This window comes from Lynx rufus, unplaced genomic scaffold, assembly GCF_022079265.1.
Source record: "Lynx rufus isolate CCGP_SWC_20201006 ecotype Redwood Valley unplaced genomic scaffold, mLynRuf1.p SCAF_5, whole genome shotgun sequence".
In the NCBI taxonomy this organism is placed as follows: Eukaryota; Metazoa; Chordata; class Mammalia; order Carnivora; family Felidae; genus Lynx; species Lynx rufus.
The window spans coordinates 152,589,261-152,733,439 of NW_025814867.1; the positions used below are offsets into that span (position 1 = coordinate 152,589,261).

The 144,179-nt window shown below is 48.6% G+C and overlaps 1 protein-coding gene across 2 annotated transcripts in view; it reads right to left on the reverse strand.

Moving 5' to 3' along the window:
• Positions 1-138,202: 138,202 nt before the first annotated feature.
• The window catches only part of PSMG1 (proteasome assembly chaperone 1), a 10,901-nt gene continuing 4,924 nt past the window's right edge, over positions 138,203-144,179 (reverse strand). For both annotated transcript variants that reach the window (XM_047099918.1, XM_047099919.1), the window contains 4 exons: positions 144,151-144,179; positions 140,948-141,146; positions 139,933-140,069; positions 138,203-138,416 (listed from right to left, as the gene is read on the reverse strand). The exon at positions 144,151-144,179 is cut by the window's right edge and continues 34 nt beyond it. In XM_047099918.1, the coding sequence (XP_046955874.1) occupies positions 138,342-138,416; positions 139,933-140,069; positions 140,948-141,146; positions 144,151-144,179 (440 nt within the window). In that variant the 3' untranslated portion in view covers positions 138,203-138,341. The remainder of the gene's footprint in view (positions 138,417-139,932; positions 140,070-140,947; positions 141,147-144,150) is intronic.

Sequence of the window (144,179 nt, forward strand, 5' to 3'; positions counted from 1 at the left end):
CCACCCACACCCACCTCCCCCACCCCTGTGGAGGCAGTGACTTGGGGAAGGCTCCTGCTGCCACCTCAGGAAACCACACCAGTGGCCCCGTGGACAGTCACTGTCCACATGAATGACCCCCAGGGAAAAGCGTTGTCGGGCCACTCCAGCTGGCCTGGCACACTCAGTGACTGGGGACGGTGTCGATGGTAACATCTATTGTCACCTATCCCATAGACACGTGTTTTCTGTCCCAAATATGGGACAGGGACAAAGCACAGAGTTGAGAATTTGGGAGACTTGGATTTCCACCCCCCCTTCTGGCTCTCACCCTTGTGTAATGTAACATACAACTCTGCCTCAGTTTCCTCATTTATAAAGCTGCTGACGAGACACCTCGGAAATTCATTTCATCTGTGAAAGCAGCGTTGACCGTAGGGTGCCGGCTCGCCCTCAGGAACTGCGTCCTGGTGCCCATGCTCTCCTGCTGTCACCAGCTTCTCCCCTCCCTCACCCCAGAGCCAAGGCCCATCCCCACCAAGGCTGCCTGTCCTACATCCCCGTCGGTCAGTCATGCACATGACAGCTAAGTCCCTAAGTGCCATTTCCCGGGTGGTTGAGAGGAGATTGTAATCCCAGACCAAGGGCACAGGAATGTCTTTTCTGGGGAGAGGCAGGGCTGAGGTTCCTGGAGGACCTTAACACCCAGCCTCCTTCCTCCTGCCTCCGCGGTAACCAGTACTATTAGGGGATTTCTTCTCTCTAAAGGCCCAGCTGGTACCTTCAGCTTTGCTCAAAATTTAGTGCAGGGAGGGGCCCCTGGGTGGCTCAGTCAGTTAACAGTCTGACTTGAACTCAGATCATGATCTCGTGGCTCGTGAGTTCGAGCCCCACATCGGGCTCTGTGCTGACAGCTCAGAGCCTGGAGCCTGCTTCTGCTTCTGTGTCTCCCTCTCTCTCTGCCCCTAACCCACTCACATTCTGTCTCTGTCTCTCTCAAAAATAAATAAACAGGGGCGCCTGGGTGGCTCAGTCGGTTGAGCGTCAGACTTCAGCTCAGGTCACAATCTCACAGTTCGTGAGTTCGAGCCCCGCGTCGGGCTCTGGGCTGATGGCTCAGAGCCTGGAGCCTGCTTCTGATTCTGTGTCTCCCTCTCTCTCTGCCCCTCCCCCGTTCATGCTCTGTCTCTGTCTCAAAAATAAATAATCATTAAAAAAAAAAACTGAAATAAATAAATAAATAAATAAATAAACAAACAAACAAACATTAAAAAAATTAAAAAAAAAAATAGTGCAGGGAGGAAAACTGACCACTTTGGGCAGGGGGGAGGCGGGGGCTGAAGGCAGTCATCTTTTCGTGCCTCCAGATTACACTTGGGAACGTAGCAAAGCCACAAACCAGTGGGTGAAGATACACTGTCATCGCTGACGTTAATTCAGGCCCAGCATTATCAGCCGACACTGAAACGATCGTGCGAATACCGCCGGGTCAGAGCCCGTGGGTCAAGGCCAAGCCTGCCCTCGCACCTTGCTCCCGGGGCTGTGATGTCAGGGACAAAGAGGGCAGTGACACCAGCATTAGTAAGTGCAGGCAAGTTCTCAGGCGCAGCTGGGGGTAAAGGGAGGCCTCCTTGAGCCCGTTTCCGTAGCTGAGGACATGTGGCCATACTGCTGTACTCGTACTGGCCGTACTGCTGGCCTCGGCAGGGGGCGAAGTCTGCAGATCCCACCCTCCCACAGGGGACTGCGGGTGGTGGGGAGGCAGGGGTGAGGAAGGCCAGCGTAACCCGCCACCCAAGCTGGCTGGGCCTGTACCGGCTCGTGTGCCTGCCGACCGTCACGTAGGCTCAGCAGAACCTATTAGCGAGGCGTGAGCCTATGTGAGACAGGATGCTGGAGAGAATTCCCAAACTGGGGTCTGTGTTCGTTCCCTGCTGCTGCTGCAACCAAGCACGGCCAGCCAGGACTGAAACAACAAGAGCTGATGGGCTCCAGGGAGGACCCTTCCTGGCCTCTCCCACTTTGCGACAGCGGGGGGCAGTCCCTGGCGGTCCCGGCGGTCCGTGCCTGCAGACAGCACCCCAGCTCTGTGCTCTCCTCCTCTCCCGTGGACACCAGTCCTGGTGGCCTGGCACCCATCTAATGACCTCAGCTTGATTCCACCTGCAAAGACCCTATTCCAAATACGGTCGAATCCAGAGGTACTGACAGTTAGGACTTCAGCTTGTATTTGGGACGACACATCAGCCCACAACCGAGTTCACATACCTGGCCTCAAAAGAAAGGAAACACTATCACTCAGAATTTTTCACTGCGACAGTATAGCTAAAAAAAATATTAGGAAGTTTTGTTTGTGCCGTCATTTAAAATGGTTATTGGGAGGGGCGCCTGGGCGGCTCAGTCGGTTGAGCATCCAACTCTTGATTTCGGCTCAGGTCGTGATCCCAGGGTCGTGAGATCGAACCCTTCGTCAGGCTCTGCACTGGGTGTTGAGCCTGCTTAGGACTCTCTCTCCCTCTGCCCCTCTCCCCTGTTCACGCTCTCTTTTTCCCTCTCCGTCTCGCTCTCTAAAAAAAAAATTTACTATTGAGAGACTATGTGGCAATATGACAAGACGTTTGTAGCAATGCTGAGTCATACCTCTGACTACAATTCTGTGCAAACAAGGCCTAGTGGGGAACTGAAAGGAGGGATTACAGACAATTTTTCTTTCAGCACTGTTGTCTTAAATTTCTCTTTATGTCATATATTTTTAAAATTAAAAAATGAGGAAGAAACGATGGTTTGCGTCATCTCTAACGCTCAACAACGATGAGATTAGGGAAGGCAGGTCTGCAAACTTCGGGTTACTAACTGCAGAGGGGACAGAATGTGTGTCCCTTCAACTTCCAGGAACAGTTGGCGGGGCCACTGGGGCCATGTGACCGGGGAATAGGGAGCCACCTTGATGGCCAGGGTCATGGAGCTAAACATTTCATTGTTTCTGTGGCTAGAGAGACAGTGTGGCTTCCTCACTGTCTGAAGAGGAAGAGGAGGAATTGGCCCATCTGAGGAGCCCAGAATCCAAGTGAGCTCATCGAGCTGACATGGGAGGCATGGGCAGAAGCTTCTGGAAGTTTCACTGTCACGTGATTTCCTTTCCACCTTGGAGCTGCCCTGACAACTTGCTGTGTGTTTCACCGGCACAGTTCACTCACTTCGGGAGCTCCCCGCCCGGCCAGCCTCCCACCGTCTACACCGGCGTGTGCGTCTGGCTCATATCTACCTGCTGAGCGTTTGGAGTGTGAACTCATTCCTCTGCAACTGGGATGGGGCAGCGGGCAAACAGAGTCCCCGAGGGAGACAATCAGTGGACAGAATGCACTTTGTGGGTCCGTGGGCCATGAATGCCAAGAGGGACAAATAAGGCAAGGAAGAGTCGTGTTGGGCGAGGGGCTGTTGTGGCAAAGATGTCATGAAGAGAGGGAATGAGCATCTGTCTGGGAGCCCGGGAGAAAGAACACCTCCTCCAGGAGGACCAGCAAGGGCAAAGCCAGACGGGGGGTGGACTGGGGGGAGGGGAGGCACCAGCAAGGAGACCAGTATGTCTGAAACAGAGCCAGGAGGCAGGAGGGGCAGGAAAGAGGCTGGGAGCCGTGGGGGCCAGACCACCTGGAAACAAAGATCTGGACTTGTGGATTTTAACCTGCGTGAAAAGGGAAAACAAGACAGGGTTTTGAGTGAAGGAGTGACATCTTTCAAAAGATCGCCGGGACTGCTGTGTAGGGGACGGCAAGGTGCAGACTGGGGACCAGCACGGGAGAGACGATGCTACCCCCGGAGGGCAGAACTGCCTAGATTCTGCACGGTTGTTAAGGGATTTCTGGATGGATCGGATGTGGGAGGCAGGGAAGAGTCTAGAACTCCAGCGTCTGGGTCTAAAGGCCTGGAATAATGGAGTTCCCATGTGCTAAGATTGAAAAACCCCAACCGGGGCAAATTAGGAAAAGCGACGGGATGGAGAGGTCACAGTGGGTTGAGACTACGGTGAATGAAACCCCACTGAGCGAACGTAACCAATACTGAGGCTTCAAGCTGCATGTGAACTGAGGGAAACCCACCCTGCTTCCAGAAGTGCTGCTGCCTCCTCGCCAGCCCTGTGATGTGCCAGGACTGTGAGCACTCCTTCCCCCTAGGGATTTGTGCAGATACAAGAAAACGCTGCCCCAAGTGGGGGAAGATCCCCAGTGAACGATCTCCAACAGGGGGGCTCTTCGTGCTGAGAGGAGTGAAGGCTGTTCTCGGTGCTTCTCCTAACTAAACCTGGGACAGATTGTGGGGTTTTTTCACCCAGGAAAGGGATTCTGACAGTGGGGAGAATAGGGACAAGTGGCTTAATAGCCACACAGATGCCACAAACCTGCCACAGTTAGGGCCTTGGGTTTGGGGGGGGGGCCGGTAGGGCTCAGAACCAATGGCGGTAGGGTGGGAATGTGGGGTTATGGTCAGAACCTTTGCCCACTGCAGGAGGGACTGGGGAAGGCCGGGTGGGCCGGGTCCCTGAAGCGTGGGTACAGACAGGCCACGTGCACCCAGCAGCCAAGGCGGGACTGCCAAGGGGAGCTCAGGGTGAGATGGGTGGGAAGCCGTCAGCAGGGCCAGCAGTGGGGGGGGACAGGGGGACAGGGCAGAGGAGAGAGCAAGCTGGGAAACACCGGACACCCCTGCTCTGTCCCCCACTGCTTTGGACCACAGTGACCTTCTGAGCCTGTAGGATTGTCATATAAGACGCAGGATGTCCGTTAAATGTGGATTTCGGATGCACGCTGGATCATTTTTTAGCATAAGTATGTTTCAGGCAACATTTGAGACATACTTATACCGAGAAACTATTTGCTACTAACCCGAAGCTCAAATTGAGCTGGGAGTCCCGTTCTTTCACTTGCTTAACCTTTAGCCAGCCTCTACCAGAACTGTCCGAGGACGGGGTCCAGGGCAGGGGTCTGGCCCCCAGGGGTCGCTAGCACCTGCCACCATGATGGAGTGCTTGTGGCACCCAGACCAGCCCACACATCGAGCCCTCACGGGCTTCCTGACCACTGCGTTGCAGGTGGGAGAACTGAGTTTCCGAATTAACAATTCCCCAAAAAACGTGTAGGTGCGAATACTACTTACAGGTGGACACTTAGCCAGCACCTGTAAGGTCAGGCCCAGCTCTCCGAACTCTGGGCACATAAGATCTCGTGTCATCCTTGTAACAACTCTCTGGACGACTCCTGCTGGACCCATTTTACAGATCAGGAAATCAAGTCACGCTAAGAGTAAGCAGCTCAGCCAGGACTTGAACCCGGGGAGTCTGTGATTACCGTCTGTGCTCTCCCCCATCATCTTAAACCACCACTGCACAAACGCCACCTGCGCCCCCTTCCGCTCTTGACCGGGCGGTGTCCACGCACAGGAGACCCACAGAGGCCGCGAGCCCGCGGGGAGGCGGGGAGGCGCAGGACGCCGACAAGGCGAGGTGTAGAAATCATTGGGGTTCGGGGAGGCAGCTACGTGGGTGACACGTGGAAGATGTGGCAAAGGGGAGGTCACACCCATGCCGGGAACTGTAAACACAGGAGGTAAATGTCACCGATGACAGCACTTCCCAGGAACCAGGTGCTGTGCTACACCCGGACGCCGCCCCCAGCCCTCCTGCTCACCCCCTCTCTACAAGCTAGAAAATGGGGGCTCAGAGAAGCCAAGCAGCTTGCCCGAGGTCACCCCACCAGGAGGAGGCAGACGCAGGACCCCGAAGCCGACACGCCTTCCGTGGCCCCTTCCTCCCTCGCCTGCTTGTGAGCATCTGTAGCCCCGAAGTCAAGACTGAGACGCACGGGCTGGAGCCAGTGAAATGTCTGCCACCACTGCCTCTGTGACAGCGACAGAGCCCGGGGTGTGTTCTGAGAAATTCCGCCTCCGTCTCAGAACCCTGCAAAGGCTCTCGCCTGCCAGGGAGGCAGAGGAAAGGCGAGCTTGCTGACTCTCCCTCTGGGAGAGAGCTCACCCGGCAGAGGCTTCCGTCCGGGGAGAATGGAGGGGGGACAACGGGAACGGCCGCCTCCTCCCTGAAGCCCGCCCGGAAACCGTCCCTGCCGTGCACGACTTCACCCGCGCCTTTTCTGGACCTACTCCGCAAGGCCACCCGGACACTCCCGGCGCGGAGCCACCTGGCCAGCGGAGTGCAGTCAGGACAGGGCTGGCACTAGACTGTGCCACAGAGGGGGGGCCCGTGACGGCATCGCGCGTGGCAGACACAGACGCGCTGTCTCAGACCCGCCTGGGCCCCGCCGCACCGCGGCAACTCTCTGCCCCTTTGCCTCTGTCGCCCTGGGCTCGAGGTGACGGGAGAGGTCGGTCCGAGAAGTTCACACTAGTCGGCGCGCTGTCTAGAAGCCGGTTGCCCTGTCTCAGCCTTTCTCTGTACTCTTCCTTCCTCCCTCCCTCCCTTCCTTCCTTCATTTCTTCCTTCCTTCCTTCCTATCTTTTCTTTCTTTCTTTCTTTCTTTCTTTCTTTCTTTCTTTCTTTCTTTCTCTTTCTTTCCTTCTTTCTTCCTTCCTTCCTTCCTTCCTTCCTTCATTTCTTTCCTTCCTTCTTTCTTTCTTCCTTCCTTCCTTCATTTCTTTCTTTCTCTTTCTTTCTTTCCTTCTTTCTTTCTTCCTTCCTTCATTTCTTTCTTTCTTTCTTTCTCTTTCTTTCTTTCCTTCTTTCTTTCTTCCTTCCTTCATTTCTTTCTTTCTTTCTTTCCTTCTTTCTTCCTTCCTTCCTTCCTTCCTTCATTTCTTTCTTTCTCTTTCTTTCTTTCTTCTTCCTTCATTTCTTTCTTTCTTTCTTTCTTTCTTCTTCCTTCCTTCATATCTTTCTTTTCTTTTTATTTCTTCTTTCTTTCTTTCTTTCTTTCTTTATTCTTTCCTTCATTTCTTTCTTTCTTCCTTCCTATCTTTTTTCTTTCTTTCTTTCTTTTTCCTTCACTTCTTTCTTTCTTTTCTTTCTTGTTCCTTCATATCTTTTTCTTTTCTTTTTCTTTCTTCTTCCTTCATTTCTTTCTTTCTTTCTTTCTTCCTTCCTTCATTTCTTTCTTTCTTCTTCCTTTCTTCATTTCTTTCTTTCTTTCTTTCTTTCTTTCTTCTTTCCTTCATTTCTTTCTTTCTTCCTATCTTTTTTCTTTCTTTCTTTTTCCTTCACTTCTTTCTTTCTTTTTTTCTTTCTTTCTTTTTCTTTCTTCTTCCTTCATATCTTTCTTTTCTTTTCTTTTTCTTCCTTCTTCCTTCATTTCTTTCTTTCTTTCTTCTTCCTTCCTTCATTTCTTTCTTTCTTTCTTCTTCCTTCATTTCTTTCTTTCTTTCTTTCTTCCTTCCTTCATTTCTATCTTTCTTCTTCCTTCATTTCTTTCTTTCTTTCTTCTTTCCTTCATTTCTTTCTTTCTTCCTTCCTATCTTTTTTTTCTTTCTTTCTTTCTTTTTCTTTCACTTCTTTCTTTCTTTTCTTTCTTCTTACTTCCTTCATATCTTTCTTTTCTTTTCTTTTTCTTCCTTCTTCCTTCATTTCTTTCTTTCTTTCTTTCTTTCTTTCTTTCTTTCTTCCTTTCTTTCTTTCTTCCTTCATTTCTTTCTTTCTTTCTTCTTCCTTCCTTCATTTCTTTCTTTCTTTCTTTCTTTCTTTCTTTCTTTCTTTCTCTCTTTCTCCTTCCTTCCTTCCTTCCTTCCTTTCTTTCTCTCTTTTAAAGTTCGTTTATTTTTTTTAGAGAGAGAGAGACAAAGCATGGGCAGGGGAGGGGCACAGAGAGAGGAAGACTGAGAGGCCCAAGCAGACTCTGAACTGTCAGCTCAGAGCCCAACGTGGGGTTCAATCCCACGAACTGTGAGATCATGACCTGAGCTGAAATCAAGAGTTCCAACGCTTAACCGACTGGGCCGCCCAGGCGCCCCTCTCTGCACTGTGTCCAGGCTGTGAGTCCTACTGGCCGCGAGCCCAGAGCAGAAAGTCAGAGTGAGTTGCGCTCGGACTCAGCGGCTCTCGGTCCCAGAGGAGCTGACAGAGGAGCACACACTACCCAGGATGCTCGTGTACATGGGAGGGCAGCCCTGGGCCCCCCGTGTCGGCCCTCTGCCTGATTTTTACCTTTTGCTTGTGGTATTCGGTTAATTTTTGAAGTTTATGTAAGTTTATGTTGCATTTAAAATAAGAAAAAAATAATTTCAAAACAATTTCAAAATGTTTAAGAAAGAGGACATAAAAAGTAAAACTTGAAAGAAAGGGATGTTGAGGGTAGCAGTTGCCAAGCCTCACCCCCCAGGCTACAGACCTCACCCGCACTTCACCTACAGAATGCATCACATTTTGGTTTTACGAATGTACGATGCCCTTAGTAATGAAACACAGGAGGATGTTGCAGGCGCAGCACTGACCTGAAGTACTTTCTGAATCCCGGAAGCATGGAAGAGAATCCATTTCTCTGTTGGAGGCTTTCCTCCTTTGCTGGTTTAAAATAACTCAGCGGGTGGGGGCACCTGGGTGGCTCAGTCAGTTAAGCGTCCGATGGCGGCTCAAGTCATGATCTCACGGTTTCGGGGGTTCGAGCCCCGCGTCGGGCTCTGTGCTGACAGCTCGGAACCTGGAGCCTGCTTCGGGATTCTGGGCCTCCCTCTCTCTCTGCTCCACCCCCGCTCGTGCTGTGTGCCTCTCTGTCTCTCAGAAATAAATAAACGTTTAAAAAAAATAACGCATCGGGTGGCACTTAATTTCAGAAATTGTGCTCTGCACATACTTTCCCAGCACGTCACAGGAAGCAGGCCTGCAGAGGCGGGCACTCCACTGTGCAGCAGCCTGTGTCCTCCTCTGAAACGGGTCTCAGCTGGCGCCATTGTCCTGACTTGCTGGCCCTCCTCCCCCCAGAAGAAAATCGCTATTAATACCCATCGAGGTGTTCGCGCGGGACGCACAGCCCTTTCCAGACTCCACTTACGGTCAGCCCATCCTCCTTCCACAGCAAGAGGCTGGAAAGTAGGTGGGCAACAAGGAGGGGTGTCAGGGAGGGCCATCCCGCAGGGCAGTGGAGGGAAGCTCATTCTCAGTCAACTACCGAGTTCCTAAAGCCAGCCAGCAGGTGACCAAGCAGGGAAGGTACTGATAGAAACCGACTCACATAGGGGCGCCTGGGTGGCTCAGTCAGTTGAGCGTCCCACTTCAGCTCAGGTCACGATCTCGCAGTTCAAGAGTTCGAGCCTCACATTGGACTCGCTGCTGTCAGCACAGAGCCCGCTTTGGATCCTCTGTACTCTTCTCTCTGCCCCTCCCCCCCGTGCATGCGCACACGCGCTCTCTCTCAAAAATAAACATTAAAATTAAAAAAAGAAAAGAAAAGAAAACAAGTCACATAAACAGGCTCCACTCACGCTGGCCCCACGCCTGCTGGTTGCCCTCCCCAGCCCGTCTCTCACCTGCTCCGCCCCCTGCATTGCTGGGAAGATGGCAGGTGCCTCCTGCCTGGCCTCCCTGGACCCAGAGAGATTCCTTCACGGTCGGTCGGCTGGAAACAACCATCCCTCGATGATGACCGGGTAATGGGAATGCGATTCTGACACCTGCTACAACACGGATGGAGCTTGAAAACCCGAGGTGAAGTAAAAGAAGCTCGTCACCGAGGACCCCCACGTTGTATGAGACAGGAAGTAGAGCAGGGGTCACCAGGGCACAGGAGGGGGGGGGAAGGGGGGAGGGGGGAGGAGGGGGGAGGAGGGAGGGGAGGAGGAGGGAGGGGGAGAGGGAGGGGGAGGAGGGAGGGGGAGGGGGGAGGGAGGGGGAGGGAACAGTCAGCTCAGCGGATAGCAGGTTTCTTCTGGTGGTGAGGAAATGCGAACAAACTAGATAGAGAGGGCTGGCGGCTGCCCAACAGGTGAGGATACGAAAAACCCCTGAATTGTACTCTTCAAAATGATTCCGATGATGAATCTCATGCGACTTTGAGCTCCATTTGAAACGCCGGTAAGTCACACCATGACATCCCTTAGCTTCAAATCCTTCGGTCCAGAGGCTTCCCGCCCCCCTGAGCACCGCACAAAGCCTCCCCAGGACCTCCGAGGCTCTCTCTGTGTGTCCCCGCCCCTGGCCACCTCCCTGCCCGAATCCCCTACCACTTCTTTGTCCCCACAGCTCTCCAGCCGCACTGGCCTCCCTCCCGGACTAGAACGGCCCAGGTATGCCCCTGCCTCAGGACCTTGGCACATGCTGTTCCCTTTGCTGGAAGGCTCTTCCCCAGGTTTTTCTGTGACCTTCTCCCTCTCTCCCTAGATGCCACTTTGTCTCACACCCCCAACTATGGCCCGTTACTCTCTTGCCTTGCTGTTTTCTCTTGGCATCACCCCTACTGAAACCCTACATTTATTCTTTTATGTATTCGGTTGTTCAGCATCTGTCTCCCGCACCAGCAGCAACCCCAGTAGCCAGAGCAGTGGCTGGTGTGGACCGTGGACACACACATGTTCGGGGTCGGGCCACGTGGGGACAGCGCCTCCTGTATATCACACGTGCACTCTCTGCAGACACCGGGCTGCCCGGCCCCCACCCACCCCATCCGCCCCAGCCTGACCTGGGGAACAAACACCCTGGGACCTACAGAGCCGAGAGAGTATGACCTCCCTGGTCCTGCCTCCTAGGCCGCCTACTTGAAGGAAATGCTTCAATGTTTATGGAACACTGGATTACTTAAATAACTACTAGATGATTCTATTCCACACACACACACACACACACACACACACACACACACACACACACGATAAAACCCAGAGGGAGACAGGCAATTCAGGAAAACAGGAATAAAAGAAATTATTGTCCAAAGGTAACAGGATATGAAGAAAAGTGCCCACAGGTTGATCGGCTGAAACACTGTAACACAGCAGAACAGAATGCGGTCCTCTTTCTAATCTCCTAGCCTGACATTCACCCTCGCTTTCTCCCAGCTTCATACATAAATAACACAGGGAAATGAGGAAAGCTATGGAAGGCACTCCCTCGGCCTGGCTGTCCCAGGACCCATGGTAGAAAATGACCCTGCTGGAAGGGAAAAAATCCTCCTCTACCCTTCTAGGTTCTTTGGCTGGTTAATTGATATAAGGCAGATTAACAAGAGAAAAACAAATTTAATTATGTGTGTTCGGGGGCCCCACAAAGACACTGCGACCCAAGGACATGTCAGGCAATGAAGGCTTATACGCCATCTTGAGCGAAGGAATGGGATGAGGTCTGGGTCCTCAAAGGAAAGTGGGGGTGATGGGGGAGCGGTGATTCACAGGAGATAAGAAAAGCCAAAGTTTGATAATCAGATGTTCATCCTGCCGTCCAGATTGGTCATTCAGATAAGAGATATGTCCTGGTAATAGTTCTCCTTCTGGGCCAGGCCCCCTGTGTGAATTCCTTTAGTTAGTTTAAGAGGAAGTTCATTTTTCTGGAGTCTGTTGGGTCTTAATTGCCTTCAGCTCAAAACAGTCCACATGTCAGAGCGGCACCCTTTGGGGAGACTGGTTCTGAATCCCTTCAACCCCTTTACTTACAATTCCCCATACTCCCTATTATACCCCCTTGATTTTGCACACGGATACTTTTTTGTATTGGGTAGGTGCCAAGCACACACACAGAGAAGTTGTGTAGGTGAAGCGTGTAGGCGCTGGGAGCAGATGGCCTGCGCGAAGCCAGCACTGCCTCTCACCATCCGTGCGACCCTGGGCAAGATACACAACCTCTCTGTGCCTCAGGTGGCTCGGCTCCCAAGTAAAAAGAATAATCGAGCTACCGCATCGCTTTCGTGAGGTTAAGTGAATCGACACATACAAAGTGCTCGGAGTAAGAGCCATGAAGCGTTAGCTACTGTTACTGTCGTGTTAGTGTCCCGCCCAGCTGTTCATTCACCGTAGTCCTCGATGGCTGGAAGATGGTTAGCATCGCCCCATTTCACAGCAGTGGAAACCGAGGCTCAGGTCTGTCTGACTCCAGAGCCCTTCTGTTCTCCTCACACCACGAATATGCAAGCAGCATCCCTGCGTGAAACTTACTCCAGCTACCTGTTGTCATCTCCTCTCTCCCTTTCCTTTCTCTGTCCTCTCCCTTCCCTCTTCTCCGTCTGACTAATACTAACAGCGAAGCCAAAATACTAACATCTGAGAAAAGCCGGTAGTGAACAGAATCACCCACTCCCCAGTTTATGTCCCCAGTTCTGATTTCTCTCCCGGATTCCAGACCTGTGTATTCAACAGCCAGCTCAGGACAACCCCAGCATCTCACGCTCAGTGGGCCCGACACTGAGCTCCTGCTGTCTACACCCAAATCGCTGACCCCCACATAACCGTGGACCCCATCTTCTGATCGCTCCACTTTTTTTCTCACTTTCTCCAACCACCGCCCCCCCAACACACACACACACACACACACACACACACCTCTGATTAGCCAGGAAATCCTGTTGGCCCTTCCTTCACATCACGTCCAGGCCCCAGCCCCTGCTCGGCACCGACACCCTTGGGCTCGGCCCCAGGCCGTGCTCAGCTCACTCCCGGTTCCCACCCCAGCCCCCCCCCCCCGCCAGTCTCTCTGCTCCTGTCCTCACCACCTAAAGCTAGACGGTGTCCCTCCTCTGCTCGGCACCTGCACGGCCCCCAGTTCACTCAAAGCTAAATGCAGAGTCCTTGCAACGGTCTACAACACCCTCGGTGGTGCCTCTCCTCCTGCGCCAATCTGCCCCTCCCCCCCCCCGCCCCCACACCGGCCGCTTTGCTCTTCAACCATAACAGACCAGTCCTGGCCCAGCTGCTCTCTTGTCCCCTTGTCCCAGCTGCTCTCCTCCCAGAGCACACTTAACCCAGGAAGACTTCTGGCTCACTCCCTCAGCATCTTTCAGCTTCTTTCCCATCTTACTTTCTCGCTGAGGTCTGCGTTGACCTACTCTGCACTGGGTGTGATAGCGGCCCCCGAAATTCACGCCCACGTGCAACCGGTACCTGCGAGTAACTGCCCTCATTTGAAACGGGGTCTTAGCAAATGTGATTAGTTAAGAATCTTGAGTTGACATCATCCTGGACTTAGGGTGGGCCCTAAATCCAATGACTGGTGTCTGTATGAGAAGAGGAAAGGTGGGGGGCACCTGGGTGGCCCAGTCAGTCAAGCGACTGGCTCTTGATTTTGGCTCAGCTCGTGATCTCACGGTTCGTGAGTTCAAGCCCTGCATCTGTGCCATCAATGCAGAACCTGCTTGGGATTCTCTCTCTCCCTCTCTCTCTGCTCCTCCCCTACTCATGCGCTCGCTCTCTCTCTCTCTCAAAATACATAAACGTGAACAATTTTTTTTTAATTAAAAAAAGAAGAGGAAAGGGAAATTTGATGCACAGAGAGACACAGAGGGGAAGAAAGCCACCTAAAGACAAAGGCAGAGGTGGAGGGATGCAGCCACAAGTCAAGGAATCGAGGCACCAGAAGCTGGAAAAGGCAAGAAGGATTCTCCCCTGGAGCCCTCAGAGGGAGCATGGGCCTGTGAACACCTGGATTTTTGGGGGGCCTTCTCACCTCCAGACTGTGAGAGAATCAGTCACTGTTGTTATAAGACTCCCAGTCCGTGGCCCTTTGTCACAGCCGCCCTAGGAAACGAATCTACCCCCCCACTCCCGTTGGCTGCCCATCCCTTCCCATCCTCAATGGCCCCACTTCCTATGACACTGCTCTGCCCTTTCTTTGCTTTTTGCATACATACATACATGTACACATCCACAAACACTTGAGAGTCGGTTCTACACATCATAGCCCCTTACGCCCCAATACTACCACAGTAATTTCCTAGGCACCTAGATGTCCCCTTCCAGAGCCGAAGGAAAGCTATCGAGTTCAGAAAATGTAGCTTGATGCAATACTTTGATCTGACCTATAGTCCAGACTCCACTTCCATCAATTACTCCAACGTTGTTCTCTGTGGCCCCTCCCCCTTCATCTAGCATCCAGATTACACTGAGCCGACCTGTCTCCTTCGGCTCCTTCAATTTCCTTCAACAGCTCTTAACTTTTCCTGTCTTTCCCGATATTTGTGCAACGTGGGCCAGTTATTTTACGGGATGTCCCTCTCTTTGGTTTGGTCGGATGTTTCCTCTTGGTTCGTGTCAATCTCTGCACCCCAGCTAGATACGTCATAAGGAAGGTTGTGTCCTTCACAGGGTGACCCGTCTGGAGCACCCAGTGTCACCTGTCCACACTGATGACGTTGACTCTGGTCGTCCAGTAAAGAGCGTGGTCTGGTGTGGGCACAGTACTCTCTGTTTCCTCGCTTGCAAATAATGAGTAATCTATGCGATGTGCAGGGAGATGCTTTGCGATCATGTAAATATCTTGTCTGTGTCTCTGTCTCTGTCTCTGTCTCTGTCTCTGTCTCTCTCTCTCTCACACACACACACACACACACACACACACACACGCATGATAATGTTCTGGCTTAAAGCAATGATTACAAAATGCAACACTTACACTGCATTTATCAGTCAGCACCTCCTGCAAGGAAAAGTCTTCCCTTTCCTTCATTAATCAGTGTACAACAACGAGAAAGCCTCAGTTTCGAGATCATTGTTTCCACCATGCACTTGAAAACAGTTCAATATTTACTGCGGAGGCTGAACGGTAACTTCCTCGTTCAGTTCCACCTGCATCCACAAAAAATTACTGGGAATAAAACCTCCATCAGGCAACCTTTTAAAAACATTATTCCACGATGGGTATATTCCAACCCAGAGAGCGTAAGTTTGTAAGCAACGTGAGGCTGAAGTTTTAATAGACATAACTAAATATTACACAGTCCTGAACCTGGATGGATATCATTGATGGTCAGAGTAGCAATGAAAGAGTGTGTTCTGTGCTCACAGAAACTAACAGGAGAAAAAGGCCCAAACACCGTATGTCCCAGAGTATGGGTGGACATGTACGGGGTCTTTAGAGTATTTCACCAAAGACAACATCAAAGGTAACCCGGGATGTGAGGTTGTTTTCAGAATATAGGACAGGCCACCCAGCCAGGTAGAAGACGGTAATATGAAATACAGATCCAAAGTCTAACCCGAAGCCCAGGTACCACAGTGATGGTGGCTATCGACAAACCAGAGGTTGGCAGGAGGCCTAATTCAAGTACAGCATCTGAGTAATTCCTGGCATGCCTCCTTAGAAATGTCATCTCTTACAACTTTGATCAGCCCCAATCACTAGGCGGTCCTAACAGCCAGTCGCCCATGGGGTGTCTTTAGACTGGAAGAGTTCATATGGCAACCAATGGCGACCTAGCATGTGATCCTGACCATGACCTCTCATGACTCACAGGGATGGGGTGGGGGGAGGAGAACGTCACCTTGGGACCTGTATACTCACCGCTGCCCCTCCTCGATGCTTAGACCGCGAGATTCCACACGCGCTAAATTCACTTTTAACTTACGTTCCTAACACACAGCTTAGTTGGTGTGCAATCCAGGAACCATGTTTTAAAACCACCTTTTTCTCTTTCGTACATACAGCTGTAATTTATAAATAAATATATATGTACCCAAATGAGTTGAAACCTACATCCACACACAAACCTGCACACAGATGGATACAGCTGCTCTATTCATCATTGCCCAAACTTGGAAACAACTAAGATGTCCTCCAATAGGTGAATGAGTAAATAAACTGTGGCACCTGCACATGACAGAATGCTATTCAGCAATTAAAAAGCAGGGTGGGAGGGGAGCGCCTGGGTGGGGTCAGTCAGTTGAGCGTCTGATTTCAGCTCAAGTCAGGATCTCACGGTTCATGAGTTTGAGCCCCACATCGGGCTCTGTGCTGACAGCTCGGAGCCTGGAGCCTGCTTCAGATTCTGTGTCTCCCTCTTTCCCTGCCCCTCCCATGCTCACGCTCTGGCTCTCTCTCTCAAAAATAAATAAACATTAAAAAGAATTTTAATTAAAAAAAAAAAAAAAGAACTATCGAGCCACAAGAAGACATGGAGGAACCTTAAATGCATACCACCAAGGGAAAGAAGACAATCCACGAAGCTCACACGCTGTATGATTCCAATTCCGTGACATTCTGAAAAGACGAAACCATAGTTTTGGTTGCCAGGGCTTGTTGGGGAAGGAGGGTGCAGATCAGAGCACGGAGGATTTTTAGGGGGTGAAACTATTCTCTATGATGTCGTAGTGGCACATTACAAGCGTGTCAAAACCCAGAATGCACAACGAGAAGAGCGAACCCTAATGTAAATGAGGGTCTTGACTGAATAAAAACGATCCATATTGGCTCACCCGTTGCAGCAAATGTGGCGGCTCTAATATAGGCTGTTTACACCCGGGGAATCTGGGAGCAGGGAGGGCAGGGAGGGAGACGGTCCCTGCGACTCTCTGTACTTTCCACTCAATTTTTCCGTAAACCTAAAACTGCTAGGAAAAAAATGGTGTAATATGTATAAAACCCACTCTCAATTATACAGGCTTCATATGATATTGTCGTACGTGTTAAAATTAACAGGCCAAATATGTCAACACCATCTACTAGATTTGGATCCCATAATAGGTGTGACCATGCACTGAAAATGAGTACTTTGAAAATTTAGACAGAAGTGGTCCAGCTGTGATTTCTGGCACAGATCAAAGACTATTCATCTCCAAACATGGGCAGATAGGTCAAGGGAAAATATCTAGTAGAATTTTTTTTAAGTTAAGTGGTAAAAGGAAAAAAGTTCAGTTGGATGTTTCAGCCTTTCTTAAACGATGGAGTTCACAACCAACCCCTGTGTGTGCACAGTCCTGATGCTTCCTGATGAACGTCAAAGTCTGAAACACAAGGATACCCCCTGGCCATGTCCTACATTCCTTTGGTGTATTCCGGCTTACGTAGAATGCTTGGTTTTTCATGCAGCCTCAGGTAAAGTGAGAGCTAATCCTTCAGCAGAGCACAGCATCCCATTTCAAAACCACATACGACTTTCTGGCAAAAGAGTTATGTGTTTGCCCAACACGCCCTTTGAAATTAAAACTCCTCACAGGTTCCAGGAAAAGCAGGAAGGTATTTTCCCTGGTAGCTCTATAGATCACACTAAAGGTTCTACTTCAGTACAGACCTAGACACATATCCACCCACAGTGACTAAAGCTGTTTAAACACTCAGTGCGTAGAGTCAAATAATTCACTGGTGCCAAGTTTCATTTACCTTAGGTGGGGGCTCTGTTTCTCTGGCGTCTCATCCCCTCCTATGCTAAACAAACATCTCATTCCAAGAAAGAGTACGAGCCAATTATCAGGGGTTATTTTGGGAAATGACTCTTCAGTAGACAGATTGCCTTTATAGAAAACCGATCTGTAAAATAAAACAAAATTTAAGAATAGCAGACTTCTGTTTCAAAGTCAGTTCAACCCGATACATTTAGTTAATAATATATATCTGCACTAACAGCACGGAGCCTGCTTGGGATTCTCTCTCCCCCTTTCTCTCTCTTTCTCTCTGCTCCTCCCTCCCCCTCTCAAAATAAATAAGCTTTAAAAAAAATGTTTTTAAAAAGAAGCTATAATGGAACTCTGGCTCCAGCTGCAATCAGTTAAGGGTAGGACGGCCACATTGTTTGTGCACCCAGTGCATAGTGAAAACATGGGTCCCCTTGTTCAAACACTAAGAAATTCAAGATGGCAACAGCACTAAGCCATGCCCAGCGGCCTTGTGCTTGCGGGTCCACAGGTGGGACACCGCACGGGTGCAACCCTGGAAGCCAGCATGGGCTGAGTTGCCTTGGACGTATCCTCATGTTTTAGTTTGCCTTTTGCAGAGACACCAGACAGCCACCGGTGCACAGCCGGGATATTTGAGCAAAGGAAAGTGAATGAGAGAAAGTTTTCACCCTTTGTCTCCTCATTAAAAAAAAAATTGACATTTACTTATTTTTGAGAGACAGGGTGAGAGAGGGGGAGGGGCAGAGAGAGGGAGACACAGAATCCAAAGCAGGCTCCAGGCTCTGAGCCATCAGCACAGAGCCCGATGCAGGGCTCAAACTCGCAAACCGCAAGATCATGCCCTGCGCTGAAGTCGGACGCTCAACCGACTGAGCCACCCAGGCGCCTGCTTCATTAATTTAACTAAAACTTTGACCTAGGTTCACTATGCAATAGTAGTAGGAGAACCATGTGCTTTTGAAAACATTTTCAAAATGATACTTTTTTCAAGACTCAACCCTTTTCTTTCCTGCTTCGTTCGAGGCGTCTCCAGAGCCTGCACCCACCCCACATCTGCATCAAAACCTCCATCACCTCCTTCTTCAAAGAGCTTTTGTTAATTGAAAGCCACTCTTTCCTGCCCAGGGGTTCAGGGAGGGGTGTCCTGGGGTCCAAGCTGACGATTTGCACTCAGGCACCTTCTCGAAGGAAGCTTGGCTGCCCCTGAGCCCCTCCCAAAGAACGCGGCTCAATCCAGCCTTTCTGTGCGTTCCCTTCCTAATAATGAAGCTGGTGAGGGGTGACAAGGTGGCTGAGCTGAGCCAGAGAATGGTGACCCGGACCTGAGCCTCTCTCTATGCACCTCAGTTGCAAACCAGCAAGTCTGCTGTCTTAAGGTCATTCACCTCAGCCCCGCACTGTCAGTTTATAGTGATCCAGTCCTTGTCTAGAAAACCAAGGGGCTTCAATGAAAAAGTTTGGGGCTGCTTTTGATCTGGGTTTTATCTTATTTACTTTAGTATTTTTAGACATAGTTAATGTAGGTAATGCAGCATTGCAGGGTCTCAGAAGGTGTAAGAAGGCAGACATAGGAGAATTTTTCCTCCTGCCCAGAGGTCCCCACTCTCAGTAGATAATTTTATATATTCTTCAAAGTCTATGATGCAAACACAAGCAAATATATATCCCCCCCTTCACACAAAGGGTAGCATGCTGTAACCCTACTCCGCCCTTTCTTTTTTAAGTGAACACTCTTTCTCAGAGCCGTCCCCTTCCATACCTGGAAAACAGCCCCCTCATTGCAATTTCTTGTATGGATGTCCCATAATATACAACCAGTCTTCTCTTAGGGGACAATTATGTGGTTGCTGATGTTTGGCTGTTACAAAATTACTCAAATCTATTTTCCAAATGTGACCTGTTCGCTAGCACTGAGCACAGCGCCTGAGTCCGTCACTGGTCATCCCACGGGACCCTCATGGCTCAGTATCGCGGTCCTGAAAAGCAGATTTCCGACAGGTAGCACTCATTTTTACCATCAGAAATTCGGACCTAAAGATTTTTCCCTCTCCACCTAAGTTCTTCCAGAAATTCTTCCCAGCTTTTGCCTTCGATCTAAGGATGTGTAACCCCCTTGTTCCCAATATACAAAAGAATCCAGGGGTCCTACAGACGAAAACAAGCTCAAAGCTATCAGACAATTAAAGAGCCCAGGAGCACCTTTGAATTTCCATTAACATTTGAGTCTTTTGACTCAAACCCTTTGTTATGCTAAAAGACACACGGATTTTAGCTAGAGAAAGAGCTCAGCAAAATGAGTATCCCACAGGAAGTGCTCAGTAAATCATAGTGAAAAACATACCCACTCCCTACGGTCAAAAAATTAGCCCTAATGAAACACTCCAAAGATGCGAATAAACACTGAAAAGAAAATTTACTACCTGAAGCGCCTCAGATTTCCCCACCCCCATTCCTAGGTTAATATGTGATGATGTCAGCCAGACTTCACCCCTGGATCTCTGCCCCATACTTGATGTGGGGCTCCTACAGTCAAGGATCGCTGCACACACACCTTCAGAAAAGGTCAATGCCGTGGTCCTCATTGTGACCTACCGGGGACTCCTGGGAGCCCCAGGCCCTTCAGGGACTCCATAAAGTCAAAGCCACTTCTGTAACAACCCTAAGATGTTATTTGTCTTTTTCAGTCTTGTTCTTTTGGTGTAGAGTGGGGTTTTCCAGAAGTTTTGTAACATGCACTATTACAATGTGCTAAATTCAGAGGCAGATAGGAAAATCCAGATGTCCTCCATTAAGCCAGCCCAAAAGGACCTGAAAAAATGCAAAATAATGCCGCTCTTCCTATTCGACTATTTTTGTTTGGGAAAATACTGTGTTTTTTAAAAAATAAAATGATATTGTTTATGCCAGAATGTAATGGGTTTATTACTTTTTTATCAGTTAATACACACTTTCGAAATTTCTGTTTTACTTTCTAATACCATAAAAGTGCTCTGCTTAGCATAATCCACAAGAACGAAAGCTTTTCAAGGTCTTCGGTAATTTCTAAGAGGGTAAAGAAATCGAAAGGTTTGAGAACTGCTGGCCTTTACGACAAAGAAAGATACTTAGATTATCAGTTCACGAACTTGATGTTCTGGAAGGTCAGCCAGCCTGTGGACTTGGTTCCCTGTCACATTCCTGGCTTGGGCAGGGTCCCCGCACGCGGTGGGCCTCCTGCGTGTGAATGAAGAAGGGAGAGAAGGACCAAGGAAGGCAGCGGGACCTTTCCACTGATGGTTAGTAAACAAAGCAACTAAGTCAAATGTAGGAAAAGTCTCCAACAGTAAACGGCAAGTCATTCGGGGTGAATTGCCTAACCAGCGGAGAACAGGCAAATGGTAAAAGACGTGGGATCTATGTTGAAAGAGAAGAAGGGGAAGACGTCAATAGAATATTCGTGTCCCAGGAAGGACTGTCCAGGACATCTGGTTCCTCACCTCTGCCAGTGCTCCGCGAAGAGTTCCCTCCATGTTACCCACCCATGGGCCCCAGCAGGGGGAGGCCAGGTGTGCCCAGCTTAAGGCGACCACTCACATCCCCTATGGTCCTGATGACAACGCATTTTGAGACCTTCGCCCAGAAGTACTACTGCTCAGGGTTCCTGTCCTGGGTGTTCATCACTGAGCGTGCCTGTACCAACTTAGATTAAGTGTACATTTTGCTCTCCAGAGTATTGTACCTGTCTACACCTGCCAGGGAAGCCTGAGGGTTCCTCTCTCCACTTATCCACCAACACTTAGCGTAAGAAGGCTTCCTAATTTGCCTAATAGACTTAAAGTGATATCTTATTCTCTTGCTTTGTATTTCTCCTGCTCCTAATGAGGGTCTCCTCCTAAGCTTGAGTATGGGGTCACCTCGCCTGTAAATCGCCTGCTTATACCCTTCATCCTTTTTCCCATTAGAATTCCTTCTTTCTTTTATTGGTTTGTAGGTGTTTCTGGATATTCTCCATCGGTTTTAGTTATGGACATATCTTTCTGCAACCCAACGCCTTCTCTAAATCTGTCACCCCCTGACTTTGTTCATGGGGTCCTCACGGGCAACAACATCTTACCCGCTATTTTTGCTTGGGATATGAGCTTTCAGAAATTTGCTTACTAATCCTTTCCCATCTCGGGCCGAAGAGATCCTCCTACATTGTATTCTATTGAATCTCTGGCTTTATCTTTCACTTTAGTTGAAGTCGAAAGAGATAATGATGTATGTTTATGTTGCAAAATAAATAGGAGAGCGGACACTGTGGAAAGCCAAGAATTCCCTTGCACTGGCCAGAAGACGGTCACCTGGAGCCTGCACCTCCGGGGACTGCACCGTGGGTACTTTCTGCATTCTCGTGGCTGAAGGCATCACAGAAGATGCTTCCCACGGAGCCACTCCATTCAGAATCCCTGGGAGGAACACCTTCCCCTTCGTCACCATGAGAAAGCCCTCTGGGAACCGGTGTATTGGACCATCTCGGGGCCAATAGGAGCAGGTATCATCAGAGGAGTGCCTGAAATACATTCATGTTCTTTTCATTTTTTTAAATTTTTTTTCTTTAATGTTTATTTTTGACAGAGAGAGAGAGAAACAGAGCGTGAGTGGGGCAGGGGCAGAGAGAGAGGGAGACACAGAATCCGAAGCAGGGTCCAGGCTCTCAGCTAGCCACACAGAGCCCGATGCAGGGTTCGAACTCACGAACCGTGAGATCGTGACCTGAGCCGACGTCAAGAGTCGGACACTCAACTGACTGAGCCGCCCAGGCACCCCCCGTTCATGTTCTACCATCTGCCAGGAGCTGTTGTAGGCACTTCACACAGTTGATCCCAGGATCCTGCCTGTTGTGTAAGTTCTCCCTAAAGCCTCAATGGAGACACTCCAGGAAGTGTTGAGACACGGCTGGTGAGAACTCATCGGGCTGGCTTCTGCTGTGGGACATGGAGTGACACACGACACCCCGCAGACAAATGTCCTCAGCCAACCTACTAGCATCGGCTTCAGAAGACACTAACAGCCTGTGTATCTTTTGAGGCCAGCCCTCTGCTGGAGAGCGATGGTGACAGTGTGACCTTTACACCCAAGTGGGGCAAATGGACAGCCACGGTGAGAAATTCTCCCTGTTAAAGTTGTAATCCAATGTGGGATCGAAAAGAAAAAAAAAGTCAAATTCATAGAAACGGAGAGTAGAATGTTGTGGCCAGAAGCTGGGGATAAGGGAAGGGGGGAGGTCGACAGGAGGGTACAAACTTTCAGTTTATTTAGTTAAACTGTTTAGTATTTAGATAAATAAGGTCTGGGGGTGCCCCGGTGGCTCAGTCAGTTAGGATCCAACTTGGGCTCAGGTCGTGATCTTGCCGTTCATGAGTTCGAGCCCCGCATCGGACTCCGTGCTGACAGCTCGGAGCCTGGAGCCTGCTTCGGATTCTGTGTCTTCCTCTCTCTCTGCCCCTCCCCCAGTTGCACTCTGTCTCTGTCTCTCTCAAAACTAAATAAACAGTAAAAAAATTTTTAAAGGTACGTAAGGTCTGAAGATCTAATGTATAACACAGTGATTACAGCTGCTAACATTTTCTTGTGTGAGATTCGCTAAGAGAGTAGAAGCTAAGTTTACACACAAAAAGGTAAATATGTGAGATGGTAATTAACTCAGTGGTGGGAATCTCTCACAGTGTGAACATATATCAGATCATCACGTTGCACACTTTAAATGTATCTCATAATTTTATTTGTCGACTCTACCTCAATAAAGCAGAAAAATAGATAAATTTGAAACCCAGGCGTTACGTGGGGTTCTCCCCACTCCCTAGACCTAGATGCAGTGAGTGTGAGTCCCCCAATTCCATGCGGGCTGCCATTTGCCATTGCCTGTGAGGCCTCTGCCACTAATTCTAAGGGTCCCTGAGGCTACGTTCTCCATAGACGCCGGTGGTCTACATGGGCTGTCTCTGTCCCTCATGGCGGTAGCCAGAAGGAAGCACACCTCGCCTCACCCGTCTTACACAGAGACACGTGTATGTACAGGAGCACAGGTGCCTAGCTGTCCTCCTGTATGTACAGGACACAGGTGCGTCCTGTCCAGCATGTGCTGGACACATGCATGCATGTGAACACGCGTGCACACGCGAAGAGCTTGGCACAGTGAACACTGCATACGCGGACACGAGCATGTACGAATATTTGTGCGTGAAAGTGCGCACGCACAAACACATGTGAACAGGTATATGCACGTGGAGACATACATGTGCTGAACAGGTGGGCACACGCTCTCACAAAACGGACTCACACAGAGCGTCTGTTAGGGTGGCTGGCATTGCTGAAGATTAGGGCCAGAGAAATATGGAAGAGGGTTCACACTGAAGGCTTGAAAACAATCTCCAGTTGCCAATGAGGCTCTTAGGTCGAGAGTCCTCTCAGCTCCTGTCCTGCCCACCCCAACCCATCCGACACCATCGCTAACGTTTCCTGACATCTCCCTACCCCTCCCTCTTTCTTCTTCTGCCCCTTCTTGTCTCTGACAAAGAAGTTCACCTTGTTGGGTTTCATGAGCCTCCATACTACACCCTTTCTTGGGGGTCTTTCTCCTACCCCACACCTTCAAGGAGTTTTCCGAGCATCACGATGATTTCCTCCTTGAGAAGAATTCTACTGCCAGTTGTTTACATAATTAATTTTTAAAATCTCTGTATAAAAAGAGGAATCTACAATTGCAAGAAATTCCTCTCCTGGGCTAGCCTTCCAGCCTTCAAGAGTAGACTCTTGAATGAGGCTCTTTGTCACCTGCCATGGAAGGTTGGGTGCCACTGAGTTGTCTCACCGGGTCAGCATGCCGGGATTCCAGCGTTAGGCACGTTGTCTGCACTCTGCCCAAGAGATTTTAAAAGAACAACACACTGAGGCATTCTCAAAGAACAGGAAGGCAATTCACACTGGTGGCTCCTAAACATTTTTAATCCCTTGGGACATTTTCCTACTGACCACCTTCTCCACACCTAGTTTAATTGCTCGTGAAGTTCATCAGCCTGGAACAGCAGTTGGAAAAGCCTGTGGAGATGACACAGTACATTTGGAACCCTCAAAGGCAAATGGTTCAAGACATCTGCATCCATTGATGGGGCCTTTCAGGAAGGTGGATGAGGTAAGTGCTGAATGAAAGGTTCCATGACTAATGAGGAGGAGTAAATCAAGGGTACAGAATCACTCTCCCCAGAAAGAAAAGGAATAAAGCTTATTTTTAATTTAAAGTGGGTTCATCGTAGGCCATCCAAACTTTTTGATGGATCAAATATCAGTATTATTTACTCCGAAATAATGGTTTAAAATAAATAATTTTCCAACTTCACATTTTGTCCCCTTTGGATTCCAATCATGAAGGAAATTCTGGATTCTTTCCACACGTTCCTCCTCTGTAAGGTGATGATTAGGACACTAGAATATGGTACTGTGCTTGGACTCCTAGAAAGCAGTGATTCTACCATGTACACAAAATTTCAAGTTCAATAGAAACTCTAAATCCAAGGATTTGGTGGATGTTGAGTGACAGTTGTTTAGACATTTGCAGACGCAACTTTAAGACTTGTCATTTAAGATCAACTTTGGCAAAGACGTCTCCACACACCCCTCCCCCAATGCACACAGAAGTTGCAGCAACTAAATATTGGTGCATTGTGGGTGTCTCAACATTCGTGATGCCTCCGTATGCAACTTAGAATTAGTATTTGGTGTCTAGTGAGCATTTTTCCTTGGAGCAAAGATGCATTTCTCTTGACTGGGTCCAAGAGAAGGGGTTGGATTCTATTTGTAAGCTTTCAGTTCCTCAGAGCCTCGCTGGGGAGCTTGGACCAGTAACCACCTGCACACCTCCATTAATAGTGGTGTGAACTGGTTTCTTCCCAAGAGGATTCTGTGCCCATGCCTTACAATGAAAGGAATCGACCTAGAAATACATACTGAATTTGCAAAAGGGTCCCCTTTGCCCTGTCAATTCCAATGACACGCATCCTCTGAGTGAGCAACTCATCTTGTGAAACAACTCATTGTTTCACAAAAACGCAAGGGCTGGACAAGGCTGGCTTTTAGGAAAGAAGTCCATTACAGGGCATCCTCTACAACTGCAGGAGACCCTGCTGAGTGCCCACCCAGTGCCAAATGTTGTCCTTAACCTGAAGGACAAAACTACCAGCACGGCGTATTAATCCTTTGTTACTTATCAAGCTCAGAAGATTAAATAACTTGTCTGAGTTATTCAGTCAACAAGTGGGAGACCCAGAATTTACCCTGATTTCATCGGATCCAAAACTATTAATCCGTATTAGTCTGCTCAGGCTGCTAAAACAAATTACCGCCAGCTGAGAGGTTTATACCACAGAAATTTATTTTCTCACCATTTTGGAGGCTGGGAAGAAGTCCATGATCAAGGTACCAACATGCATGGCCAGTGTCTGATGAGAGCTCCTGCCCTGGTTTGCAGGCACCCAGGCTCCCTGGTGGCTCTTCTGATAAGGACTCTAATCCAATCAGAGCAGGACCCTACCCTTCTGACCTTGTTTAGCCTTAGTTGTTGCCTTAGAGACCCCGTTTCAGTCACACTGGGGTCAGGGCTTCAACAAAAAAATCTGGGGGGACACAAACACTCAGCCAGTAACATGGTCTTTCTACTCTACCTTATCATGCTGCCTTTATGTATCAATATATCTCCTAGTGATAGATATCTACTTAAATATTTTCTACCATTAAAATTTTTTCTTCCTTATTTATACAGAACAGACACTACAAACAATCAAGAGGCAAGAACGCAAGTTAGCAAGATGGCCGATCTTTTTCCTGATGACCTCCAAGAATGTTTTCTCTTTCATTAAGCCTCCCCTTTAATCCTCTATCTGTGTGAGATATTACGAGTATCTTCTCGGGCATGACACCTGTATGTCTGCTTTATCTGAGGTCATTTTTATTGAGCAGCAAATCTTCATTTTAATGAGGTCAATACAACAGCATCAGCACACACACATTTGGAAGAACAGAGAACAACTTGGAATTTTGCTTTGCTGGGCTCAGAGGCATGTTTCCTTGGGTTCAGTAATCAACAGGGGCTCGCCTAACCCCTCCATGCCAGCCTTGCCAAATAAATCTGTTCCTCACGCAGAACGCTGTAGAATTAAGATACTCCCCTGGAGAATATTGAGCCACAAATCAATGAATGACAGGCACCAGAGAAAAATCAGATTTGTTCCCAGCTGTGAAAGACATAATCCTCCTTTAATATTTTGATCCCTTAGCAGAACAGAAGTCATTTTCCTCAGAGCATCACACTCAGAGGGGTCCTCGCCGCGGGAGGGAGTTTGAAATACATGCGACATCGTGCTTTCGTGTCTAAGGCTCCAGGGAGTCACGGAGAGGCGGGCCTGGTGGCTGTGGATGGGACGGAGGAGGCAGGAGGCGGGGGCTCAGGTCGTCATTTATGTTCCAGGCACCGATTTACATACAAAGATGTGCACGACACTGACTGCCTTTGACGGCCTCTTGGTCTCACGGGGGAGGCAGGTGGGCAGACGAGTACATGAAATACAACAGGCTTTGTCCTTCAGAAGCACCAGGTGTCACGAAGACACACAAAAGGAAGCAGCTCCCAGCTCAGAAAGTGCGAGAGGCTTTCGGCGAAAGGGGAATCTGAGCTGGGTTTTGAAAACCCGAATGGTCATAAAGAACAGTCAAGACCGTGAGCCTTAGAAGAGACAGACGAGGGTCCAGTTTCAGTTTCTAGCACTTTCTAGCTGTGTGACTTGGGAGTGATGGAGCTGACGCAGGACAGGCACAGGACTTGGAAGACAAGCAGTGACTAAACAGGCTTGCATCAGCACCTGCACCTGGCGAGGCCCCGAGCAACTGTCTGCGGCTGGGAGAGAAGATGAAGTGTCTTGACCTTGGGACAGAGGGCTTTGCTCCTGCTCCTGGGCTCAGCAGGGAGGGCAGAGCACCCAGGCTCAGAAGCCCGTGTCACGGTGCCCAACCCTTTGGAAAGGTGATCTCGTGTCTCTCCCGATGGGGGCAGGGAGCTTGCTCCTCACAGTGGCTTTTCATTTTTTACTGTTTTTTTTTAATTGTGGCAAGATATTCATAACATATAATTGATCATACTAGCCATTTTTAATTGTCTAGGTCAGTGTCACAAAGCACATTAACACTACTGTGCAACCATCCCCACCGTCTCCAGAAACTTTTCATCCTCCCAAATGGAAACTCTGTCCCCATGAAACACCCCCCACATCCCCCCACCCCCGCCAGCCCCTGAAGACCCCCCCATCCCACCCTTCATCTCTATGAATTCGACTCCTCTAGGGACCTCACATAAGTGGAATCATGCAGAATCTGCCTTGTTGTGACTGGCTCATTTCCTTAGCACCGTGTCTTCAAGGTTCATCGCTGCATAGCAGGTGTCAGGATTTCCTTCCTTTTGAAGACTGAATAATATTCCATTGTATGGATTGACCACATTTTGCTTATCCCTTTATCCATCTATGGACACTTGGTTTGCTTACAACTGTTGATGACTGTGAATGATGCTGCCGTGGACAGTGGTTGACAAGAACCTGTCCACGAAGCTGCCGAGGACAATGGTGGATGGGAACCTGTCCACATCCCTGCCACTCCTCAGCACCCTCCCCCCACTGGTCCCGGCCCTGGAGACCTTCCTCATATCCACATGCACTTCTCTGATGTTGCTGATGCCTGGACATGTCACTCCCAGGTCTCAGTAATAGCAATGCTGATGTCATGCCTTCTCTCCAGCCCTCTGTACTCATCTGATCATGTGACTATTCTAGGAAAAGTTCCAGAACAAATCTCTGGAGAATGTCATGGGACCCTGGCAGGGAAAGGAATCTAAGTCACCTCTTTCTGAGCAAGTGCAGATGACACAATATCCACCCACCACTTGAATGTTCCAGAGAAGCCGCTGCTCGTCTTTTTTGTCAAACAATATTTGGGGGATCTGCCTTAGTCCCAAGTAGAGAGAATGACCTAGAATTTCCTGGATCCAAAATCAGACAACCTCCAAGCGGGGAGGCTCCATGCAAGCCTGGCTCACCGGAACACAAGGACAACCCTAGAGAGACTGTGGGTCTCAAGCTGGAACCCAGGACTCCTCTGACTGGGCGATTCACCCCCACCCCTGAGTGTGAGCAAGGATGGCTTATGTATGTGTTCCCGGAGCAGGGATTTCACCTGAAGATCTGAGGGCAGGGATAGAAATGTGGAAGAGGGGACCAGAAAGTCAAGTGTTCAATTGGTGATTGATATATACATTTCAAAATCAAGCAGGCTGCCGTATAATGAGGTAGAATCCAAAAATGTCCACAAACTTGTGCAGAACATGAGAAAGAGTCTGTGTAAACACCCTCCAAGGCCAGCTCCATATTGGGACCACCGAGGTAGGTCTGTCCTGTCCCTTATTCCTTCTCCTGCCCTGGCCCTGGCCCCCCTGGAGAGATGGGAGACACAGTGGGGGAGGGGCTTAAGGAAGGAGAAGTGGAGTAAAGACAGAAGCAGCCCCCTCCCCCAGTCCTCCTTTCCCAAGTCTGGGGACTCTGAGCAAAGTGGGGGGCTGAGCACACAGGCTGGACGTGTCGTAGCTAAGCTGAGACTCTTGAGGGGGATAGGAGCCCAGAGAATGTCTAATGATGTGAAAAAGCAGCCAGGACAGCCACGGGGCCTGCCCTGACTTCAAACAAGGTGGTGGGAAAGACGGGCTGGCACCACAGGACGGTATGCGGAGAGGAATCAGGTGGTTTCCCACATAACCTGTGTGCCCTGCTCACATTAGCAGCTCCAACAGCTTCCAGGATTGCCCTCCCCGGCTGGCGGGACAGATGACAGGTTGTTTGGCCGAGGGATCAGGAACCTCCGCGCTGACTGGTGTCTGATTCTAGGTGGCCGAGGGGGCTAAAAATCAGCCAACGCCAGCTTCAGTGACTGTCAAAGTTATCCTCACGTGATTGAAGTGCCCTGAGAGACGGGGTCTGGGACACCCAGTTAAATCCCAATTTCAGATAAACAGTAATTGATTTTTTTAGTATGTCCTAAATATTGTAAAAGACATACTTATCCGAAAAACTTGGCCGTTATTTATCTGAAATTCAAAACTTAACTTGGCATGATGTATTTTTTAACAGCAGTACGTTTATTGAGATGTAATGTGTATGCCATACAATTCACCCACTTAGTGTGTATGATTCAATGGCTTTTAGTATGTTCACAGAGTTGTGCAACCGGCACCATTGTCAATTTCAGAATGTTTCCATCAGCCCAGAAAGGAACCCCGGTCGGAAGTTTAGCAACAGGAACAAAGTGTGGGTTCCTTTAATCCTTGGTGGCTCACGGACGATCTTTTCTAGGAAGGTGCTCATTCTCTTCTTTGTTCTCAGATGGATTCACATCCCTTGACCTGAAGCACTCGGTGGGGGCTGCAGAGGTGAGGCCACCGAGCCCAGCCTCTGGTAGCACGTCCTGACCTCCCAAAGTTGGCATGGCCCAGGCCGGATCCAGCTTCCTGGCGAGTGTTCGATGAGTTGACCTACCTTCCTGTTCTGCTGCAAATTCACGGCTCTAAATCCTGAAACAGCCCCTGACACTCGCAAATGTCCCTTCCTCCCAGAAGCAAGCCCCCGACCCTGCGTCTCTGATAGTTTCTCCATTTTAACACAGGCGCTTCTCCAAGTGGGTGGACACCAGAAGGCCCCCCTGTCTGTCCTTTGCTCTCTCTGACCTCTGAAGTTAGTCATTCCCCCTGTCCAGTACTAGCCGGTTCCCAGAAATCCCCTTTTGGTGTGCAGGCCATTGGCCAAACCACACGAGAATTTCGTGAGCACTGAGAGATGCTGGTCGGACTGTCTCTGCGAGGGGGACAGAGGCTGCTCAGCCCGACCGCTGTCTGTGAGAAGACCCCTGCCCAGGAGCCCGTGCCCTCTCCCTGCCTGGCACTTTGCCTGAAAGTCAACCTGCTAACTTACTTTAAGGGTCAGACTCAACATGGCTCCTAACTTTCTCCTGAGCCCCTGAAGTCACTTCCCCAGGCTGGCTATGCCGTCTCCCCACATGACTTACTCATTAGCGAGGGTGAATAATGCCTAAATACAGTTCTGGACTTCCCCACAAAGCCATGCTAGGGGACACATGACCGGAGTAATCTCACCTGCGGGGCTGAAATTAGGCAAGCGCCCACAATGCCTTCAAGTGTCGTGATTCATACCTGGGAGTCATGACTGAACATCTCCGCCAAGGCCTGGCTAGACAACCTGGGTGGGGGGGGGGGAGCCATCCACACACTTTCAAAGGATTTGGGTTAACAGAAGCCTCAGTGTCTCTTAAATACCCCAAGGAGGAAGGCAGAAGAATCAAAAATGTCTCCACCTTCTCCATTCAAGACAGATTTTTTTTTCTACCTTCACAATGGAAAACGTACCATTAAACTCATTTTATTAACAATATTGATTATCCCAGTTAGACCTCAGCTTTGCCCTTACCAAATGCGTCAGGGTCCTTGCAGAAAACAGAACCAGTAGTGTGTGTGTGTGTGTGTGTGTGTGTGTGTGTGTGTGTGTGCTTGTGTGCATGTAGACAGAGATTGGTTGATGTCCAGGAAGTGGTTGTATGATTGTGGGTTCTGGCTGGACAACTCTGAAGTCTGTAGGGCAGGCTGGAAACGCTCGGGCAGAGTTCGCACTTCAGTCCACAGGTGAAATTTCTTCTTACTCGGGAAAGGCTCAGATATGCTCTATGGCCTTTTCACTGACTGGTGAGGCCCAACCAGATTATGGAGGATAATCTCCTTTACTGGAAGTCAGCTGGTTGTGGATGTTTAATCAACATCACATCTCCAAAATACCTCCACAGCCACACCTAGATTAGTGTTTAGTTAAATAACCGTGTGCCAGAACGAGACTAGGCTGACACGTAAAAATCACCACTGAACCAGAAAATGCCTTTCCGTCTTTGGGTGAGGTAACTGGTGAATAATCTGAGACACACACACACACACGCACACGCACACGCACAGGGTAAGGAATCTGCTAGCTGACCCAAGGTCACATAGACACAAGCGGCTGAACTTGGGGGGCTCTCAGGAATTACAAGCCCGGGCTTTGGACTGAACTCACGGAGGACTCAGAGCACATCCAAGGGTCCTCAGGCCAAGGCCAAGCCTCAGCATCCGTATGGCAAGGGTTCGACGGACCAGGGATCCAACCCGCTTCTGATGCCCCTTCTCACCATCTTGCAAATTCTGATCGTGTCTGCTACCTGCTTAAACATCCTCAGTGCTCTGCAGGACCCAGATGCCTTTGCATGAGGCAGGACACCATGAATGGCTTCGTCCTGGCCTGCCTTGCCAGCCTTTACTGCCACTGAAGTTGGCCCCCTTGATTTAGGTGGTGATATGCCAAAGCGCGTGCGGGACCCTCACATTTCGGCTCCGCCGAGTCTCAGTGCCTTTGCACGTGCCATTGGTTTTCCCTGAACCCCTTCTGGCTCGACGTCCTGAAGCTCCTACTTTCTCCTCAAAACCCATCTCATGCACCACCACACCTGAGAAGCTCCCAGACCCTCTCCTCCCTCCAAGACTTTTCACCCAACGGGAGTCCCAAATGTAGATTAGGTGTCCCTCCTCCATGGCCTACCAGCACGTTCTGTATTCCTCCATCCGTTCTGTTCTTCTCCGAGTGATGTAACTATGCTGGCGGAGTCAACAAGCTGAGGTACTGACAAATGAAACTAGTGCCCTGCCTTTCGGTTTTTGAGGGCAGAAGCGGGCAAACCAGCCAACTGGGCAAATGTGGCTGACTACCTGTCTGTGCAAATAAAGGTTTATTGGGACACAGCTGTGTTCATTCATCTCAGTATTGTCCATGACGGCTTTCGTGCTACAATGGCAGAGTTGAGTGACTGTCCAGACGACCCACAAATCTTGAAATGCCTGCTATTTGGCCCTTACAGGAGAAGTGTGCTGATCGATGCTATAGACTCACCAGCAAGAAGGCACTTTTCCTCCCGCCCTCCTCCGCCTCCAGGAAGGCAGACATGCTCTGCAGCTCCAGAACTCCTTGAACCTAGGGGGTCAGCAATAGCTGTAGGGTTTTCAGGACTGCCAGAGAAGACGTCCCCCAGCCCTGGCCTCTGTTAGGAGGAGGCTGCCGGAGAAGAAGAAACGCCGCGGGAAGAGTGTCAGATTGGGGAGCAAGCCCAAGGGCTCTCGACGTCTCTGTAAACAGGGCTTAAGTGCTTGCTCAGTTCTCATCGACTCGTTGCCCACAATAAAATTCCAAGGGAAAGACTCCACAGAATTACAGGATCTCTCTGAAGGACTTCGAGATTCTCAGAAATCTGATGCATGAACCAGCACATGTGACTATTTTGTGAAGCTCGAGGCTCTGGAAACGACATCAGGGACCCACTCTTCAAGGAAGAGATCGGTCCATGGAAGGCCGGGGGAGAAAGGGACAAATTCCTTCTTCCCCTCCCATCTTCAGATACCCACATCTGTGGAGTGGGGGCCCCAGGCCCTGAAACTGACTGTATCTTTCTAGCCAGAGGCTTCACGAGCAGGTTGGTCACAAATCCAGCAACAGTAGCCAGGATCCGAAGAGCCATTCAGATGCCATTTCCCCCATTGGCAGGTTCTCTAAAGAACTTTAGTGATCTCAAGTCAGAGCAAGCACCTTAGGGGCAACTTTCATTTGGGTGCTCCCTTGATATAATGTCAGCTGTTTGCCAATTTTCTGAGGTCCTAGTTGTGGGGCGGAGCCACGATCACGGCGGGCAGGTCTTAGAAAGAGAGGTCAGCCACCCCACGGGCTTGGAGATCCGTCAACCAATATTTCCGTTAAGAGACGGTCAGTGTCCATTTTGGTCTGCCCTTTTGGCGACTGGCAAGAAATATTTGTGTGCTCTGGTAGGGATCTCACTCATCTCCAATATCCACTTCCCTGGGAGGGGGCACAGCCCCTGTCTTCCAGCCAACCCAAGAGAATTTCCCCAGGATTTCAAATTCTTTGCAGAGCCGTGTGGCCATTTATCATGTTGCCACCAACGACTCTGAAGTTCCACACCAGGGAACCCGGCAGAATCACACGCTGCTCAGGAAAAGGAAAAAAAATATTCCACCTTCCCCCTCCCCAAAGGAAACCAGAAACTTCACTTGTTTTCCCAAGACGCTCCTACCGGTGGTTTACAAGGGACCCGGAGAGATTTCTCATCAAAGGATTTGGGCGATGACAATTTCCAACATGATCGGAATTGTGACTGCAGAAATGACTGCTCGGCGGTTCAGAAGCGTTTTAATTGCCTTGGCTGATCTCCGCCCGTGCTTCCAGTAATATTAGTATTATTATTGGGGATTTTTCTCTTTTCTTTTTTTTTTTAGAAAATATCTTAGTGTGTTTTCAACGTTGTCATGGAGAGTTGGCACCACGGAGGCTCATGTCCTCAAGACAAACACACCAAAAAAAAAAAAAAAAAAAAACTTTGCAGGAGAAAAATAAAGGAAGACAAAAATATTATGATACGATCCATAAATCCATTTCCCTCTCTGGCACCCATTTGTATCCTCACCATCTGCCATCACCTACAAATTATTGGCTTTTATTACAATGTTATGATTATATACGAGAGCAAATACGAAACTTTAACAAATTAACAACGCATAATTACCACAACTGATACATGATTGAAAACCAGCTGCAAATAAAAGCTCTAGTGAGAAGCAAAAGGCATGGGAGAGCAGGTCCACACACAAGAGTTTGGAAACATCTCCACATTGAGACCCTTCCTCAGCTCAAAGGCACCGGTGATTCCCACTATCAAGAGACATTCCAAAATTTCCAAGCAGTTCTACAGCAAGTGGGTACTGAGTAACCCACAGATTCACCGGGCAAGTACGTCGAGGTTCAGTAATGTTGGGTGCGAGGACAGAGCCTCTGCCTGTTCCACAAACGTATATACACACAAGACCCTTGACACTGTGTCTTTCAGCCATAAGGAATGTCTTTGGAGTCAGGTGAAAATCAGTGCACGATACAAAGGCACCGTGAGCCAAACTGTGCCACAAGGCCGTGCCACTGGAAGAAAATGTGATCTGTGTGTTGAGACTCAGCCATGGAAATCACTGGAATTACCATTGAGGAGGCATTTGAGAGCAAGGGCATCATTCCACAAACTATCTGTTCTTTCTAATGCAGTGAAGCTTCAAGAGAAGACATCTAACAGAAGACAAAAGATCAGAATAGAAAAATCAGAGATTGGTTTTACTGAGCTCAGTGCACCTGAGCACTAATTTGGGGCTCTCCCTTCCCTACCTTTCCCCACACGCTTCAGTACATATTCAAGGCTCTCAATAACATGGATGGGAGGCCAGCATGCTCCTTCTGGCTCCTTCCCGCCTAGTCTGGAAACCTCTTTTGAGATTCTCTAATCTCTTCCCGTGGTCACCCACTAGATACTCCCTGCTCCTCTGTGCTCATGCTACAAAGGATACTTCAGGAGTGCAGCCTACCTCAGGGCCTTGGCCAGTCCCCACCAGGAGGGGATGCGCTCCTATCTCTTTGCCAAGTGTATCAGTTGCCCACTGCTGCTGTAACAAACAACCACACACATAGTGGCTTAAGACAACAAAAACGTATTAGCTTGTATTTCTGAAGTTCAGAAATCTAAAATCTAAACGGGGCCCAAATCAGTTGTCAGCAGGGCCGAATCTTTCTGGAAGCTGGAGAGCACAACTTGTTTCCTTGCCTCCCCCAGTTTCTAGAGGTGGCCTGCATCCCATGGCTCCCTCCTCCATCTCAAAGCCAGAAACGGAAGAATCAGGTCAACATTGCACGCGTAAGAACCATTTCTGGGTGGTCGGTGTTTTCATACGTGTGATGGTTTCCATTACAGTAGGGAGGGTTGAGAGTGGCTCTTGGTTTCTCGTTTGGGCAACTGAGAGGTATCTTTCCCTGAGACAGGGGGCAAAGCGGGAGAGGGGGGCTTCATGAGAGTAGGTCAAAGTAGGTACTTATTCACGTGTTGGGCAAGTATTCATTTACATAAGTAAATATTCATATGTTGGGAATCATAATGGATTGATAATAAATGAATATTCACTTATTCATTCCTTCCTTCCTACATACTACTTGAGGCTCCTCTGTGCCACGCAGTGTGCTCTAGGCACTGGGTCAACAGCAGTGAACAAGATCAGTAACATCTCTGCCCCGGGGCATCTCGGGTCTCCTGCCAGCACCCATGAAACCGGCAGCCTCAACTGTTACCTTGCACAGAGGGTAAAACCTAGGCCCCTTCACAGTCCTTGACAGTGTTTTTAACCGTGTTATTTAAGGGGTGCCTGGGTGGCTCAGTCAGTTGAGTGTCCATCTTCAGCTCAGGTCACGATCTCACTGTTCCCGAGTTCAAGCCCCACGTCAGGCTCTGTGCTGACAGCTCAGAGCCTGGAGCCTGCTTCGATTCTGTGTCTCCTTCTCTCTCTGCCCCTCCCTCTTGCACTCTGTGTCTGTCTCTCGAAAATAAAATAAATAAACACATTAAAACATTTTTCAACTTTTTAAAAACAGTGTTATTTAAACCTTTGTATAGAAAATTTTAATTTGGCCTATGGAACCTGACCAAACACTGAAGGAAACTTCATTAACAAGATACTAATTTTTCAAAAAACTTCTGAGTCAGAAAGGAACTGAATCCCCAAGAAATATGGTAGATACTAATTTACCGACCTCTGATTCATAAAAATACTATCTTCCCATTCCTGGGATGGTTCGATTTACCAATTTACAGGTTGGCCAAAGGGACAGAGACTGCCTTGGGTCCACAAGGGGTTCTCTGCCTCCTCAGCACGTAGCTGCACCACCCTCTCTAGTCTCCCTTGCAGACAGGTGGACGTGTGATAGTTCTGGCCCATCGGACGTGGGCAGATCCTTATGCGCCACTTTCCTGGCTGGGCCCATAAGACTTCTGTGCGATGCTACACGCCCTCTCTTCCCACGTCTGCTGGCTGACCGGAAAGGATGTTAAGGCCCTCGAGAGTGGCGCAGCCAGAGGACAGAAAAGGTCTGGTTCCTGGAACAATGCTGTGGAGCACACTTCCTCCCCCCGCCTCCCACCACTGCCCCCAGATTTCCAGCACCAATTATACTTTACACGAGTAAGAAATAAATTCTATTGTATTAAGCCGCTAAAACATTGAGGTTATCTTTTACAGAGCTTAGCCTATGGTGACTGATTCAGACAGCTTCTGTATATGGATCTCAGGATTACTGCATGCACACACACACACACACACACACACACACACAAATAAGTGACACACAGCTGTGCAGAGAGAAATGCCAGGATGCAGCGACCCCCTGCCGTCTCGCTAAATCTTCTCCCCACCAATCTTGCAGGCTCCTCTAATTCAGAGAAATGTCCCAGATTCGTGTATTATATTTGCAACTGTTTTCAGCAAATGATGGAAGTTATAAAGTTATATAAATTACATGTGACCACTTTTGCTTGTGGAAAAACACACAGAACGCTGCTTGGTTCAGAAGGAGACTCAGATTACCAACAGAGAAGACACCGGTTGTCCAGCCCTCCTGGTGACACTGAGAACTCAGGGTCCACAAGCTTTGCCTGGGGGGTTTATGCAACGGAGCCCCTGGCACTTTCTTTACTGATCAGATGGTCACCCTATCAGAAGCTGCTCCGAGAAACAGTCAGGGAGGGAGTGCAGCGGGCCCCCAGCTCCAAAGGAGAATGCTAAGCTGCTTTGGTGTTTGTTCAACTCACGCCCTCCAGTCAAAACTGTCTGAACCTGATACTCTTCATGGGGGCAAGAGGTTGACCAAACGCCTGGTCTTTACCAGACTCCCCTTTCTCCGTTTCTGACCTGTAGCTATTCGGGGAACAGTTCTAAATGGGGACAGAGAAAGAGGTGATGTGGCAAATGTTCGTTGCACACACTCTACGTGGGGAGCCCACACTCAGCCCTTAGCAGGGCACCAAACCACAGCCCCTGCCCACGTGTCTGGTGCCAGGACTGCGCTTTGCGCCTCTTAGACTCAGAAGCGTCTCTCGCAGGCCCTCTCCTCGTCCACACCCCACAGTGCTGTGGGGCAGGAAGGCTTGCCACCCACTGGTACAGATGAAGCGAGTGAGGCTCGGAAAAGCCCAAGGTTGCTGCTGAGGCAGCTCCTCGTGGGCGGCAGAGCCGAGGCCTAAATGCAGTTCCGCCCTCTGCCCGCATCACTACACAGATACAGAAACCTGCTTACGATCCATCCGGTTAAGCTCGAGCAATAACAGAAAATACCTGGACTTTGAGAACCACATTCGTTGTATCTCAACCACCCAGCAAAACCCAACCTAGAGGCAAGGCAGTTATCACACACACACACACACACACACACACACACACACACACACCCCTCATCCCCACCCTGTGAGCTTTCTAGAAATTTGCCCCCACAGGGTTAAGTCACTGGGTGACAGTTTCCTCCCAGAGGAGATGACCCACAGGATGACCCAGATCTGCAATTACTTGTCGACATGTAATTGACATTGTAATTGATGTTGTAATTGACAAGCACGCTTCCACAGGCAGATTTGCTGAAAGCCCTTGACAACCACCATGAGGGGGCATTTGCAGAGCCTGGCACCTTTCCTGCACTGGGGGCCCAGCCTCTGCTCATTCACCCCAGCGCAGAGCAGACTGTCGCACCTGTCTCCACCAGGGGTGCGGGGGGGGGGGGGGGGGGGGGGCGGGGCTGGGGTCCAAGCCCAGAACCTTCCACCACGCCACCTGCCCCTCCAGGAAGCTCTCAAGGGACAGCCCATGGAGCCCGTGGAGGGATGGAGCCACTGCACATCGCCTGGGCCCCGGGGTCCAACCCTTCCTCTATAGCCTCATCCAACTCTCTGCGTGGCCACCTGCCACCTGCCACCCACCCCAATCTGCAGCCCTGATCCCACATCCCACCAGGAAGGTTGAAGAACCTTTGATATTTTCGCACCAACAGCTGGCTTTTCCACACTGCGAAGCTCGTGGTCACTATGCCCCCATTGGAAACCCCACTTACAGGCTGAATTGAAATGCATCTCTCCAGGAAGTGGGGATGGTCACCAGCTTGCAGAGTGCCAGAACCAGGCGGGGACGTCCTTGAGTAGAAGATGCATCTTCTGACCCGTCTGGGGGCTGCCACAGGTTCAGGCAGCAGGGGCCAAGGCACCATGTGGCAGAGTGGGTCACCGAGGCAGTTCAGCTGGTGCATGAGAGCAGGCAGGTGACGGAGGTCCTGGACAAGAGAAGGTGCTGCTGGTGTGAGTGCTGCTCAGACTCCCCAGACCAGGCATCCTATCTGACCTGGTGGACTTTCTTCTTCTTAATCCTGAGCTGACCTGAGCTAACGGCCTGACCCACAGAATGTGGTGAAAGTGACATCCTGGGACTTCTTGGGCTGGGTCCTAAGAGGCCTCTGTGAGCATGCTATCTCGGGAGCCCCAGGCCACCATATAGGAAGTCCAGCCAGCCTGAGCCCATGTTTCCGGCATCCACTGGAAGTCACCAGACGTGGGAATGAAGCCCCCTTGAGTCCTCCAGACGGGCACACCCACCAGCAGAATACCACAGAGGCACCTCGGTCCATGCCTCCTGAAACGGAGGAGTCACCCAGCCAAGCCCTGCCCAACCACAGGACATAAAATCATGTATGAGTATGAGTTTATGACGGGTTTTATCTTTAAGAAATTGCACACTGCCCACTGAGAAGACCTAGAAATAATAATCAATCCAGTAGCACTGAGCATCCACAGTACCGTATTATGGTCTCTAAATACCATTTCCCAATTAAAAAGTCCCAGAGTGCCTGGGTGGCTCAGTTGGTTGAGTGACCAACTCTTGATTTCAGCTCAGGTCATGATCTCATGGTTCGTGGGATCAAGCCCCATGTCAGGCTCTGAGCTTACAGCACAGAGCCCACTTAGGCTTCTCTCTCTCTTCCCTTCCCCTACTCACACTCACTCTCTCTCCCTAAAATGAGTAAATAAACTTAAAAAATAAAAGAAGTCCCAGGGCTGCTCGGATGGATGGCTGATCCCAGGCCTGACCAGGAAATACACAAGATAAATCTAAAGTTCATCATCCAGAAAATAAGAAAGCTACCAGAAATTTCTAGGGATATAACAAAAGAAATCAGGAGTCGATCTAAATGGTATAGTTTGAGCATAAATAAAATAATAACTGTAATAGATTAAATCCCCGATATTATTTCATAATCATACTGAAAAGCTCATTGGTCACAACTGGAAGACGGTATTGAACGGATCACTACTTTGAAAACTGACAAAGAAAAAGGATCTGGCATCGATTGTGCCTTGCCTCCACAAGACAAACTGCGGAGTAACAAAAGAATTGAGAAAAAGGATTCCAAGTAATAAACAGAGAAAAAAACTGATCTCATGACACCATCTTGAAACTCCTAGTGAAATAATGGATCTAGGCAACAATAATCACAAGACAAGAGAAAAGCTGGCATTAAGTATATCCCAGTGGAAGGACCAACAACATCTATGAAGTCGTTGTGACCCCTCCCCAAAACGAACTTGACTCTGACCAAAGCTCTGCATCTAACCACTAATGGGCAGGAAAAACAAGGGATGGAGAAACATTTGAGACAAAATCTTGCGGGTTCAAGCAGCGCTATCAGACTCTAGGAAAATACAGGCCAAATGTGTTGGTTTCTTCAATAAATAAATTACAAAAAATAAAATAAAATACGGGACACATGACCAATCTCCATGAATTGACTTTGTTTGGTTCCCAGTTTGAATAAGTTGTCAAAAATAAAACAAAACTCACAAGACAATTGGGGAAGTGTAAACATTGGATCTTTAGTGATATTAAAAAATTATTGTTTTTAGGGGCACCTGGATGGCTCAGTTAATTAAGTGTCAGACATGTGATTTCAGCTCTGGTCATGATCTCATGGTTCATAAGTTCGAGCCCTGCCATCAGGCCCTACACTAACAGTGCAGGGCCCGCTTGGGATTCTCTCTCCCCCTATCGGTTCCTATCGGTCCTATCGGTTCCTCCCCTGCTTGGGCTCTCTCCCTCTCAACAATAAATAAATAAACTTTTAAAAATTATTGGTTTTAGATGAGTATATTGTGGTTTTATTAGAATTATTTATTTCTAAGTTCTTTGCCCTGTCCTTAACTTTCAGATACATACTGAAATATTTAGAGATAAAATTATATGATTCCCGGAAAATGAATAATTCAAAATAATTTTGGATGGGGGAGGGGTTAGAGGCTTTGGAACAAACAAGAACGGCCATATACTGAGAGTTGTCCATGCTTCAGGCTTATGAGAAGCCACTCTCTAACTTGGCATGTGTTTTTACATTTCCATAATAAAAGTTTTTAAATCATGCTTACAAATAATTTTCAGTGACATGGCAAAATGCTAATGACACAACATGAAGTAGAAAAAAGGTCAGGAAAAAATTAATACGGTAAGGGGCGCCTGGGTGGCTCAGTCGGTTAAGCGTCCGACTTCGGCTCAGGTCATGATCTCACGGTCCGTGAGTTCGAGCCCCGCGTCGGGCTCTGTGCTGACAGCTCAGAGCCTGGAGCCTGCTTCGGATTCTGTGTCTCCCTCTCTCTCTGCCCCTCCCCCACTCATGCTCTGTCTCTCTCTGTCTCAGAAATAAATAAACATTAAAAAAATTTAAAAAAAATTAATACGGTAAGATCCAAGCTATACAAATCAATATGCTCTCTACCAAAACGTTTACAGTGGCTGTGTTGGCTGGCGGGCTTGTCATTGTAAATTTCATTCCTTACTCTACACTCTAATTTTTCAGCTTCTCCCGGGGGCATGGATAACTTAGATAATGAGGGAAAATGGGTTTTTAATTTTTTTTAATTTTTTAAAGATGTTTTTATTTATTCTTGGCAGAGAGAAAAAGACAGAGCATGAGTGGGGGAGGAGCAGAGAGAGAGGGATACAGAGAATCCGAAGCAGGCTCCAGACTCTGAGCTGTCAGCACAGAGCCCGATGCGGGGCTCGAACTCACAAACTGTGATATCATGACCTGAGCCAAAGTCAGACGCTTAACCGACTGAGCCATCCAGGTGCTCAGGGTTTTTAATTTTTAAGGGTGGACGAAATAAGAGCCGTTTGAAGTAATGCTCTTGAGTCTTCAGCCACGTGTGTGGGCGCCATCCCCTCAGGAAGGACTAGCGCATCCCATGGTGCATGTTAGCACTAAATATCCATGTCTGGTGGGCGGTGGTGAGTGTGTTGGCATTTAACGTGAGGCGCCATGTTGCAGAACGCAGGATCTACTTATGACTCCAGAATTCCACCACATATTACCAAAGGAATAAGAGAAGCCAATCATTTCGCTATCTGGCTACCTGGATGTCCCCCAAAGAACAGAGTCTAGTAAATAATTAGTATTAGTTAATCATTGATCTAGAAACTTCTGTCCCAGGGATGGCTTGGATATTTATACTCTTCTACCACTTTCTCCACAGAAAATCAGACCTCCAGCCCTGGCAGCATGGCTGGGCCATGCCTGGTGGTCTTGCCCCCCACAGCTATTTCTTCAGAGATCCTGAGTTGTTCCGCCTCCTACAAGCAGGGAATTTGTTTCCCAGTAGAGTTTTTGTGCCAGTGCCTTCTTAGGAGACTTCGTTAAAGAAACGTATAAAAGGAACACTGATTAGAGATCAGAGCAAGGTGTATGTCACCCTCCAGCCTTGAAAGTTCCAGAAGGACTCAAAATGTTAATACAGCTACCAGCAGGCCCTCTCCACTCCCATGGAGTCATTTGTGCCCTGGGAGGATCGGGCTAAAAATTTTCCCCCATAATCTCTTAGACTGCTTAATGGTTTTGTTTCCTTTTATTTTTTCCTCTTTTTTTCTCTACACTGCCTATGGATGATTTGACCTTTCTGGCTACATGTTAACTTGGGAATCTCTTGGATTTCTTGCTTGGAGATCATCACCCCAACATCTCCATATCACATCTGCACACGTGCGGTGTTCCCAGAGGCTGAACTTCATTCCTTCTCTCCCAGGTGCCTCTTACACATCTTCTCCAATCTCAACAAACCACCCTCTAGGGTTGTAAACTCCATTTCATCAGTGGGAAAATAGAGACGCCAGGAGACTGAGTGACTTGTCACCGAGGAATTTGGCTCCAAGTTCGCTTGCCTTTGTCTCTAGAGCCGCAGCTGGCTCCCTTTCAAGAGAAGCACAGGGATAAAACGAGTGGCCACACTCAACACACAGGCCTGCGTGGTCCACTCTGACATCCAAAGAGGCCTCCTTTTTTTTGTTGATGTTTATTTATTTATTTTGAGAGAGACAGATAGAGTGCGGGAGGGGCAGAGAGAAAGGGAGAGAGAATCCCAAGGCTCCGTGCTGTCAGTGCAGAGTCTGACACGGGGCTCCATCCCAAGAACCGTGAGATCATGAAACCAAGATCATGAGCTGAAACCAAGAGTCAGAGTCTTAACCAACTGAGCCCCCCAGGCACCTCAAGGAGGCCTCCTCTTTACACATTCAATCCCCCCAAACAGGAGACCGTGGTACCTCCCCTCCAGGCTTCCTGTCCCAACCACAGGCACATCTGCTGTGACTACATCTACCCCAGGATCCATAGGGGAATGAGTCAAAGTCACAGCAATCAATCAGAATTTCCAATCAATTTCACAGGATGGAGTTGCAATTTACAGGAATCCCGTGTATGGGAATCTAACTGCAGATAGAAAGGAACTGCAGAGGAGAAAGGAAGAGCATCTCTTTCCAGAAAGTAGGAGAAAAGCTTAGACGACCCCCCTGCCTCCCTGACTTCACCCAGATGGACGAAAGAGTCAGTTCCTGTGACCTAGGACATAAACATGCTTTTTTACACTGTCCCTCCTGCTTCAGGGCTAACGGTGCTCAGCGACAGTCGATTCACTGTTTGCAGTGTGCAAACCAGCTTTCCTCACCAGCCACCAGATGTGAGCGGGCGACAATTCAGGGCACCTCCCCCAGAGAGCTTGGGGAGGTGAGCCCTCCACGTGCAGGGCAGCGGGATCAGCGGGGACCCCGAGCCCAGGGCCATGAGAAGCTGGGACGGCAGAGCAGCAGCACAGGCAAAGAGACACCTTCTCAACAATCCTTTGCACAGAAGCATCCTGCCGGCAGGGACTGAAGATGTGAAGTCTACAACGAGGTTCTCAAACTGCAGGGTGCCAAAGCGCATAGGAGACGCCTGGTTAAAATGCAGCCGCTGATTCCTCAGGCCTGGGGGGGTGGGCAGTGGGGGGGTGAGATTCTGTATGTTAACAATTCCCAGCTGAGGGCCTATGCGTGGCTCAGTTGCTTGAGCTTCTGACTCTTGATGTTGGCTCAGGTCATGCTCTCAGGGTTCATGGGTTCAAGCCCCACATCAGGCTCTGTGCTGACATTTCAGAGCCTGCTTGGGATTCTCTCTCTCTCCCTCTCTGCCCCTTCCCTACTCTCTCTTTCTCTCTCTTAAAAATAAACAAATAAACTTAAAAAATAAAAAAAAAACAATTCCCGGGGCGCCTGGGTGGCGCAGTCGGTTAAGCGTCCGACTTCAGCCAGGTCACGAGCTCGCGGTCCGTGAGTTCGAGCCCCGCGTCGGGCTCTGGGCTGATGGCTCGGAGCCTGGAGCCTGTTTCCGATTCTGTGTCTCCCTCTCTCTCTGCCCCTCCCCCGTTCATTCTCTGTCTCTCTCTGTCCCAAAAATAAATAAACGTTGAAAAAAAAAAAAACAAAAACAATTCCCAGTTGATGCAGATACCCCTGGTCCCCAAGGACCACACTTTTGAGTAGCAAAGGTCCAAAGCTGAGCTGTCCCCTTTTCCTCTGTGGCAGACGGCAGTAGCTACTGGGGCTTGGAATCAGCTTGTCCGAACTGAGAACTGAAATGTGCCACAGGCATACAAGACACACTAGATTTTGATTAAATGCAAACAAAGAATGTAGACATCTCGATAATTTTTACATTGACTGCATAGTGACTATAGATAGTCATATGGCAATATTTGGGATATACTGGGCTAAACAAGCTATATTATTCAAATTAACATCATTATTTTACATTTACATACTACCCCTACAGCAGAGAGGGCTCACACTGATCTACAGGATTTCCCCCAAGCTTCAAAGCCATAAGTTTTGTAGGGATTCTTAAAGGCCATTTTATATCTGTTAGTCTCTTTGAAAATTCACACAATTTATCAGCCTGCCAAACAGTCTTGGCATCCCACCTCTTCTCACTGGGAGGCAGAAGGAAAAACACTAATGGAAAGCAGATATTTATTTATCTATAAATTGTCCCCCACCCTCGCTGGGGCTTCCTTTGACTATTATCATGTTGGCCTTTGATTTAACACATCCAATCCAGATATCAGAGGCCTATTCTTGTTAAAATGATCATTAAGTCTATTTGTCAAAATATTATCTGAAGACCTGCTGTCATCGTCATGTCTTTTTTTTTTTATGTTTATTTATTTATGTTTGAGAGAGAGCGACAGAGCATAAGCGGGGTTGGGGCAGAGAGAGAGGAAGACACAGAATCCGAAGCAGGCTCCAGGCTCCGAGCTGTCAGCACAGAGCCCGACGTGGGGCTCGAATTCACAAACCAGGAGATCATGACCTGAGCCGAAGTTGGACGCTCAACCAACTGAGCTACCCAGGCGCCCCTATCACCCTCACTTCTGATAAAAGCAACAAATGTGGCTAGACTCCCAGGCTGATACTCTACCACCACGATCTGGCCAATGACTTCTTTTGTAATGATGACACTGTCTTCCGTCCCTTTAAGCTAAAAATGTCTTTCTCATTAGCCAACGTTTTTGCAATAGGAAGGTTGTTTGTTTTAGGCTTCAAGACCCAGGCAAACATTTGTTATAAGGCTCCAAAGGATTTTGCAAACAATTTCCACCCATGATTTCCAAAGCTTGTGTAACATTCTGTGCAAAATACGTGGGCTGCTTCCATGAAGCAAGCATTTCCAGAAATGTTTACTTTGCAGAAGTAAGCATACATGTTCGCCGTCCAGTTTGAAAACTTCCGCATGGCCACACAACCACTAGAGTGTTGAACAGACGCACACCTGCCCCTCCAGAGACGGCCTTGGCCTTCTCTGCGCCTGCCCTCTGATGAACTGCATTTCTATGACTCAACACCTCTGGATTTACCATGGCTCATTATTCACAGGTCAGGTACAGACAGGTTCTCCAGCCCTCTGAATGGAAGCCATCCAGCCAAGTTTAAGGACAGAAAGACCCTGGACAGTCCTGGGGCTGTGTTATGGGTTGAACTGTGTTCCCCAAAAAAAGATATGCTGAAGTTCTAAGACCTGTGTTATATATAGACTGGATATTTGTGTCCTTACGACATTCCCATGTTGAAACCCTCATACCCAATGGGATGCCACTAGGAGGCGGGTCTTTGGGAGGTAATTAGGTCCTGAGGGAGGAGCCTTCCTGACAGGTGTAGTACCCTTAGAAGAAGATACCCCAGGGGCACCTGGGTGGCTCAGTGGGTTAAGTGTCCGACTCTTGGTCTCAGCTCAGGTCATGATCTCACGGCTCCGTGAGTCCGAGCCCTGTGTCGGGCTCTGTGCTGACAGTGCAGAGCCTGCCTGGGATTCTCTCTCTCCCTCTCTCTCCGCCCCTCCCCAACTCATGCTGTCTCTGTCTCCCTCAAAATAAATAAATTTAAAAACTAAAAAAAAAGGAAGAAACCCCCAAAAGCCCTTCACCCCTTCTGTGAGGACACTGGGAGAAGGCACCCTCTGGGAACCAGAAAGTGGGTTCCCACCAAAAATCATTTCTGTTGTTTAGAGGCCACCTAGTCTGTGGTGTTCTGTGAAAGCAGCCCCAATGGACGAAGACACCCTAATATCTCCGAATGTTACCCGATTTGGAAATAGGGTCCTCCAGTGAAGATGAGGTCATTATGGTGAGACCCTAACCCAATATGACCAGTGTCCTTGTAAAAAGGGGAAATGTGGACACGGACACACAGACAGGGAAGAACCGTGTGAAGAGAGGAAGGGGGGATACCCTGGGAGGATGGGAGTTATACCGCCGTGAGCCACAGACTACCTGGGGCCTCGGGACGTGGGGACAGAGGCCCGGAACACATCCTCCCCCAGATCTTCAGTGAGGACATGTCCCTGCCCACACCTTGGTTTCAGCCTTCTACCACCGGGAGCTGAGACAGAACACATTTCTGTCATTCTGAGCCACCCGGTTTGTGGGACTTTGTTGCAGCCGCCCCAGGAAGCTAATTCTAACCGCTCCGTAGTCGTTTTACTTGCCAACTCAGACGGGTCAGCCCACCCTGGACTCCAGGTCCACATCAGTGATTTGGAAGCTACCACTGAAAGTCCAAGTGTCCTAAGTATGCATGAGGTGCAGACTTATCAGATGGAACAAATCAAAAATACAGGACACCCAGCGAAATTTGAATTTCAGGAGGGGCGCCTGGGTAGCTCAGTCGGTTGAGCGTCCGGCTTCGGCTCAGGTCATGATCTCGCGGTTCGTGAGTTCCAGCCCCGCGTCAGGCTCTGGGCTGACAGCTCGGAGCCTGGAGCCTGCTTCAGATTCTGTGTCTCCCTCCCTCTGCCTCTTCCCCGCTCATGCTCTGTCTCTCTCTGTCTCTCAAAAATGAATAAATGTTAAAAAAAAATTTTAATTTGAATTTCAGGAAAATGACAAATAGTTTTCAGCATAAGTATGTCCCATACGATACCTGGGACACACTTATCCTAAGAAGTATTTGCTGTGTATCTGAAATTCAGCTTAAGTGGGTGTCCTATATTTTCTCTGGCAACCCTAGATGGAGAGCGTCTTGTGACTATTTTAAACTCCCTGGAAAAGACATGCCCTTAGTGCCACAAGGCGGGCGGGGAGAATTTCACGAGGCCAGGCCAAATAACAGGGTCATGGTCTGGCATCAGACCATTGATGCTCCCCTGACGAATAGCAGAAACTTAGTTACCCTGGTAAGAAAGCTCAGTTCTGGCATTTTCTAAGAAGGTAAAATATTTCTGTTGTTGCCATTTATTTAATACCTCTATTGTAGTTCAAAATGCAGAGTCTGTTTTAATCCACGTCCGTGACTGACTGACTGACTGTCCCCCCTGCAGTAAGAATGGTTGGTCACCCTGGACTATTTTTTTTTTTAATTTTTTTTTTCAACGTTTATTTATTTTTGGGACAGAGAGAGACAGAGCATGAACGGGGGAGGGGCAGAGAGAGAGGGAGACACAGAATCGGAAACAGGCTCCAGGCTCTGAGCCATCAGCCCAGAGCCCGACGCGGGGCTCGAACTCACGCACCGCAAGATCGTGACCTGGCTGAAGTCGGACGCTTAACCGACTGCGCCACCCAGGCGCCCCAACCCTGGACTATTTAGAGCAGACAGAACCAGCTTCTCGCGTGTGGCCCACTCAGTCACACAGGGCCCCGTGCACAGAAGGGCCGTGGGCTTGGTTCAGTACTATACTGTTGCCATCTTGAATTCTTGTTAACATCTGAGCAAAGGGCCCTGCACTCTTCTTTTCTCGGGCCCCACAAATTACATAGCCGGCCCCGAGGCCCGATATACCTAAAGACGGGTAAGCAGGCTACCCGAAACGCTTTCACCTCCAAAATCTGTAAGTCCCCTCGGTCTGTTCCTCGCCCGACTCACAAGCCGCCCGAACTCTCTTCCCCCTGGAATGTCTTCTCGGCCACGTGCTGGTGTTTCCAGAAACGCTTTGACTTCATTGGCGTCTTGCTGGCTCAGAGGATTGTTGTTGACTCTGTGCGTGCTGCGTGCACCGCGGTCGGGATCCTCACCAGACTTGGCATCGGGAACAGCAGCATACAGGTCCCGCTGTCTTTGGCTCCACGGGGCCGTGGTTCCCCCAGAATAGCTGTTGGCACAGCCACTTGAAGTCTGGGCGGGGACTTTCCCGAAGCCTCCTTGAACCAGCAGATTCGGGCCGGTTGTCTCCCAGCCACTGATTCCCGTGCCGCGTCTGCGCAGAACCACGACCCGCCACGGGCTGCACTTACTTCCGGTCTCTGTTTGTCCCTCCCTTCCCACTGGGCTTCAGTCTCCCTCTCCTTCTTAGCATTTCTCTTGAAATTTCCCTGGCTTGTGGGTCTCCGACACACCCTCTTCCCTGTCCTGTCCACGTTACCAACCCTTCCGTGATTCTACCAGTGCCCAGCGCTGAACTGCTTTTTGCTCAGGTCGAGGAAAAAAGAAACAAAAGATGAAATTCAAGTTCACTGTGCTATGTGTTAATGTCCCTTTTAAAGGGAAGCCAAAGGTTAGAGGGAGAAATTTTGGAAGTTGGTTTTCCCACTCATTCCATTTCTACATCAACCTCATCAGCAATTGCATAGAGTATCAGAAGAGGACAGAATTCTGGCTTATAGACTCTGCAGTGTGACTTTGGGTAAGTCACTCAACCCTTCAGAATCTTGGTTTCTTCCTTTCTTAAATGAGAATTAGATTAGATAGTGATCTCTGAGGCGTCTGGGTGGCTCAGTCAGTTAAGCCCCTGACTTCGGCTCAGATCTCACAGTTCACGAGTTGGACCCCATGTCGGGCTCTGTGCTGACAGCTCAGAGCCTGGAGCCTGCTTCGGATTCTGTGTCTCCCTCTCTCTCTCTGCCCCTCCTCTGCTCTCTCTCTTTCTCTCTCTCAAAAATAAACATTAACATTAATTAATTAACTTTAAAAAAGATAGTGATCTCAGATGAGTCAATAATTTGCACATCAAAGTTACAACCCTGAATTATTCCACAAAGCAGAGCAGGTATTTTATATATCTGAGGTCTGCGATCTCCTGTATTCAGCAGCAGTTGCTAATGCCGTATAACAAAAAATCCTGAATCTTAATGGCGTAGAACAGCAAACATCTTTCTCTTGCTCACAGTTCTGCAGACCGGCTGGGACAGCCCTGCTCTGGGCTGCAGACCGGGGTCAGGTCGGCTCCCTATATCTGTCATTCTGGGACCCAGGCTAACCTGGCAGCTGCCACATGGGCCATGTGCTTCTCGCAGTAGATGGCAGGGGTGTAAGAAGTCAGGTCAAACCACCCAAACACATGCACATCCCCCCCCCCAAACATATATCAGAGTCCTAACACTCCCCAGATTCTCTGAATGTGACCTTATTCAGAGATAGGGTCTTTACCGAGGTCATCCAGCTACCGAGTTGATAAAGACCTGTGTCCTTATTAAAAGGGGAAATTGGGATTCAGAGATAGACACAACAGGGCAGATGGATATGGAATCAGAGAGAGAAGGTGACCGTCACAAGCCAAAGAGAAAGCCTGGAGCACACTCTTCCTCACGGCCTCAGAAGGAGCCAACCTGCCTGCACTTTGACCTTGATTGAACTTCCAGCCTCCAGAACTGTGAGAGAATGCATTCCTGCTGTCTAACCCCCCCCCCCCGAGTCTGTGGTACTTTGTTATAGCGGCTCTAGCAAACTAGTATACCATATGCACATTCGTCTAGGAGAGAGTTCGTAATTTTTACTAGATTTTAGAGGATCCGCAATCCACAAACGTAATGCAATTAACATCACCGTGAGTCACAGTTTGGCACAATAAAAGGGCAAGGGTTGACACACTGGCTTCCAGATTGGTCCCTGTGGACCAGAAATCTGATTCGGTCCAAGCCCATCCTAGGACAGCTCCAGAGACTCAGCCGGCCCCAAAGAAGGCATGATGGCCCGACCTCCTTCTCAGCTCTCTCCCTGCTGGAGCTGGTCAGATCTATTCATCCCCTCGGGATTTTGATTTGTCCTGGATCAAGAAAGGTTCAGTTGGCCTGTCGGTATGGCTAAAATTAACAACTCGGGCAACAATAGATATTGGTGAAGATGTGGAGAAAGGGGAACCCTTTATCACTGTTGACGGGAGTGCAGACTGGGGTGGCCACTCTGGAAAACAGTGTGGATGTTCCTCAAAAAACTGAAAATAGAACTACCCTACGACCCAGCAATTGCACTACTAGGCATTTATCCAAGGGATACAGGAGTGCTGATTCGAAGAGACACATGCACCCCAGTGTTTACAGCAGCACTATCAACAATAGCTAAATTATGGAGAGTCCAAATGTCCATCGACTGATGAATGGATAAAGAAGATGTGGTATAGGGGTGCCTGTGGCTCAGTCGGTTAAGCGTCCCACTTCGGCTCATGATCTCATGGTTTGTGGGTTCGAGCCCCGCATTGGGCTCTGTGCTGAAAGCTCAGAGCCTGGAGCCTGCTTCAGATTCTGGGTCTCCCTCTCTCTCTGCTGCTCCCCCACTCACGCTCTCACTCTCACTCTCAAAAATAAATAAACATTAAAAATTAAAAAAAAAAAAACAGAAGATGTGGCATATATATAATGGGATGTTACTCAGTCATCAAAAAGAGTGAAATCTTGCCATTTGCAACAACATGGATGGAACTAGAATGTATTATGCTAAGTGAAATAAGTCAGTCAGAGAAAGACAAATATATGATTTCACTCATATGTGGAATTTAAGAAATACAACAGATGAACACAGGGGAAAGGAAGGAAAAATAAGATGAAAACAGAGAGGGAGACAAACCATAAGAGACTCTTAAATACAGAGAACAAACTGAGGGTCGCTGGAGGGGAGGTGGGTAGAGGGATGGGCTAAATGGCGGATGGGCATTAAAGATCATCCCTTGTTGGGATGAGCACTGGGTGTCATATATAAGCAATGAATCACTGGGTTCTACTCCTGAAACCAAGACTACTCTAGATGTTAACTAACTTGAATTTAAATAAATACATTTTAAAAAAAGAAAGGCTAACTTTGGAAAATTCTAGGCTACACCTAGAGTCTCGACTGTCCACACTCACCAACCAACGTCTTTCCCAGGGCCCCATGTTATTAGCCAAAAATCAGTTCAATGAATAGCAATTGACCAAATAACTAACATGTTAAATTTGTCTACTTAACTGACATCCATGTCTTATGGAATTGCTTAAGGACTTTAACAGAAATGTATTAACAGTGTTAACAAGAATTTAGCTTCTAATGATTAAATATACAGAAAAATATATTTCATTACCAGTAACCAAACTTTATCAGTGACCAGTGAAGCTTTTTATATTATGCTGACATGTGAAAGAAATAATATTTAGGCTAATTGGTCTGGTGAATTGATTTTCACGCAAGAGACCACTGTGTATAGTTGCTCAGGCTGTGCATTATGCAACCCATGTTTATAGCCATGATGTAAGCATGCCTCCAAAACTGCACAAGGCAGCCAGCATGCCTTCTACAAATTACCCCACCCCAACCCATCCCGAGAGCCTTGTTTCCATGCTAATTTCCCATAGGGGCTGTGTCTCTGACCACAGTTTTCAACCTCTCCTCCTCCTGGTGCCACGATCCTTTGCCAAACCCTGCGACAAGACCCTCTTTGTTGGTGCATTTCCATCCATTGCCTGCCATCTCTGCCTGCCCACCCCCTCCAAGAAATGTATGTATATATAAGATGGGCACAGTGTATAAACAAGACCTCTGTCCAAGCAACTTTGCTTGTGTAGGAAACTCCAAGCAGCAGGAAGGTTGGAATGGGGAAGTTTATTGGCAGTAGACAGGACTTACACATAGGAGAGATTCTGAAGAGGGCTGATAAGAGTCTGCCTACCTACTTACTAGAAATAGAAATGTATATAGTATCGTATCAAAGGGACTCAGGATCATCACAGACACACCACGCACAAGGGCATCAGAGAAGCAGGGAGGCTGGTGCATCTACATCTCTCAAGGCAGCAGATGCCTTTCTGGGGTGTATCGGACTGTTCAGCATCCCCGTCACTTTTTTCAATGGAGGTAAATCCACAAAACATAAAATTAACCATTTGGAAGTAAACAACTCAATGGCATTTAGCACCCTCACGGCGTTGTTCAACCACTGCCTCTACCAAGCTCCACAATACTGTCATCACCCCAAAAGGAAACCCCGTACCCACTAAGCAGTCACACCCTATTCTTCCTTCCCTTCAGCTCCTGGCAACCACTGATCTCATTGTCTCTTTGGATTTACCTATTCTGGGCATTTCGTAGAAATGGAATTGTGAAATACGTGGTCTTTTGTATCTGACTTCTTTTTTTTTTTTTATATGAAGTTTATTGACAAATTGGTTTCCATACAACACCCAGTGCTCATCCCAAAAGGTGCCCTCCTCAATACCCATCACCCACCCGCCCCTCCCTCCCACCCCCCATCAACCCTCAGTTTGTTCTCAGTTTTTAACAGTCTCTTATGCTTTGGCTCTCTCCCACTCTAACCTCTTTTTTTTTTTTTTTCCTTCCCCTCCCCCATGGGTTCCTGTTAAGTTTCTCAGGATCCACATAAGAGTGAAACCATATGGTATCTGTCTTTCTCTGTATGGCTTATTTCACTTAGCATCACACTCTCCAGTTCCATCCACGTTGCTACAAAAGGCCATATTTCATTTTTTCTCATTGCCATGTAGTATTCCATTGTGTATATAAACCACAATTTCTTTATCCATTCATCAGTTGATGGACATTTAGGCTCTTTCCATAATTTGGCTATTGTTGAGAGTGCTGCTATGAACATTGGGGTACAAGTGCCCCTATGCATCAGTACTCCTGTATCCCTTGGGTAGATTCCTAGCAGTGCTATTGCTGGGTCATAGGTGTATCTGACTTCTTTGATGAGGCGTAACATAGTCGAGGTCCATCCGTGTTACAGCACGTATCAGTGCTTCATTCTTCTCGGTTAGGGCTGAACAGTGTCCTGCTGTGTGGACATACCATGTTATGTTTACCCAGTTATCTGTCAGTGGACATTTGGGTTGTTTCCGCCTTTTGGTTATCATGAATAATACTTCTGTAAACATTAGTGCACAAGTTTTGTTGAGTGCTTATTTTCAATTTTGGGGGTGTCTACCCAAAGATTCCACATCATTTGGATTGAGTGGCAAACCTCGCTGAGAGCTTATATTTCAGGGCATTATGTGCCATATCTGCTCATATTTTCAGCATGTGTCCTGAATCTTTTTACTATAGATCAAAGACCAGCAAACTTTTCCTATAAGGGCCAGGGAGGCAGATATTTTAGGTTTTCTGAGCCTTACAGTCTCGGTTGCAACTATTCGCCTCTGCTTTTGGGGCATGAAGCAACCCTAGACAATACATTAAAAGTGTGTGTTTCAGTAAAACTTCATTCACAAAAATTGGCGATAAGTGAGATTTGAGTCTCAGGCCATGGTTTGTCAACCCTGGCTCTGGGACAAGCACAGGATGTAGCCTTGTCCAAAGTGCTGCAATTCTGTGGGGACTGGACCTCCCCCAGCCAAGAAGGATAGGGTAAGGTGGGGCAGGAAAGGGTAGGAGAGGGTGGGGCAAGGTAGGGGAGGATAGTGTACAGTAGGGTCAGATAGGGTGGAGAAGGGTAGGTAGAATAGGGTAGAGTAGGGTAGTGCAGGGTAGGATAGGGTAGGGTAGGATGGGGAAGAAGAGGGTTGGGTGGGTAGGACAGGATAGGGTCGGGTAGGATAGGGTTGGGTAGGGAAGAGTAGGGTAGGAAATGGAAGGAAAGGGTTGGATAGGTAGGATAGGGTAGGGTAGGATAGGGTTGGGTAGGGAAGAGTTGGGTAGGAGAGGGTAGGGTAGGGTTGGGTAGAGAAGAGTAGGGTAGGATAGTGTAGGAGGGGGAAGGAGAGGGTTAGATAGGTAGGGTAGGGTTGGGTAGGGAAGAGTGGGGTAGGATAATGTAGGAGAGGGTAGGAGAGGGTTGGATAGGTAGGGTAGGGTAGGTAGGGTAGGGTAGAGTAGGGTAGGGTAGGTGAGGTAAGGTAGGGTAGTGTAGATTAGGGTCAGACGGGGCAAGACAGGCCAGCTGCATGGTACTCGTGCACGAGGACAGGGGCACGCTTACTCCTCTTGCCAGTGAGAATGACAAGGGAAATGGCTCCGCTCAAGCAGAACGGAGTTGAGGCAGCCGTTTAAGGCCTCCGTGGCCATGATGTATGTGAAATCCTGGGATGTCCTTACATGAGCAGGTGAGTTGAGTTCTAGGAAAGTTGGCTTTGAGGATGAAGGTTAACTCACAGTCTATCCCAATATTCTCCCTTTCTGAGAGTCATTGGAGAGGAAGGGTCACCCAAGCTCCAAAACTCATTCATCCAACAAGCATTTATGGAGCCCTTACTGTATGCAGGCACTATGCTAAGTCTTGGATACTCAAAATGATAACTTCCAGGCAGTTTACTCGGGCGTGGATGGTTCCAGTAACGGGGAGCTTCTTACCTACACAGGGCAGCCTCCCCTGTGACTCGACAGTGCTTAGCCTTCCCAGAAATACTTAACTTCACCAGCTTGACTACACCCCCACTGAGCACCTACAGGTGTCCCCACCACATACAGATACGGAGAGAAGAGGCAAGGAAACAAGGAAACAGCAGGCAAACAAAGAACACTGACTTAAGCTTTTATCGCTCCTGGTGTTAAAAAAAAAAAAAAAATTCATATCCAGTAACTTTCTGAAAAGCTCCCTAATTCGGGCAGAGCCAACAACCGAACTCTAAGGAGAGATTTCCTGTTAACAGCAGTCTCCCTCCAAGGACATCATCAGAGCTCTTTCCTTCCACCGTGGGCTCCAAAAACAGGGGAATGAGAGTCTGGACAGCACAGCACAGAGATGAAAACCCAGGCAGGTCTGGGTTTAAAGGGCTGCCCTTTCGGGATGCCTGGGTGGCTCAGCCGGTTAAGCGTCCAACTTCGGCTCAGGTCATGATCTCACGGTACGTGAGTTCCAGCCCCGCGTCGGGCTCTGTGCCGACAACTCAGCCTGGAGCCTGCTTCAGACTCTGTGTCCCCCTCTCTCTCTGCCCCTCCCCTGCTCACACTCTGGCTCTCTCTCTCTCTCAAAAATAAATAAATATAAATATAAATAATATAAATATAAATAATATAAATATAAATAATATAAATATAAATATAAATAATATAAATATAGACATAAATAATATAAATATAAATAATATAAATATAAATAATATAGATATAAATAATATAGATATAAATATAAATATAAATATAAATATAAATATAAATATAAATATAAATATAAATATAAATATAAATATAAATATAAATATAAATATAAATATAAATATAAATATAAATAAAGGGCCACCCTTTCCCCTACTTGCGGCAGGACATGGGGCCTGTCTTCCCCCCGGGGCGAGCAGAGTTTCCCCATCTGTGAAACCAGGTGAGGACAGCGGTGACTTAGCACAGCTGCTGAGTCACCGAATGAGACACAGCACTTGCAATGACCACAAGGCCACCAGCTAACAGCAAGGCAGAGGGCTTTCCCACCTGGCGTCCCTCACACACAGCTGAATAGACTGGAGGGCAGCCCAAGGCGAAGGAAACCCCACAGAGACCTGCTCCGAGGAGCCACAGGGGCTAGAGAGAAAACAAAATCAGAATCGGGGGGAAACCGAGGCAGGCAGAAGGCAGAGCCAGCAGAAGACAAGAGGCACCCAAATGCTGGAGCCCCTAGAAGCAGGCCCCCCTCGCCCCACCTCTGCAAGCCTCCAAGGAAATACTCCACCGCACTGCAGGGCTCCCCGCTTCCTGTCCACACGCCTGTCAGATCCTGTTCTCCGGCAGCCGTCCAGATGGCCGCCCAACCCACCAGCATGTCATGAAATCGGTTTAGGTGGTCACAGCTGGCAACTGATAAAAAAGGAATGAGAATGGCCTGTGTCAGATGCACGACCTACGGAGGGGAAGTATGTGCTCATCTTCAGCAACATGTACGCGTATGCCTGCCTGTGTCACATACATACGTGATCCGGCCATATGTACACAGACTAGGGGAGGGAGACATCAGCCTGCACAGTGCGTGTTAAGGGTAAGCACTGTTTGGAGAAACCTTTCCAATTCCACACACACACGGACGTGTGTGTGTGTCTATGTGTATACATATTTTGCTAAACATTTTTCAGTTACAGTCAGGAAGGATTAGATGCCTCTGTCTAAACCTTCAGGAATGGCACCCCAGGGCTCTTGAAGCCCATGACAGGGGACAGCCTGTGGTTGAATTCCGTGACCCCATCATGCTGTCTGGGGAGGGCAGACAGCACAGCAGGAGCAGAAGTATTCCACGTAAAGAGAGAGATGCGATACTCATTTATTAAAGAGACAGGTGCATGAAATTGACTCTAAATGCAACTCTTAAATCCCACAATTAAAAAATGTGAAAAAGGTGCTAATAGTTACCAACCATGACACTTTCCCAATCCCTTACTCACGAGTGATAAGCAAAGCTTATAGCCGTCGAGAAAGTTCTGAACTTTCCTAAACCCGGTAGTCATGTGCTCGAGAAGCATCATTAGAATACTGCCTTTTCCAGCTTTCAGACCAGCTACCAGCATGTGGGCGGGGGTATAAACTGCAACAAATCCACTGAAATATCAGCCCAGAGGATAGAATCCTGATTTTACAACACTTAGGAAGAGATCCCAAAACATGCGGGTCTGTCAAGAAAAACTTCTAGTCACCAAACATTGGTTGCAGCAAAAACAGCCAAGCCCCAGAATCCCACTGCTGGTCTCCACGCGAGCGGGAAGTCCATGGTGAACTGGGGTCCCGTGAGCACGGCGCCCAAGGCCCCTCTCGCAAACCCCGTCCATTCATCACGCTGGGGTTCCGAGGCTCTGGACTTCATGTGTTCCCTTCTTTGAAGCGCTTGGTTTTTTAAGGTGGGTTCCAAAGGGAGGGTATCCTTTTGAGTCAATTGTTAAGAGAATCAAAATCCCCCCGGGCTCCCGCCCCTCAGCACCAACCTCTCTCCTCTCCTCTCTGGCGGTGCTGATTACCATGGTGATGGTGGCACCTAGCGGGGTGACCACCTCAGCCCGTCTGTCTGGGACTATCGAGATTACAACATTAAACCCCCTGCAAACAGCTGGGGCCAGCTGGGCACCCTGACCATGGCCAGAACAAGCCCCCCTTTGCCTTCGTCCCCTGTCACAGCTATTTTAAGCACCCCTAATTTATCGGTTCATCCAAACAGAACCACCCCCTCCCCACGGGGTGAGCATCGCTATTGTCCCCTCTTTTCCAGTGTCAAACTGGCACACCCAGAGCTGGGGACACTGGGAGAAATTACAGTTATGGGGTCCAGTAGAGGTGTTAGCAATGCTACAGCGTCAATCATGTCGTGGCATAAATGCATCCCATCAGCGTAAGGCTGCACACCTTACACTTCCATCATGCTGTGTCGATTATATCTCAGTAAAAAGGAGATGGGGCGTGCTGGTGGCGAGCTGGGATCCCCAGCCTGGGCGGACTCCAGGGCTCCTACCCGGCTTCCCCCAACCCTGGCCAGCACGACCCGCTGCAGCCACGTAGCCCCCACGCTGGAGGAGGAGCAAGGACGGAAGCAGAGGACAAAGCGCCGAGGCCAAGGGCTGCGGGCAGCCTCCAGGTGACACTAAAGAAGGCAAGGAAGTGGACTTCTCCCCAGGAGCAACCGGAAGGCACACCGTCCTGCTGGTGACTTGACTTGAGCATCTGGGAACCTCAGGGATCTTACGATCTAGGAAAAACACACACAGTGAAAACCAATAAGCTTTCACGGTGAAGGTGAAATCATTATTCAAGGCTCAAGCAATGTGTTGTAGCAACTGGCCACTGTCCGGCCGGCGTGTAGCTAACTGCAGGCTACAGCAGGCGATATCGTATGTTTACAAAACGCTTTCTTCTCTCTAAAACCTCTTTTACCTTCCGGAGCTGCTGATGCTCAAACCCGGCACCAACATTCCCACTTTGCTGGGTGACTTCGAAGGTCGGAGAACTCACGGGCAAAATCTAGCCCATAGATAATATTTGGTCTGGCCCATGCAAAACAAAAAAGTTTAAATTTGGAGTTAGTTGGCAATATTTAAGATTCTAAAATTTTGATAGAAAATCAAGATCTCCTTCTTCCCTTAAAAACACCTTAAAAAAGACTGGTAACATCAAACCCCAGATTCCTGCCTGGCCACCATCAGCAGGAGCAGGGCCATGCCCGCCTCGTCACAATCAAATAGAGCCCAGGCAGCAGCAAAAGCTGCCCTTTGCCCTCTTCCTCTGCCCTCTGACCTCTTAAATCTCCCTCTAGCCTCTAGGACTGTTCTGGAGGAATCTGCCTAAGTACTAACCACAGGATTGCATGCGGCAGAGCTGAAACGTTTTTGCTTAGGACACCAGGTCCTGAATAAACTGAACGCAGTTTTGCAAACTCCTGTGTTTTGCATAGTCAGTCTCCTGAGTGTGTGGGGCTGGGGGCAGGGGTCATGAGTCAATGAGGCAGGTCGCATAAGCTTTGCTCAGACCAGATGAATGAGAATTCAGGAGCACGTGTTTGCATAAACATCTGCATATCATTAGCTACTGGAGCGCATCTCTGCTTTCTTGGGAGACTCAAGGTAAGAATCCAAAATGCTGCAATCAAAGTCAAGCTGAGCCTCCTCGCAAGGAAACAGTCAGCAGCCGCTAACGTCGGGGTCGGAGGGGGGGACGGGGAACGCTGTGAGGTCCAGGACCCAGCCCTGATGAGCTTGAGAAAAGGGAAACCGTTCCTCAAGAGTGCCGGGACCTCGCCGTCAAGAATACCGAAAGGTGTGAGTGGTTTGCAAGATGCCAGCATAAGATGATGGGCATTTGGGCACCTGCTGGACCCACGTTAGTGGCTACACTTTTGCTGTGACAGGTCCTGGCAGCGGGGGGGTGGAGGGGGGAGACACCAGGGATGGGCGACAGCATGACAGACACTTCCTCCCTGGGCAGGAGGAGCCCTTACCCCCACCCTCTCTCCCCCCTCCACCCATTGTAAGAGTCACGGGGGTGCTCGTTCAAGGCGCAGGTTTGGGATCCCGCCCCAGAGCTCCAGAACTCAGCTCTCCAGCATCCCTATTCATATGCCAGTGGCTTTCAAATATCAGAATCCCGGTGACTTTGTCCAGATACGTGCATTTACCCCAAAACATGGCTGATTTACTGAATTCGAGCCTCCTGAAGCTGGGCCCAGGTGACTCTCGGGCATCTGAAGTTTGGGACCCCATCTTGGACAAGTGGTTTTCAAGGTGGGGTCCCCAGGCAGGCAAGAACAGCATCACCTGGGAGCTTGCGGGACATGCAGATTCTTGGGCCCCGACCCAGACCTGCTGAATCAGAATCTCGGGGGGGGGGGGGGGGAGGTAGGGGGAGGGGGACGGTGACTCTGAAGGAGCTGAAGGCTGAGACCAGCTGGGCAGACTGTGAGCTTCTGGACAGCAGGGAGCTGGACTCAGCCTAGCCTGGCTGCTCGGGGAGCCCTCCCTGCCCCCACGGGACAGAGCACAGCTCCCAGGGTGGGTGTATTTGCAGAGAAGCCTGAGCTGTGAGCACAGCGACCCCTCGCTGTAGTTATTCGAACCATTTTCAGGCTCCGGTGTGGCCTGTTTTGCTCCATACTCGCCCAAGAGCCTGCCCAGAGCCTTACACACTTCGCTTCAGATCTAAGTGCACCAAAATCCAGCACGGAGCGTGCTTTCTCCGCTAATGTGAAGTATAGAACAAAGAGCCTCCTACATGCACACGTCTGGCCAGGCTTTGTCACTGCTCTGAACGAGACCCGGGCCCCTTGCTGGTCCCCTGCAAGTTGACATAGACATTTGGTTTCTGCTGCCGTCCTGCCAGTTCCCTGGCGATCAAGGAACACACGGAACCACCCCCCCCCCAAGCCTCCTCCACCACTATTCCCGTCCCGCACCCGCCCTCCCTCGCTCTTGCAAGCCCCACTCACACTCCCCTCACCCGTGCACCTTTTCTGGCCCTTTCCAGCCCTCCCAGCCCTGCCCACTCTCCACACGTGGAAACACAGTACGCTTGAGTGCTTGGCACTTTCGGGTCCCTTGAAACCTCTGCTTTATTTCCCCACTGAAAATGCCAGTCTGCTGTGCCAGGGACAATAATACCCACTTACTGGTTTTTGCTTCCCTTCCCTCAAACTGCTCAGCACCTGAGAGTGTTGTCATCGAGGTGCCCAGTGACTATCTGCTGGATGGCAGTCAAAAGCCTGATCCCCAAAAGCAAGAACCATATGTCACTATTGCTGCCCGAAAGGCTCCAGACTTGCACGCACGCACACACCCTTAGTTAGAATGGTTCCAGAGCAATGGGCATTTGTGCTGAGGCCTGGGAGTGAGTTTGGGGTCCTTTACAAAGATGCGAAGGCGGCACCAGCCCTGAAAAACCACGCCTCACGGTCAAGCTGGCTCCCAGCGACTTCAGGCAGGCCCGTCACACCTGCTCCTCTGAGATGTGAAAAGGCTTGAACTCCACAGCCCTGTGTTCAAGTCCCGGACTCACCACTTACTAATAGTGGTAATATAACTGTTAACTTACAAGGACCTCGGCCACCTCCTCCTCCCGTCCTTGTACATCCTTCCCACATGCCCCGAGTCTGGGAGAATCTGGCTGTACACACCCAGGATGTGCCCTTCCTGCACACCCAGGAGGGGTCGTCCTACTCTGGGAGGCATTTGAGTTTGGGGGTCAAGGAGAACGTGGTGGGAGGGAGTTGAATGGCATCCCCCACCAGCGTGGAGGTCAGAAGAAGATGACCGGAGCCGGTGAGAAGGCTGAGGGGCCCAGGAGAGGCAGAAATGAGACCCAGCTGGGAGTGGCTGTCTGGAGCCCTGTCACATCTTCCCAGAGGCCAAAATGAAAGTGGCATTTCCTTTACATGATCTCTGACGATCAACCGTTCTCCAAAACGTGGCAATTCTCAGGCAGTCTCAGCCTGATAACAAACAGGTCACAACAACAACAATGCACATTTACTGGGCACTGGGGCTCAGGGTGTCACAGAAGGTGCCCCTGAGGTAAGGACCACAGTCATAAGCACATGATGAGGGTCAAGAGGCACAGAGAGGTTCGGAAGTTGCCTCAGATCCCACAGCTTGTCATTGCAAAGCTGACGCTTGACCCCACACCAGTCCCTCGTCTGCGCTCTCAGACACTCTTGTCCTGTGTTTGGGGAGAGACGTGGGTCCCAGGACCCAGCCCCCCTCCATGAAGGCTCTCACTGGACTCTTGTCCCCTTTCCCTGAACGTGCATCAGGTCCAGAACTGCAGGCTCCCGGCTGCCAGCCTCGGAAACCGATCCGAGCGGACGTCTGTGTCTCCAGTTCACTCTGCACCCACCCCTGGAGGAGCCGGCTGGGGTCTGAGCGGGGTCTGAGCGGGGCAGCGGGGACGGAGCCACCCGGGGGTCTGTGCCAGCGGGGCTGCGATGCAGAGGAGGGCGGAATGGAAACCAGACGGGGCTCTGCCCGTCCAGAGGGTCTGCAATTAATTAAGACCGAAGGGAGTGCTGAATAACCCTTTTGTGGATCAAAAGCGCTCAGTTGGAAACCCAGCTGACAAACTCAAGGAAACCAGCTTCATGGTTTCTCAGGAGAAACCCAGCACGTCAAGGCCTGAAGAAGCGCTTTGTTCCAGACCTTCGTGTGAGCCCCGGGGATTCGGGTTACAAAGTAGCCGGCGCTGCCCCCCCCCACCCCCCCGGAACAGACATCGCCTTGCTGAAGCCAAGGCCGTCCCGCTGCAGAGAGGCCAGAAATAACACATGACCGCTGAGGCCGGAGCTAGGGTGCCCACCACTGCCCTTGCACAGAAAATACATACACACACACATCACCCGATCCAAGGAGGCACCAGGCGGGACTAGAAACTTCTCTGAGTCCTCCGCCAGCTGGACCCCCACCGGGCCTGTTTCAGTGTGGATTTTCCAGGCATATAAAAGGCAACTGAAAATACAAAGGCTTCTTTTGGTTTTGCAACCAGGAGCTTTGAAACCTCCCCAGGACTGTGCCCCGGCTCCCGAAGGCTCTGGTGTAATCGACCTGCGGTGAGCCTGGTCTTCAGGACTCTTTAAAAGCCTCCAGGGATCACGGGTTGAACGGTGTCCCCCCCACCAGAAAATAGGTCCACCTGAATGGGGCCTGAGTGGGAATAAAGGTCTTTGCGGATGTAATTAAGGGAAGGTTCTCCAGATTGAGATCATCCCAGTTCGGGTGGCCTTGAAGCCAGCGAGTAGGGCCGCCTGGGTGGCCCAGTCGGTGGCTCAGGTCATGACCTCACAGTTCGTGGGTTCGAGCCCCGTGTCAGGCTCTGTGCTGACAGCTCGGAGCCTGGAGTCTGCTTCGGTTTCTGGGTCTCCCTCTGTCTCTGGCCCTCCCCACTTACGCTGTCTCTCAAAATAAATAAACATCAAAAAAAAAAAAAAAAAAGTCCAGTGACTAGTGTCCTTATGAGAGACAGACAAGGAGGCACACAGAGACCCGGGGAGAAGCGCATGTGAGGGAGAAGGTGGGAGCCAGGCCTGGCAAAAGGTTCTCCCTCAGAGTCCCCACAAGGAACCAGCCCTGCTGACCCCACGGTGTCGGCCCCCGAAATGTGAGAGAATCACTCTCTGTGCTCAGTTTTTGCTGTTCTGTTACAGCAACCCCAGGGAATGAACCCACCAGGTAACTGTCAGGTGCGGCAAGGACAAGCCGGGGGGGGGGGGGGGGGGGGGGGCGGGATCTGGGACACCGGCAGGATCTAGAACACTAGACACACCTCCTGAACCACTGTCCCCCGAGCCTGCTACGCGCTTGAATCCACTTTGTGAAACACTGACATCTGGCCCCTCCCCCAGAGATTCTGATTCATTGGTCTGTGCAGGGCTCTGTCGTGGGCACTTTTTTAAATGCTCCCAAGGTGATTCTAATGTGCAACCACGACTGCCAAAATCTCAAGGCCTTTTGAAAGCAAAGCTTGGCTGTGTCCATATGACGGACACCAGAGATCTGGCCCTTAATCAGCCCAACACAGATCACCGCTCCAGGGCCTTTCTTTGCTGAACTTCCTGCAGCTTCAGCTGAGCTGAGCGGCCTCACCAACTGGACAGAGAGCCCCTCTGCCGGCCACTTCCCCTGCCGGAACCCGGATCCAGAAGGAGTCGAGCTGTTATTTCTTTGTTTGTTGCTGCTGCTCTGTGGTCGGTCGGTTTCTGTGGGGTTCTCTCTTTGGTTTTTGAGATGCTCCCGGACAAACGATGCCTGGAAGCAAACAGACATGCCGAGAAAGCAGCTCCAATCGGGTTTCCTGGGAGGCCACCCCAGGCAGGTGCCCACAGACTGAGAAGTGTACAGAGAAACTGACTATCTTGGGCTCTGGAGGCCAGAAGCCTGAGCTCAAGATATGGGCAGGGCTGGTTGCTGCCGAAGTCAGGGAAGGAGGCCCCGCTACGTCCTCTCCCCCGGCTTCTCGGGGTTGCTGGTGATCTTTGGGGTTCCTCAGCATGTAGAAGCATCACCCCATCTCTGCCTGAATCTCCCCACGTGTCTGTGTCCACATGTCTCCTATTTATAAGGACACAGTCCTACCAGATAAGGGCCACCCTAATGAGCCCATTTGAACTCGATTAGCTCTGTAAAGACCATATTCCAAATCAAGTCCCCTTTGAGCTCCTGGGGTTAAGATTCCAACAATGCCCCCTGACGGGCCCCGAGCTCATACTCCTGTGCGGACCCCAGAGGCTGGCACTGGTCCTTTGAAGGTGGAGGGGACAGGGCACCCAGACGTCTTCCTGAGATGAACGAAGCCCTCCAGCCTCCAGCCTGCTCCTGAGATCTGCTGGGTCAGCAACATTGTTCACCACGGCAGGTCCCAGTGCCTCGACCTGAGACCCTGGTCCCTGGCTTTGTCTTGGGATCTTTGGCCCAAGGGTAAGGGTGGGCGGAAGAGGAGGGTCCCTGGAGGTCAAAGTGGGTGTGTCACATGTCCTCAGCAGGCATCCAGGGGCAAGGAAACTTCCAGAAGGGGCCTCTTCCAGTGGCAACTCAGGAGGGCAACGTTGTTTGTATTAAGCAGTGATGTAGTCACTTACAACAGGGACTAGATTTTAGCTCCCATTAATAACAATAGCACTGCCCTCATTTTATACTGAAATAAGCTGTTCTTAGCATTTTTACCAAAAGTAGCTATTTTGATCCATAAAACGAACCAGACTCAGAGAAAGTGGGTGCTCAGTTAGAGGCCATGAGTGGTCATGTTAGACCTAAGGTCTTAGCTCTAATTAGAGACAAAGCCTTGGGTTCTAGAAGTTTCTGCACTCAGCACAACACCCACCGTGCCCCACCTTTTCAGGAAGTTGACTCATGGGTCCATACACAGCCTAGCTCAGACAGATCCACTCTCCCTTCCTCTCCTCCCTCACAGCGCGGCCCGTGGACACTGACCTCCTCCCACTCTGCCCTCCTCCTCTCCCACTCAGTCGGGGGAGGGACCAGGGAAGGCAGTTCCCCTGGCATCGGCTGGTTCCTGGGCCACAGAGGGAGTTGTCAGTGGTGACCGAATTCATTCATGAGTAGGCAACTACCCCAGCTGGTTACTTGAAAGCTTCCATTTTTATTTTAATTTTTATGTCTCATAGTTAGTATTGCCAGTAAAAAACAAAAAGCCTCCTGGCAATGATACTTCAGTAAAAGCAAGAAAAAGAGAGAGGGGAAGGAGAGGAGAGAGGAGGGGGGGAGGGAAGGAGGGAGGAAGGAGACTCCTTTATAGATTAAGTGACAAATCTTCTGAGCTAAATAAAAATTGATTCATGAACACAAGATGGGCATCATTTATAACAGCAGAAGAATCACTGTAGGAACCCCAGCAGGTTGAAGAACTGCATTAGGGATACAAATTAATTCCACACACTGAGAAAGTAGGTCGTATTGAAGAAATAGTGGACCAACACATGTTCTCATGGGAAGATGCTCATAATAAACTGCTAAGCAGGAGAAGCTGGTTACAAGCAGTCCGTAGACTGAGGTCTTTTCGAGTATCCAAAGATCAACCCCAAATCTTTAGCAGCATATTCCAACAGCAGGAAGTTGTGTTGAAGTTTTGCCTCTTAATAGATCCATTTTCTACAATCAACAACGTTAATACTTTCATAACAAAATAGCTTTCTTCAAATAAAGTTAAAAAGAAAGAAAACTTCCATGCATCATGGACTCCAGGGTCTCCAGGAACGTCCCCGTGGAGGAGACTTAGGAACCCAACAATCATCAAAAAAATCAGCCCTGTTGGAGTGGTCTGAGATCAAAGCACAGTGCTTGAGCAGAAACCGAAGAAAAACCAGATCTGGGCTAGACTTTCACCCAGTCCCAGGGCGCCTGGTCCCCATGCTGACCGAGCCTCAGACCCGCTAGGCCACAGGGGTGTTGCCAGCCTGGCCTGGGGGGGCGATGCCCCGACTTAATGCTGATTCCTCGGCATCCCCAGAGTTTCTGTGACAAGAGCAACATGGGTGTTGAGGCCAAAGGAAAGGGGAAGACTGTCTGTGTCCAAGCTCCTGATCTCGTGCAGCCACGTGGGGAAGCTTACGGTTCCCTTCCCAGAAGAGTGCTTCCAAATACATGAAATAAAACACATAGGATTGTGGGGCGCCTGGGTGGCTCAGTCGGTTAAGCGTCCAACTTCGGCTCAGGTCATGATCTCACGGTTCGTGGGTTTGAGCCCCGTGTCGGGCTCTGTGCTGACAGCTCGGAGCCTGGAGCCTGCTTCCGATTCTGTGTCTCCCTCTCTCTCTGCCCCTCCCCCACTCGCGCACTCTCTCTTTCTCAAAAATAAACATTAAAAAAATTTTTTTAATTAAAAAAAGATCACATAGGGTTGCAAAGAAAACCAATGATAGTGGAACATTCTGGGCCATCAAAACAGTTCTTGGTATCAAAGCAGATATGCTCCTTTAACACATTGGATAACAAAGGCCAGCAGGGCGTCCGAGAACGCCGACATTCTGAAGGAGTGAGGAGCCTCAGCCGTGTTTTCTAGAAGTCTGGAACTACTGTAACACAATTCGCAGTTACGTGGGGTCTCTGTGAAGACAATGTGACGGGGAGGACACACTGCTGTGTGCTACTTACCCTGCCCTGGAAGGGGATACTCCATTTGTCTACAGGTAGAGGTCAGCACAAATGAAGATGTGGTTTGTTCCCAGGTAAGTCTTCAAACGCTTCGACTCCAGCGGTGGTCAAGAACGGCATATCCCCAGGCACAGCGGAAGGCCCGTGAGTACTTCCTCATGGCCCCCTCCTGCCTCGTTGCCTCACAGTGCCCCTTCAGCACCCACACGTGGGCCCAGGCCAAGACTTGCCTGTAGCCGTGACACCGTGGTGACAGCAATAGCCCCGTGTGAACGGTGTCTTTCACAAAGATTGCCACCGGCTGTGTCTCCCACAGTCAACACCAAATGAGGCAGGACAAGGAGACGGGGCCGCCAGACAAGTGTACCCCACCTGCCAGTGCATTGGCAAATGATTTCACCCACCTTCCTGGTTGCCCTGAGAAAACCCTCAGGAGCTATCAAAAGACAAAGATAGGGCCGAGATCCCTGTCCTCATCTCCCTTTCTCTTCCCCCATGTGTGTGGAAATTGACCAACATGCATTTAGGAAGCGCTGTTTCTGCAGGTAAACAGGGGCCCTGTCCAGGCGAGGAGACCAGTGGGAAGGGCGGGCCCGTTTCGGAAGGAGCAGAGAGCGATAGAAACAGCAGGCTGCCTGTCTTGAACCAAACTGAATAAGCAAAGCCACGACCTCATTTGAAGGCATGTACAAGGCAGACCAGCTCATGAATCAACTTACCTCCACTTCTTCTTAAAGTCAGTTGGCAAAGGGGAAAAAAGAGAGAGAGAAACCCAAAAACAGACTCTTAACTCTAGAGAACACACTGCTGGTCACCAGAGGGGAGGTGGGAGGGGAGCTGGGGGACTAGGGGTTGGGGATGGAGGGGTGCACCTGCCTTGATGAGCACCGGGTGATGTGTGGACGTGTTGAATCACCATATTGTATACCTGAAATGAATATCACACTGTGGGTTAACTAACTGGAATTTTGGTAAAAATTTAAAAATAGAACAAAATAAAACAAAGTCAGTTGGCCAGTGGGCAGCTTTCCAACCATGAGCCACAGGCCTTCTGTGGAGAATCCGTTCAGCAGGGGGTCATCGCCAACACAAAGAGCAAGGCCAACCCTCCACCCAAGGAACCCAGGATGACTCCTCATTTCCTCATCTCATTCTTAAAAAGCCTTCCCAGAGTCCGCTGCTGAGCACTGTCCTTAATTCAGGGGCCTATTTGCTGGAGGTGCAAGTCATATTTTCTCTAAGTATTTCTGGGGTTTTCTTCTTGAATGGAATTGTTTTGCTCATTTGTTTCACTTCCTCTTTGGGGCTACCAAGGAACATGAGTTCCCTTTTCCTGGTATTAGAAGTACGTCAGTTCGAGCATGAGTAAATGAATGGGAAGCTGGCTCTATTGTCTGACAAACGGTACTCACAGGGAGATGCAGAAAGCTATGGCTTGTCGCTGCTTTCTTTTCCGAAGTGCTCACAGCATGTGCGCGCCTCTAAAAGGATGTCCGCACCAGGTGACGCACGGTGTCGATGGCAGGACGGGGGTCCCGGGGCATGCCTGCCCACGAAGGCCCAGGGCCTCCCACCAAGTTCTACTGAGCAGCAGGGAGCAAGAGAGAGCCAAACTCACCAGTTACAGCTCTGTGCCTTCTCTGCCCCCAAGGGACTTTGCACTTCTGAAAGCCTTGGACGTGAACAATAAATCACACATATGAAGATGGCCACTTCTGGCCTGTTAGATTAGAATCTCAACATGATTCAACACTAGAGAAGCAAAATCATATTTACCAAAAAAAATGCAATGTCATCCGATGCAAAGGGCAGCGTGGATTTCTTCCCTTGCCCAAGAGAGGTGGACAGGGCAGTACACGCAGCCCCAGTGTGACAGCAGGTAAGAACATTACGTCACAGGCGGCCTTAACCAATGTGAGCCATAAACGCCATCAGCACAAGGCCCACGAGGGAGCGGACACACAATGCCACACGGAACCACAAAATGGCCCTCCTGATGGCACCTCCAGGTGTCAGCCACCTCCTCCGTCAAGTCCTCATGAGCGTAAAGTAATTACATTCTTTAAATCTATCCCCTTTTGAAGTTGTCCTAAGCGCCCCCTCTCTGCTGGGAGACGTTCTTGTGTTATTCCCATGTCCTGGTTAACCTTCTCAATCTGAATTTTTTTAATGTGTATTTATGTTTGAGAGAGAGGGAGAGAGCGGGGGAGGGACAGAGAGAGAGGGAGACACAGAATCCGAAGCAGGCTCCAGGCTACGAGCTGTCAGCACAGAGCCTGACGTGGGGCTCGAACTCACAAACCGTGAGATCACGACCTGAGCCAGAGTCAGACACTCAGGCGCCCCGTATCCTTTTCAATCTAAAAGCTGGGCGCCTTTTTCATCAACCAGCAGAGCTTCTCTGGCAGGTGATTTTCCACTGCTTATCTTTGTCCTTGGCACTTATCTCTAAATAAAGCCAGCGGTATATTAACCGAGGGCGCCAGAGTCCCTCGCGCCACGGGTGCGGACCCAGCAGGCCCAGCTGTACACCTTCCTGTGTGACCCCAGGCAGTTACTCTGCTTTCTCAGATTAAAGGAGATCATTCGTATAAAACAATGATGGCTCTTTGCAGCCTGAGTTTGGACTCGGCAAGTGAGCTGTGCCCCGTGCTGAGTGTGAACAGCAGCCCAGGGAAAGGTTGAAGGTGAGATACCTCCCCAGTCCGGCCCATAGCGTGAGACCCAAGATCACTCCCCACCTGGGTGGGTTTGCAGTTGGAGGGGGTCCCAGAAGAGCGCCTTCAGAGCTCTTACTGGCCAGATCGGAAGGTACTGAGGGTTGAGCCAGCTGCAAAAAAGTAACCTCAGACCTCGGTTTCCAGAGAAGTCACTGTCTTTTCCAAGCGGTGGAGCCACTTACAAATGCCTTTAGAGCATGTGGAGATCCTTCAAAATCTCACTCTGTGCGAGGCCGCCAACAAAAACGCATCACATCCATTGCAGTATAAACTCCAGGAGTGAAAGGGGAGAGGTAATTTAAAGCACAGGACCACCAGTCGGGGAATGACGGCAGATTAAATGAGAATTCAAGAGACACACGGTGAGAAATGCCCGTGGGGAGACTGTCACATGCAATATTAAATTGCAAAGGATTCGAAGCCCAGATAAACACCGGGAGCTAATATCAGCCAAGGAAAGCTCGATTCGCCTGGTAGAAATAGGCGCGCTCACATTAATGCTTATAAACAGTCCTTTTAATAATTTCTCCCAAAGGAAGAAACTGGAGGGCCGATCCTTCAGTGTGGCCACCGAGGGAGGAGACGCACTTTCCAGTGATTGACTTCAAGTGTTTGGGCTCCAGTCCAGGCTCCCAACAGGGGGCTGCAGAGACCCAGCAATAGAGCCCACCCAGGTTTAATCTGGTTGGAAACAAGACAGAAACATCTGGGAAAAAATTAAAAGAGTATGTATATACATGCTTATATGTACATGTGTGCGTATGTACATGTGGGTTTATATGTGTATGTGGGCATTTCAAATACGTTATTTTACGTATTTGTTTTCTACACACACACACACACACACGTAATCTTTTTTCCATCACAGAACGACAGCATAGCTTTCCAGTTATATGAAGCACACTCTACTGCTATAGATTCAAGTGGTCCAAGAAAGTGTGGACAATGTGGCAGGAAGTCTGTGCAAGCATCCTACTCATTGAGAAGGAACAGTGCAGAGAGAACGGACTGAGTCCGGAAACCTTGGGCGACATACGGCAGCAGAAAGTGTCACCCATATTCTCCCTGCTAGAGCCACTGTTCACATTTTTTCTATTTCCTTCCAGACTTTCATTCCTCGAATACATTTATTTCAAATGCCATATACACATTTTCACTTCATATTACATCATACTCTCATTTATATTGTGGCCTACCCATAGCGGTCATCATTTTTATGGCAGTATAACATTCCACCCAGGGATACCCTGATTCACAGGTAGCCATTCTTTACTTTCCAAATTTTGTTCAGAATCGCTTCCTTAATAATCATTCGCATGGCCATGATTATCTCTGAAGGAAAAACAAAAAAGCTGCTTCTCAAGTCTGGAATTTTGTTTTATTTGTCTTCGTATCCCCATCAGTACTTGGGGAAAATAAAGGAAAGCAGCTACATGAGTGGATGGTGGATAGATGGGTGGGTGGAAGGGTGGATGGGTGGGTAGATGAGTGGATGGGTGGGTGGAGAAATGAATAGGTGGATGGACAGATAGATGGATGCATGGTGATGGGTGAATTGAAGGCTTTAATTGTAGGCTTCTTTGGACTCAGAATCCTCAAAACCTCATCTCTTCAGCCAGAATATGGGTCACCTGCTGTTTCTGGCATTACAACTGAACCTCCTAGATATTTCTTTTTTGTCAGTCTTCAGCTACTCTTTTTTGAAGATGAACTCTTGGTTTCTTGAAAATCTGAAAGAGGATCCCACCACAAAACCTATTCATTCTTCCAACTGGCATGGATTAAACACCTGTTGTTTCCACTTGTTTGGAGGGAAGCAAAGAAGGCCCTGCTGATCTCTGGGTAGCTGGGCGTCACCTGAATGCCAGGTAGATGCAAAGATCAAGGCTGGCTCATAAGTGCTCTCCTGGCAGAAGGGAAGACCATGCTCACTCTGGTGACTGGAGAACTGAGCTATGGCTCCCCCAGCGGGGGATAGGACACTGGTCTTTGGACTGTGCCCAATGAATGTGGTTGGCACTGCAGAGTGAGGAGGAAAGTGAGGGCATTCCAGACAAGGAAAAGGTGGCTACAGGGACAAGATTTATCCGGTACATGCCAGGAACCTCATCAGCTGGAGCACGGGAGCCATGGAGGGAGGAGGGAGGAAAGGGGAGGCTGGTAAATCAGGGCAACGGTGCCTGTGAAGCCACAGAGACATTTACAAGCTGTGGGGCTGCCCCCATTCTCCCCAGAGAGGCCCTGGCCTGTCCGAGGGAGTTCCTTTAAAAATCAGGTCAAGACATGGTCCCCAAGAGGACCGTGCTCCAAAAAGCAAGAGAAACCCTTGTTATGGGTCAGTTGGCCCACTCACTAGAGCAGTTGGAAGAGACGGGACCCACCACCTTAACCTGATGCCATCATGGTAAACATCGAGACCATCGAAATCTTTCCTGATTTCAGCATCTTCCCTCCCTGGCCCCCCTGCCCCTGCACCTGTCTCAGGCTCTCGGTGGGCTCCGTCTTCCTCTCGGAGAACTCGGGCCCCCTCTGCCTTGTTTACACTCAGGCCTGTCCCTACTCCCAAGCCTGCCTAGTGTCTGCTTTCTTCGCCTGAATCGTCCAACTCAAAAGTTCCCTTGGTCCACGCATTTGTCCGCGGAGCCCGGGAATCCTGGTGCTTTTGAAAGCCAAATGCGCTTTCTCAAAAGATGACCTTTGGCAAGAAACAATTTGTTCCTGTTCCTACGGCCTTGACAAGATATTAGGGAAGTGAGAAAAACAGTCGGGCGAGGAAGTGAACTTTGAGGGGACCCAAAGCAGCCCCGTGAGGCCCAGATTTTAAGCAATAAACATGAATGTGCTGTTTTCCTTTCTTGCAACAGGGTCCTGGGCACGCCCGTGGGCCGGATGCCTTCCAGTACTGTAGATGTGTCCCCCTGCTGGTGTCCGAGGTCCACAAGGGGACCCGTGTCCCCATGGGCTTGATAAGGCCCATCATGCCGAGAGCAAAGGCAGGAACCAGCTCTGTGCTGTCCCCTCAATTCCTGAGTGAGGAAGTGTCAAACGTGCAAAAGTGGCGGGCGGGATTTCTTGAACAAAAAACTGGAGGCCTTTGTCAGCATCTCAAAGCGCTGATGAGAGAATCGTCCCCATTTAAGGACCAAACCCAGATCAAGCCTGCCTTTCCCCCAAGTGCCCTCCTGGGCAGGAGCCCCGTCCTGGGCACGAGATTGCCTGCAGTTACGCGGCCACACTTGCATCTGGTTTTCATCAGAAGCCCAAGAGTCGGCCTGTTTTGCACTGGGGCCAGCTGGTCATTACGCCGGGGAGGAGAGCCGTCAGTGACAGCCCACAATCTCTCCCCTAATTACGGTGTCCGCGCTAACCGCCCGGCCCCCCGTAACTGGGGTGAAAATCTAACACAGCACTGTCTGGAGATTTTCCACATTCACCTAAGCCAGGGCTCAGGAATTAAAGTGTTTCTGACATTACACTGCCAGCGGATCTCCTGCACACCTATTTGCAGAGTGAAAATGATCCGCAGTACAAACCCTGTCTCCGTCTGAAACCTGCAAGGGAGATCAAAGGGGACGGCGTGACAGACGAGGGTTTCGGTTCAACCGTCCGGAGGGAAGAAAGGCCTCTCAGGGAGGGCGCACGGGAGGCCGGCACCGTGCATCGCATGACGCACAGGTTTTAAATCCCACTTTGGCATGCAGACTCTAGAAAGCTCGGTGGGAGACCCGTGTGGATCATACCCCCACGTTACAGTCCCCAACTTAGGTCTCAGAAATCTGCAAAGTCCTCGTGCCTGGTGGACACCAGAGTCGTTGATTAGAGGCCAACACGGCACACGTCAGCCCAAAAGCGGCCTTGGGTTTTCCAGCAGCAGGGCTCCGCTTCATCATTCTTTGTGTAAACTGACCCAGCAACCGCAGAGAAAGGCCCTGCGCATCTGTTACCCCTAGGAAAGAACGGGGTCAAAAGTCACCCCAAGAGGAAATTTGGCCTCACCACCATCTCTGTCTGCAGGAAACTCACATCTAACAAATCAGATATTCGCACCATGAACCCTGAGTGCTTCTGCTCACCCCAGGACCTTATCCAGTGACACCAGCAAACACGTGGGCTCACTTAGTCCTTGGTTACCCAAGGGTAGCCAAAAAAGCAAGAGAGTGACAGAAGGAATGGCGATGCAGGATCTTGGTGGCCATTTTACAAGGATATATCCTGGTTGGCACCTTTACAGCTTTCCCCCCAAGACAATCATTATGGAAACAGATGGCTTTGCCTTTAGCTGGTCGATAAATAAAAAGGCTTTAAAAACAATTTTTTTTAATCTCTTTCAAGCTTCATCTCAATTATCTCAGGAAAAAAGTCTCAATTGCATTGACCGGGTCTTTTAAAATAGATTAATTGGCTGTCATAAAGTTTCCTAAGTTAGACTACAAAAATCACGAAACACATACTCCTAGCCAGAGCAAACGTTGGCTTCCTGAAAAGGAGCCTGACTTTTCCAGAAGGCGTTTTACTGGTTTGCCTTTGTAGAGATGGGAACGGCAGTCTCCTACTGCCCATGAGAAATGATTTTCCTTGGTAACCTGGGGACGGACGCCACCTGATGAGGAGGTGGCCCACCCCTGAAGAAGTGCCCCGATTCATCAGAACAAAGTGCCCGTCTTCCTGTGTAGAAGATGACTTAGAATCTTTCCTACACCTACAGCGCCTAGCAAGTACCAAGCCTTCGATCATTCATTCTTTCATTCATTAATGCCTCGGACAATATTTATCGAGGCTTACTCCAGGCCAGGCACTGTGCTAAGTGCTAAGTCTGTTCAATACAGGGGCAAACAAGACAAGGTCCTGCTCTCTTGGGGCTCCTGTTCTATTGACAGGGACCAAATAACACAGAAGCACACGTCCGATAGTGAAGAAAAAGAACACCATGGAAGCAGAGAGAGGACGATGGGCAGGCGGGCAAGGGATTCTTACAGAAGTCGGAGAAAGCCTCTCTTAAGAGGTGATGCTTGAGCAGAGACTTGGGTGATGTGAGACAAGAAGCCAGACAAATACCTGGGAAGAACTTTCTGGGCAGAGGGAACAGAAGTCCATACTTGGGAAAAACTTGTTGTGTTCAAGGAACATCTACTCGAGAAGGCTAGCGTCTCCCACCTGTCAGGATGGCTAGCACCAAAAAGACAAAAGAAAGCTAGTGTCGGTCAGGATATGGAGAAAAGGGACCTCTCCAAACCATAAGAGACTCTTAAACACTGAGAACAAACTGAGGGTTGATGGGGGGGTGGGGGAGAGGGGAAAGTGGGGGATGGGCATTGAGGAGGGCATCTGTCGGGATGAGCACTGGGTATTGTATGGAAACCAATTTGACAATAAATTATATTAAAAAAAAAAGAAAAAAGAAAAGGGACCCTTCTACATGGTCTAGCAATTCTACTTCTGGTTATGTATCCAAATCACCACCTCAAAAAGATATGTGCAGTGTTCAGTGCGGTATTATTGGGGGTATGGCTCAGCGGTAGAGCATTCGACTCCAATGCGGTATTATTTACAACAGCCAAGACATGGGAACAGCCTGAGTGTCCACCAATAGGTGAATGGATAAAGAAAATGTGGTGTGTGTGTGTGTGTGTGTGTGTGTGTATAATGGAATTATTATATCATATAATTTATTATATAATAATATAATTATATATATAATTAATCTATAATATGAATAATATAACATATAATATATATAATGTATTATAATATAATGTATACAATATAATATATAATATTAGCTGTTATATAATATCATATAATACATTATGTATAATATTATATATTATATTTAATAATTATATAATTATTATTATATTATATACATAATGGAATATTCAGCCATAAGAAAGAAGGAAATCTTACCATTTGTGACAACATTAATGAGCATTGAGGGCATATACGAAGTGAAATAAGTCAGACAAAGACAAATACTCTAGGTACTCATTTATAATGGAAACTAAATAATCGAAACTCACAGATACAGAGAACAGATCTGTTGGTTCCCAAAGGCAAGGGGTTGGAGGTGAGTATAACGGGTGAAGGGGGTCAAAAGGTAGGAACTCACAGTCGTAACAGAAATAAGTCCTGGGGTGTAGTATACGGAATGGTGGCTGTAGTTAATTATACTGTATTATATATTTAAAGTTGCCAACAGAGTAGACCTTAAAAGTTTTCATACAAGAAAAAGAATTGTGACTATGGGAGGTGATGGGTATTAACTAGACGGATTGCATTGTGCAATATATGCAAATGTCAGATCATTATGTTGTGCACCTTGGACCATCACGATGTTGCAGGTCAATTGTATCTCACTGAAAGCGGAGGACAGAATACTAGAATAAACCAGGTGCCGGGTGGTGCAGGATAAGGGGGACCCACCCGTGCAGTCTCGGTCGACTGTTGTAGGGAACTTGGATTTGGTTCTTCTGAGGCTTCCCTTTGTCTGTGGGGGTCAGCAGTTCTCACCATGATGCGCTTAGATGCGGTTTTCTTTCATATTTATCTGGCTTGGCGTTCAGTGTCCCTACGGGACATGTGCTTTCCTGCGTGGTTTGGAATTTGTTTTAGTTACTATCTCTTCAACTCTTACTTCTGCTTCATTTTCTTGCTTGTCTCCTTCTGGAACTTCCAGTATTTGAGTGTCAGACGTTTTCTCTACATGCTTCTGTCGCTGCCTCTCTCCTGCTTTCCTCTGTCTGCATTTCCTTCCAGAGATTTTCCTTGTCCTACGTCACTAACCTTCTCCTCAGCTGCATCTAATCTGTGGATAAAGCCTTCAGGTCTTAATTTGCTATAGTATTTTTCATTTCCAAGATTCTCTTTTGTTTCTCTTTATAGCTTCTAATTCTCTGCCAAAAGTTTCCACTCATATATATTTCCTTGACTATGTTAAGCATAGTTATTATCTTAAGTCTCCTCTTCACCTCTCCTCTCTCTCTCTCTCTCTGTCTTCTCTCTCTCCTCTCTCCTCTCTTCTCTGTCCTCTCTCCTCTCTGTCTCCTCTCTCTCCTGTCTGTCTCCTCTCTCTCCCCTGTGTCTCTCTGTCTCCTCTCTCCTCTCTCCTCTCTTCTCTCTCATCTCTCTCTTCTGTCTCTCTCTCTCTCTCTCTCTCTCAATCTCTCTCTCTAGGTATTGCTGTCTTGCCTCCACATGTACCAGGAGATTTTGACTGAATGTCACACATTGGCTATGAAAAACACAGAGATCTAGGCAAGTGTCCTTGTTGCAGAGAGAAAGTGCATTTACTTACGGCAGGCCGCTACGGATGCCGACAATCCCTAATCTCCTTAATCTGATGTGGGATTGAAACGATCCAAAGCTGGACTTCATTTCTCACAAGGGCCAGTCTATGCATTGGCACCCCTTCCTCTTAGAGCACAGCCCCGTGTGGTTCTCCGGCACCAAGTACTCTGGGCTTGTGGGGACGTCCAGGACATCCAGCTCCAGACGGGCCCTGAAGTCCAATGCTCGTCCACCCCCATCCCGTTATCTACCAAGAGCTCTGTCGGCTTCTTTCCCCTTCTGCGAAAAAGACACCCAGTGGTCCCACAAGCCGGCTTGCCTCTCTGCGTTCATCCGTCTCCCACATCTTGGCCCTAGAAGTCTTCAAGCCGTGTTAACTCTCCAGTGCCTTCAAATGCTATTCCTATTTTCTTCATTTCTGGCCGTTCTTTGGGGGAAGGAGTTGGACTTCATTCTACGTGTATGTGATAGATGGCATGCAAATTCTCCAGCTCTCCCTCCATAGATACGTGCACGCACGCACGCACGCACACAGACTCGCACGCATTGTTTCTAAACACATTCTGTTTCAGTCGTATATTACGTACATTAGAACATGTACAATATACACATTATTGAATAGAATGAAGGATGGGAAACCAGCAAATATAAATAAAAGGTGTAATCATTTCTTCTCCCCCTCCCCCCCAACACTGGAGACCATTGGTCCAGGAATAGCTTGGGAGCGGGGATTAGCTATGGGGAGCCTCGAGGACTGGTGTGGGGGGTGAGAAGCGGCTGTTGGAAGTTTTGAAGGTAGAGTTGACACTTACTGATGAATTGGGTGTGGAGTGCAAAGAAGGGTCAAGGACAAATCCTATGTCCTGTCCAAGCAGCTGCTGACTGACACGGGGAGGACCAGGCTGGGGGAGGGGTGGAAAAGTCTGTTGTGCAGAGCGGCATGTTAGAGGTTCTAAAGCCTGGTCGGCAACAGCTTTTCCCCCAGAGGATCCTTCCCTCTGAAGTCAAACTCAAGAAAGTGGGGCAGGGGCACCTGGGTGGCTCAGTCAGTTGAGCGTCCAATTCTTGGTTTCTGCTCAGGCCATGATGTCATGATTCGTGAGTTTGGGCCCCACGTCAGGCTCCACACTGGGCATGGAGATGGCTTGGGACTTTCTCTATCTCTCTCCCTTTGCCCCTCCCCTGTCACTCACACTGGAAGGAAGGAAGGAAGGAAGGAAGGAAGGAAGGAAGGAAGGAAAGAAAGAAAGAAAGAAAGAAAGAAAGAAAGAAAGAAAGAAAGAGAAAGAGGGGAAGGAGGGAGGGAGGGAGGGAGGGAGGGAGGGAGGAAGGAAGGAAGGAAGGGAGGGAGGGAGGGAGGGAGGGAGGAAGGAAGGAATTTGGGCAGACTGAAATCCCAGATCTTCCAAAACCTTCCTTAGACTCCTTGCATTGCTTCCAAACTGTGTTCTCAACAGCTTTTGGACCTCTGGGCCAGCATTTCCCAACTTGGAATCTTCAGAATACAAGTTCTACCAGGAGTGAACACATCTTCTGTGGCAAAGAAGAAAGGAAGAGGAGGAGGAGAAAGTTTCCCATGACCAGTTTGGGAACAGCACTAAACAGCATGAACTTGTTGCACACTTGTTACACATTTACTGCAGGACTTCTCAGAGCCTTTAACATGCTAATGCGCACTGATCCTCTAAGAAGGATACCGGCTCTGTAGTGGTTCCCAGATGGATTTTCCTGCATGCCCACTAAGAGCCCATGAAGTAACTCTGTTCTACTAAACAGTTCAGGAGACTGCTCCAGACCAGGGGTCGGCAACTATAGCTCACTGTCAAATCCAGCTCGCTGCCTGTTCTTGTGTGGCCAGTAAGCTTGTAAGCTTGGTTGCTCCTTTTTTTTTCAATTGTGCTGTCTCAGCTCAGTGCCTCCTCCTCCAGGAAGACCTCCCTGACACCCTAAACTGGGTCAACTGCTTCTCCCTTCACTCTCAGCACTTCCTGGAGTTGTCACATTTTTAAACAGTTGGGGAAAAATTTTTTTAAAAAACAATGTTGCTATAGTTTTCAGCATACAGATCTTTCGCCTCTTCAGTGAGGTTTATTCCTACCCAGGTATTTTATGGGTTTTGGTGCAACTGTAAATAATCCAGTGATGAAATGGGCAGAAAACGTGAATAGACACTTTTCCAAAGAAGACATCCAGAAGGCTAACAGACACATGAAAAGATGCTCAACATCACCGACCATCAGGGAAATACAAATCAAAAACCACACTGAGATACCACCTCACACCTGTCAGAATGGCTAAAATTAACAACAGAGAAAACAAAAGGTGTTGGCAAGGATGCAGAGAAAGGGGAACCCTTTTGTGCTGTTGGTAGGAATGCAAACTGGTGCAGCCACTCTGGAGAAGAGTATGGAGGTTCCTCAAAAAGTTAAAAATAGAACTATCCTATGACTCAGCAATTGCACTACTAGGTATTTATCCAAAGATACAAAAATGCAGATTCGAAGGGGCACAGGCACCCCCATGTTTATAGCAGCGCTATCGACAACAGCCAAAGTATGGAAAGAGCCCAATGTCCATCAGCTGATGAATGGATAAAGGAGATGCGGTTTATACATACAGTGGAGTATTACTCGGCAATCAAAAAGAATGAAATCTTGCCATTTGCAACAACGTGGATGGAACTGGAGGGTATTATACTCAGCATAAGTCCATCAGGGAAAGATAAATATCAGGTGATTTCACTGTACATAGAGTTTAAGAAACTCAACAGATGACCATAGGGGAAGGGAAGGAAAAATAAGATGAAAACAGAGAGGGAAGCGAACCATAAGAGACTCTTAAAATACAGAGAAGAAAGTGAGGGTCGCTGGAGGGGAGGTGGGTGGGGGGATGGGCATCAAGGAGGGCGCCTGTCGGGATGGGCACTGGGTGTCGTATGTAAGAGATGATTCACTGGGTTCTACTCCTGAAACCACGACTACACTGTATGCGAACTAACTTGAATTGAAATTAGAAAACAAAACAAAACAAACAAAAAGAAAACCAATATTTATGACAGGCTAAAATTTCATCAAATTTGAATTTCAGTGTTCGTAATAAAGTTTTATTAGAACACACCCGTGCTCATTCGCTTACGCATCGCCTATGGCCGCTTTCTTTCTACAGCTGCAGGGCCAGCCCGCTCTGGCAGAACCCACATGCCCACAAAGCCCAAGCTATTTACCCTCTGGCTTTCTTAGAGTGTGCCAACCCCTGCTGTCAACTTCCCACACAATGTAGCATCAAAATATATGCCCTTTAGAGGAATTTTGGGACAGTGAAACCGTTCTGCAGGTTACTATACCATGATGGGTTCCTCATTACACGTTTGTCCAAACCCCTAGCACGCACACCCCCAAGAGGGAGCTCACGTAAACTAGGAACTCTGGGCGAGGATGGTGAACCAGTGGAAGTTCATCGATTGTAACAGATGTACCACAAAGGGAGGGGGGATGCTGATGGTGGGGGGAGGCTGTGAGTGAAGGGGGCGGGGGCCATACGAGAAACCACTAAACCTTTGGCTCCATTTTGGTGTGAACCTGAAACCACTCTAAAAAATAGTCTAGGGTTTTTAAAAAGGACTTATTGTGGGCCGCCTGGGTGTCAGTTGGTTGAGCGTCCAACTCTTAATTTCAGTTCAGGTCATGATCTCATGGTCGTGGGTTGGAGCTCCGCGTCGGGCTCTGTACTGACACCTTGGAGCCTGCTTGGGATTCTCTCTGTCTCTCTGCCCCTCCCCCCGGTCTCTCTGTCTCTCCCTCTCTCTCAAAATAAATAAAGTAAAAAATAAATAAATAAATAAATAAGAAGTAGCCTGGGTGGCTCTGTCAGTTAAGCCTCTGACTCCAGCTCAGGTCATGATCTCACCATCCGTGAGTTCAAGCCCCACATCAGGCTCTGTGCTGATGGCTCAGAGCCTGGAGCCTGCTTCGGATTCTGTGTCTCCCTCTCTCTCCCTGCCCCTCCCCCGCTCACACTCTGCCTCTGTATCTCAAAAATAAATAAACATTAAAAAATTTTTTAAAAAAGAAAGAGCCTTGGAGGCTAAAAAATAAGAGAGGACATATTGTATTACCACGTATATAAAAGGGAGAGGAAGAAGTGTGTGTGTGTACAACGCACATGTATCTGCATTGAGTTATATATGCATCAAATATCTCTGGAAGGAGTGAGTGAGACTGATTGCCTCCAGAGCAGGGAGCGGGATGGTTGGAATACGGTAAAACCTTGGAGTAACTTGTTCTGCCAGTCCGCAAGACAAGCAAACATTTCTAATAAATGGTGGCTTGATAAACGAGCGATGTCTCGCAATACGAGTAACACGTGACACCAAAGGTCACATGATCACAACTGAGCCAATGGTTCTCCTTTCTCTCTCTCTCACTCTCGCTGCAAGATTGTGGGTGACTGTCTCCCAAGCTCAGGTGCTCAGTCTCAGGCCTCAGCGTTTGGCAGAAATCGGTGATTTTTCAGAACATTGGAAGGTGCCCCCAACAGGCACTGGTGTATTTTTTTGTCACTTCAAAGCCCCTACGGACAGTCCTTTGCTTTTCCATACAAGAGTGGGCTTAGGAATGCTTTGCTCCATTCTAGCTCATTGGATAATTTCCTTGTTAAAGTTGCACAAAAAGAAAAAGACTCCACTGAGGCAACAGACAGCAGTGATTCCATTAGTGATAGTGAAAGCCGTCCTACACAATAACCCTCCTCTCTCTTGTCTCCCTCACACCAGCCACAAAGGTTTTCAAAGTAATTGCAGATTAATTTATTTTTCTTTATATTTTGTACTTTCTTTATCATTTTGCATTATATTACACTATTGTAATCATTTTTTTAATTTTTTTAACATTTATTCATTTTTGAGAGAGAGAAAGAGACAGAGAGAGAGACAGAGAGCAAGCAGGGGAGGTGCTGAGAGAAGGGGAGACACAGAATCTGAAGCAGGTTCCAGGCTCTGAGCAGTCAGCACAGAGCCCGACGTGGAGCTCAAACTCAAGAACCGCGAAATCATGACCTGAGCCGAAGTCAGACGCTCAACCGACTGAGCCACCCAGGCGCCCCAGTATTGTAATTATTTTTATACGAATCATTGTATATGAATATTTCCATTATTTCTTATGGGGAAATTCACTTTGATATACAAGTGCTTTGAATAACAAGCATGTGTCCAGAATGAGTTATGCTCGCAAACGAAGGTTTTACTGTACTTGAGTTGAGGGGAAGACATTTGTGGTTTATTGATTTTGAACCAGGTGAATGTATTACCTACCACATATTTTAATTAAAATTGATGAGAAATAAGTTTTGTTTTTTGTGGGGCCTGGAGGAGGTATTTTGGGTTTTGTTTAGAAAGAGGGAGAATACCACCCAGGCGCCCCGAGAAATAAGTTTTTTTCAAGCAAGTGCTCTCCCACTGGGTGTTATATGCAAGCCAATTTGACAATAAATTATATTTAAAAAAATTTTTTTAACGTTTATTTATTTTTGAGACAGAGAGAGACAGAGCATGAACGGGGGAGGGTCAGAGAGAGGGAGACACAGAATCCAAAACAGGCTCCAGGCTCTGAGCGGTCAGCACAGAGCCTGACGCGGGGCTCAAACCCACGGACCGCGAGATCATGACCTGAGCCGAAGTCGGCCGCTTAACCGACTGAGCCACCCAGGCGCCCTGACAATAAATTATATTTTAAAAATAAATAAAGCGAGTGCTCTCCCATTCAGTATTTTTTTTTTTTAATATTTACTGTTGAGAGAGAGAGAGAGAGCACGAGCGAGGGAGGGGCACAGAAAAGAGGGAGGCACAGAATCCGAAACAGCCTCCAGGCTCCAAGCTGTCAGCGCAGAGCCCGACACGGGGCTCGAACTCGGGAACGGTGAGATCATGTCCTGAGCTGAAGTTGGACGCTTAACCGGCTGAGCCACCCAGGCGCCCTTCAATGTTTTTCTTCCTCAGTTCTCCTCACTGCCCTGAGAGCAGGAACCATGCCCTACACTTTTCTATCGGTGGCAGGACCTGGCACGGCTCCGAGCACAGATATCCCCGTAGCGATTTTCTCCCTGACTGTCCGATATTTGTTAGGAGGGGCGTGTGTCCCAGACCTTTTGGAAACACACGGAGAATGACAAGTGCAAGAACATATCCAGGGGGGGAAACAAAGCCACCGTGCTACTTAGGACAGGCAGAGACCGGCGTCCTGCACGGGGGACATGTCAGCATGGGATGCATCCTGGCCCCGTGTGCACGGTGCCTGGGTCATTTCTCTTCCAGGAGAGAAATTTAAACTGCACGATTGAACTGCATGATGTATTGGCTTTAACACTTGTCAGGTGGGGATCGCAGGAATACCTGGCCTTCGGCTGCTTTGAAAGTTAAACAGGAGTAGTTGAACCGTAAGAATTAAAACCGCTCTGTCGATGGTTAAGGCACCATACCGCCAGCCTAGGAACGCCCTCCCGACCAGGCCCATCCCTAGAGTTGGTGGCACCAAGGGGGGGCCTACAAACCACATGTTGCAATATTTTTTAATGTATTTTTTAAGTTTATTTATTTTGAGAGAGAGAAAGAGAGAGGCAAAGAGGGGCAGAGAGACAGAGAATCCCAAGCAGGCTCCACACTGTCAGCACAGAGCCTGACTCAGGGCTCGAACCCACAATCGTGAGATCATGAGCTGAACAGAAACCAAGCGTCGGACCATTAAACGACTGAGCCCCCCAGGCGCCCCACACTTGGAAATACTTTAAAGTAATGAACCAAGGTGACAGACCGCTAAGTAGTGTCCCGCCCTTTGCAAGTTGGTAAATAGGCCTTATCACAACCCAGAAAACCGGGTTGAATTTGGAAATCTTGGACTCCGGGGAGTTCTGGAATCTGCTGGCCCTTGCCTCCAGCCTGCTGCCCCACCAGAGGCTCTCCATCCTCCCTTTCCCCCCACTCAGCTGTGTCCCGCCCCCTAAGAAGCTCACAGGCACCTGGGATGTCCCCCCCCCCCGCCTCTCCCCTCCCCCCCCCCCCCCCCCCCCGGCTACAGTCACAAACAACCCACCCACAGCCACCCCCTGGGCCTCAGGAGCCACAACTACCACAGCTCAGCCCTCGGGAGGGCAGACCCTGAGAACAGTCTTGGGACAACTGGGGAGGGAATTACAGAGTCCCCAGCATGGGAGGCTGGTCTAGAGGGTCACAGGCTCCAGCCTCAGCCCCCAGACTCCTGGCCCCATGGGAAAGCCGGGGGGAGGGGCTCCGGCAGGACCGATGTGACAGGAAGCTGATATCGGCTACTTCTCCCCGAGGACTCCCTACGTGCCTGGCGCCCTTCATGTGCTTTACACACGTTATTTCGCTTAATAACAAAGTCTTCCCTCAACGCTGACTGCTGAGTGGCATTTTTGTTCGCAGCTCAGCAGGACTGTCCCTTGAAAGCCTGCTGTCACCTAGAAGAAGGACTTTCGAAGTTCTAGGCGGAGAGGAGTCAGATCCTCAAGATGCTTCCCGGGGACGGGAAGATCCCCCTTCCTATCACCTGTGGTGACCACGCCATAGGTAGGAGAAGAACATGAGGTCAAAAATAACCTGTACTATGTGAGCCGTGTCTCCATGGACAGGACAAGGGAGAGCACTGACTCTTGTCCAGGACAATATCTGGAGCCCTAGAACATCCCAGACACAAAGGAGGGAGGCTGCAAGCCCTCAGCTCAGAAAAGGAGGGGCCATGGAGATGGGAACCCGGACAAGCCTCAGGAATGGCCCCCTGGCCTGTGGGTAGCATGCAGGGGACCAAGTACCCCGGTAAGGGGGTATGGACTGGCTGAGTGTGCGCATGGGCTGGAAGAAACCTGGAGTATCTAGAAAACCTTTCCTCTTTGATAAAGTCAACTAAGGAGGAATCAGTCTGCCCCCAAACAGCAGTGTGTTGAGGTGATGGCTGGTACAGCAGCAACCATTTTGTGACCAGGGGAGGACAAGCCTAAGGCGTTCACCCCCAAAGAGGAAAGGGACCCCAGTCCCTGATGACATCCCTGAGCCACTGAACTCCAGAAGTGCTACCTGTGGGCCTGACAATGTGGATTTGAGGGTTTAAGCCCTTTTTACTGAGATTCTTCATGGCCTACCACTCAAAACTTCCTAATGACAGCGAATCCTTTCCTGCTCAGACACAGTTTATTTCCTACCAAGAGACTTAACATGGTTGCTTTTCCTGGAGAAAGTAAAGGGAAGGCAGGCAGGTCACCAATACCACATGCCTTGAGAAGAAATTGTCTGAGCAGGGACGGTTATTTATTTATTTATTAAGTTTACTTATTTATTTTGAGAGAGTGCGCACTTAAGTTGGGGAGGGGCAGAGAGAGAACCCCAAGCAGGCTCCACACTGTCAGCGCGGAGACCGACTAGGGGCTCGAACTCGCGAACCACGAGATCGTGACCCGAAGCAAAGTCAGGCGTTTTCACCAACTGAGCCAGCCGGGCGCCCCCAGGGACGGCTCTTGTGAGAGACAAAACCACTTGGAAGTATTTAACGAGACTAAGGGCGTCTGGTTCAACTGCCCTTTGATGGAGGCAGCGAGGGGCATCAAGGAGAGGGGGCTGTCCTGAGTGATCTAGCTCCTGAGCCGAGGCTGGCGAAGACGTCGGTTTTCTTCTGGAATCCTGGCCTCAAGATGCCAAGGGAGGCCGAGAAGATCCAGGGAGCTCTCTGAGCCTCAAGGTTTTCATCTCCGTATCGGGAATAAGGACGGAACCTTATGCGGAAGGCAGGACGTGGTCAAAGCCAAGTGTCCTCGAGGCCCAGGCTCACGGAACCCCATCTGTCATCCCCAGGAGCAATCCCCACCTAGTGAGCCACTGGCCGTGCAGCACTCATGTACCAAACTGCTTTGAGGGGAACGATGAGCTGGATGAGAAAGTTCCTGAAAAACTCCTCCCCGGACACCAGCTTGAGCCACACACGGTCTCAGAGCCCATCCTCCCCAGCTAACCAGAACCCACCCCTGCCTCTGCCCCCCACCCCCCGGCTCGGGGGCCCCTGGGGGCGCCTCACCCATCCTGTGAGCCACCCCCAGTTGTATCCTCACTTTCCTTCCTCAGCTCCTCCTCTGGGCCCAGCTCCAGAACCCACCGTGCCCACCAGGCACCACCCTCCCGACTGGTCTTTCCTTCCAGCGCAGGTCACGTGCAGCTGCCCGGGGACCCTGGACACGCAGCCCTGAGAAGGCTGAGGAGGGCTGGGTGTGGTCTAAGCTAAGAACTCATCGGTACGCACAGCGATGCACAGCAGGGGGAGCGGTTAAACTAAATCCACTTAAAGTACAAACAGGAGTTGGCTGTTCACGCGGCAGTATGTTTACGAATGTTTATATACACAGTTGAGAAAAAAAGTAATCAGACTTCCCAGCCCTTGGTGGCGGAGGTAAACAAGGACACTCTCCGCTGGGTTTTGTTTTTGACTTTGCCATTAGGGTGGTAGCGATCGGAGGCACGATGGCTAAGCGCGGCTCGTATGCGGAACACTGGTCTATATTCCCCCAACTATGACTTCTGTGTTGAATCAGAAATCATCCACTCGGAAAGTATCTCTTATTGACACAGAGAAAGAAACGGCATTGCCCACGAGATCAGAGCCTGGGCAGTGCCAGCCATAATGATGGCACCCCAGGAAGATGCGGTAACCAGCTGATTGGCCCTTAACCCAAGGGCCGACGGACCATGCGCGCTCCCTGGGGGCACGCAGCGCCTGCAAAAGTTAAAAATAAGTAAGTAAATAACTCAAGCTGGGGACCCTGGGTGGCTCAGTAGGTTCAGCATCCGACTCTTGATTTCGGCTCAGGTCATGATCTCACAGTTCGAGGGTTCAAGCTCTGCATCAGGCTCTGGGCTGAAAACACAGAGCTTGTTTGGGATTCTCTCTCTCCCTTGCTCTCTCTCTCTCTATCTCTCTGCCCCTCCCCTGCTTGTGCTCTCTGTCTCCCTCGCTCTCTCTCTCTCTCTGCCCCTCCCCCGTTTGTGTTCTCTCCCTCTCTCTGTCTCTCAAAATAAATAAATAAACTTTAAAAAATAAAATAAAATAGGGGCGCCTGGGTGGCTCAGTCGGTTGGGCATCCGACTTCGGCTCAGGTCATGATCTCGCGGTCCGTGAGTTCGAGCCCCGCGTCGGGCTCTGTGCTGACAGCTCAGAGCCTGGAGCCTGTTTCAGATTCTGTGTCTCCCTCTCTCTGACCCTCCCCTGTTCATGCTCTGTCTCTCTCTGTCTCAAAAATAAACGTTAAAAAAAAATTAAAAAAATAAAATAAAATAAAATAAATCAAGCGAATATATGAATACAGTCAGCCGATCTTGCCGTCCTCCATCAGACACTGCAGGAAGACAGATGGGTGGGGGAAGGAACAGTGGAGCTGATTCATTTCATCCTGGGCCTCTCTTGACTTGCCATCCAAAGAACACATTCTGGACTTGCAAGCTGTACAAGCAAGCCTGAAAAGGGAAGGGGAAAAAAAGGAACACCCTTGGACAAAACTTGAACAGCCAAGTTGAGAGGCATGTCTTTGTGTGGGTTGAAATCTATTTTCTCTGGGTTCGATGGGTTATTCTAGCACCCAAAGTTTTCCAAAAAAACGTCAGACGAGTTTACCACAGCAATTAAGCTGTCTGCCATCTGCGAGAGGCTTGGCTTAAGGTTTGCTGAAGTTAAATATATTTTGAAAGAAAAAATTAAGACTTTCATGTTTTGCATATCAGTCGGGCTCAGCAGCGTGAGGCATCGAAGGCTCTTCAGGGAGAAAAGTTCTCCCTAAGGAATAGTTTAGCGTTGGCATGCTGGTATTTCAGAACCCAGGAACACACTGAAAATGAGTTATTCCTTAAGAAACACTGGGCCTAATCTTGGGATTGGCAAACTTAAAACTTCATGGGGAAGTTCAGCCAAGCAGCTGAGATTAACACTTTATACCATCTTCCCAAATGGCAAGTTATTTTCAGAAAACCAGACTCAGATATTAACTGAATGTCACATTCCCACCCCACAGTTTCTGCAGAGTAAATAAATGTCTAAAATGATGTTTAAACCTGTGGTTTAACATTCTGAGTGTCTGCAAAGCCTTATACTCTCCCAGCAAAAGGTTCTCGATGAACTTCTTCCCCAAGAAAAGGATGTGCTGTCTACATCAAGTTCACGTGTGCCTGGGAATGTTACGATTCTTTTCACTCGCCCATCTTTGGCCCAGAGGTATGTTTTATTCTTTCTTGAGAGAAAAAAAAAAAAAAACATTCCAGAAAGCAAAAAGGCATAGTTGAATTTTACCCTCTGCATATGGGGGGGAAAAATCAATGTGTCTTCCTCATTTTTTTCCAAGAATGAATGACTGGAGCTTTCTCCCATTTTCAAGCAGTGGTGTGCTGGCAAAGCAGCTCTCCAAGAGGAAACTCAAAATCTTGATTGGTAGCACTTGCCGATCTCCATGATGTAAATATTATTTGATATTGATTTAATATTATTATTATCCACATGTATTATTTATCCAAAAATGTAAATAACCTTACCAGCATTGATAAAATTCCAACTAAAAATACAGACAATAGAGCACCTGGGAGGCTCAGTCGGTTGAGCATCTGACTCACAGCTCGTGAGTTCAAGCCCGATGTCAGGCTCCTCGTTGACAGCTCAGAACCTGCTTGGGATTCTCTCTCTCCCTTTCTCTCTGTCCCTTCCCCCACATACTCTCTCTCTCAAAATAAATAAATAAACTGTTAAAAATTAATTAATAACAATAAATAATAATAATAATAATAATAATGTTTTAAAAATACAGACAATAGTAAAGACCTCTGCCATTAAGAACCTTACTTAGCATTTGGGGAGCCTGGGTGGTTCAGTCAGTTAAGCGTCTGACTTCAGCTCAGGTCATGATCTCACGGTTCATGAGTTGGAGCCCCACATCAGGCTCTGCGTTGACAGCTCAGAGCCTGGAGTCTGCTTCAGATTCTGTGTCTCCCTTTCTCTCTGCCCCTCCCCTGCTCATGCTCTGTCTCTCCCTCAAAAATAAATAAACGTTTTTAAAAATTTTTTTAAAAACCTCACTTAGCATTTAACAATAGGAAAAGTATGCAAAGATAAAGATCTCTAAAAACACATCAGTTTAGAATATTCTTTCCCATTCTAGGCACAACTTTTTTCAGGTAGTCATAGCATACAAGACTGTCCAGGCAGTGCCAACCAGGATGTTGTGAGCCATTAGAACCACGTGGTTTGGGGATGGTGGACAGGAATTAAGGAAAAGAGGAGATGTGGATAAACATGAATTGCCTTATAAATCAAGTGCTTCCAAGAGGACTGTCACTTGGAAGAGGAGTTGGGAGTGACTTCCTTTTTTCTAAAGATGCAAACCAGGTCTTTCCCAGGCATTGGATTAGGAATTTGAACTGGAGACAAGAATCCATTCGGAGCTACTTTAAGTTTCTAAGTAAGGGCAAAGTGTGAACAAAAGAGCGTTCTCCTGGAGATGGTCATAATTTACCTACTTAGACACCTGAGGCGGGGGGAGCTAAGAATCAAAGTCAATAATAATAGATGGTCCCGGAGCTTCACAGACCACCTTGGACATGCTACTCCAAGCACGAGAACCAGTGGAGTCTACCAGAGAGGGCTCGGAACAAATTTATCCCACTCCTGGGGAAATGTCCTGGTAAACATTCTATCCATTGAGCCACCACCCACCAAAAATGAGTATGTGCAAAGATTATATTACCATCATTCTAAGGAGAACGATGATTTCTCCTCTGGGCATTGTTAGGGGTCATCGCAGATGTAAGAAGTTTCCAGAACACGGCAGACATTCCTCTATCTGCATTGGTCCATCTACTGCCCACCCAACCATGTGCCTCCCAAGGCTTGCACTCAACCAGGGACACAGACGGTGAGGCCACAGACTCTTGAACTTGGATCTGCTGACATTGGATTTTCTGTCACAAACAACTATCATCTTGCTATCCACAGATTAATTGATCGGTACGACACAGCATGGACCTTGGAATAAAACCTGAAGACCTTTCAGGCAAGTGTTTTTAAGCTCTCAAAGGCACTCTGAGTTGGAATCGTGGCGTGGACACCCAACGCTCCTGTGAATTGACCCTGAATTTGAGACACGCCAGGCTGGCTTAGCCATGCAGTTGTTTCCACAGCCCCCCTCGCTCCCCGCACTCTACTCCCCTGTGGGCTGGGAGGTACAGCTCCCCCACGGAGGGCTGACATTCCTGACCAGTGAGGGCTGACAGTCAAGCTTGCCTACAGTGACATAGACCCCAGCCAGGGAACTGACATTCCCAAGGCCAAGCTTTGGGCCCTCTGGTGGCACTTCCCCTGCTGATCCTTCTGCTGTGAGTAGTGTCTCTACTTGGGGGTCAAGTGTTCCGTGAGCGTCTTATCTTCTCCAAGACGACAGACGTGCTACCCTAAAGCTGGGGGAGCTCTGGGCCCTTTAGGAAAACAAGGGGGGGAGTGAAAAATGAAACCTCACTGTGAAAGTATTGAATGGCCTCCAAGGAACACAGCGGGAACCAACATAGAAAACCAGAATATTTTCTGTGCACACACGGGGGGACCCACAACCAGCCCCCGGGGAAAAATAAACCAGCACCACACTTGGCCCCTGGACAACGTCCCCCATCTCCGGATTTTCTGTAGATGGTCCCTGATGGTTGCTCAGGAGGACAATGGTGCAGGAATGAGCCCCCTGCCCAGACAAATGGGCTATCTCTCAAGCAAATATCATCCCTACCCCAACACCCCACCAGGAATAATGCATGCCAGCCTGTGAGGATGGAAGAGAACTGTGCAATGCTCACCAGGCTCCGGGGGAGAGCGGGCGGCTTTCCAGCAGCCCTACCCTGGCTTTGTTTCCAGCTGGGGTGTGCTATGTATGTCCCTGAGGATTCTAGAACCTCTGCCCTCAAGTCTCAAGAGCCCAGCGCTGGGGCCGCTACGGATTCTGTGTGCACAGCCCCACTGCACATGAACCCATGAGCCCTCACTCACAACAGCAAGCCCTGGGGTCTTTCCCACCCACAACTCCTCGGTGGCCCACGCAGGAGGCACAGGTCGGAAGACAAGACGGAGGCCAGGAGCCTCCTGCAAACCTCATCTGCTCTTCCAGGCATTGCTCCCAGTCCTTGGAGAAACTGAGCCCTTGGGCCCCCGTATACGAGCAGCCCAATCATGCCTTTGTTATATTCGATTTTTTTTTAATGGGGTCTGGTTAATTTCATGCGTCAACTTGGCTGGGCCACAGTGCCCAACTGTGTGGTCAAACACCCATCTGGATGTGGCTGTGAAGGTATTTTTTAGTTGTGATTAACAGTTAAGTCAGTAGACTTTGAGTAAAGCAGATTTCCCGCTGCGATGTGGGTGGGCCTCGCCCAATCAGTTGAAGGCCTTAAGCTGAAAAAAGACTGAGGTCCCTGGAGGAAGAGGGAACTGTGCCTCCAGGTTGCCTTTGGACTCTGACTGCAGCATCATTTCGTCCCTGGGTCTCCAACCTGCCTTCCCAGCAGATTTCAGATGTGCAGATTTTAGATAGAGACAGATGGTAAAAACACATCCTCTGTGTTCCGTCTCGAGAGGACCCTGACGCGTGTCAGTGGACGTATGGGTTTCCCAAGATGCCATCTGGAGAGCAAGTCACAAAGAGGCAGAAGCTGAGTTTCCTCAACCCCTGTGACCCCCAGCAGCATCCAGCCATGGCCCTGCCACACACAGACCCTCCACAAACACACGTTGGATCGACAGAGCCCACGGCCCGGGCTGGGACACGGGGACGGGCAGGTTGCCAGCCCCGAGAGGGCCCTCCCCGAGCGTTGCACCACAGGTGCCTGGCCGGCTTCACAGGGGCTGCAGGGAGAAGTCACCGGGTCCCCATGGACGTGGTGGCCCCACTCACCTCTGGCATCTGCACCCCACAGGGCCAGGGGGTCTGGTTGGCACCACCTGAAAATCTTGAGGTGCTCACTTGGCACGAACAAAGTCTGGGAACCATCTGCAAGTTTCAGTTGACCACGCTGTCCCACAAAAACTGGGCTGGGCACCCATCTGCCCAGTGGCCGGTACTCCTTTCCAACAGCCAAGGGCAGCCCCGAGTGGGATGCAGCGGGCCAGAGCGTCAGGTGCGGGCCACAGCTCAGCAGTCCCAACTTGAGACGCTTCTCCTGGACCAGTAAGGCCTTCCTGCCCTGCGTCCCCCGTATCCCTGGCAGCACTTACCATTTCTGGCCGATCGGAGAGAGGAAATAGCCGCTCTTGGATTACTGGGCCATAAAGCTTCAAACGTGTAAAGACTCGGGTGTTGATATGAAACCCAGCACCGCCAGGGTGCAACCCAGCACAGGGCTCGCACCCGGCCCCTGAGGCGCCTCCCTCCTCCGCTCCCTGGTTGCTCTTGGCTTCCGTCTGAAATCCCAGCAGTGGCCCCAGCCCCTTCCTGGGGCCTTGAATGTGGCAACACCCACCCTCCCTGCTGGCAGGACCCAACAGATACAAAAGGAGGTCCTGGCTGCATCCCCACCCCCGTCAATGCCCCCTCCTCACTGGTGGGGGTCCTGCCTCCTCTCCCCTCCCTCCATCACTGCCACAAAATAGACAAGAGAGGCACAGAAGCCTTCTGCATTTCGGTGTCACACAGGCGGTAGCCAACGATCTAAGTATCTCTCAGGACACAAGAAGCCATGAATGAGAGTCTCAATGTGTTCAAAAGGCTTTGAGCCGTCCACACTAAGTGGAGAACCACAGGGGCCACTGGGCTCCTCCCGGGAACCCGCCCACTGAGATAAATCAGGTGACAGAGAAGCTGGGGGGTTGCAGAATCTCTTTGAGGCTGACAGAGCAGCTGTGGGTGAGCCCCCCGGGGCGGCGGGCCTGGTGTGTGCAGCGAGGGGCAAGTAGGAAAACCAGCCAGGTGGCTCAATGGGGCTGGAAGGTGCTTTGGGCTCATGGCCTGTTCTCTCCCCCAGGAGCCTCAGGGCAGACCCCGCCCAGGGCCCCCAGTGCACCTGGCAACAGCTCAGCTGAGGACCACAGCCTGTGCAGGGAATTCAGGGGACTCAGAACGTTGGAAATAGAGGGAAACAGCCACCGTGCACCCCCATGACCTTGGAGCCCAGAGCCCCAGTATCCGCACCATCCCCGACTCGGGGAGAGGCCTCAGTGCCCGGGGGGAGCCCCTGCGAAGGATCCCCTCCCCAGTTCTCCCCAGGGCCCTTCGTGGGAGGCTGGTTTCCTTAAAAAGGGACGTGCCTGGAAGGAAGTGAGAAGGGGTGGGGAGGAGGGGGTGGGAGCGAGGGAGAAGAGGCTGATGAGCCCTGTGCACTAGAAGTTTCTGTGTTCCTAAAATTCACCCCCAAGGACCACAATCAGCGTGGCCTCGCATCCAACCCCAGCCTGATGAGAGTAGTAAGAAGGTAAGAATTAAGAAGAAGATGACCTTTCAAGTCTCCCGAAAGAAAAAGTATTCGTTTCACTTGAGATGCCTTAACAACATACCACAGATTGGATGGCTTAAAACAACAGACGTTTCTTCTCTCGTTGTTCTAGAAGCCCAAGACCAGAGGGCAAGCAGGACCATGGTCCCTCTGGAGGCTCTAGGGGAGAACGTTTCTGACCCTCCCGCGCCCCCAGCTTCGGGTGGCTTGCCAGAATCTTTGGCATTGCTTGGCTTAAGGACACATTGCTCACTCTGGCTGTGCCTCTGTCCTCCCGTGGCATCTCCTGTCTGTGTGTCTGTGCCTCATCTCCTTTGTTTTTTCTTTTTTTTTTTTTAATGTTTATTTATTTTTGAGACACAGAGACAGAGCATGAGCAGGGGAGGGGCAGAGAGAGGGAGACACAGAATCCAAAGCAGGCTCCAGGCTCCGAGCCATCAGCACAGAGCCCAAAGCAGTGCTCGAACTCACAAACTGAGACATCCTGACCTGAGCCGAAGTTGGACATAACCGACTGAGCCACCCAGGTGCCCCTCGTCTCCTTTTCTGATAAGGACCCCCATCACGTTGGGTTAAAAACCCCTTTTACCCCAGTCTGACCTCATTTAACTAATCACATCTGCATTGATCTATTTCCAAATAAGGTTGCATTTACAGGTACCAGGGGCTAGGAACTAAATGTATCTTTTTAGGGGGACACAATACCTACAAAAAGACAAAAAGAAGGTTTTTATTGGCGCTTTCAATGGTAATGGATTAAAGAAACCAGTGGAGTAACAGCCGAAATATTGTGAAGGGAAAGCGTGTTTAACCTAAAACAGTATACCTAATTAAATGATTGCTTGACATAAGAAAGTAACATTATTCTTGCACAAACACGGTTTCAAAGAATTTATTCCACAAAGCCTTCTTTGACAACATTCTTGAAGGGTTTACTCTGGCAAGGAGAAAAAAAATGAATCCAGAAGAAAGCAGAAAGATTTAGTAAGTAGGGATCAGTATAGAATTCAGCAAGAGAAAAAAAAAATGTTGTCAAAATTAGCAGTGAGTCTAAAATACTAGGTTCTCAGAGCCTCAGGTCAAGTTCCTGGAACCAGAGCCTGAGACAGGGGTTCTTGTAAAGGGCGTTTACAGGGCAGCTCAGGGGAGGGAGTGTGAGGGAAGAAGACCAGGCAGGCGAGGCTGCGGGCAGCTGGAATCCAGCTCCAACCGGCTCACCAGTGGACCGTCACTGGGCCAAAGTGACTGCCCAGGAGGGTGACAGATGAGGGGGACCGGGGAGCTGTGAGCAGGCACCTGGCTCTTTTGAGAGACAGAAAGGGAGACAAAGAATCCGAAGCAGGCTCCAGGCTGACCTGTCAGCACAGAGCCCGACGCGGGGCTCAGACTCACGAGCTGTGAGATCATGACCTGAGCCGAAGTCGGACGCTTAACTGACTGAGCCACCCAGGCACCCCAGACGTGATTGTTTTTTAACTGGAGACTTAAAAATATTCATGCTCTTAGACTCAACAACTCCACTTCCAGAAACAGAGCCGTGCTCAAAGATTTATGTGTACAGAATTCCATCATCACATTATTCAGAACATTAAAATGAAACCAGCCTTGGGGCACCTGGGGGGCTCAGTCAGTTAATCGTCTGACTTGATTTCGGTCAGGTCACCATCTCGTGGTTCATGAGTTCGAGCCTCGCATCGGGCTCTGCGCTGACAGTGCGGAGGCTGCTTGGAATTCCCCCTCTCCCTCTCTCTCTCTGCCCCTCCCCTGTGCACACATGATCTCTCTCTCTCTCTCTCTCAAAATAAATAATTTTTTTTTTTAATTTTACAAGACCAGTGCTCTAACCCCTGAGCTATAGGGCCTCTATTTTTTTTTTAATTTTAAAAATTTAAAATGTTTTACAAATTTTACAGAATTCGTAAATTTGGTAAATTTTTTTAAAAAATACCAGAAAAGGGCTTTTTACAAGAGCCTTTGTATCCAACAACAGGAGCTTGGTGAGATCAGCAACGGGGGGGGCGGGGGGAGACCGGCCTACAAAGTCACGGAGTCCATCCCGGGCTCAGTGTCCAGCAGGCCCCCTCTGACCGCTCTGGGAGTGCCCCCATCGCTAAAACGGAGACAAAACCGACACCATCCAGCCCGAGTGCTCTCACTCCCAGTAAGTGCGGCCACAGAACCCAGACAGGATTCCGGGCAGCGGGAGGGCTCAGGAAACCAGATGGCAGCGGGTGGGCGGCCGGAGAGAAACGTCCACGTTCAGCGGCCCACCGAACAGGTGCCAAGTGTACCATTTCCCTTGCCCACGAGTGGCCTGAACCCGACGGCCCCAAAGCCAGAAGGGGCCAGCAGTGTGGACAGGGAGAGCTCGGGGAGTGGGGAAGGGGGCCGCTAATACTGGAGAGGACAGGAGAGAGCTCTGTGGGATTCTTCTTTCTTCATCCCTACTTGTGGGCGGTCCCCAAACGATTCCTTGCGGTGACTTTGGCGGGGCTGTAGGGGCCTACTGGGGGGGGAGGGGGGAGCTGAAAGACACCCCCCCACCTCAGAACTTTGCAGAAGCCATTCCCCTGCCTGCAGCGCCCTTCCCCGACGTCCCATGGAATCCCCCCCAGCTCCCAGCTCCGGGCAGCTTCAGGAGCCAGTGCTGTACTGGAGAGGACTTCCCGGCCATCCAATGCAAAAGCAAAGTCACCACCCACTCCCGTCCACCCAGACATCCTCGGTCCTGGAGTTGCTCAGAGTCACCTGGGGGCTTTCACTCAGCTGGTCCCAGACTGCCCCCCTCCCCCCCCCCCACCCAGGTTGTCTCTGAATCTCTTCTGGAGCTTCCCATTCAGGTTGCAAATTCCATCCCCTCCCCGCATGCCTCGGGGCATCTATCACTGGCTTCCTTAGCTTCTCAGGCTTGTGGCTTGTTCGTGCATTATCTGTCCTCTCCTCCCAAACGTGAGGTCCTTGGAGGCAACAAGCCCTGGAGTCCCAGGGCTAGAAGAGGTCTGGGAACTCCCAGAAACAGGTGTTCAACGAATAAATCCAGGCATTGTTGGGATTTTTTAAATAAGCATTCATTGCTTTCATGATAAAAAGTGATTCCAAAATAAACATTTTTTAATATTTACTTATTTGGGGGGCGAGCACAAGCGGGGGAGGGGCAGAGAGAGGGGATCGGAGGATCCGAAGCCAGCTCTGTGCTGACAGGCTCACAACAGTGAGCCCCACGTGACACTCAAACTCACGAACTGCAAGATCATGACCTGAGCTGAAGTCGGACGTTCAACTGACTGAGCCACCCAAGTGCCCCCAAAATAAAAAGTTTAATCTCAAGCTCGGAACAATAATTAAAATAATAAAATTCAATACTAAGAGGTACAGGAAACGAACCGAGTTCTGCATTCGAGGTGGCGCTACAAAAGAAACCTGCACGGGGCGCCTGGGTGGCTCAGTCACTTAAGCATCTGACTTCGGCTCAGGTCATGATCCCACAGTTTGTGAGTTCGAGCCCCGCATCGGCCTCTGTGCTGACAACTCAGAGCCTGGAACCTGCTTCAGATTCTGTGTCTTCCTCTCTCTCTGCCCCTCCCCGGCTCGCACCCTGTCCCTCTCTGTCTCTCAAAAATAAATAAACGTTAAAAAAAAGAAACAAGCAAACAAACAAACAAACCTGCACGGCAAGCAAACTGGCAACATGTGATGACGGTTTATAAAGGTACTCACACCCTTTGCGAGGACTCCAGTGAATGACCAGTAAGGGGGAAAGAAGGTGGGTGGGAGGCTGGGGCAGCGGCCGGCACTCTGGGGCAGTGAAACATCATGGTGGACACACGACACGACACGACACGACAGGCTTTTCAAAACCCACAGAAACTTCACACAAAGAGTGAACCCTGATGCACACTGGGAAGTTGGGCTAATAATCGCGTATGAAGGGGCGCCTGGGTGGCTCAGTCTGCTAAGCATCGGACTCTCCCGCTCTCCCCCTCTCAAAATAAATAAAGTTTAGAAAACTAAAACCAAAATCAGGTATCAATATCAGCTCATCAACTGTAACAGATGCAGCACAGCGCCCGCAAGATGTTGGTAAAGGGGGAACAGTTGGGGGAAGCCAAAAGGCGTATGGGAACTCAGTGAGCTCTGCTCACTTGCCTGTAAAGTTAAAACTACTCCAAAAAATAACATCAACGGGGGCACCTGGGCGGCTCAGTCGGTTAAGCATCTGATTTTGGCTCAGGTCATGATCTCAGGGTTCATGGGTTGGAGCCCCACTTTGGACTCTGTGCTGACAGCTCGGAGCCTGCTTGGGATTCTCTCTCTCCCCCTCTGTCCTTCCCCTACTCTCTTTATCTCTCTCTCTCTCTCAAAAAAAAATTTTTTTAAATAATTTCAACTAAGGATAACAAAAACATTGCACCCTACAGCACCCTTGCCAGCTGGAAGCGGCTTGAGGACCAAGCAACAGAGAAACCATGCGCAGCACGGAGAGGGAACCGCAACGGTGGCTTTGCAGAATATGTGGCCGGTTTTCTCAATCTGCTGCAGACCGATTTGAGTTTAGCCTCCAAACCCCCGAGGAGGGTGGACGAAGGTGGAGAAAGGGAGGAGCCTTGCTGGTCCCTGAAGCCTCAGGGCTCAGAGCAGACCGGGTGTCCGAGTCCGTGAGTTCTGTCCAGCAGAGGTCAATAAATTAGGACTCAAGGAGAAAAATCTAACCAACGCCACAAGAGATTCTGACGTCAGAGAGTGGTTGATAAGAGTTGAATGTCTGTGGGCTGGTTTGAGTTTTATGAAAGTGGCTCCGTTTATTATGGTCTTTTTTTTAAATTTTTTTTTAACATTTATTTATTTTTGAGAGCGAGAGCACAAGTGGGAGAGGGCTAGAAGGAGGGAGCCAGGGGATCCCAGGGAGAGGTTCCTCGCAGTGATCTCAGAGCCCAACGCGGGGTTGGAACTCACGAACCGTGAGGTCACAACCTGAGCCGAAATCAGGAGTTGGCTGCCTAACTGACTGAGCCACCCAGGCTCCCCAGTCATGGTCTGCTCGGAAAGAGACCCAAAGCTCAGAGTCTTGGAGGGCACTCTGGCTGAAACGCGCTGACTCCCCCAGCAACTTCTCTGCCGAGCACACCCCGGCCGCCCTGGTCCGCAGATTCAGAGTCAGGATTCGAACGCACGCACACGGGCCCACAGTACCTCCCCTCAGGGCCCCGCACTACTGCCCCTGCCGACTCAGATGAATATTGGATGATGACAAGAGTTTGCCAGTCAGGAGGGCTTGTTAAAAATGACTCAGTACCCAGCGGGAAAGCTGCCTCGTGACTCAGACATGCCTGGCTCTCCCGAGCGGGTCACCTCGGCAGGCGGCACGGATTTCCTTGGAAAATCCAAAGGAGCTGAGGGTGTGCGGCTCCCGGCACTGGCCATGCGGCTGGGTCTCTCCACTCCCCCGAGCAATCCTCGAGGGTCACCCTCCTCTTCATTTTAAAGAAGACATCTCAGCAGCTTGGGGCAGTTCAGTGAGTTCCTCAGGGCCACAGGCTTCTGTGCAGACGCTCAGAGCCACGCCACACTCCGAGAGGCCACCAGGGGCCATCAGTCCCATCAGAGACTATGACATGAAGCTGAGAAGGGCTGGGGGTGGGGGGGGAGCACCAGTGGTCTACAAAGAAGTTGAGGGGGGGGTGCTGGAGGATAGGGATCCTTCTTCCCAGCCTTACTGGCAATGACTTGCTTCCCACCACCACCCACATCGTTCCCAGAAAATGGTATCAGACCTTTTAAAACACCCATACACGCACACACACACGCGCACACACACACAGCCTGTGTTCCGTGGAGAGTGTGCCCAGCTTAACGCCCGTTCATCCACACCTGACAGGGGGAGTCCGGACCCCTGCCCCCGCGGGCTGGCCCTCCTCGTCCTGCCGGGAAACGACAGAAAATGCTACAATGGAAACTCTAATTAAGGAAATCTGACCTTTTGTTCCTCAAATAATTTAGGGGTAAAAATATGTGCTGATTCTTTTTCTGAGTATAGTTACGATATTTTCCCGTTAAAAAAAAAAATCATCGACAAAGGAAAAGGAGACAATAGTGCAAAGGAACAATTCCATTTTCAAGGGAACGGGAATGAGGGCCCCTGCCCATATCTGTAAATAGCCCACTGTGGAATCAATGCCAAGGAAACCAGTGTGTGCTCAGGGCTGGGGGAGGACGAGCCTTCCAGAAACTCCCCCACCCTCGCGTGGCAGTGAGAAACCATCCATGGTGTCGGGAGCCCACAGCCCCCAAGGGAGCCCCGGAGGCAGACGCTGTTTCTAAGGTGCACACAAGACCCTCTCCAACCACTGCACGCACGCACACACACACACACACACTACATACATTCAGTTTCACTGTGCTTAAAAAATTTCTACTGAAGGGACAAGCAGAGTCAGGGGACAAAGTGAAAGCAACACTTGCTTTACACAGTGTATCTTTGTGACTTCTGAATTTTATACTTGAAAACGTGTGTGTGTGGTGCAGATAAACTGTCTTCTAAGAGATTTTGACACAACTTTTTTTTTTAATTAAAAAAAAACACCTCTTTTATGTTTATTTAAAGAGAGAGAATGTGAGTGGGGGAGGGGCAGACACAGAATCGGAAGCAAGATCCAGGCTCTGAGCCGTCAGCACAGAGCCCGACGCGGGGGCTCGAACCCACAAACCATGAGATCATGACCTGAACTGGAAGTCTGACACTTAACCAGCTGAGCCACCCAGGCCACTGACATAACTTCTTAATCTTCAGCAGGAACCTGCTCACCTCGGGTGCACACCGTGCTCTCCCCATGCACCCACAACACACACACCACGTACAATCCCCCCCACCCCCCCACCACCCCCCCCCCCACACACACACACAGCACACCATGCACCACACACTGCATTTGTCAGGGAGCCGTCTCTCACCACCCCCGCCCACAGAGCCTTCCCGAAGCATCTCTGAACCAGGTGCGGGGCAGGTCTGCATTTGCAAAGCAGGTCAAAGTCGGGTCACCCTGCGCGCAGCTGGGCCTGGAAGGGCGCCACTTTCCTAACCTCTAGGACTCAGTGCCACCTAGAGGCTCCTTGGTGGCACTATTGCCCGACCTGAAATAAAAAGAGACTGGCGACCGGGGCCTGGGTGACTCTGTCAGGTGCACGTCTGACTCATGATATCGGCTCAGATCATGATCTCACCGTCCCTAAGTTCAAGCCCTCACAGTTTGTGAGTTCAAGTCTGCTTGGGACTGTCTCCCTCTCTCTCTCTCAAATCTCTCTCTGCCCCTCCTCTCTCTCTCTCTCAAAAACAGATAAATAAACTTAAAAAAAAAAAAAAAAAAAAAAAAGGGACCGGCCAGTGGATGGCATCATCCAAGACAGAGGGCGGGGATGGGGTGTCCGAGGAAGGCCCATTTCTCACTTGGACTTGGAGAGTTGGGGCCGCCCTTGGAGCTCTGGCCAGGCCAGCAGCCGGCTGGGATTTTGCCACAGAACGCCTCCTTTCACACACGTACATACGCGTACACAGGCATCTATATGTAACGTTCGCCTAATGATCAGAGTAAAGTGCTTGAAATCGGTGGTCAGAAAATGCACCCTGAGGTCACCCCCACCCAGCAGGTGGTAACACGAGCCCCTCGAGCTGGTGAGCCCCCCCCCCGCCCCCGCGCAGAGGCGTGAGCCCATCAGCCACGGGGGAAAACCAGCCGGCACCTGTTACAGCGGCGCGTCCGCAGCCCTCCCGCGCCGCATCCCTACTGCGCGTGCGGACGCGCAGACCCCCTGCTCACCCAGGAGGATGACACACGAGCCTGGGGCAGGGGCGGACTCTTTCAGGGGGTCGGAGGCTGTGGGGGGGGCTAGAGGGGGGGGACACCTCCAAGTGGGTGGCGGTGCGCGGTGCCTTCCGCCCTGCCCTCACTCCAGCCTCACCCTCTGAACACTGGTTCTCAACGGGGACGATTTGACCCCCAGAGGACATGTGGCAATGTCCGGAGACATTTTGGGGTGGCACACCTGGGGTGGGGGTGCTGCGGGCACCGAGTGGTGGAGGCCCGCCTGTGCTCAACATCCCGCCGTACAGCAGGGCCACCCCCACCTCCAGCCAGGGATTATGTGGCCGAAACGTCAGTGGCGTGAGGTTGAGAAACCCTGCCTCAAATGCTCGGCTGGGACGCAGTGGTGTAAATTATTACTGCTTTTAGATAAACGGATGTTTTAAGCTAAAAGTTTAGAACAAAAAATTCTAAGAACTCAGTCGAAACGTAAACGCATTTTGCCTCTATTGAAAAGAACAAAGCCGCGTGCCAAATAGGTCAAGGAATGAGATGGTGAGTTTTTCCCGGGCTTAAATGCATCTTTTCACACTTCCTTTATCAACATGTGGGAGCCACTCTGTCCCCAGCTAGCCCATCTCTTCACTTCCTCAATACTTCGGATTTGTAAGTGCATCCACATGCAAATCTTTTCATGTGGATCTATTCGAGGAGATGAAAACAGGTTTCTGCGAATTCCTTTTTCCCCTGAGGGTAAGTAATGTCTTGTTCAACATTCCATTTGCCTAATTGGGTAATTTAATTATTTTTAACTATGAGATTGATGATTATAAGGTCACCATAGTCAAAATGAACTGATCATATGATCTGTTCCAGTCGACATTGGCCATGAAAATTGTTTCTGCCCACCGTGGATTGATCAAGCATCTACTTATTGCACAGAATTTGCCGGATCCCACGGGAGGCACAGAAGAGCTAGAAGACACAGTGTCCACAAAGGAGGAATCCTGTGTATTTTTTGCCAAACGGCTTCTAGATCGTGGTGTTTTAGGAACCCCACGGGATCTTTTGATAACTTTTATTTATTAATTCAAATCATTCAAATACAACCCAACGAAATATCTAAATGTACTCTGACTGTTCTGCTGTTGAAGAATTAAGGATTATCTTTGGGAGGGGGGAGAGTTTTCTAGAAAAAAACAAAACCAAACAGCTCGAAATGTCTCAGCGGAAACCAACATGGGGACACAGCACCACTCTCAGTGGTGGCCCCCGGAGGAATGTCAGGAGCCAGTGAGGGAAGAAATCCAGTGGGCTTATCAATGATTTGTTTTAAATTTTAAAAATAAGACAAATTAAAATTCCAAACCACACAGGAAGGTGTGCAACGAGAGGAGGGCTCCCCACAGTCGGTTTTCTTTGTGTTCTTTTAGAAATTCTCTACACACACAGGGATGCCTGAGTGGCCCAGTCAGTTAAGCATCTGACTTCAGCTCAGGTCATGATCTCATTGCTCGTGAGTTCGAGCCCCACGTCAGGCTCTCTGCTGTCCGTGTAGAGCCTGCTTCGGATCCTGTGTCCCCTCTCTCTCTGTCCCCCCCCCCGCTTATGTTCTCTCTCTCTCAAAAATAAACATTAAAAAAATTTTTTTTAAGTTACTAGAAAGTAATTTTTTTTACTTTTACTTCTTTTTTTTTTTTAATACATTTTTAGTGCACTGTTCAGGGGCACTAAGTCCATTCATGCTGTGTGGCCATCAGCAATATCCGTTTCCAGGACTCTTAATCCTTCAAAACTGAAATGCTGTCCCTAGTAAACACTAACTCCCCCTCCCCCAGCCCTGGCTTCCTCCATCCTACTTTCTGCCTCGGTGGATCTGACTCCTCTAGGGACCTCACGTAAGTGGAATCACACAGTATCTGTCCTTTTGTGACTGGCTGATTTTGCACTCAGCAGAATGTCCTCAAGTTTCATCCGTGTTGTAGCAGGTGTCAGAATTTCCTTCCTTGGGAAGCAAGAATAATATAAAAACAGGGAGGGGACAAAACATAAGAGACTCTTAAATACAGAGAACAAACTGAGGGTTGCCAGAGGGGTTGTGGGAGGGGGCGATGGGCTGAATGGGCAAGGGGGTGTTGAGGAGGACGCTTGCTGGGATGAGCCCTGGGTGTTGTGCGTAGGGAATGGATCACTGGATTCTACTCCTGAAATCATTGTTGCACTAGATGCTATGCTAACTTGGATGTCAATTTAAAAATTAATTAATTAGTTAATTAAAAAAAAAGAATTTCCTTTCTTTTTTAGGCTGAATGATATCCCATCATCTGTGTGTTCTACATGTTGCTTATCCACTCATCTGCTGGTCGATACTTAGGTTGCTTCCACCTTTTAACTATTCTGCATCACACTGCTACGAACGTGGGTCTACACACATCTCCTTAATGCCGTGTTTTCAGTTCTTCTGGGTACATACTCAGAGATGGAATTGTTGGATCATATGGTAATTCTGTGTTCAAGTTTTCTGAGGAACCGCTATGCTGTTTTCCACAGCGGCTGCACTATTTTCTGTTCCCCCCAACGGTGCACAAGGGGTCTACTTTCTGCACATCCTCGCCAACACTTGTTATTATGGGTTTTTTATAGTAGCCGTGCTAATGGGTCTGAGATGGTATCTCGTCATGGGTTCCAGTTTGCAGCTCCCTAATCGCCATTCATATACCTTTTGTTCCCATGCCATGGGTCAGACCTTGGTCAGATGATGACATCTAAGGAAGACTGAGAGATGAGATGCATTCGCTCACTGTTGGGCCTACCAGTGTCACTACTGACTGAGCAAATTGAACCGAATATTTCTGTCCCCACAGTTCCTGTAGGTCGGGAGCTTGGACAAGGCTGAGCTGGGTCCTCTGCAGGTCTGCAAGTAAGGTGTTGCCCAGAGCTGCTTCCTCAGCTGGGCACCAGTGGGGGTAAGAGCTGCCTCCAAACTCACTCTGCTTGTTGGCAGAATTCAGTTGTAGGACTGAAGACTGTGACTTCTTGCTGGCTATCCATCAGAAGCTTCCTTCCACTTCGGTAAGTCTCCCCGAGTCGCCTGTCCCCGATGGGATTTCCTCAAAGCCAACAAAAGAGGGAGAGGGGAAAGTGGGGGATGGGCATTGAGGAGGGCACCTGTTGGGATGAGCACTGGGTGTTGTATGGAAACCAATCTGACAATAAATTATATTTAATTAAAAAAATAAAAAACAGCAACAACAAAAGAGAGAGAGAGCCCAGCAAGATGGGTGCCATAATCTCACGTACATAATCACATACACACCATCTCGGATTGCCCACTACCTTTGCCACACTCTATCGGTCAGAAGCAAGTCACAAGCCCTGCTCAAACCCTAGGGGAGGAGAGTACATAACAGCAGGAGCCAAGGACTGGGGCACCACCCAGGGTTCTATGGGGGCCCCCCCTTGAATTCCATGACAGTGAAAGAAAGGACATAGATTTCAGAGGACAACTATTTTTCTTAGCAGTGGGAAATTGCTAGGCTAAAGATTGGCTTCATATTTTCATTGGGTGGTTATTTCGTGGTTGGTATTTTACATTTGTTTATGGTATTCTTGACACACAGAAGCTTTCAATCTGTGTGAAGTGAAATTTATCAATATTTTCCTTTACCGCTTCTGAATTTTGTCGTGATTTATGCCGTGTCCCAAAAGACCTTCCCCATCCAAGGTTACATAAAATTCCATCCACAGTGTCTCCTAAGATAACTCATATTATTATGGCCAAGCATCCCATTTGGGGGGATGTTTGATTCACTACCATGGTAATTTGCTTATATAAACTTGCTGCTGACTTGCTTGAAAAGCTGTTTGTTCACAATTTTGCTAATCAGTGACTTTTTAAGGGGAAGAAGTGGGATTTCAGCAAATTATTTTCACCCTTTAATATACAATGCTTAGTATGGCTCTAAGGTAAGCAATAAAATTTCACAGAGAACTCTTTTTGTGGTGCAGAATCAGCATCATTCACATGTAGCCAATGATACGGTTTGTTCCACTTTGTTTCAGTCTTTCTTGTATAGGGCATAACTTTTTGTGGCTTCGGATGTTTACCCTCAGAGGCCACTTTGTTGCTGTGTGGTTACTTCCAAAGAAAAGATCATGATTGTGTTAGTAGGATCTATCCACTTACAGTCACCTCCCTCTCAAATGGAGGCTAAATCTTGGGAAATCTCAAAGAAACGCAGGGAGTTCTTTTGCTTCAGCAAATCTTCAGTGCACCCCCCACCAGCTCTGGGCCCAGCACCCTCTGCCAAGGGGGTAGCTACTAACAAAAAAGAGGGGCTCCTGGGTGGCTCAGTTGGTTAAGCGTCCGACTTCGGCTCAGGTCATGATCTCGCGGTCCGTGAGTTCGAGCCCTGCGTCGGGCTCTGTGCTGACTGCTCGGGGCCTGGAGCCTGTTTCAGATTCTGTGTCTCCCTCTCTCTCTGACCCTCCCCCATTCATGCTCTGTCTCTCTCTGTCTCAAAAATAAATGAATGTTAAAAAAAATAATTAAAAAAAATAAAAAAGATACTTTGAAAATTTGCCAGCAGCAAAGGAATGCCTTATTTTGGTTCTAAAGATACTACACTTGTGATAATGTTATTACACACCAGTATTTTTCAGAATGACCAAGTGGCATCGGGGCCTTCAAACGTGGCCTCCTAGGGGCCCGATGTCTGGAGCAGGGAATAGAAAGCTGGAAAGAAGAGACAGGTGTTTCATGTATCTTTGTACCTGCAACATTTTTTGAACCCGCAATGCCGTGTTTTGCCAGGCCCAGAACTGACGTCTGTAAGTGCTGGTGTGGCAGACACAACACTCCGCCGAGAGATGCAAATGTGGGAGCGATGTGACCGTGCACTTCTCTGCCTGATTTCCACCCAGAGCCCTCCCCCTGTCAGTGGCAGAAATCAGCACTCCGTCAAACTCGGGCCCCCCACTGTTCTGAGGTGCTGCTGGGTTCCAGGGGACCCGCATAGCTTCGGGGTGTTGGGGAGGGGAGCCGTGGGGTCATCTGTCCCTGCTGCTGTGTGGGGTGGGGGGCTCACCCCAGCCATCCTGCTGCGAGGGCCCCCGTGGGGCCCCTCCACCCCCACCCCTACCCCCGGCCAGATGCCTCCCTCCCACCTGCCTCTCCACACGATGTCCCGCTCAGGAGTTCTTTCAGAGCCTCTGAGGTTGCGTTTAGAAAACCAAAAGCCGAGACCTGAGTCTGCCGTTTCTCTTTCTGTTGCCCCATCCCTTCCCAGAGACAAACCAGAAGCCTCCCTCAGGGAAGGGCCTGAGCACTGAAGGAGGGAGTTACCCCGCATCCCGCCCCACCTGCCAGCCAGGCTGACACCTACGGAGATTCAGACTCAAGACACAAGTGACCACCATCCAGTAATAATGCAGAAAACCCCCCTTTTTTTAATGACATATGGATGATACAGTGTTATATGTTTTTTTAAGTTTATTTATTTTGAGAGAGAGAGGGAGAGAGAAGGAGAGTAGGGGAGGAGCAGAGAGAGAGAGAGAGAGAGAGAGAGAGAGAGAATCCCAAGCAGCTCCGCACTGTCAGCACAGAGCCCGATGTGGGGCCCAAACTCATGAAATCGTGAGATCATGACCCGAGCCCAAACCAAGAGTTGGGCACTTAACCGAATGAGCCACCCAGGCGCCCTGAAACCCCTCCTTTTTAAAAGGAAGCTAGGAGCGCCTGGGTGGCGCAGTCGGTTAAGCGTCCGACTTCAGCCAGGTCACGATCTCGCGGTCCGGGAGTTCGAGCCCCGAGTCAGGCTCTGGGCTGATGGCTCGGAGCCTGGAGCCTGTTTCCGATCCTGTGTCTCCCTCTCTCTCTGCCCCTCCCCCGTTCATGCTCTGTCTCTCTCTGTCCCAAAAATAAATAAACGTTGAAAAAAAAAATTAAAAAAAAAAAAAAAGGAAGCTATAAATAGTTCCTTAAAACGCAAGGCTATGCAAGCATTGATTCAGGTAAGTATGATTAAAGGAGCTTTCAGAAGACACTAAAAACTTATGATTACTCATTATAACAGAGGCTCAGAGCTTTAGCGGAGCTGCTGCCACACAAATACTGGTTTAAACAAGAAAGGCTTTCTTTTCTGACCGTGCAGGTACAGGGGCCGCGGCCACCAAGACGGTCTCTCTCCGGCCCGGGGCCTCCCCACTCCCAGGGTGGCTTCAGCCGTGGGGCCCACAGTGGCTCAGCACCACCCAGGTCACATGCCAGGCACCGGGGAGGGGGCGGAGGGCAGGGGGGGCCCCTTCTCTCAGAGGGCACAACCCAGAAGCCACATTTAACGCTTGCCTTCACCTGCCCCTGCCTCACCTCGCGGCAGGGGAAGCCTCACGGAGCCCAAACCTGGAGGGACAGTGGGCCCTCGAGGGTCATGTGCGGTCGTGGGCGCTCCACACCCGGCCACGAAAACAGTCTTATTCTTGAGCTTTGTGGTCACAGACAAACTTCCATCACCTACCCAAGGCCTGTTTTAACACGTGCGCACACACACAGACGCACGCACACACTCATGAGCTCACATACATGCTCTCACACACTCACAAGCTCACGCACACTCTCCTACACTCAAAGCTCTCTCTCTCACACACACACACACTCACGGGCATCTCTGCTGATGGACCCCTGATGCTTGCCCACGCGGTGCCGGGTAAGCCTGACCTAGTGCTGACGTGACCCCAGATCGGCCTTTCCCCTTTGCCATCCAGAGACGGCCACAGGGCCCAGTTCTGGCCAATGAGATGTACAGGGATGTTCCCTGCGGGACCTTCTAGAAACCCTTCTGCTTTCCTCCTGGCAGCACCCTTCCCTCTGTGCCCCATCCCTCTTTCCCTGCCTCAGGCTGGGGGGTATTTGCTGGGGACGCAGCTGTCCCCACGGTTCCCGGGGGCTGAGGCAAGCGGCCGCAGAGGCCCGTGAGCCCCTGGAGCCCAGAGCAGCCCCTGTGCCAGACCTTCCAATAAATGTGACGACTCAGGTATCAGCACAAAAGAAATAAGCTATAAGCCATGAAAAGACACAGAAGAAACTTAAATGAGTATTACAAAGTAAAAGAAGCAGATCTGAAAACGTACACACTGCTTGATTCCAACTGTTTGATATTCTGGAGAAGACAAATGTGTGGACATGAGAAAAACATCGGAGGTTTCTAGGGGGTGGGGGGACGGAGGGATGAACAGGCAGAACACAGAGGATTTTTAGGGCAGTGAGACTCTTCTGAGGACTTGCTGGTGGATGCATGTCGTTACACATCTGTGCAAACGCTAGAGTGTGCAACACCAACAGTGAGCCCTGATGTCAACCGGTCAACTTCCGGGCGGTTATGTGTCAGTGCAGAGTCTTTCATTGTAACAAATGCACCACAGTGGTGGGGGTGTCGACAGTAGAGGGTCTGTGGTGTGGGGGTACAGGGGTACATGGGAAGCCTCTGTGTCTCCCACTAAGTTTTGCTGTGAAACTAAGACTGTTATTGAAAGTAGTCCATTAACACTATCAACAGTAGCCCAACTATGGAGAGAGCCCAAGTGGTGTCCACCAACTGAAGAATGGATAAAGCAGAGGTCATGTGTACACACACATACACATACACACACACACACACACACACACACACACACACTGGAATATTCCTTGGTGATGAAAAAGAATGACATCTTGCCATTTGCAACAACATGGATGGAACTAGAATATTTTATGCTAAGTGAAATAAGTAAGTCAAAGACACATACCCCATGATTTCACTCATATGTGGAATTTAAGAAACAAAACAGATGAACATAGGGGAAGGGAAGGAAAAATAAATTAAGATAAAAACAGAGAAGGAGGCAAACCATAAGAGACTCTGAATCCAGAACAAACTGAGGGCTGCTGGAGGGATGGGGGGATGGGCTAAATGGGCGATGGGCATTAAGGAGGGCACCTGTTGGGATGAGCACTGGGTGTTGCACGTAAGTGATGAATCTCTGGGTTCGACTCCTAAAACCAATACTACGCTGCATCTTAACTAACTAGAGGGCACCTGGGGGCGCAGTCAGTTAAGCATCCAATTTCTGACATCAGCTCAGGTCATAATCTCATGGTTCGTGAGATGGATGGAGCCCCGCATCAGGCTCTGTGCTAACAACTCAGCGCCTGCTTGGGATTCTCTCTCTCTCTGTCCCTCCCTTGCTAACTCTTTCCCTCTCTTTCTCTCTCTGTCTCTAAATTAATAAATAAACTTAAAAAAAACTAACTAGGATTTAAATAAAAATTTGGAGGAAAAAAACACCCATTCCTATTTGTTTCCACCTCAGCAATCAGATGCTCTGATACCCAAACTAGACGCCCTTCCAACCGCCATGATCCCAGCCTGCCTTCGGCACCTCCTCCTCCCCCCATCGTGAGCTCGCAGAACCCATCCGGTCCCGTTCCCAGGCCGAGGGTCTGGGAGGTGGCCTGCGCTGAGCCCACGAGCTCACCCGGTCCTGTGGCCACAGCACGCACAGGGTTTCATGGACAGGAGCTGGGAATGGGTTGGCCGGGCTGGCAAACCGCAACAGACCCGAGAGGCCACGGCCCTGATCTCCCGTAGCCACGCTAGGCCAAGATGACCCAGGAGTCCTCTGAGGCTGGAATCTGGACTCTCCGGCCAAGTGGGCCACCCACCCCTTGGATCCACCAGCCAGCCGGTGCCGGGCGCCCAAGCCACGCTGTGCTGGCCTTAGTTATGTAATAGGGAGCCCTGGGGACCACAGGCTCCCAGGGGACAGGGTGGCGGCCGCTGTGTCCACCTGTGGGTCCCCAGGGCTTGACACTGTGCCTGGCACTGCAGAGTGTTCACTATTATCCCCCGTTTTCCTTAAACAACGTGAAGTCCTGTTGAAATCCTGCCACGGCCTCAGCCCAAAGGAGAGCTCTCAGCAACGAAACGGAAAACACCAGAGAGAACGGTGGGGCCTGTCACCTTCCTTATCGAGTGTGGATTTGGCTCCCAGAGCCAGCAGAGGCCTTGATGGCTCTCAAGTGTGGCCAAGTGTGAGGGGGAGATGTTGCCTGAAAGAGGCCCCAATAGACCCAGACAATTTACTGTTCCCGAGAGGACACCTGGGGGGCCAGCGTCCTCAGAGGTGGCTGCCAAGGGCACACGGGGTCACATATGGAAACCATATCAGGGGCGGAGAACCGGGCATCTGGAGACGTGGCCCAGCCGGGGGCTGCGCAGTAAACAAAGGCAGGAAGCCTCGTTAACCGTGCCCGCCCGTCCAAACAGCACATGCAGACCCGGGGATATGTGGACCCAGCAAAATACCTCACATTCCAGCGACTTTTCAGTAAGATGCCCTTAGAAGGCACAGTGGAAAAATCCATGCACTTTCAGTCTTGATAAATGTCACAGTCGGAGGCTCGTTCAGACTAATATGAACGAGGAAGTGACAGGGCCCAGAGCACAGAGGTGCATACTTGGAACAAGGGAAGGGGGACAAGGGCTGTCGTCGCGTATCTGGGAGAGTCCCCCACAGCCTCTTTAACTAGTGTTTGTCCACTCAGAAGAAATTCTGGAAACAACTGACACGTTCAAATAACACAATATTGAGTTTCTACATCAACAGGCTTCCGCACAGATCAACTTCTCAAGAATAAAACCTCCCTGGGGCGCCTGGGTGGCGCAGTCGGTTAAGCGTCCGACTTCAGCCAGGTCACGATCTCGCGGTCCGTGAGTTCGAGCCCCGCGTCAGGCTCTGGGCTGATGGCTCGGAGCCTGGAGCCTGTTTCCCATTCTGTGTCTCCCTCTCTCTGCCCCTCCCCCGTTCATGCTCTGTCTCTCTCTGTCCCAAAAAATAAATAAACGTTGAAAAAAAAAAAAATTAAAAAAAAAAATTAAAAATAAAAAAAAAGAATAAAACCTCCCTAACTTAAGAATTAAAAATTTTTTTAACGTTTATTTATTTTTTGAGAGAGCGAGACAGAGCGCTAGTGGAGGAGGGGCAGAGAGAGAGGGAGACACAGAATCCGAAGCAGGTTCCAGGCTCTGAGCTGTCAGCACAGAACCTGACACGGGGCTCGAACCCACAAACCCCAAGGTCATGACGTGAGCAGAAGTCGGATACTTAACCCACTGAGCCACCCAAACGGCCCCCCGAACTTAAGAATATTAATATCTTCAGGGCTGAATGTTCCCGCACTGCAGATAAAAATCAGCGTCTTCCAGGAAAGGACCACTTTTTTTAATCTTTAGGAACAGTTAGCTAGGGTCGCATAAAAAACCGCAAGAGAAATACAATCCTTAACAAATATATTGTAAAACATTCAACAGACATTTTAAAGGGTCTGATGCATACAGATTTTCTCTGGTATGTTTTTAATTGCTCACGGGTCCTGGGAGAAGGAAGAACAAACAGTATTACCCACACAGGGGGTATTTACAAAGAGCAGGTTGTAAGCACCGAGGGGTGACTGGCAACAAAGAACCTTTGCGGGGCAATACCGCCCCCTTGCGACCAATTTTTACTGACCTATTTCTGTAAGTTGACCCCTGCATAAGGACACTCTGCCTGATTGTACACCGTGCAGGTACACCTGCTCTATTTTGCACACCTCCCCATTCCCTTGCCCTCCAGAAGGAAGCATGGAGGTTCAGTGCCTTCTGGGCAAGGAGAAATTTGCTGTGAAAACACTCATCAAACATTCACAGTGAAGGTTCCCAGCGGGTCTTACGAGTGCATGAGCTAATTCTATTATGAAGAAGCCCTCACTTCTACACTCATTTTTTTTAAGTTTATTTGCTTCTTTTGAGACAGAGAGAGAGTGCGCAGAGGAAGGGCAGAGACAGAGGGAGAGAGAATCCCAAGCTGACAGCACAGAGCCCAACACAGGGCTCAAACTCATGAACTGCAAGATGGTAACCTGAGCTGAAATCAAGAGTCAGCCACTTAACCAACTGAGCCACCCAGGTGTCTCCACACCCTTTTTTTTTTTTAACATTCCCTGTGAATCGGTGAACTACAAATCCCAAGAGAGGTAACACATAAATTCCTTCCAGCCCACGTAACCTACCTGCTGGATTTTTTTTGCAGTAACAAGAGACTGCTGTCCAAAAACTTCCGGTGACTTTTAAGACTGTCTATCAAGGCAAGGTCACTGGGAGAATTTCTACCCTGATTACGAGGTGTAATTGCTGGCTCCGTCCTGCTCTTCCTTTCCTCCCCATATTCACCAAATATTCATCCAATTCAAAAGGGTCTTACTGAGCACCTACTATAAGCCAAGCAATTATTCCTGGGACAGTGTGCCCCCCAGTCCTCCCAGGAGCAGAGGCCACATCACCAGGGACTCTGTGAGGGATACAGGATTGCAGCACGCTCAGACCCACTGAGTCTGCACCTGCCGTGTTGCCAAGATCCCCACGTGGTTTGCATTAGGGTCTGAGACGCTCTGCACTGGTTTCCAGACATGAGCTAGCAGGAGTGTCATCTGGAGAGTGTGCTAAAACACACACTGCTGGGGCCCCGGCCCGGGGTGGGGGGTGAGGGGGTTCTGACTCAGTGGATCCAGGTGAGCCCGAGAATGTGCTTGTCTAACAAGTTCCCGGCTGATGCAGGCCTGAGGGCCACACTGGCTCTCAAACTTGGCTGCGTGCTAGAACCATCTGCGAGGTGTGAACAACACGGATACCTGGGCCCCACCTCCAGAAAATGGATGAAACGGCGTGGCTTTGGGCACTGAACATTTGAAAAGCTCCCTGGCTGCTTGGGGAGCGAGAAGCCACGAAAGGTAGGGAACCGCTTTTGTGAGCCGAGAGAGGACAGAGACTGGGGAGGGGGGAGAATACGGGAAAAGCACCCCTCCCCAAAAGCAGCTGGAGAGAAAGTGGAAAATTGGAAACGGCCGCAGGGACTAAACTAAAAAGGGAGAAAGGAGAGGGTTTAAATTCCAATTAAGACTGTAAACAAGGGGAGCGCAAAGGCTGCAACCCCGCACCTCCCTACCTGGCGGTGCTCTGGTGGGAAGGGCGAATCCCCAGGAGCAGAGTGGAGTCCGGGAGGTTCTCGGGCCACATGGGGAAAAGCGGTTCCACTGCTGGAAGGACATTTGGTGGAGACCGTTGAAGCCACCTGGTCCCAGCAAACCCCAGAAGGCGGCCACATTCGCTGGTGCCCAAACAAGGTCATTAAGGGTGAAGCCTGGTGCCAGACGCATGTTGTGGTTTTCCACAATCCCTCAAACGTTGCTGCTACACTGTCTCGCGAACGTTTTCTGGGACGGGCGGGCACCTGGCCGCAGTCTCGCGGCACCGGCAACAACAGGGTCCAGCGGGCGTTCCTGGCTGCAGCCAACATTCGGCCGTGGCTCGCTTGGCCATGGCTCCGTGAGACCCTCCCGCAGAGGGGCGGAGCGGGTCAAAGCCGAGGTCCTTCGGAAGTAAGGGGCCGGGGAAAACAGCCGCATCTGGGACAAAACCCGGGAGAGAGGTACTGCCTGGGACCTGGTCACAGAGAGGGGAAAAGCAGGGAGTGGACGAGAGCTGAAGCCAGAGGACGGGTGCGCGATTGCTGATGGGGAGAACAGACCGGGTAGCTGGCTGCCGCCATTTTTACCACGGCCGCGCAGGCGCATACGCACCTACGAGCCCCGCAACACTCCACCCCAGTGAGCTGAGCAGCGCCATCTAGTGGCGAGCGGAGCTGTTGCACAGAGCCCCGCCCAACTGGGGCCAACCTCGCTCTTCAAGAACCCAAGTCTCTCCGCCTACTTAGTTTATGGGCTATAAAGAGATACATGGACTGACCTCTAGGGGAAAACGAAGCAATTTCAGTCCTACTTCAATCTGTTAGCAGGTTCATCTATTCAATTTTCTTTCTTTTTTTCCCCCCTTTTGACTTTTTCTCTTTTACAATTCTTTTTCTTGAATACAGAAATAGAAAACAATTCCTTTTTATTTTCAATTTTTATTAAAAGTCTTTCTTTAATTTTTATTACTATATTTTCTACTTTTGTGTAGATTTTTTCAAATTCTACTTTACTTCCATCATTTAGTTTAGTCTACTTCAGTGTACTCACCTTTTCAAATTTTCAAACAATTTCCTTTTTTATTCTTTTTCCCTTTTTCTCTTTCTCATTTCTTTTCTTTTTCTTGAATGCAGAAAGACAAAAAAACTTCATTTTTACTTTCAATTTCTTTTAAAAATACTTTTATTTAATTTTTATTGCTATATTGTTTGCCTTTTTGTAAATTTTTCCAAATTCTAGCTTACTTCCATCATTTTATTTTAGTCTACTACAGTGTATTCACTTTTTCAAATTTTCACAAGATTTTTTTTCTTTTTTCTTTTTTTCTTTTTTCTTAAATACAGAAAACAAAAAAATTCATATTTATTTTTAACTTTTATTAAAAATATTTTTCTTGGGGCGCCTGGGTGGCGCAGTCGGTTAAGTGTCCGACTTCAGCCAGGTCACGATCTCGCGGTCCGTGAGTTCGAGCCCCGCGTCAGGCTCTGGGCTGATGGCTCAGAGCCTGGAGCCTGTTTCCGATTCTGTGTCTCCCTCTCTCTCTGCCCCTCCCCCGTTCATGCTCTGTCTCTCTCTGTCCCAAAAATAAATAAAAATGTTGAAAAAAAAAATTAAAAAAAATATTTTTCTTTATTTTTTTCTACTATATTATTTACTTTTGTGTATATTTTTTCAAATTCTATTTTAACCCCATCATCCCATTTTAGTCTACTTCAGTGTATTCATTTTTTCAAATTCTCATATGATTTCCTTTTTTTTTTTTTCCTGCCCCCCTTTTTTTTCTCTAATCTGTCAAACCAGTCTCAACACCCAGACCAAAACACACCTAGGATCTAGCATCAACTATTCAATTTGTATATGTGTGTGTGTTTAATTTTTAATTTTAATATTTTTTAATTTTAATTTTTTTAATTTCAATTTTTCTACCTCATTAATTCCTTTTCTCCCTTCAAAATGACAAAACGAAGGAGTTCACCCCAAAAGAAAGAGCACAAAGAAATGACAGCCAGGGATTTAACCAACAAAGATACAAGCAAGATGGCTGAACCTGAATTTAAATCATGATAATACTAGCTGGAGTCGAAAATAGATTAGAATCCCTTTCTGCAGAGATAAAAGAAATAAAAAATAGCCAGAATGAAATGAAAAATGCTATAACTGAGCTGCAATCACGGATGGATGCAGCGGCGGCAAGGACGGATGAGGCAGAACAGAGAATCAGCAATATGGAGGACAAACTTATAGAGAATAACGAAGCCGAGAAAAAGAGGGAGATTAAGGCAAAAGAGCACGATTTAAGAATTAGAGAAATCAGTACTCATGAAAAAGGAACAACATGAGAATAATAGGGGTCCCAGAAGAGGAAGGGAGAGAAATAGGGGTAGAAGGGTTATGTGAGCAAATCATAGCGAAAAACTTTGCTAACCTGGGGAAAGACACAGACATCAAAATCCAGGAAGCACAGAAGACCCCCATTAGATTCAACAAAAACAACCATCAACAAGGCATATCATAGTCAAATTCACAAAATACTCAGGCAAGGAGAGAATCATGAAAGCAGCAAGGGAAAAGAAGTCCCTAACCTACAAGGGAAGACAGATCAGGTTTGCAGCAGACCTATCCACAGAAACTTGGCAGGCCAGAAAGGAGTGGTGGGATATATTCAGTGTGCTGAATCAGAAAAATAGGCAGCCAAGAATTCTTTATCCATCAAGGCTGTCATTCAAAATAGGAGAGAGAAAAAGTTTCCCAGACAAACAAAAATTAAAGGAATTTGTGACCACTAAACCAGCCATGCAAGAAATTTTAAGGGGGACTTTCTGAGGGGAGAAAAGATGAAAAAAAAAAAAATATATATATATATATATAAAAGCAACAAAGATTAGAAAGGACCAGAGAACGCCACCAGAAACTCCAACTCTACAAGCATCATAATGGCAATAAATTCATATCTTTCACTACTCACTCTAACCATCAATGGACTCAATGCTCCAATCAAAAGACGTAGGGTAGCAGAATGGATAAGAAAACAAGATCCATCTATATGCTGTTTACAAGAGACCCACTGTAGACCTAAAGACACCTTTAGATTGAAAGTAAGGGGATGGAGAGCCATCTATCATGCTAGTGGTCAACAAAAGAAAGCTGGAGTAGCCATGCTTATAGCAGACAATCTAGACTTTAAAATAAAGACTGTATGAAGAGATGCAGAAGGGCATTATATCATAATCAAGGGATCTACCCACCAAGAAGACCTAAAAATTGTAAACATTTATGTGCCAAATGTGGAAACACCCAAATATATAAATCAATCACAAACATAGAGAAACACATTGATAGTAATACCATAATAGTAGGAGACTTCAACACCCCACTCACAGCAATGGGCAGATCATCTAATCAAAAAATCAACAAGGAAGCAATGGCTTTGAAGGACACACTGGACCAGATGGACTTAACAGATATATTCAGAACATTTCATCCTAAAGCAGCAGAATATACATTCTCCTCCAGTGCACATGGAACGTTCTCCAGAATAGGCCATATACTGGTACACAAATCAGCCCTAAGTAAGTACAAAAATATCGAGATCATACCATGCATATTTTCAGACCACAATGCTATGAAAGTTGAAATCAACCACAAGAAAAAATTTGGAAAGGTAACAAATACTTGGAGACTGAAGAACATCCTACTAAAGAATGAATGGGCTAACCAAGCAGTTAAAGAGGAAATTAAAAAGTATATGGAAGTCAATGAAAATGATACCACCACAACCCAAAACCTCTGGGATGCAGCAAACGTGGTCATAAGAGGAAAGTATATAGCAATCCAGGCCTTCCTAAAGAAGGAAGAAAGATCTCAGATATACAACCTAACCTCATGCCTTAAGGAGCTGGAAAAAGAACAGCAAATAAAACCCAAAACCAGCAGAAGACAGGAAATAATAAAGATTAGAGCAGAAAGTAGTGCTATCGAAACCAAAAAAAACAGTAGAACAGATCAATGAAACCAGAAGCTGGTTCTTTGAAAGAATTAACAAAATTGATAAACCACTACCCAATTTGATCAAGAAGAAAAAGGAAAAGACCCAAATAAATAAAATCAAGAATGAAAGAGGAGAGATCACAACCAACACAACAGAAATAAAAACAATAATAAGAGAATATTATGAGCAATTATATGCCAATAAAATGGGTAATCTGGAAGAAATGGACAAATTCCTAGAAACATATACACTACCAAAACTGAAACAGGAAGAAATAGAAAATTTGAACAGACCCATAACCAGTAAGGAAATCGAATTAGTAATCAAAAATCTGCCAAATGACAAGAGTCCAGGGCCAGATGGCTTTCCAGGGGAATTCTAAACATTTAAGGAAGAATTAACACCTATTCTCTTAAAACTGTTCCAAAAAATATAAATGGAAGGAAAACTTCCAAACTCTTTCTATGAAGCCAGCATTACCTTGATTCCAAAACCAGACAGAGACCCCACTAAAAAGGAGAACGATAGACCAATTTCCCTGATGAACATGGATTCAAAAATCCTCAACAAGATATTAGCCAACCGGATCCAACAATACATTAAAAAAATTATTCACCACAACCAAGTGGGATTTATACCTGGGATGCAGGGCTGGTTCAATATCCGCAGAACAATTAACATGATTCATCACATCAATAAAAGAAAGGGCAAGAACCATATGATCCTCTCAATAGATGCAGAAAAAGCATTTGACAAAATACAGCATCCTTTCTTGATAAAAACCCACAAGAAAGTAAGAATAGAAGGAGCATACCTCAAGATCATAAAAGCCATATATGAACGACACAAGGCTCATAACATCCTAATGGAGAAAAACTGTGAGCTTTCCCCCTAAGATCAGGAACAAGACAGGGATGTCCACTCTCACCACTGTTATTCAACGTAGTATTGGAAGTCTTAGCCTTTGCAATCAGACAACACAAAGAAATAAAAGGCATCCAAATCGGCCAGAAGGAGGTCACTCTTTGCAGATGACATGATACTCTATATGGAAAACCCAAAAGATTCCACCAAAAAACTGCTAAAATTGATTCATGAATTCAGCAGTTACAGGATATAAAATCAATGCACAGAATCGGTTGCATTCCAATACACCAACAATGAAGCAACAGAGAAATCAAGGAATCGATCCCATTTAGAGTTGCACAAAAAAACATAAAATACCTAGGAATAAATCTAACCAAAGAGGTGAAAAATCTATACACTGAAAACTATAGAAAGCTTATGAAAGAAACTGAAGAAGATATAAAGAAATGGAAAAACATTCCGTGCTCCTGGATAGGAAGAACAAATACTGTTAAAATGTCGATACTACCCAAAGCAATCTACATATTCAATGCAATCCCTATCAAAGTAACACTAGCATTCTTCACAGAACTAGAACAAATAATCCTAAAATTTGTATGGAACCAGAAAAGACCCCGAATAGCCAAAGCAATCTTGAAAAAGAAAACCAAAGCAGGAGGCATCACAATCCCAGATGTGGTTTCAAGCTATCTTACAAGCTTGAAGAATATTCAAGCTATCTTACAAGCTTGAAGCTATCTTACAAGCTTGAAGATTTCAAGCTATCTTACAAGCTTGAAGAAATATTCAAGCTATATTACAAAGTTGTAATCATCAAGACAGGATGGTACTGGCACAAGAACAGACACTCAGATCAAATGGAACAGAATAGAGAACCTGGAAACGGACCCAGAAACATATGGCCAACTAATCTTTGACAAAGCAGGAAAGAATATCCAGTGAAATAAAGACAGCCTCTTCAGCAAGTGGTAGCTGGGAAAACTGGATAGCGACATGCAGAACACTGAACCTGGACCATTTTCTTACGCCATACACAAAAAGAAACTCAAAATGGATGAAAGACCTCAATGTAAGACAGGAAGCCATCAAAATCCTAGAGAAGAAAGCAGGCAGAAACCTGTTTGATCTTGGCCGCAGCAACATCTTACTCAACACGTCTCTGGAGGCAAGGGAAACAAAAGCAAAAATGAACTACTGGGACCTTATCAAGATAAAAAGCTTCTGCACAGCGAAGGAAACAGTCAGCAAAACTAAAAGGCCACTGACAGAATGGGAGAAGATATTTGCAAATGACATATCAGATAAAGGGTTAGTATCCAAAATCTATAAAGAACTTCTCAAACTCAACACCCAAAAGACAAATAATCCGGTGAAGAAATGGGCAAAAGACATGAATAGACACTTCTCCAAGGAAGACATCCAGATGGCCAACCGACACATGAAAAAATGCTCAACATCACTCATCATCAGGGAAATACAAATCAAAACCACAGTGCGATACCACCTCATGCCTGTCAGGGTGACTGACATTAACAACTCAGGCAACAACAGATGTTGGCGAGGATGCGGAGAAAGAGGATCTCTTTTGCACTGCTGGTGGGAATGCAAGCTGGTGCAGCCACTCTGGAAAACAGTATGGAGGTTTCTCAAAAAACTAAAAACAGAACTACCCTATGACCCAGCAATTGCACTACTAGGCATTTATCCAAGCGATACAGGTGTGCTGTTTCGAAGGGACACATGCACCCCCATGTTTAGAGCAGCACTATCGACAATAACCAAAGTATGGAAAGAGCCCAAATGTCCATTGATGGATGAATGGATAAAGAAGATGTGGTATATATATATATATATATATATATATATATATATATATATATATACAGTGGAGTATTACTCGGCAATCAAAAAGAATGAAATCTTGCCATTTGCGACTATGTGGATGGAACTGGAGGGTATTATGCTAAGTGAAATTAGTCAGAGAAAGACAAATATCATATGACTTCACTCATGAGGACTTTAAGAGACAAAACAGATGAACATAAGGGAAGGGAAACAAAAATAATATAAAGACAGGGAGGGGGACAAAACAGAAGAGACTCATAAATATGGAGAACAAACTGAGGGTTGCTGGAGGGGTTGTGGGAGGGGAGATGGGCTAAATGGGGGAGGGGCATTAAGGAATCTACTCCTGAAATCATTGTTGCACTGTATGCCAACTAATTTGGATGTAAGTTTAAAAAATAAAAAAGAAAATAAATTTAAAAAAAAAGAAAGAAAAGTTCCCTGGCTGATGCTAACATACAGCGACGATTGGGAACCACTGTTCAAGCAATAAAAGGGGAGAAGTCAGAAGTCCTTTACCACCAAGTCTCACAAAGCCATGTGGTCATTCGATGAAAATATTTTGATTCCACGGTAAGGGTTCCCCAAAAGCCTACATATACCCTCTTCGAGAGACAAAATAGAACAGAAGAAGGTGTTGGCACCAGAGGGCAGCATGATGTCTGTCCAGTGGGGCAGGAGGGAGGGACGGGGAGGACAGTCAGGTTCACCTGAGCCTCAGAGAAGTCAGTCACGCTGAGGTTGGGATGTTCCAGGTCAGAAAGCAGGCTGCTGTCAGGATGTCTGCAAACCTTCACAGCCATGAGCTAGGGCTGGATTTCATACTGAGAAAAGCCATGTCCATTTCACAGAAACTACCCTTAAAATCTTCCGCTGAGCGTTTTTTTAAAGTTTATTTACCTTGGGGCACCTGGGTGGCTCAGTAGGTCAAGCGTCCGACTTCGGCTCAGGTCACGATCTCGTGGTCTGTGAGTTCGAGCCCCGTGTCGGGCTCTGTGCTGACAGCTCAGAGCCTGGAGCCTGTTTCAGATTCTGTGTCTCCCTCTCTCTCTGACCTTCCCCCGTTCATGCTCTGTCTCTGTCTCAAAAATAAATAAACATTAAAAAAAAAAAACCAAAAACCCTTAGACTTTTATAAAGCAAGCAATCCTGATCGGACATGAGCCCAAGCTATAGTAGAGCCAGTTTTTGATTCGCTGGTAAGTTCGCCTAAACCGTTTTTTCTTTCTCTCTTCATGATTTCATAGCTCACACGTCCACTATCCCACGCACATACACACACACAACCTCACACACTTAGAACTTCTGAAGTTCCAGCCACCACCATCTGTTCTTCTACTGGTGGCCAAGGTTAAGAGTGCGGGAGCTTGGCGCCCACTGAAAACCACCACGCTCATTGTTACGACCTCCGGGGAGAGTCTGCGAGCCCGCCTCCTTCCTCAACCTCAGAGCTTGTGCAGCCTTTCGGGACTGGCCTGGGGCAGGATCTGCTTCTCAGGAACCCAAGTATTTATAAGATTTCATTTGCTTTAAAGGAAACTAGGTATTGGCCACAAAGCAACAGGCTCCACTCGCGTTACTGACGCATCTGCAAACCTTTTTGAGAGCCGAGCACTGGTAGACGCTGTCGTAGGCGGCCACGTCTCCTCCCTTCCTGAACCGTCAGTGCGGGGAGGGAGGCTGGCAACAAACAAGAAAAGAGCGATGCGAGGTATTGACGGTGTTACCAAGGAAAAGAAAGCGTGGTCGAGAATGACTGCGTGGGTGTGGGTCTTCCTCTGCTCGGGCTGCCAGTGGCTTGAACAACAGAACAAGGTTTCTCCCAGCTCCGCAGGCAAGATCAGAGTTAACAGGGCTGGTTTCTTCCATGGCGTGCAGACACAGTCTTCTCCCCGTGTCCTCACATTGTCATCCCTCTGTGCATGTCTGTGCCCTGATCTCGTCTCTTAGGGACACCAGTCAGATTGGATCAGGCCACCCTGGTGACCTTGTTGTAACTTAACCACTTCTTTATAGACCTTATCGCCAAATGCAGTCCCATTCTGAAGTACTGGCAGTCAAGTCTTCAGCCTGTGAATTTTGAAGGGACAAAGTTCAGTGCATAGCAGGGTTTGAGACGGTATCTCAGGCAGTACGGGAGGGAGAGGGGGTCGGACGAGGGATGCCCGTGGACTTACAGATGCACCAGACTGACTTCTGAACTTGACCTCTTGGAGGTAACTTCAGAATGGAGGCCGTAGAAGGGGGACATGAAGCAGGTGCTGGGACCCCAGCCTGGTCCCCGAGGTCAATTTCTTCATCAGCCCTGCTCCTGAGGGAGAGGGTGAGCCACTCCCCAGTGCCATGGATGCCAGCAGTTGCCCTGCCACAGAAAGGTGCTGGAAGGATGCCTCCCGAGCCGGGGAAGCCTTGCAAAGGGCACACCCACACCCCGGGGCTGGCGGCAGAATTATCCTGCATCTTTGCAGCCTGAGGTCTAAAGAAACAGGGGTAGCCCCAAGCAATGCTTCTCTTTGGTTCAGTGTCCTTATAAAATAGCTTAATAGTTTTAATACCATCACTAGAAGTTAAAGAGAGCTTCCAGACGACCAGAGAAAGATGCTGGATGTGGCCGTAAGGATCAGAGAAGCACGGGAGGGAGCGCAGACAGGGGATCACCAAGATGCCAAGAACCGCCTGCGGTAGCAGGCACCACAGGGTGGACCCCAACCAGGCCCGTGGGGTCCCCTCCGGCAACAAGAGCTGCAACCCGGAGTAAATGCCGGGAGAGATCTCCCCAACCGAAAGAAAGGGGAGCATCAGACCCGTTGTTTTTACCATTTGGGGAAGAGATGCCTGTTCGTGTTGCTGGTTGGAGAGGACAATAAGCAATCAAAGGCGGGGTTTCCAAAATCCCGGGGGAACCTAAAGCCGAGCTCCCATCCTCATAGCCTCTCTGGCCCACCACCTGCAGTGGCCAGTGCCGTGTTCACCAGCCCCCGTTTCCTCCCCTTCCTGGGCATTTCCCACCTCCTTTACACATCTCTGCTCAGCCAAGGAAGTGGGGGCAAAACTGATGACAGCGTGGCCAGGCGTCGGCCATTGTGCTGGGTGGTAGAATGGGCTGGTGGAATGGTGGTACAATGGCTCCCATGGTTCCTGTCCCTGTTTCCTTGCCCTCAGGTAGTCTCCTCCCACGACTCCTGGTTTAGCCACAGGATTTACTTGGGCCAATGGCACAATGGCAACCGAGCGAGAAGCAGAAATAGAATAAATGCTTGCACCTTGGGCTTGCCTTCTGGAGTCGCTGGGAACCCTTCTCCACCCCGTGACCGAGCCCAGGCTGGCCTTCCACAGGGTGACACCTCAGGGAGAGAGGCCCAGCCAAGCCCATCCCAGACCCTGCAGCCCCAGCGGAGTCAGCCCAGACCAGGACAACCACCCAGCAAGTCCACAAAACCATGAAAAACAATACATGTTTATTGCCTAACCCACGAAGTCCACGGTGGTGTGTTGAGAATTAAAATCCTCCAAGTTGGCTCTTTCTTTATCTTCCAGCTGAAAGGAAGGGACTCTGAGGATCTAGAGAAAGAAGGAAGCAGAAAACGGAAGAAGCTTGGTCCCCAAGTGACCGGGTAGGGGTGAGTATTCCCGCCCCGCCCCCAACCCACATAGGTCGGAACATGAGTAAGCTATAAACTCGTCCTGTGTCAAGACCTTGAGGTAAGATGGCCAGAGAGGTAGACAGGATCTGTTAAACTGTGATAAGTCAGATTGACTATTTCATAACAGCTTGATTAAAGTATCATTTATATACTAAAAAAAAAAAAAAGTGTGTATTTCCATGAGTTTTGGTAAGTGTAGCCCTTACTGTCAGTCAACACAGTCAAGTCTTAGAACACTTTCATTACCCTCAAAATTTCTGCCGTGTGCCTTTGCCCTCAGTACAGGCTCCTACCCTGCCCTAGGCAACCACTGGTCTGTTTTCTGTCTCTATAGTTTGGCCTTTTCTAGAATTTAATACAAATTGATCTGGACAATGTGTAGTCTTTTATGTATGCAATCTTTCACTCAGCATCATACTTTTTAGCTTCACTCACGTCCTTGCATGTAGCCACCATTTATTCTCTTTTGATGGCTAACTATGATTCCATTTAGGGATACGCACCATTTTGTTCATACATCAGTCAAGGGACATTAGGGTTGTTCTCGCTTTTTGGCTATTACAAATAATGCTTCTAGAAACGTTCATGTGCATGTCTTTTTGTGGCGTGTTTTCACTACTATTGGACAGACACCTAGGACTGGAATTGTGGGGTCATGTGGTAAGTTTAATGCTTAGGGTATGTTTCACTACAGAAGAAAGTACAAAACTGTTTATCCAACCATTTTGCATTCCTGCCACCAGTGTTTAAGAGTTTTAATTGCTCTCCATTTCTGCCAACACTTAGTATTTTTATTCTTTTTTTTTTTTTTAATTTTAGTTATTGGGACTCAGTTGGTTAGGCGTTCGATCACAGTTCTGCACTGATAGCATGGAGCTTGCTTGGGATTCTCTCTCCCCCTCTCTGCCCCTCCCCTGTCACGTGCTCTCTCTTTTTAAATATGTCTAAAATTATATGTGCATATATGAATTTTACATATGCATTTATATATATTTTACATATATATGGTATATTCATATATACAGATATACACATATATTTATATATAATATATAAATCATATATTTTTTACATCCTGACATGTTTCCATTTAAGGTTTTCTTCTATCCTTCTTATGTATCTCAGTTACTATCCAAACTACTATCTGATGTCATTTCTCCTTAGCAGCTCTTTTAGCACAGGTCTGCTAGTGACAAATTCTCAGTTTTGTTCTCCCCTTTAAAAAACAAAATATTGGGGCGCCTGGGTGGCGCAGTCAGTTAAGCGTCCGACTTCAGCCAGGTCACGATCTCGCGGTCCGTGGGTTCGAGCCCCGCGTCGGGCTCTGGGCTGATGGCTCAGAGCCTGGAGCCTGTTTCCGATTCTGTGTCTCCCTCTCTCTCTGCCCCTCCCCCGTTCATGCTCTGTCTCTCTCTGTCCCAAAAATAAAAAAAAATAAAAAAATAAATCAAGGGGTGCCTGGGTGGCTCAGTTGGTTAAGAGTCCAACTTCGGCCCAGGTCACGATCTCACGGTGTGTGGGTTCGAGCCTTGCGTCAGGCTCTGTGCTGACAGTGCAGAGCCTGGAGCCTGCTTCAAATTCTGTGTCTCCCTCTCTCTCTGCCCCGCCCCCGCTTACTCTCTCTCTCTCTCTCTTCTCTCTCTCTCTCTCAAAAATAAACATCAAAAGAAATTTCTTTAATAATAAAAAAATAATTTAAAAAATTGAGAAATGGCTTTATTTTTATCTTCGGTTTTGAAAGAGTTCTTCACTGGTTACAGTTTTTTCCAGCACTTTGAATATGTCATTAAATGGAACAGGAAGCCACCGTTCTTTTACAGAAAGTGCAGTAAATTCACACTCTCTTTGGCTCTTCATGTTTCTGTGAAAAGTCAGCAATAAATCGTATTTTCCATCGTTCCCTGTACATGATGTAACATTTTCATTTTGTTCCTTTAAAAATGTTTCCTTAGGGGCACCTGAGTGCCTCAGTCAGTTGGGCATCCGACTTCAGCTCAGGTCATGATCTCACGGTTCGTGACTTCGAGCTCCGTGTCAGGCTCTGGGCTGACCGCTCAGAGCCCGGAGCCCACTTCAGATTCTGCGTCTCCCTCTGTCTGCCCCTCCACTGCTTGCACTCTGTTTCTCACATTGTCTCAAAAATAAATAAACATTTTTTTTTAAATGTTTCATTTACCTTTGGCTTTCAGCAATTTAACTATAAGGTGTTTTTCTCTTTGTTCTGTAGATAATGGCTGTCATTCCATCAAATTCAATTGTTCTTTCTTCTGACATCTGACTCATGCCATGAGCTTTTTATTTCAGTTAGTGTACTTCAAGCTCCAGAATTTCCATTTGCTTTTTTCCATTTCTGTTGAGATTCCTTGTGATTCATTGTGAGCATATTTTCCTTTAGTTCTTTGAACACATCTTTAATAGCTGCTTTGAAGTCCTTATCTGCTGCATGTCACGTCCAAGCTCTTCAGAATCAGTTTCCGTTGACTGGTTTCCCCGTCTCCCTTCCCTGAGTTTGCGGAATACTTTAACTTTTCTTTGCAGGTCTGCCCCTTTTTTTATTTAAAACCAGACATTGTAGGCAACATGTGGTAGCCATTCTGGATCCTGCTTTGTTCTGAGTGTTGTTCGTTTTAATAGACAATTAACTTGCCTCAACTTTGCCTGCAAATCTATGTCACTTTCAGTGGATAGCCACTGAGAGCTCTGTTTATTATTTTTGTTTGTTTAAGTCTGGCTCCTGGGGTTTTCCCCCCACGTGCATAGTTTTGTAGTCAGGCAATGACTTGGGCAGAGATTATGCTAAGACACTTCAGGCCAGTAAGTCTTCCGTCTCCACTGTCTACACTGCGTGTGGACTGAGGGATGTTTTCACAAGGGTGGCAAGTTTACCAGTCTCCCAGCCTTCAACTTTTGCTGGATCTCCTATGGTTCCAGTATGCCTACACAGTTTAGCCACCAGCCAAGAATGTATGTGAGATTTGTCATCCATGGTCTTCTTTGGCTCTCTCGCTTCCAAAACTTCGTTCTTAAATTTCTAGTTGCTCTGTCAGTCCCCCGATTCAAATCTGTTGTATGTAGTTGGTAAAGTCGCAAGTGTTCACCACCTGAGCTGGGTGAGATGGGAATGCCGGGATGCCTCCAGGCAAGATGGCCACAAACTCACCGTTCTGCCCGAGGTGGTATCAGTTTCCATGGGCACATTCTTCTCAAGTTGTTGCCTATCTTTAGTCGTTTTCCAGTGGCCTGAAATGACTATCCTTGAAATCACCTGACTTCCTCACTACATTACCAAAAGCAGTCCCTAGATTTCATCCTAAAGGAAAGAGAAAGCCACTGCAAGGTCGTGAGCTACAAAACAGTATGAATCCAGCTCTGTATTCTTAAATGCCCACTCTGACTGCTGTGTGGGAAATCAGTTGGTTAGGGAAAGTTCCAGTTAGAGTGCAGGTAGTAGCAAGTTAACAAGAAACACAACACAATGAGCTGCAACAATGAAAGAGATTTGTTGTGAAATAACTAAAAAATCCTGAGGTAGGACAGCACGTTGTGAGCCTTGTACTCATGATGTCTTCAGAACTGGAGTTCTATGTCCCTGGGATGCCAATGGATCTGTCTCAAGCCCTCATGATGCTGAGATGTCTCCTCCAGCTCCATGTACCTCATTTATATCCAAGGAGAGGGATGGTGTCTTTCCCCAACCATTTTACAAAGCTCTGAGCTTCCCTCTGACTGAACCAATATGCACACTCCTAAATTAATCACCATGACCCAAAGAATTCAACGTGTAGACTGATTTCAACTGATCAGGACAGACCTCTCCCTCCACCCCCCTGCAGCCATCCACCCACCCAAACCCCATAACTGGGTATCTCTGGGACCTGTTAGAAAGGAGGAAGGACTCAGAGGAGACTGGGGAGACAGCCCACGAGGAGTGGCCCTGATTCCATTGTTCATGACCAGTCATGTTAGTCAGTCTGGGCTGTCATAACAAAATATCACAGACTGTGGGGCTTAAACAACAGACATTTATTTTCCCAGAGTTCTGGAGGTTGTAAGTCCAAGATCAAGGTGTTTTCAGAGTGAGTTTCTGGGGACACCTCCCTCCTTGGCCACCTTCTCCCTGTGTCCTCACATGGCCTTTTCTCTGTGCCCATGTGTGGAGAAAGAGATTTCTGTTGTCTCCTCTTCTTCTTATAAGGACACCAATCTTGGTGGATTAGGGCCCCACCCTTACCTACTCATTTAACCTTAATGATTTTTAAAAGCCCAGTCTCCAAACACAATCACATTGGTGGTTAAGTCTTCAAGGAATGAATTGGGGTGGGAGAGGGGCATAACACCAGACAAGGGGCAAGGATCTGGGTCTCCTCCATTCTGGCCAGCATAGCTTCAGATCAACAATGAGCCGGCACTCCAGCCTGGAGATTTTGCACTGGACTCCCTGGCCAGCCTGGTAGGGAAGGGAGGAAGGGAGAGCCATTTAAAATAAAAGAAAAATTAAAGCAATAGCTAAGATTGACGAGAGGAAAATATACCACTCATTATAATGAAGGGATTAAGGCAGTGGCTGTCGGCTGTGACGCAAATACAGTGGCCACATCCCAAGCACTAGACTTTTAAGTTCCAAACCATCCATAAGTCAGGGGGGGAAATGGTAATTGAAAATGAAAAATAAAACCATATCTAAAGAAAATAAGTCAATTTTGAACCCAGGGAAGAATTATAATTAGATCTACCCTCCCGCAGTGTGTTGCTGGCGTGGTGGCCTGAGAACTGCTCTCCACACCATGGAAATATGCCTCCTCAGCTGCCTCCCACCTCCTTCTCTCTGCATTTTCTTGCCATTCTTCCCCCAGGGCTGAGCAGAGTTATCCTTCCCTGACCGCCCAGATCTCTCTCTAATTCCTTACCCAGGCTGCCCCACAGAGCAACTGTTCTCTGATTTTGCTATGGACTGAGTTATTGTCCTTCACACCATGTCTCCAAATTCATACCTTAAAACCTAACCCCCAGTGTGATGGTATTTGGGGACGGGGTCTTTGAGAGGTGATAAGGTCATGAAGGCAGAGCCCTCACAATGGGACTGGCGTCCTTTATAACAGGAGACATGAGAGAGCTTGCTTCCTTTCTCTTTCCACCAGATGAGGACACAAGGAGAAAGCGGCCATCTGCAAGCCAGAAAGAGTCCTCACCAGAAACTGAATCTGCCAGCATCTTGACTTTGGACTTCCCAGCCCCCAGCACTGTTAAGAGTAAGCTTCTGTTGTTTAAGGTGCCCAGGCTATGGTATCTTGCTTGTTATAGCAGCCTGAGCCAACGAAGATACTCAACAGCTCTCCTCCTCCTGCCCCACACAGTCTGCCCCAGTCCTCAGGGGACAGAACTGTCACCTGGAGAGACGTCCAGTCGAGAGGAGCCTGTTTGACTGGAGACCTCTAAACCAAATAGAGTTGATTCTCGTTATTCGTGGTAGTCGTAAAGTCTCCATGAACACTGGCTTGGCAAGTACTGAACCACTGCTCCTAGGGGAGATATGAACATGTATACAGTGTCCACCTATCTCAAAGATTACAATCTTCAATTCTAAAAACAACTCATCCGGGGAGATTCTATTTTCTTTACTTTATGAAAGAGAAACAAGGTTTAGCAGTACTAAATGACTTGTCTGAGGGTATAACCACCAACAGATGCCAGAGTTGGGGTTCGACACCATCCAAATGGACCCAGAGCCTCTTAGTCTACACTGCACTGTCCACTCCCACGTCCACCCTCCTGCTATCGCTGTATGAGGCAGGGACAAGAGCGCAGGGCGTCCCTTCGTTCAACCTCAGTTGGAAACACGCATCAGGCGACTCATTTCGCTGCTCTGTGCGTGTCCACATGAATGGCCAAAAAAGTCTTGGGAATATTGACCTGGGGCTTACAAATAAATGTTAATGGAGAGGAGAATTAACAAATACGGAATCCACAAATACTGAGGACTGGCTGCACTTCTCTGCTGCTGTAACATGAATAGTCAGGAGAGAAACCAGCCTTGAGAGGACATCTGTAGATGGGGCTGTTGTGTCTGTCACTCGTCTGGGACAGTGGGGACAGATCCAGGCATCCATCAGGTAGGCTCCTTACTGACCACAAACTCCACAAGAACAGAGGCTGGGTCTACCTTGCCCACCACTCCATCTCTACGCCTTGGAAGGAAGTATGTGCTGAGTGGTGGCCAGATGGAGACGAATACTGAGGCTGAGAATTGGTGTCTTAACATGGGTCTTTATGAAGATGAAACAAAAGATTTAATGGGCATCCCTGAATACACACTCAGAAATGAGATCTGAACCAGGAGATTTAAAAGAAAAATAGTGTGGGGGCTCCTGGGTGGCTCAGCTCATTGGGCAGCTGACTTCAGCTCAGGTCATGATCTCATGGTTCATGGGTTTCAGCCCCACATAGGGCTCTTTGCTGTCAGTGCAGAGCCTGCTTCAGATTCTCTGTCTCTCTGTCTCTCTGCCTGTCCCACATATACACTCTCACCCTCTCAAAAATAAAAAAAAAAAAAACTTTACAAGTAAAACTATAGAAATCTTATGAAAGAAATCGAAGAAGACACAAAAAAATGGAAAAAGATTCCATGCTCCTGCATAGGAAGAACAAATATTGTTAAAATGTCGATACTACCCAGAGCAATCTACATATTCAATGCAATCCCTATCAAAATAACACCAGTGTTCGTCACAGAACTAGAACAAATAATCCTAAAATTTGTATGGAACCACAAAAGACCCTGAATAGCCAAAGCAATCTTGAAAAAGAAAACCAAAGCAGGAGGCATCACAATCCCAGACTTTAAGCTATACTACAAAGCCGTAATCATCAAGACAGGATGGTACTGGCACAAGAACAGACACTCAGATCAATGGCACAGAACAGAGAACCCAGAAATGGAACCACAAATGTATGGCCAACTAAGCTTTGACAAAGCAGGAAAGAATATCCAGTGAAATAAAGACAGTCTCTTCAGCAAATGGTGCTGGGAAAACTGGACAGCGACATGCAGAACAATGAACGTGGACCACTTTCTTACACCATACGCAAAAATAAACTCAAAGTGGATGAAGGACCTAAACATAAGACAGGAAGCTCTCAAATCCTAGAAGAGAAAATAGGCAACAACCTCTTTGACCTCGGCCATAGCAACTTCTTACTCAACACGTTTCTGGAGGCAAGGGAAATAAAAGCAAAAATGAACTATTGGGACATCAAGATGAAAAGCTTCTCCACAGCAAAGGAAACAATCAGCAAAACTAAAAGGCCACTGACAGAATGGGAGAAGATATTTGCAAATGACATATCAGATAAAGGGTTAGTATCCAAAATCTATAAAGAACTTCTCAAACTCAACACCCAAAAGACAAATAATCCGGTGAAGAAATGGGCAAAAGACATGAATAGACACTTCTCCAAGGAAGACATCCAGACGGCCAACTGACACATGAAAAAATGCTCAACATCACTCATCATCAGGGAAATACCAATCAAAGCCACAATGAGATACCACCTCACACCTGTCAGAGTAGCTGACATTAACAACTCAGGCAACAACAGATGTTGGCGAGGACGCAGATAAAGAGGATCTCTCTTGCCTTGTTGGTGGGAAAGCAAGCTGGTGCAGCCACTCTGGAAAAGTGTGGAGGTTCCTCAAAAAACTAAAAATAGAACTAGCCTACGACACAGCAATTGCACTACTAGGTATTTATCCAAGGGATATAGGTGTGCTGTTTCAAAGGGACACATGCACCCCCATGTTTAGAGCAGCACTATCAACAATAGCCAAAGTATGGAAAGAGCCCAAATGTCCATTGATGGATGAATGGATAAAGAAGATGTGGTATATATACACAATGGAGTATTACTCAGCAACCAAAAAGAATGAAATCTTGCCATATGCAACTAGGTGGATGGAACTGGAGGGTATTATGCTAAGCAAAATTAGTCAGAGAAAGACAAATATCATATGACTTCGCTCATATGAGGACTTTAAGAGACAAAACAGATGAACATAAGGGAAGGGAAACAAAAATAATATAAAAACAGGGAGGGGGACAAAACAGAAGAGACTCTGAAATACAGAGAACAAACTGAGGGTGGCTGGAGGGGCTGTGGGTGGGGAGATGGGCTAAATGGGTAAGGGACATTAAGGAGGACACTTGTTGGGATGAGCACTGGGTGTTACACGTAGGGGATGAATCACTGGAATCTACTCCTGAAATCATTATTGCACTATATGCTAACTTGGATGTAAACTAAAGAATAAAAATAAAAAATAATAAAAATAATAAAAAAGTAAAATAGTGTGGATATTTTTTATAATTCATCGGTTTGAGGGCGCCTGGGTGGCGCAGTCGGTTAGGCGTCCGACTTCAGCCAGGTCACGATCTCACGGTCCGTGAGTTCGAGCCCCGCGTCAGGCTCTGGGCTGATGGCTCAGAGCCTGGAGCCTGTTTCCGATTCTGTGTCTCCCTCTCTCTCTGCCCCTCCCCCGTTCATGCTCTGTCTCTCTCTGTCCCAAAAATAAATAAATGTTGAAAAAAAAAAATTCTTTAAAAAAAAATAAAAAATAAAAATAAAAATAAAAAAAATAATTCATCGGTTTGAGGTTATTTTTTTCCCCTAATTATAAAAATAATTCATGTTCATTGTTGGGGGAAAAAATTTTTTTTTAATTTTTTTTTTTAACGTTTATTTATTTTTGAGACAGAGAGAGACAGAGCATGAACAGGGGAGGGGCAGAGAGAGAGGGAGACACAGAATCTGAAACAGGCTCCAGGCTCTGAGCGGTCAGCACAGAGCCCGACACGGGGCTCGAACTCTTGGACCGTGAGATCATGACCCGAGCCGAAGTCAGACGCTTAACCAACCGAGCCACCCAGGCGCCCCGGGAAAAAATTTTTTTAAAAGCATAAAAGTACCAACCCTCCACCACCTAAAAACAATTATGACTAAATCTGAGCCAATATTCTTCCAGTGTTTTGTCCAGTGTTTGACTACGGTTTGTTTTCCTCATAGATCCCTGCGCCCCACGCCCCTCTCCATTATTCTGCTTCACGCCACAGGGAGGGGATGCCCATGCAAAGCTTAGGGTACAGGAGCCAAACTCTGGACATCTCCAGTCCCCAGATGTGAGGGCTTGGACTAAACCAGAAGGATGGAGATCCAAGACAAGTCTGAGCTGGTCCTTACCATCCCGAGACGAGACTCCATGGAATTGGAGGAGGAGGGTGGGGACAGAGTGTAGATGTTGCTGGGGGGCCCCTACATGCATCTGGCTTCCCAAGCCAGGGCCGGACAGAGGCCGGCACGACGAAACAGCAGCATCACGGGGCAGAGCCGTCCCTGGGTGGGGCCTGGCAAAATGGCCGACCCCAGAATTTTACCAGAACTACAAGAGACTGAGTCCCCTAACACAGGAGCAGAAGGCATGCCCCTCTGCAGTGTCAGAGGGTGGCCCTGAAACAGCCCTCCCCATCCCCAGACACCCCAGCAAGCTGGGCGCACTTGACTGCACCCCCATGTGGCTGAGCTAACCCCTGGAGAATGGAGAACACGGATCAAGTGGAAGCCCATGTCCCCGGACACTGGCGGGAGAAGCCAGGACAGGCCTTCTCAGTGTGACCCCTGCCCTGAGGCCCAAGTCAGTGCCTCACTGTCCCCCCGGACACCCCGGGGAAAGGGCTCTCTCTGAACTGACACAGATTTAGTTCCTGTCGCTGGTGGAATGTGGGCCCAAAGGAGAAATGATAATCCAGCCACAGGAAACCTGACTTGTGTGGCCAGTCAGGTGTGGGCATGGAGTGCACTCGAGATACATAGATCTTTCTTCTCCAACTGGGCGTGTTCTGATATTTTGCTCAGATTTCTACTCACAGAGAAACTCATGATAATCCTGAACTGCTGTGGCTAAAATCCCACTTCCCAATTGTGGGAAAGCCCTCACTGTTCTCTCGTCTCTGCTACAATGTTGGCTTCTGGCTTCAGGCCCGTAACTCTTACCTGCCGAGAATTCTTACGTGAACACGGTGTATGTTCACGGCCACGTCTTCCAGGGCTGACTCTCCACCCTCTCATCTTCGTTCCTGCCCAGTGAGTTCCCCAAAGTCCTGACAGAGCGTCTCCCCCACCCTCGAGCTCGTCCATCCAGATGGCTCAGCTGCTAGGGAGCCAGGAACGCGTGCTGTCCGGCCGTCCAGCTCCATGGACATCCAGAGGCCAAACGGACGGTTACTGGCTGAGCGGGTAGGGGCAGCTTTTGGAAAAGGCAGCACGTAGCTGAGTCTTGAAAAAAGCGGGCAGGTAGGGTGGGAAAGATACATTAATCTGGATGAACAAGGAGCCTGAACAGGGATCAGTTCTTTGGAGTTGATCTGACAAACAGGAATGGCAGGATTCCCAGATCACAAGGGGACTGTCCTCTGGGGGCATGGTAACAGGGAGTGGAGGGGGGGGGGGGGGGACATGGGGGCACCGGGGCTGATGAGAAAACCAGTGTGGCACTAAAACAAGCCTTCTGCGGACCTGACAGGCTAGTCTGAGAATGGGCGAGCGAGCCATCTGAGAGCAGTTGGACCCGGTGAGCTAGGGCAGGCACACCGCACCGCATACCAGCACAGACCGTTGTTCCAGAAGCACCGGAAGCCAGGGGGCCGGAGATGGGAAGATGGCTCCAGGTCCTTCTTCAGCAGGACCAAAAGAAGGTTCTAGAAGCGAGTTGGTTAAGCGTCTGACTCTTGGTTTCGGCTCAGATCATGATCTAGTGGTTCGTGGGTTCAAGCCCCCCATCGGGCTCTATGCTGGCAGCTCAGAGCCTGCTTGGGATTCTCTCTCTCTGCCCCTCCCCCATCTGTGCCGTCTCTCTTTCAAAATAAACTTAAAAAGAGAGAAGGTTCTAGAACAGGAGAGAAGTAAGCATGTTTGTGAATGGAAATACAACATCCTAGGGAGAGAAAGAAAATGAAGATTCAATCAAAAACCTAAGCAGATCAGGGGCGCCTGGGTGGCGCAGTCGGTTAAGCGTCCGACTTCAGCCAGGTCACGATCTCGCGGTCCGTGAGTTCGAGCCCCGCGTCAGGCTCTGGGCTGATGGCTCAGAGCCTGGAGCCTGTTTCCGATTCTGTGTCTCCCTCTCTCTCTGCCCCTCCCCCGTTCATGCTCTGTCTCTCTCTGTCCCAAAAATAAAAAAATAAAACGTTGAAAAAAAAAAAAAATTTAAAAAAAAAAAACCTAAGCAGATCATCAGTCAAAAAGCAGAAATGCTTTCCTGGTTAGAAATAACATCTAAAACTTTCTAAATAAAAAGGACTTCATATCTTAAAAGTCCCAACATTTCTGTGAACTTGCAGTAATTGCACGGCCTTTTATCCTTTCCTCAAGATACCTTTAAAGTTCACTGCAGCTATGAGGATTCAACGTAAATCATTCTGTTTCCTTTGAAATAAATACACTCTGAGCTATTTTGGTGTGGGTCATGTTTAATAACGGTTTCACAATGTGTAGACACGAATACATGAACAACCTCACATTTAATATTATGAGATTGAGCACACAGCCAAGTTATTAATATGTGGTTTAAATCCAGCACTCTGGCCGTTTAGAACAGGCAGCGGAATTTCTGAGTAATCGCCAGCAATGCTCAGTCTGGCAGCCACATGGCAACCGAAGAGACAGGTTGTTTTGTTACAAACATCAAAGGCCCGCATTTGCCCCAGTGGAGACCCCCACCATTCGGCGCACTCGCAGAGCAAAACCATCGCATGGAACTCAAGAGTCCAGGGGGTGAAAAGGCCTCGGGCGCGCCCACGGACCCCACCGCAGGCCAGCAGCTCAGGGACAGGGTAGGCCAGCGTGCCCGCTGATTCTGGGGCCTTGCCCAGGCCCCGCATCTCCTGAAGTTGGAGGCATTCTGGGGTGGATGGAGGAACCCAGCCTCTTCCGGGATGAGCCTAGAAACCAGCCTGGACGGAGCTCGTCTCGGCCGGGCCGGCTGGCACCTTGCGTCCGCCACCGGGTCTGCGGGCCAGGCCTAGCGGGTAGCGCTGTCTGGATTCTGACTCAGGGCGGCGGGCGGACGTGCCCTGGGACGGCCGCCCTGGCATTTCAGCAGCTCCTGGCCGGGCCTCACCAGGCTCGTCCAGAGGACTTGACATTCCAGGAAGACGCTGTCAAATGCCGTTTTGCGTCTAGGGCGCAGTTCTGCCGCCAGCTCTCGGACTTCTGGTCCGTTACGCTTCACTGAACGCCCGCAAAGATCCCTGGCCTGGCATCTTCCTGCACCACGGCCCACACGCCCTGTGGCTTCCTTTCCAGCAGGGACTCAGACCCTCAGCTCCCCAACTGGCACAGCAGGAAACAGTTCCCGCAGAGACTTCTGAACGGACAAGGGGGATGAGCGTTGGGAGAGCCAGGTGGGGGGCCGAGTGCAAGACGCCCCCAGAAGCCTGCGGTGGGAGGGACCCCAGCTGCCGCTCCGTGCCCAGAGCCGCACCTGGGACTTGAGATGTGGGGCTGCTGAGGTGGGGAACCTGGTTCTTTCGGATCAGTTCCATCCCTGGGAGGCTGAGCCATCTTTGGTCACTGGGTTTCCAGTCTTCTGGATGGTTCCAGCGGTGAGGCCCAGGAGCCCTGCATTCCCAGCCTCGGGCGGGCAGTTTTGTAGGAAAAGCCAAGCTGCTTAAACCCAGCCCTCACCAGGGCCGGACCCCGTGGGGCCCAAACTCCAGGGGCTCTTCCTCGGCCTGTTCCAAGGACGGTATGAAATGACAACTGTAAACGTGTCCAGGCAGTGTCAGGTGCGGCACGGTCCCCCTCCCTGGGCTCAGTCGCAGGAGCTCCTCTTCCAGGATGCAGTCCGGGTTGAAGGGGACTAACAGCACCCCGAAACGGCAACGCGGACGGAGAAGGGAGAGGGAGGCTTAGTAACTCTTCGGTCCTGTTTCTAAGTAAGCAAAACTGACGTTCACACAAGAAACTGCACTGACCTGGCTTCCGTGAAAACCCTCTCCTCTCTCTCCCAGATCTGCTTAGTGGACCCAGACGGCATAGGTGAATTCGCAGGAACCAGGGCTCACCTGTCTCTTGCGAGCCATGTCAACGACACTCAGAATGATGTGCCCTTCGCCTCCCTCCTTTCCTTTCCCAAATCAGTAATGGGGTGACCGTGTCGTGGGCCTTCACTAGGCAAAACGTAACCTGCAGAGAATACCGCGAGGCTCCCGTTTGTGGCCATAAACAGTAGATTTCAGCAGCATCAGAGGGTTCCTTAAATAGGTCACCAGATCGGCGCCACTGGTGCTTTTCACACTCAAAAACGTTTGTGGCGACCGGATTTCACGTGAGGGGTGGCCCGCAGCTCAGACACCCAGCACCCAGACACTCTGAAGTCGGGTAATGACATTAAGACGCTACACCCTGTGGAAGGTACGACAGGCGACAGCGCCTCCTGTTGCTGCAGGCTCCCGAGCAAGCCTCACCTGAGCTTTCCTTGAGGGCGCCTTGTGGGGAGAGCGCCCGTGAGCGATCCGCGTGGACCCTGAACAACCAGGGCTGTGGGCGGCCGGCAGTGCAGACTCTCTCTCCTCATCGTTCCGGCACATCCTCCTCTCTGCCCCGCTCCCCAGCCCAAATTAAAGATCACAGGACCTGAATACGGTTCAGAAAGGAGTGTCCGCTGGCATTAAAAAGAGAGACGTCAGCATCGTAGGTGACCATTTCGGTTCATCCTGATCACTCTTCTCCAGAAACCACCACCATTCACATCAGTGACTTACTCATATGAATAGAACGACAGATTCTAGGTCTCTGAAGAGTTACTGATCTGTTACTCTTAATGAATCTCAGTGCAAAGTAAGGAACATTTTACAAGCCCCCGCCCAATAGTGATGAACCCAACCACTCACCGCACACCTCCCCCAACTACACCACTCCTGGCCGTTATGTTGCCAAGAATCGTGGTTCTTGAGTTCGGCATGCAGTACTGAGAAGGGACGGTGCGGGGGAGGGCAGTGCCTGTCGCTCTATCCTGGCTGCACCAGGCAGTCGGGACCCTCGGGACAGGCACACAGGCGTGTGCACGCGGAAGTACCATCCTCCTGTTCACCAAAAGCCATTTTTGTATGTTTATATTTACAACCCCCCAACCACACAAGCAGATAGACTCTTCCTCACTGAGCAGATGAAAAACGGACACCTGAAGGAAGAAACGCTTACTGCACACTTCCATTAACTCGTTAATTTTCCTTTCTGGTTCTATCTGCAGGTTACAGATGAGAAAACTGGGGCTCCCAAGGGCCTTACGGCATCTACCCACAGCCACCCAGCCTGTAGGGGACGGCCTGGGATTTGCTCACTTCTAAGGTCGCTCTGTGTTCGCGACCACACTAACCTGCAGTGCAAAAAAGGCTCCAGACGAGACCCCAAAGCCACCATCGGGCTCTGCAAACACACTTCTGAACGGATGCATCCACTTCTGCAACGAGGAGGATACTTCGACGTCCCGCACAAGGGCACATTCACATGCGCCTCATGCAAGGCCAGGGGGAATGAGAATGGGGAGCCATGTCCCCACCCCAGCCCATCTGGAAGGTACAAGTACGCGGTCTAAATCTGTAACATACAAACGATTCCGTAACTAAGGAGATGAAAAAGAGATGAGAAGCATTTCTCAACTCCAACATTTGAAAATCTGCGTTCACCGATGCAGTTTAGTGTGTGGTCTTACGTCGTGGCTCAGCTACATGGAGCTCAGGACTCCCCCCACATCCTAACGACGGCAGTCCCCACGGTGCTGGGGCCACGGCACAGCAGGAGCTGTACCAGGCCCGGAAAAGTCTGCACAGAGGCCACCATCAGGTGGTACTGAAAAGTGAGGAAATGCTCATTTCTTTTTGTTTCATTTTGAGCAAATACAGAACCTTGTTACCTTGTCAATTTTTACCCACACACACACAAAAAACCCCATAAAATACAAACTTTTCACATACTAAGAATCACCAACTTTCAAATATCACACAGAATTTCTGCACTAAAGTAACTATACCTATGTATTAATAAAACCTGTTAGCTGTGGCTTTTTAAAAGTCTAACTATATTACTGTAAAATATTCAAATAAAAAACAACACTCCCACCTAGTGGATACAAGAAAAATCTGGCTTATATCACCAAAGAAAGGAACTAAAACTACAATGAATTTAAAATAAGTTTATTCTGTTTGAACACCCTCAAAAGACCCCCTTGGAAAAAAAGGAACCAACAAAACGGGACACGTAGCTCCCTTTAAAGGAACGGGTGGGTAATAACACACTGTACAAAACCACCTCTGGAATCACGTGTAAATGTTACTCTGAATCTCATTTGTTGTCATCAACTTCTTCAGTATCTCTGTGCTCTGGGGAATATTCTGGAAGAAGAGAAAAAAGTTGTTAATACAGGGAGATGGAGAACTCGGTTACAACGAACCCACCCACTCCAACCCCACAGGCTCAGGACATCAACCGGAGCACCTGACCGCAACAGCGCATCTCCGTGTTCCCGCAGAGGAAACATCTAAGCATGTCCTCCCCCTGCCCCAAACCCGCTGGGGGTGCCACACGGCCTCCACACACACCGGCCCGGCCTCTCTCCCACGGGAGCTCTCTCGCCCCTGCGCCCCCAATTCCAACTCTGCCCCGCCCTCCTCAAAGGTGTCCCGAGCCTGCCCCCTTCTGCACTCCCAGCCGCCCCCTGCACGCCCCCCTGCACGCCCCCCTCCGCACACGCCCCCTCCGCACACGCCACTACCCACGGGGATCCATCCATCTCTCAGATCCAGCCAAAGTGCCAGCCTCGCTCCAAACGAGCCTCATCCCCTCCTCCTCTCCTTCCCTCCCTCCCCCTCCCCTGCCCGGCATCACAGTCGCCTGCGCCACTGCCCCCTCCGCCACCTGCGGGCCAAGGCTGGGCACGACAGCAGTGACAGACCAGCCACGGCCCGCACTCACCAGGCAGTGGGAAGAGCCTATGTGTTCACTACAGACACGAACCGACTATTAGTATGTGCTCTGGAAGTGGTGCTAACTAGAGAACTGCTCATGACTCCCGGTAATTTGAAATTATGCTTGGATTACATTCGTTTTCCGGTTTTATTCCTAATAATTCAACAAACGACCGGGCATCCTCCTACATGCCAGGTACATGACGGGGTTGGAGGGGGCGGTACCGAAATGGAGAAACGCGGTCCACTCCCATGGAGCTGACCACCTAGCAAGCAAACTAATTTAAGAGCTAACCCCAACAGAACATGCCCAAAAAGGTGTCTTAACGCCAATGGCCATTCTAGAATAAAACAGGACTTGCACTGTGAACACTGTTGCAGTCTCTTCCCTGTAAGAGAGAAGTTCTTCACCAGGGTCCCTGCACTTTCAGCAAGCCCCTCGGGGACAGGAGGGGGGCAGGGTCCTCAACTACCAGCAACCACAGGCAAACTTGTGCACACGTCCCAGCGCGAACCTTCCTGGGGAAAGAGCCCACGACACACGCACCGAGAGCAGCCAGCCCCACGCAAAATTAAGTGAATCCACGTTGAAAATCTGATCCCTGCTGTGCTCACGACTGCCTTCTTAAACATTACAACCTTCCAAATGAGTTAGTTACAGAAACTTCCTGAACAGTGAAACCATCTTTCTACATAGCCACCTGGGATTTATATCCATACACTGCAAGGATCTACCATGAGAAAGTGGGAAAACAGTTCTCGAGTTACAGGAGCACATCTAAAAGAGGGTGACGGGCCCACTCAACGTGCCGGACTAGAAAGCTTTATTCTGAGAAAAAAGGATCTCTAAGTGTTGCTTGGGTTTTGCATTGGTACCAGAAATTCACACCTGTTACTAAGTTTGTGGCAACTCAGCTCTTAAGTCAGTGAGTGAAAACCTTACCTTAACCAAACCTTTCAAGCTTCTGGAAGAAAGGACAGGCTTAAAAGCTCCAACTGTAATGAGGTCTAACTTCATCACATCAGTATAGCACAAGTACAGAATCGCAGGGATTTTCCACACTTGGCAGTAACTCAGAACTATGAGTCATACAAGGGAAAAAACCATTGAAGTCTTCTACTATGTGATTTTTAAACTAAACATGTCTATATAAAAAAGGCTACTTTTAAAAACAGTTGTCTCTGTTGCCTCCCTTAATCAAAGTGTTTACTGCCATATTAAACCCCTTACAATGCATATGTTCTTTCAAAGCTGATTTATCTTCCTAAGTAATTTCTTGCGTTTATAAACAGTTTATTTTGCATTTCCTGAAAACACTGAGACACATCTTAAGTAACTTCAAGATTAAAATTTTGCTGCATATAATAAATTAAAAGTAAATAATAAATACATAGTGCACAATGTAAAATACTTAGCCACTTATTCTAGTAAACCTAACATTTAACGGGGGGAAAAAACTTTTACTTATTAACAAATAGCAATCATATAACATATCAGCTACTGAAAAGTAACTGACAATCTCATTTTGACACGATGCTAGGGTATAATTAACAACAGGAGTAAAAAATAAAATACTGACAATACCACTACGATTCAGTTTCTGGAGACTTCTATGTCGACAATTAAAACATACTTTACCAACTTTTCATGCACCAACAATTTACATCTAACACTGGCCTGCATGATGAGTTATCACGGACCAAAAAGAAACAGAGCAACTCTGAAGCCTAGCAGTTAATTAAGAACTCTGAGCTGCTCTCGCGTGGGAACTGTGTGTCTGGAAAATGTTAAAACTCACATCAAACACAACCTACTAGCAACAACAGACATTAAAGACAAACAGCAGAACACTGGTATCAGTCATCATCAAAAACTACTTTAAAAAGACCTCCAACAGTCAAATAACCAATTCAACAATAATAAGCCGTAACGTAAATATTACAAATTTTAATACCACCTGCGGCAGGAAGATCATGCACAATATTTGGTTGTTCTAGCAGTGAACAGCACGGAGGCTCTTTGAAATTCTCTGTTTTTAGGGCTTTCAGGAAAGGAGAATGGAGGCTGCTGGTAGATTCTGCGGTTTTATAGTCAGTAACATGTCGACACGTGAGCACAGTCACTTGCATGTTCTTCCTTGGACAAGAGCCAAAGACCTAGCAAAAGTGACCCCAAGTTAAAAGACATCTCTAATTTTGTTACGGAACAGAAGCATGCCTCTAGCTGTTTACCCAACACCATTCACCGTGCCTTGCGAGGTGGACGCGTCCACTGAAATACACAGTATGTGCTTTGCTGTCCCCTCACCCAGGCATGATCTCGGTTCTGTCACGGTCTAGCTTGGTGATTTTCTTGGTCACTTTCCTCATCTGCGAACTAAGAACGACAGTACTGCCCACCCACCTGAGGGAACTGCAACCTGTAGTAAATGGAAGTCAGGAACACACACGGCCAGAGCAGCTGTGGGGATAACCAGGACTGGCACCGAGAGTGGACCTGCCACTTGACTACGAGATCTCGACTAAGGGAGGTTATTTCTAAACACAGCTTTACTTGCAAGCTACCTTCAGAATAGGAGTCTATCAGCAAAAGGAAGCGATCCCCTTTCTCTAATCCATGTACTGATGTGTTCTAGAACACTTTTTAATGAAGACGTTTCTAAGCTGCAAGTTGTATGCACAATAGTGCTGTATCAGTGCAAATGATTAAGTTCACTATTTCGATTGTAGGCAAGTTTCAATCACTCTAGACCTTTATTTCCTCACAAGTTTGTATTTCATGAGTTTCCAAGGACCCTTCCAGCTTTTAAAATCTATGGTGATGTAAACCCAAAAAAAGCAGCTATTTTTTAAAGAAAAAAAAGGAGACTTTAGGCCACTTTGGAAAATATTTTATGAAAAGAGAATGGCTTTTCAAACAATAACAACAGAACTAAAGATTCTATGTGTCATAAAGGATTTGTAAGTCTAATTTCATCATATCACAGATCTGTAAACAAACAAAAAATAGTTAACACAATATACATCTGTCAGCAGGTACATCCCATTTAAGATACATTACTGGGGTGCCTGGGTGGCTCAGTTGGTTGAGCACCTGACTTCGGCACGGTCATGATCTCACGGTTCATGAGTTCGAGGCCCACGTTGGGCTGTGTGCTGACAGCTCAGAGGCTGGAATCTGCTTCAGATTCGGTGTCTCTCTCTGCCCCTCCCCTGCTTGCACTATCTGTCTCTCTCAAAAATAAATTTAAAATTTTTTTAATTAAAAAAAAAAGAAAAACAACATTACTCACAAGGCCTAATTTATCATCCTCCCTGTAATACCTATAATCTGAATTCACACTTGAGCACTCTGTTAGACTATGTGTGATTATTAGGATTTTGTGGCTGACATGAACCAAACAGTAGGGGGACCCAAAGAGTGTCCCACAGGAAAAAAAAAAATACTGATTAAAAAGTTTTTTAAGGGGCGCCTGGGTGGCTCAGTTGGTTAAGTGGCCGACTTCGGCTCAGGTCATGATCTCACGGTCCGTGAGTTCGAGCCCCGCGTCAGGCTCTGTGCTGACAGCTCAGAGCCTGGAGCCTGTTTCCGATTCTGTGTCTCCCTCCCTCTGACCCTCCCCCATTCATGCTCTCTCTCTGTCTCAAAAATAAATAAATGTTAAAAAAATAATAATAATAAAGAAAAATTAAAAAAAAATAAAATAAAAAGTTTTTTAAGTCTGGATGAGAAAAGGTGCTCTGCAGTACAAAAATAATAAAATATTTTTGACGTAATAGTCATCCTACTTAAATCAAAAACCACGAATTAACACAGCAGTTTCCTGCCCTTCTGAGATCTGAGGAAAGCTATGGACTCTCTCCCTAGAAAAATAAATATTGGTACAAAACACAAAATCACATACAGGATCATGGGAAGGGTCAAAGACCTTCTTAAATAATTCCTCATTTAATAAAATGTATTTAATAACTTTTAATAAATGTTTCTAAGTATGCCAATCTGGTCTGAAACAGGCATACACCAAATTTCTTATTTCTAATGAATTTAATTTTAACAGCTATACAAAAATATATCTAAAGATTTAAGCTGAAATGTTACTAAGATATATATGAGACCTACTTCCTTTAAAAATAATATGCAACTGGGGGCACCTGGGTGGCTCAGTTGGTTAAGCATCTGACTCTTGGTTTCGGCTCAGGTCACAATCTCAGTTTGCAGGTTCGAGCCCTGCATTGGGCTCTGCGCTGACAATGCACAGCCTGGTTGGGATTCTATCTCTCTGCCCGCTCCTCTCTTCTCTCTCTTTCAAAAATAAATTAATTATTTAAAAATAATAATAATATGCAACTACCAGAATCATGATTATTCTCTAAAACTCCTAAATTCTTTACTGAAAAATGACTTCCTTTTTTAATTCTTTTTAACATTTATTTATTTTTGAGAGACAGAGCATGAACGGGGACGAGCAGAGAGTGAAGGAGACACAGAATCCCAAGCAGGCTCTAAGCTCTGAGCTGTCAGCACAGCGCCCGACGCGGGGCTCAAACCCACGAACCATGAGATCATGACCTGAGCCGAAGTCCGACGCTTAAACGACCGAGCCACCCAGGCACCCCTGAAAAATATGTTTTATTGGGCACATACTATGTGCACAATTTCCCCACAGAATGAAGCCTCAATTAATTTATCCTAATGCTAAGAAAAATGGATGTAATATCTTGGAATTTGGAGCAAGCAGCAGCTGGGTGCCAACCCCCTGAATCCAGCTCACACCCATTTCCTGCCTCCCAACTCGGGGCATCTCCAGCCAACACTGTCAGCACTGCTGTTTTCTGCCCCTGGCCATGACCCGGTTCCGTTTCTTGTCAGTAGCCTGTTTCTCTTTCGAAGGTCACAATATGGTGGATGGGAAGAATCACAAGATGCTTTAGGCTTCTATGACCCACAATCTTCAGCACATTGCTGATTACATTTGTTAAATGAGTTTTTATTCTTCGAATTTTGTAATAGATTGCTACAATATCTTTTAGAAAAAAAAAAACAACAACAAAGACTTCTCCTGTTCCAGTACTTAGCTATGGAGGTTCAAGCGTCAAGATACAGAACGCCTAAGAAACGTCACTCGGTGTGACCACAGGCCAGCCTTCACTTCTCTCTTACCTTGTCCAGCCACTGATACTGCTGGTCTT